The sequence below is a fragment of the Oryza glaberrima genome, chromosome 7, assembly GCF_000147395.1.
Source record: "Oryza glaberrima chromosome 7, OglaRS2, whole genome shotgun sequence".
NCBI classification, from domain to species: domain Eukaryota; kingdom Viridiplantae; phylum Streptophyta; class Magnoliopsida; order Poales; family Poaceae; genus Oryza; species Oryza glaberrima.
In genome coordinates this window covers 1,966,431-2,088,050 of record NC_068332.1, presented here as the reverse complement: position 1 = coordinate 2,088,050, position 121,620 = coordinate 1,966,431, and the positions used below count along the sequence as shown (strand labels likewise).

The 121,620-nt window shown below is 38.6% G+C and overlaps 6 protein-coding genes, 2 long non-coding RNA genes and 1 other non-coding gene across 21 annotated transcripts; 6 read left to right on the top strand and 3 right to left on the bottom strand.

The window, feature by feature from the left end:
• Positions 1 to 11,451: 11,451 nt before the first annotated feature.
• On the top strand, positions 11,452 to 15,166 carry LOC127779486 (leucine-rich repeat receptor-like serine/threonine-protein kinase BAM1). Its single transcript, XM_052306277.1, has 2 exons — positions 11,452 to 14,147; positions 14,317 to 15,166. Exons 1-2 carry the CDS (start codon positions 11,546 to 11,548, stop codon positions 14,784 to 14,786), a joined length of 3,072 nt encoding a protein of 1,023 aa, XP_052162237.1. The 5' UTR covers positions 11,452 to 11,545; the 3' UTR covers positions 14,787 to 15,166.
• Positions 15,167 to 20,631: 5,465 nt separating this feature from the next.
• TRNAT-AGU (transfer RNA threonine (anticodon AGU)) lies at positions 20,632 to 20,705 on the bottom strand. The gene has a single exon. It is a non-coding gene; the product is annotated as a tRNA-Thr (tRNA).
• Positions 20,706 to 31,020: 10,315 nt separating this feature from the next.
• On the top strand, positions 31,021 to 35,988 carry LOC127779475 (amino acid permease 6). Its single transcript, XM_052306260.1, has 6 exons — positions 31,021 to 31,294; positions 31,395 to 31,628; positions 31,724 to 31,817; positions 33,023 to 33,237; positions 33,705 to 33,847; positions 35,061 to 35,988. Exons 1-6 carry the CDS (start codon positions 31,174 to 31,176, stop codon positions 35,715 to 35,717), a joined length of 1,464 nt encoding a protein of 487 aa, XP_052162220.1. The 5' UTR covers positions 31,021 to 31,173; the 3' UTR covers positions 35,718 to 35,988.
• A 2,881-nt stretch (positions 35,989 to 38,869) lies between these two features.
• Positions 38,870 to 44,530, top strand: LOC127780500 (uncharacterized). Its single transcript, XR_008018793.1, has 2 exons — positions 38,870 to 38,957; positions 43,144 to 44,530. It is a non-coding gene; the product is annotated as an uncharacterized LOC127780500 (long non-coding RNA).
• A 193-nt stretch (positions 44,531 to 44,723) lies between these two features.
• LOC127780499 (peptidyl-prolyl cis-trans isomerase FKBP19, chloroplastic) lies at positions 44,724 to 47,829 on the bottom strand. Of its 5 annotated transcripts, none has more exons than XM_052307418.1 (10): positions 47,586 to 47,829; positions 46,833 to 46,931; positions 46,627 to 46,712; positions 46,471 to 46,521; positions 46,246 to 46,326; positions 46,049 to 46,093; positions 45,759 to 45,814; positions 45,573 to 45,648; positions 45,349 to 45,486; positions 44,724 to 45,266 (listed from the first exon to the last, which is right to left on the bottom strand). In XM_052307418.1, the coding sequence occupies exons 1-9, from the start codon at positions 47,704 to 47,706 to the stop codon at positions 45,388 to 45,390; spliced, it is 714 nt and encodes a 237-aa protein (XP_052163378.1). In that variant the 5' UTR covers positions 47,707 to 47,829; the 3' UTR covers positions 44,724 to 45,266; positions 45,349 to 45,387. The 5 variants fall into 5 exon arrangements, with proteins under 5 accessions (XP_052163378.1, XP_052163379.1, XP_052163380.1 ...); XM_052307419.1 differs by having other exon boundaries at positions 44,724 to 45,278; positions 45,354 to 45,486; XM_052307420.1 differs by having other exon boundaries at positions 45,383 to 45,486.
• A 4,743-nt stretch (positions 47,830 to 52,572) lies between these two features.
• On the top strand, positions 52,573 to 54,514 carry LOC127778459 (uncharacterized). Its single transcript, XM_052305064.1, has 2 exons — positions 52,573 to 53,374; positions 53,458 to 54,514. The coding sequence occupies exons 1-2, from the start codon at positions 52,611 to 52,613 to the stop codon at positions 54,173 to 54,175; spliced, it is 1,482 nt and encodes a 493-aa protein (XP_052161024.1). The 5' UTR covers positions 52,573 to 52,610; the 3' UTR covers positions 54,176 to 54,514.
• Positions 54,515 to 65,733: 11,219 nt separating this feature from the next.
• LOC127780436 (uncharacterized) lies at positions 65,734 to 69,704 on the top strand. Its single transcript, XR_008018788.1, has 6 exons — positions 65,734 to 66,767; positions 66,867 to 67,003; positions 67,078 to 67,259; positions 67,364 to 67,430; positions 67,515 to 67,578; positions 69,416 to 69,704. It is a non-coding gene; the product is annotated as an uncharacterized LOC127780436 (long non-coding RNA).
• A 1,402-nt stretch (positions 69,705 to 71,106) lies between these two features.
• LOC127780537 (uncharacterized) lies at positions 71,107 to 85,560 on the bottom strand. The gene is made up of 2 exons (XM_052307456.1): positions 85,487 to 85,560; positions 71,107 to 73,565 (listed from the first exon to the last, which is right to left on the bottom strand). The coding sequence occupies exon 2, from the start codon at positions 73,563 to 73,565 to the stop codon at positions 71,256 to 71,258; it is 2,310 nt and encodes a 769-aa protein (XP_052163416.1). The 5' UTR covers positions 85,487 to 85,560; the 3' UTR covers positions 71,107 to 71,255.
• A 27,501-nt stretch (positions 85,561 to 113,061) lies between these two features.
• On the top strand, positions 113,062 to 120,757 carry LOC127779604 (uncharacterized). Of its 9 annotated transcripts, XM_052306426.1 has the most exons (5): positions 113,062 to 113,309; positions 114,087 to 115,304; positions 116,131 to 116,177; positions 116,581 to 119,227; positions 120,503 to 120,757. In XM_052306426.1, the coding sequence occupies exon 4, from the start codon at positions 118,109 to 118,111 to the stop codon at positions 119,096 to 119,098; it is 990 nt and encodes a 329-aa protein (XP_052162386.1). In that variant the 5' UTR covers positions 113,062 to 113,309; positions 114,087 to 115,304; positions 116,131 to 116,177; positions 116,581 to 118,108; the 3' UTR covers positions 119,099 to 119,227; positions 120,503 to 120,757. The 9 variants fall into 9 exon arrangements, with proteins under 9 accessions (XP_052162386.1, XP_052162388.1, XP_052162380.1 ...); XM_052306428.1 differs by having other exon boundaries at positions 115,178 to 115,304; positions 116,131 to 119,227; XM_052306420.1 differs by having other exon boundaries at positions 114,087 to 114,559; positions 114,903 to 119,227.
• The last annotated feature ends 863 nt before the right edge of the window (positions 120,758 to 121,620 follow it).

The following is a 121,620-nucleotide window of genomic DNA, read 5'->3' as shown; positions in this document are numbered from 1 at the left end:
TATAAATCACACTTAAAGTACTATGAGTAATAAAATAACTCATAACAAAATGAATTATAATTATGTAAATTTTTTAAATAAGACAAATGGTCAAACATGTGAAAAAAGAGTCAATGACGTCATCTATTAAAAAACGGAGGTAGTAGTATTTATGATAGGAGAAGAGTACCATTCTTCTCTCTCTTTACTTCTCTAATAAGATGGGTAGCCAAGGCGAGCTAAAAATTAATACTATACGAACAGTGGATTGGAGCAGTACAGATCAAAGATTGGAAGATTAATTGGCGTGCAGATGAATCAAATTAAAAGCGCGGTTTTGAGAACCCAACGGTATCACCGCGGCCTTGTTTGGAATCCTGCCTATATGGCGGCCGGCCGTTCGTCGAGTCGCAAATCTTCTCGTCTGATTGATTGGTTTCTGTCTCCCTGTCCTGTCCTTGGATAATTTGCAAGGCTGGATGATCAGTAGCAGTATCGATCAGATCCATCTACTCTCTCATGTACGTGTTCATTGCATGCAACAGTAGTAGTACATACTTCTTCAGATAAAAGGACAATCATTTTTCTGAACTTTAACTATGTGTAGGCCCTAATATAAACAGCCAAACTAGCTTAAGACTTCACCATGGAGCATGGAAGAATCTAAAGTTTATGATCATGGCAATCATCATCATTAGGAGCATATATCAGCTGGTAGCTTTGTTGAATTAATCTGCAAGTTAATTGATTCCTCTGAACTTCCTTGACTTCCTCTGAACTTTTAGTGCTTACTTCTAATCAATTCTACATGCTAAACTATTATAGTAGTAAGTACTAAACTCTGATCGATTCTGCGGATCGAGCTGTACAACATTGTTCGACTGTTCTTTCTTCTTCTTCTTTTGACAGCGTACGGAATATTGGCAGATTAAAATAATGGCCGGCCGGATGATGGGTTCTTCTGAACTTGTGGTTTCTGAAGACCTGCAAGCATGCGTCAAAGACTCTGCAAGTTTCAGACTTCGCGGACAGTATTTTACTCCTATCGATAGCACGCATCGGCGTGGTTTGCAACAGTAGAATTCTACGTACTCCAATGTACTAATCAAATATATAATTAATAATACCATTAGCTTAAATAGGTCTCAATTAATTAATTATGGGAGTACATGATGAATGGTGTAGGGGGCACTGATCCCTGCAAGTGATGAGATGAGATGAACAAGATCACAGATGCTGACATATTATGTCGCCACCAGTAGTGTACTGTACTGCTGCTGCGACTGGCGTTGAGACATCATGGTCATCGTAATAGGCCGGTCACGAATTATTGCAAATTAAACCAAACTGTTAGCAGACAGTGTCGTTGTGTACTTAATTAGTCTTCTAATTAAATCTCGAGTCTTTAATATCATGAACCTGCTTAATTATGATCATAGTAACAATATTCCAGTGGACATGTGTACAAGATTTGTTTGTTCGATCAGCTTCCAATGTAGGAGTATTGTAGTACTTGAGTGTCTAAACACTAATTAAGCCTATACTAAATCAATGATCAGATCGTGTAGTGTTCATCAAATAAAAAACCTGCTAATAGTAGTACTAGTACAGTATACTCCACTAGTTAACTACAACTAGGGCTCTAGTATTTGATCTGAGTTCATGTGGTTGTTGGAAGAGGGGACAAGATACGGCTGGCTCGAGGTAGTGCAACTCTATCAATTAAATCGATCACTACATAACCCAAAGTTTTAGGCATAGCTACTAGTACGAGCAAGTTTAATAGAATAGCCAATTTCTAACTTTAAATCATCTATAGTTAACTTAATAATCAATTTACACAATAGTTATATATAAATATATACTACACAATCAATATCTGGTCCCACATATCATACACACATACGTCTTAAAGTCCGTGCTGCAGCTGGCTACAAGTATGTAGCCCGCTACTTTTATCTATTCTTTTTTTATCTTCTTAAAATATGTTTATAGCTGATTTATAGTCTGTTCTACTAGCATCAACGGGGACTGGATCATATACCCCACTTCACTAACATATTAGTGACATTTGTTTACAGTGATCGATTTGCTCACTAGACCGAGCCCTGATCTACAGGGAAGACGACCTGATTATAATTAGTCGCGCATATATAGCCACAAAAACTCGTGTCCAAATATTTTTGTCTCACATGCCATGTCTCATCGCGATTGCTGGCTTGCACCGTTGCACGGGCAATCTCGAATCTTGACAAATTGCATGGAATGCCTAGCTTTTTAATTTGCACACAACATGTTTACCTAGTTATAATGTTACCTCCGTTTTCTTTTACAGGTCATGGTACAGTCCGTGTATCTAAAATTGGGATAAGAGCCGTTTTATCACCACCTTCAACTACCACATTTTTCTAAAAATCACCGTCAACTTAAAAATGAAGAGAAGTTTAAGAAATCACCATCGATTTTAACTTCGTCATAGTGGGCAATTACACTAGAGGCCAAGAACTAAGGTATGGAAAGGTGACCAAGTTCATCCACTGTGGCAGACGGCGTGGGATCGATATTGAGGCGTAAGAGGCTAAACTTGTCCAGGAAGGTGAAGCTAGAGCTAGGAGAGGTGACACATGGTTCTGGAGGAGCTTGAAGAGGATGGCGGGCTTGTGAAGCAATCCATGTTATGAAATAGATGCACAACGGATACACAAATTTTTACATGGAAAACCCTTGCGGAAAAAAACCACGGACGCCGGCCGACAATGATCACTATAGAGGAATTAGATACAAACGCTGGGGATACATTGGGCTATTGCACCCTCCCTGTAAGGCTTACAAGGATATATATAGGAAAAGTCTAGGAGTCCTAATAGGAAACTAATCCTATAAAGTAGAGTCCTATTAGATAACTAATCCAGATATACTGTGGGCCCAAATTTCGGATCACACATTTAACAATCTCCACCTTGAGACGAATTTCCCTTGTAGCATAAAAAACTACAATCTCCAAAAAAAACCCTCGTGATGATAAGATCAATGTGCGCCAAATAGTCAGTTGGACTATAATCCATAACACCCTTGATCCAGAAGAGGTAGACCATACTTCAAACTCGCCATTGGGAACAAATCCTGAATCTGCTAGTATCAACTTGTCTGAACCTAGCAGAGACGCGAAACTGATGCACAAATTTCAAACTCGCCATGGGAATAAAATCCTGAATCTGCTGGCATTAATTTCTGGAATCCAAACAGAAACGCGAAAAATTCTTGTGCACAAAATGAAGTACTTAGATCCCCTGATAACCTCCTGGTATGTTGGGTACAATGGTAGCAAAATTCGCCGGACAATTTGATCACCTTTTGATCTAGACAGGAGCGAGACTCCCTCTCGACGACTTGAATGTGCTTCTCTTTTTTTTTTCAGCATACTTCTCCTCCTAGGTAAATACCCCGCTGCAAAACTTCACTTGCCATAATGAAACTTCGCTCATCATAATGAGAATATTGCATCTCAATCCAGAAGCAGTAGATCAAACTTCAAACTCACCTTGGGAATAAAATCCTGAATCTGCTGGTATAATTTGACAAACCCTAGCAGAAACGCGAAACACTCTGGGTGCATATAACGAAGTTGATCTCCATATACAACCTCCTGGTAAATATGGTTTGTGAACATAGCACAAAATTGAACCTGAATTTGATTCACCCAAACAGAACCGAAGCACCGCAATTGAATTGAATCTCTGGTACAAAGGGGCATGTGCACGCGCACAAAACCAACGTGAAATTCAATTCACATGAACAGTAACAAGGCTGAGTGCATCTGCTGATTTTTCTTTCCTTGATCAATGTGCTGGAGTAGATGGATTGCTGCTTTTTCTCCAACACGCTGCACGGCGGCACCAAATCCCGATCGGAGTCGACGGCTGACTCCGCTTCGTACCGGTTAATCTTATCTCGGCAAACAATCAATCTGACGGCAGCGATAGATGGAACAACGCGACGACAGGCGCCTGCTACTGCTGATCAAATCTTGCGACGAGCGTATCGGCGGCTAAAACTTGCAGATGGGATCTCCAAGCAGACGAACTCGTCGGCAGCCGAGATGGTATTAGATCGATCTCCAATGCTCTGATACCACTTGTTATGAAATAGATGCACAACGGAGACATAAATTTTTACGTGGAAAACCCTTGCGGGAAAAAACCACGGACACCGTGTAACATCCTCAAATTTTAAACTAAAATTTGACTGCATCATGCTGGCTTTTGATTAAATTAGTGTGCTTTAAAAATCTATTTGATTCTTAATTTTGTTCAAGTATTACTTTTTTAGAACCCTACTAACTTACTCTAATTATTCCCTTTATTCCAAACCTTAGTGAATTTGAGCAAATTCTCTCAAATTTCAAACTATAGATTATTTCCTTAGCTTACCCTAATATTAGTGAGGATTTACTTTACTCCAAACCCTAGTGAAACCTATCCAAATTGATAGTTTAAATTTAAATCTTTTCTAGGGAAATATTCAAAAATTCTGAAATTCACTATTCATTGCACACAAGGTGCTCGATGAAATGCCCAGCCCAGCTAGAGCAGCCTAACAACTACCCAATCTTGTGCAAAGTTTAGATTTGATCCTAGGGGACCACAACCCACTCAAAAACCGTGGTTTAGTTGGCCTTCTCCTCCCCTTCACGCGCACCGCCCGGGCATCCGACTTAGCCGCGCGCCGTGTCGCCGCGCGTCGGCCTCGGGGCCGCTTGCGCGTGCCTTACCGTCTTGGCACGCCGTCACCCGTCCGACGCCCTCAGCCCACCGCCACCGCACCAATCGCGACGACGACAAAGCTGGGACGACGACCGCCGCGAGAATTTGCCGCTCGACGCCGTGCGCTCCCGTCCAAGCCGCCGCCGAGTGCGATTTTGATTCTACCCGGGGTGAATCGCGCCAAATCTTGCCACACGGTTGAATTGAGGATAGACAGGGGTTTCCCCTCTCACAATTCAAACCATTCACCCCCGAGCCGGCCGTTTTCACCTACGCCGCCGCCGCGCGTAGCGCCCGGATTGGCGCCCTCACGTCGCCAGCTAATTCCAACCGCGGTCAAATCAATCCTTCGCCGGTAAGTATTCGAACATAGCTTCCCGCCACTCAAATTGATCTTGGCCGCCCTCTCACATCCCCTGCCACCCCAGCCCTATCCTAAGGTCGAGCTCATCCATGGCGATGACAGTGTCCGAGCTCATCCGCTCCTTCTAGCCCTATAAATAGGACCCCAATCCCATCCTTGTCCATCATCGATCATCAACAACCATCACCCCACAACCCCAAAGCTCTGCCTCACCAATCCATTTCATCAACCACCATCCCCGTCGGTCGAACACCTTGTGCACGATCGACTCCACCCCTCTCTATCCATCCTCCGCTCTAAATAACCCTTAGAACACCTATATCCTACCATGTTCTAGCATAATAAGCCCTAACCAAAGCCCTGCGTCAAGTTTTACCTCGCCGCACCAAGCCGAGCACCGCCACCCCCGCACTGCTCTGTTCTTCACCGCCACGAAGTTTTTCCGGCCGCAATCCGTCGTTTCAACCGATCTCGGTGAGTTTTTCCGTTTCAACCATCTACATACCACCTAGAGTCCATTTTTGCAATTGGTTTGCACTATCTTGCCACCCTCTGAGCTGCCGACGTGAGCACGGCCGCCGCCTAGGGAGGCGCTCGTCAGCAACTATGCTCCGCGCCTTGCTAAAGGTTGGCAAGCTGTCGAAATCCCTCTAGACACCTCGTAGATGCTCTAGAACCCCTCCCCTAGCCATGTCTAACTCTTATCACCTTGATCACCATCTCGGCCTAACCGTGCCACCGCGGCCCTAGCCGCTAAGCCGTCCACACCTCAAATTAACTCCTCCGCCGCCACTCGCCATCGCCGGAGATCCCTAGCTCCCTCCCCTCCTCGGCCGCAACCACTTTCTCCCTCTAACGCCGCCGCAATCCCAAACCCTAGCGCCGCCGGCCGCTTTTGGGGGAACGGCTGGAGGTTGAAGAAGAGAAGAGAGAGAGAGACTGACAGGTGGGACCGCACACAGTGCCATTTCACTTTTATTCGATTTTCAAACTTTAGAAGCCCATATCTTTTAAAATATAAATCCAATTTCAGTGAAACTTGGACCAATATTCTCCTAAAATCATTCTCTATCTTTTGGGCCCCTTTTTGTTATTTTTGCATTTATTTTCTCTATTTTTCTTATTTTTTTTTAAATTTTATTTAAACTCCTTTTTGAATTTGAATTTTATATGTCTAACCCTAGGTCTTGAGGATTCCTCTGACACTCTAGATAATATCAATCAATCTCAGGACATCGAGCAAGGCAAGTTACCATATACCTATTGATCATTTAAGCCTATATTTTACAAATTATTTATTTATAGCCTTCTATTCAATATTCTATTTTGTATGCATAAATTAATCATAGAAACCCAGATAATTTAGTATTGCTTATTCTGCTTACAATCTGGTTAAAATACCCTATACTTAGATTGGGACAATACGTAAGATTTGGATGATTTCCGGGTGGCTAGTATTGTCTCAATCGATATAAGTTTTACCAGGTACTTATGTTAAATGAATGGGTACGACCGCAGTTTCTAGAATGGGGACAGACCTAGTTATTAGGTTAATTGGCAATATGGCACCTCTGTATAGTGGTTCTTATTTTTAAGTCCTCGCGCAGGAGGCAACCATAGCTGCGAAGGGCAACTTTAACCATTACCATGTACAGGTAAATGGTTTGTGATACTCGAGTATAAACTATATGGTATATTTCTAAACCCTGATCGAGATGACGTGGTGTCATACGATCAGTTCCCTTTAAATACCTTGGGAACGCCAGAACTCCTCTTGCTGCTGTTAACATTACGTTCAGAGCATATGAGGATATAAGTTCATGGAACAGGTGCCATAATTGTTAATGACTTAATGCTGGGCCATGACTAAAGCCGATAATTATCAGCAAGTCGTGAACTGCGGGTAAAGCGTATATCTGCTGCAGTAGAATATCTACAAAACTATTCGAATAGCCGTACTCATGGAGTTGAGTACCGGGACTCATATGGTACCCTGGTTAGAAATCTAAAGTTTATATGTTTTATAAATTCTACTATAATGTTTTCCAGATTGTCCAATACTGCTTTTTGCAAAGAACCCTATTATATGTCAATGCATAACATAATTCCGTGATAACTTGCTGAGTATTGTGAATACTCATCCTTGCTCTAATAACCCCTTTTTCAGATCTGGGTCAAGAGGAGGACCCTTATGATTATTACTACGAAGACCCCGATAACTTAGAAAATCCCTAAAGGTTATACCTCACTAGTCAGAATGTATAGAAACTTCCGCTGTGTACTAATTAAATAGGTGAGTACCTATTATTGTAAAACCCTTAGTATTGTAAGACTTTAACGTATGCAATGAAGAACCAGTTATATTGTATGTATCAATTTTTACTGATCCAGGGATTGATACATTAATCTCAGTCGGATCCAAGTTATTAGTTTTGGGCTCCGACACGCCAGCCAGCAATGATCACTATAGAGGAATTGGATACAAATGCAGGAGATACATTGGGCTATCGCACCCTCCCCGTAAGGCTTACAAGGATATATATAGGAGAAATCTAGGAGTCCTAATAGGAAACTAATCCTATAAACTAGAGTCCTATTAGATAACTAATCCGGATATACTGTGGGTCCAAAATTCAGATCACATATTTAACAATCCATTGGAGGAACTTGGATCTTCGTTCGTGGTCGCCGATCTCGGCAAGCTGAGTTCGCCTTGGACAAACTCCCTCTGTTTCAAAATAAGTTTATTTTTCATCTTTCTTACATATATACCAATACAAAATAAAAAAGACTAGAATACGTTTGCTTTAACAAATCCTAATACAACTATTCATCACTTTGTCTACTCAGAATACAAATATTCTCTATTTTCACAAACCCAGATGCAATGATTACTCTAAAAACGAATTTATTTTGAGATAAATTGATTGAGCTAAAAATGAACTTATTATGGAACGGAGGTAGTACCTTGGAGGAGAGACACATTGGAGATCTCAACAACATAGAAGGGACAATGAGGGAGAAGGAAGAAGCATATCAAATGGAAAAGGAGAAGATGAAGGGCTCACTAACAGGTGGGTCTATAAATTTCTTTTATTTTTGTGTCTGATTGTACTTAAGGGCGGACCTGGCCTAATAGCAAATCTCGGGTCAGCTTGTGGTAATTTTCTAGGAACTTAGCTTAACAAGCGAAAATCAATGTTGGTTCATGGGTTCTTAGCCGTAGGCCCCGAGCCATGGCCTAGAGTGCCCTGGGCCTGGGTCTCTCGATTGTACCGTCATGCTAGCACCAACAGATAAAAACCAGCTTAGTTTGAATTGAGGGGTTATTTGAACAATTTTAAGAGTTAAGATGTGTCTAGTACCCGTTTTTAAATTGGGGTGAATTTTGACAAATGTAATAGTTGAGACCTGAAGGGATAAATTGATGTTAGTTCATGTTATAAAAGTTAGTCGATATAGCGGAACGATGACTAACCTTCTAGATCGCTTTAATTATTGATCATCTAAGATACGCTAGATGACGACACAGGAACACACGATATTTGTTAACGAGGTTCAGCCGAAGCCTACATCCCCGAGGCTTTGATTATGGGCGCTCCTCCCCAACCAATATAGCACCTAGCCGCTACGAGTCCATGGCCTCGCCGCCATCATCTCCTTGCGTGTCTACGCTACATTATAGATGCCATCGTTACATTGTGGTGCCCCCTCTCTATTTAAGAGAGTTTCTGAGTTACAGAGTCCGACTTTAACTCCATCCCCTAACACATATTATAACTCCAAGTCTAACTGTAACCAAATAAGACTAGTATATTCGACACATATTCTAACAGTTCAAACACAACATACAAGGAGGCAGAGCGCAGCTGCTAGTGTCCAATAGCTAACAATCGTCGAAGCTTCAGCAGAAAAAGATGATACATTTGTGAGTCATCAAGCTTGCATGCATGCTCTTTTTCTGTAAGAAAAGAAAAAAAAAAGAAGCGTGCATGCTCTCTCAAGTAAGGAACCTATAAAACAGAAAGTGTATGCTTTGTTACGAGTAAGAACATTAAACTAAACAAAGTTACTTACAATGATGACCTTCATGCTTCCAAGCACACGTTCGTGTTCTTTTTGTGACTAACTTGTGAGAATTTGTTCGATATCAAGTGGGAACTTCGTCTCACTTGTATCATGCATTGCATGTCAGGTACTAGATAGAACGAGTGATTATCTAATTTGTTATTTTAGAGTGATTGTAGGAACACAAAGTTCTCTTAAAATTGCTGTGAAATTCCAGTGTTCCAAGGAAAAGCCAAAACCTTGAAGATTATATATGGCTCTCGAAATAGGTTGAGAGATTCTATTTAGAGGTCTTAGAACACACAAATGTGTCATATATATGCTCCAAAATGGTTTAATTCAAAGAAATTTTTGGAGAAAATTAATCTTCTTCGTTTACATGGATTTTGGATTTTCATTTGCTCACTTCCTAAGCTCCTAAACAATGTGTTTCGTGTACAAAAATTATATGAAATTTTCTTGAAATACTTTTCTAAAGTAACTTTTCCAACTTTGTAGTAGTTAAGTCACTTATTTATGAGTACCCTCAAATAGTTATTAAAAAAATAAATTATCCATCAATTTCAGCTATCTCAAACATGTCCCCCTCCCTCCCTCCCTCCCCCCCCCCCCCCCTTCTCTCTCTCTCTCTAGTCTTATATTTTTCCTATGCTGCATCCAAACATCGCCCTTATGGAGTTTTAATGTACAATGATGCACTACTATACAGCACTGTTCTTCGGAGGAATACAAGGAATCTACCTAGCTGGTATACGTACAATGCAATGTTGCATTTCTGCCGAGTCAAAGATGTTGGTAGAGATATAAAAACTTGAATGAACAAGATGTATACATGAATCTGTATGAAGTTAGCCGACAGAGCTGTCAAAATGCCAAATTTGCATCATAGCTAGCAGCTACCAACATGATCAGAATTAATGGATCACATTGGATTCGGCTTGGAAACAATGGCTAAACCTGAACCTGATGAACAAACATAAATGATATACCAATCCAAAAATTAGTTATGTTGAATTTGCCGATGATAACTGGTATTGGATGTGAGGTCTTACCTGACCCGGACGTTGTATGAATTTGACAGGGTTTAATTGGATATCTGCCCCTGAAAATGGCTGTTGCATGTACCACTAAATATGCAGTTGTCTCTTTTAAGTGCATGTTCTAAACTTCTAAGGATGATTATGGAATGATGTCTTGTTAGTTTAGAAAGTGATGTGTTTTGTTCATGGTATATTTCAGGGATGAGATCATGGTATATGAGTTTGTTTTTCCAGCCCTTCAGAAAAATGATAATTTACATTTGTCAGGGGAAATTGTAGGCCAAAACGGCATGTCTAAAATGGCCACAAAGTCATAACAACCTCAATTTAAAAACAAAGACCTTAAACACAAATATAGTACTAGCTCCAACATAATCCTGCAATAATTGTTGCAAGGTTCCTATAAAAAATAATATACCTTAGATTGATCACAATCAAGCTAAGACCCTGTTTAGATGGGACTAAAACTTTTTAAGTCCCTATCACATCGGATGTTTGGAAACTAATTATAAATATTAAACGTAGACTATTAATAAAACCCATCCATAATCTTGGACTAATTCGCGAAACGAATCTATTGAGCCTAATTAATCCATGATTAGCCTATGTGATGCTACAGTAAACATTCTCTAATTATAGATTAATTAGGTTTAAAAAGTTTGTCTCGCGAATTAGCTTTCATTTATGTAATTAGTTTTGTAAGTAGTCTATATTTAATACTCTAAATTAGTGTCTAAATATAGAGACTAAAGTTAAGTCCCTGAATCCAAACATCACCTAAATCAAGGTTACTATTGACAAATGCTACCTAGCCTTTTTGAAACTTGGCAGCAAAATATTTAGCCAAGCAACAAAAAGGAAAAAAAAAGTGTCACCTCAGAAAAGCAACTTTTGATAAATAACACTTGAACTACAAATCTACACTTGTCTGTCCCATCCTAAAAAATTAACAACACCCAATTTCACACTCAAAGACACCAGACACCAGTACAAATTCACAACAGCAACACACCATCCATCCCCAGCCAAAAACCAAAAAGAAAAAACAAGAACACAAACTTTATGCAAGAAAAGAGGAAAAAACGTCCATAAATAAAGAGAGTAAAAATTCAAGCATAAAATCCAACAAAACGTCACATGTTTCTTTTTCCTAGCAAAAATAAAAATAAAAATAAAATAAAATAATCACATGTGTTTTTTTTATAGCAGTAGCAGCCAGCAGGAGAGGAGAGGAGACGACTCCATTGCCAAAAAGCTCTCACCTTTGCCTCCTCACTCTCCTCACACTCTCTTGTCTCCACTCGCCGCGCCACGCCACGCCGCGCCGCGCAATGCGCCTCCACCACCACCACCTCGCCGTCGTCCTCCTCGCCGCCGTGGCGGCGTCGGCGACGGCGGCGGCCGGTGGCGAAGCCGACGCGCTCCTCGCGGTGAAGGCGGCGCTCGACGACCCGGCGGGCGCGCTCGCGTCGTGGACGACGAACACCACCTCGAGCCCGTGCGCGTGGTCGGGCGTGGCGTGCAACGCGCGCGGCGCGGTGGTGGGGCTCGACGTGTCCGGGCGCAACCTCACCGGCGGCGTGCCCGGCGCCGCGCTGTCGGGGCTCCAGCACCTGGCGCGGCTCGACCTCGCCGCGAACGCGCTGTCGGGGCCCATCCCGGCGGCGTTGTCCCGCCTCGCGCCGTTCCTCACCCACCTCAACCTCTCCAACAACGGCCTCAATGGCACCTTCCCGCCGCAGCTGTCGCGGCTCCGCGCGCTCCGGGTGCTCGACCTCTACAACAACAACCTCACCGGCGCGCTCCCGCTCGAGGTGGTGTCCATGGCGCAGCTCCGCCACCTCCACCTCGGCGGCAACTTCTTCTCCGGCGGGATCCCGCCCGAGTACGGCCGGTGGGGGAGGCTCCAGTACCTCGCCGTCTCCGGCAACGAGCTCTCCGGGAAGATACCACCGGAGCTAGGCAACCTGACGAGCCTCAGGGAGCTCTACATCGGCTACTTCAACAGCTACTCCGGTGGGATACCACCCGAGCTCGGCAACATGACCGACCTCGTCCGCCTCGACGCCGCCAACTGCGGCCTCTCCGGCGAGATCCCACCGGAGTTGGGCAACCTCGCGAACCTGGACACGCTGTTCCTGCAGGTGAACGGCCTCGCCGGCGGCATCCCGCGCGAGCTCGGCAAGCTCGCGAGCCTCAGCTCGCTCGACCTGTCCAACAACGCGCTCGCCGGCGAGATCCCGGCGACGTTCGCCGACCTCAAGAACCTCACCCTGCTCAACCTGTTCCGGAACAAGCTGCGAGGCGACATCCCGGAGTTCGTCGGCGACCTGCCCAGCCTCGAGGTGCTGCAGCTATGGGAGAACAACTTCACCGGCGGGATCCCTCGCCGGCTGGGCCGCAACGGGAGGTTCCAGCTGCTCGACCTCTCGTCGAACCGCCTCACCGGCACGCTGCCGCCGGACCTCTGCGCCGGCGGCAAGCTGGAGACGCTCATCGCTCTCGGCAACTCGCTCTTCGGCGCCATCCCCCCCTCCCTCGGCAAGTGCACGTCGCTCACCCGTGTCCGCCTCGGCGACAACTACCTCAATGGCTCCATCCCCGAGGGTCTCTTCGAGCTCCCGAACCTGACTCAGGTGGAGCTCCAGGATAATCTCATCTCCGGCGGCTTCCCGGCGGTGTCCGGCACCGGCGCGCCGAATCTTGGCCAGATTAGCCTCTCCAACAACCAGCTCACCGGAGCATTGCCGGCGTTCATCGGGAGCTTCTCCGGTGTTCAGAAATTGCTCCTTGATCAGAACGCGTTCACCGGCGAAATCCCGCCGGAGATTGGCCGGCTGCAGCAGCTGTCCAAGGCTGACCTCAGTGGCAATTCGTTCGACGGCGGCGTGCCGCCGGAGATTGGGAAATGCCGGCTGCTCACCTACCTTGACCTCAGTAGGAACAACCTCTCCGGTGAGATACCGCCGGCCATCTCTGGGATGCGGATACTGAACTATCTGAACCTGTCAAGGAACCAGCTCGACGGCGAGATTCCGGCCACCATTGCCGCAATGCAAAGCCTCACCGCCGTGGATTTCTCGTACAACAACCTGTCCGGGCTCGTGCCGGCCACAGGGCAATTCAGCTACTTCAATGCCACATCCTTCGTCGGCAACCCGGGATTGTGCGGGCCGTACCTCGGGCCATGCCATCCCGGTGCTCCCGGCACTGACCATGGCGGCCGCAGCCATGGTGGACTCTCCAATAGCTTCAAGCTGCTGATTGTGCTAGGATTGCTTGCCCTGTCAATTGCATTTGCTGCCATGGCGATCTTGAAGGCCCGGTCACTGAAGAAGGCGAGTGAGGCGCGTGCTTGGAAGCTCACCGCATTCCAGCGCCTCGAATTCACCTGCGACGATGTGCTTGATAGTCTCAAGGAGGAGAACATCATTGGCAAAGGTGGAGCTGGGACTGTGTACAAGGGGACAATGCCGGATGGTGAACATGTCGCAGTGAAGCGGCTTCCCGCCATGAGCCGTGGTTCCTCCCATGATCACGGGTTCTCCGCGGAGATTCAGACGCTCGGGAGGATCCGGCACCGCTACATTGTGAGGTTGCTCGGCTTCTGCTCGAACAATGAGACGAACCTACTCGTTTACGAGTATATGCCCAATGGCAGCCTTGGGGAGCTACTCCATGGCAAGAAGGGTGGCCACCTGCATTGGGACACAAGGTACAAGGTTGCTGTTGAGGCTGCCAAGGGGCTCTGCTACCTGCACCATGATTGCTCACCGCCGATATTGCACCGCGATGTCAAGTCGAACAACATTCTCCTTGACTCCGATTTTGAAGCGCATGTTGCTGACTTCGGGCTTGCCAAGTTCTTGCAGGACTCTGGCACATCAGAGTGCATGTCTGCAATTGCTGGCTCTTATGGTTATATTGCTCCTGGTAAAAGATTGATCTATATGGTTTAAATTCGCTTGATTTTGATATACCACTATTGTTTTTCTGTTGTAGTCTTGTTTTAACTTGTTAAGAATTGTCTTGCTATTCTAGAAGAGAATTGATGTCTTCAAGTTGGCTAATCATGCACTGTGTTGTGATTGTGGATTTACAGAGTATGCATATACGCTCAAGGTCGATGAGAAGAGCGATGTCTACAGCTTCGGTGTTGTGCTCCTTGAGCTGATCACCGGAAAGAAGCCGGTAGGGGAGTTTGGGGATGGCGTCGACATCGTTCAGTGGGTCAAGACGATGACGGACTCGAACAAGGAACATGTGATCAAGATCTTGGACCCTAGGCTCTCAACTGTGCCGGTCCACGAGGTCATGCACGTCTTCTACGTCGCATTGCTTTGCGTCGAGGAGCAGAGCGTGCAGCGACCGACAATGAGGGAGGTGGTGCAGATCCTCAGTGAGCTTCCCAAGCCGACATCGAAGCAAGGGGAGGAGCCTCCTAGTGGTGAAGGTGCTGTGTCTGATCTTGTAGTGCCAGCTGAATCTGCAGAGGCCAATGAAGCCAAAGAGCAGCAGCAGCAGCAGCTAAACTCACCATCTTCACCGCCACCTGATCTCATCAGCATATGAAGAAATGCTGAACTAAATTGTTACAGTTCAGTTTGATTTGGTGAAGTTTGGGTTTCTAATCTGGAATGCTTAGGGTGTGTGGTATGTAGGCCTTCGCATTTAGGGTGTGGAAATTGTAGGCCACTGAATTTCTTGTGTGGCATGTATCTTTGGTATCTTAGGTATTTGTGTTGTAAATATAAGCTTCTTAACCTCCAGTTTCCTGCTACAATCAAGAAACTTTGTAGGAAGTTAAGAGCTTAGTTATCTGAATCCATTTTAGCTTCTTTTTTTTTTCTTTCAGTCTGAGCACCAAAATGTCAAATGCTATCTCCATCCAATGTGACAGCATAACCTTTTAACTGTGGAATCATGATTATCAAGGTGTTCTGTTATCTGTACTTGAGAGTGTAAACTGCTGAAGTGAGCAGGTGTTGCATTCAAGAGTTGTACTCAAAAACCTCAAGTCTGAAGGCAAAGAACAAATGTACTTTCACATCTGGTGAACAAGAACCACTCATTCAGATTTGGCCAGTTAATGCATATCATCCCTTTCTCCACTGTATAAGATGCTTCTCCTCAACTGTTGAAATGTACCCTGGGTGATATTAATGCTTTCGTCCTTAAGCTTTGCTTGCTTAGCTTAATTTACTGAAGATTATGCTACTATACTCATTCACCATTCTTTCTTCTTTTACCGAATACATTACTGCATGTTACTCATCTTTTAATGGTTCATCATATTTCGAATGCAGTTTACTACTGCAGGCTGGCTATACTAATTCAAATCACTCCAAATCTCCAATAGCAATGATCAGCATAATGAAGGCTTTGCAAAAGGATTTGGGCAAGATTCAGAGTGAAACTTTACAACATCAAACAGGTGTATTTTGTTCAGTTAACAATAACAACAACTAACTACCAACCTGTGGTTGCAGAGTTGCAGGTCAGGATCAGGTCAGCAGTATGGGAGCAAAACTTTAAAGTGAAGTGAAAGCGAGAGAGGATTCATCAGAGTAGCACACTCAGCATCTTGACTTGATAAAACTTAGGAGTACTTTCAGATGCCCAATACTACTATCTCTGTAAAGAGGTCAAAATGTGTGAGCTGGAAGGATGTGCATGAGGTAAGATCCATGATAGCATGGTGGCTGATGCCAGCCTTCTCTCACTCCAAAGTGGGCCCCACATGTCATTGACTTTTCATGCTGGACCAGCAACTCTGCTGTTTTCTTCAGAGAAGCCTAGGAGGCTCCAACTGCAACTCTACCTAAACCCTACTAACTAATTGCACATTTGACATTTGCCTCCCTGACCATAAGGTCCATAAACACATCCTTGAACTATCTACATTCTAGTTATTTCTTAGCAGAAAAAATATTGAGTTTGGTGTAAATTCTTCAGTAAAACATCAGTGCTAAAGAACAAGATGAATTCAGTTTTTCTTTTTTTTCTTTTTGGCAACCATTCGTTTGGAAAATTTTGGGATGCAAATTGGGAAAATTTCATGATGTCATCAGCATCAGATCTCCCCGGTCACAATCGCAAGGAAGCAACACCATGTGTGTTTAGCCCCGTACAACTGCTCTAATCTTATCCATCACTCAATCATTCAGACACATATATGCACACCAACTTGAGGGTCCTCTTCTTAAGTGGGTTCCTGAGCATCTGCAATTTCACAATTATCATAGTCCTTTCCAACTTGATGTTCTTGTCGTCCTATGAAGAGAACATGGCACTCCTACTGCAAAGGTGACAAGAAATCTAACCAACAAGCCTAAACCTAATGTTGTGATCTCCAAAAAAGCCTATCTTGGTCACTATTTACTTCTACCATAGTTAAAAAGAGCAATTTTACGGTTCTTAAAGAGGCACATGAAGGTCCAATAGTATTTAGCTTTAATTTGTGATATTCTCTAATACCCTAATAATTTGCAGTATCTCCCACTACCTTTCTACACACCGCTTAAAATATAGCGACTTCTATCATTCAAAATTTATCACAAAATATAGTAACTTCTTCACCTACTCCCTCATCTCGACCAATCACTACCATCTCCTATTTAATTTCTCTGAATACTTCTTCGCATCAACCAATCACAACAATCTATGATTTAATTTCACCTTAATCTCTTAATTTCTGCTAAAACTTTTAGAAATTATTATATTTTGAGACGGAGGGAGTAGTTAAAACATAAGAGTATTATCCTCCACTATCCTCTTTTCACATTGATTGAGAGCAAAGGAGGCTGCCTCCTTGAAGGGAGTCCATGAATTAAACCACTGAAAAGCCATTGCACCAACTGCCATATGTACACTTTACAGATGAGCATGCATGCATCGATGATCACTGCAAGTACTCGAATTACATTATTAGCAGTTTTCATGTCTTTTGGAGCAATTCTTGATTCAGCCAGCCAGGCCAAGATCGATTTCAAGATAAGATCATGGCTCACCGCACACGCACCCACAGATCTTCGATTGCTTATGCACTGCCGTTTGGCAACAGCTATCATCAGAAAGTTCAGAGCAAGCTGAGTATAAGTTGGTCACACTGACCAATCTACTTAATTCTGATCAGTCAACATCAGAAACTTGACACTACTACTAGTTTCTGATGCTTTTGTGCTGTCCAAGCTCCAGCAATACATTTGTTAGATTCAGAACTACTACTTCAGATCAGTTTAAATGATTTGTTTGTTCTTGAATGTGTTTTGGACTGACTGCTTCTGTAATCCATCCACAGTGTTTTGTGGGGAAAAAAAGGAGGCTTTTTGGTGGTCCAGAACTGAAGTTTGTGTTTTTTTTTTTTTTTTTTTTTTTTTTTTTTTTTTTTTGTGCAGTGGATGCTGTACATTAGAAATTTTTTTTATGAATAATGGGGGACCATATATAGTACTACAGATTAATCACATGTAGCAGCTTGATCCTATATTGTCATACTGTCACACTGTTGTTTTCTTCTTCCTCTTCTCTTCTGCTCTTCAGATGGATGATGAGAGGATAGAAACAGTTGTTACAGGCTTACAGTTACGGCTCTGAATCATGTTTTTCTGAAAGAAACTGAAGAATGCTTTTTCTCACAAGCTCCTAGGTGCAGTTCTTGCATGCATGACTTGCTGCATGCTCAGAAGAAAAAAAAAGAGAGAGGAGAGGTAAACTATTTTACTTCTAGCATCTAGTAGGTGGCTCACACAAATGTTGTGTAGTATAAGTATAACTGTATGTTCTGATCTTACCAGTGTTTTCAGCAATGACATTTGCATACCTGTAACTTCAGTCTAATAACACAAATCAAAGAAATTGTTTTTTTTTTTACTTTCACTTTTCAGTAAAATCTAATTTTAATTTGTGGGCAAAGAATTTTCATCTAGAAGGGTCAACATTAATCTGCAATAATAGCAATCAAACTATAGTCTTAAAGCCGGGTTATTTTTTAAAAAAAGCTTTTTTGCCTTACAAAAATCTATAAAATTTGTGGGTGAAAGACTGAAGAGTGAAGACTGACGTGCCATTGTTTCAGAGAACAAGAGACAGATCTTAGTGGAATCAATCGATTCATCAGATACACACGATCGACCAACCCTAATTATTACATGGTTTCATCATTTAACTGGATAGAAATGACTAGAAATGCAGGTTAAACTAGAAGACATAGAGAAAAGATCTGAATTTCTGCAGGTACTATTGTCTGCAGACCACCCTGTGGTGCTTTTTGGAGGCAGTAATCAACTCACCTCAGCTGTTTCTGCACTGAAGTTTACTGCGTGCATAGTCAAAGTAGGACTCTGAAAATGTTTAGTGACACATGTATAGTAAGCATCATCTCAGTTACAGTAGATGATCTGAACAATATTGTTTCTCTCTAATGAAATGATGTTTGGTTGCTGAAAATGGTTTATTGTACTTCCCTGCACTGACTTAACCAACAAATCTCAATGACTTGTCCAAAGACTCAAGCTTTGGATTCTTCTTGAATGCAGTGAATTCAGAGCAAACATGTCTGTACTCAACCTTCAGAAATGGGAATGGCACAGGAAGAAAACTAAATGCAAGTCAACATGTTAGAATTCATGATCAGAGAATTCTTGCAGAGCCAATGGTGTTAATTAGTGTGCTCTGGAATACATTGAATCCATGCTAAGATGGACCACCCAAACTTGATTGAATTCGGTTCAGTAGCTCATACAAGCCTGGCACCATGGGAAGCACATGCAAGTTCAGGTGTGTTTCTGACAACTTGGAATTGATCAATTAACACCTTACTTTTTTTTGGTAAGTTTCAAGATGCTCCAAACGGTACACTGTTAAAATTGTTACTTTCATACTTTGATCTCTTGTGTGTTTAAAATAAAAATTTGATCTCTGTGGAGGTGCATTTGAGACCCAAAACTGTTGAAGGTTCACAAGATTCAGGAATAGCATGTTCATAGCAGAGGCCCAGTGACTTGCAGTGATGGGCCTTCAGAATCATGGTACTTGTGCTACTTCCATGGCATAATTTGGGCCCATTAACATAGACATAATCCAAGTCATGCAAATGCAATAGCAAAGAACATAAGCTCATACAGAATTGTCAAAGGATAAAAAGCAACAAATTAAACCTGCAAAATGTATCAAAGTGAAGAGCTTGAAACCGGAAAGAATATGTACACGATATTGTATAGTAACTAATCAAGAAACCAGATAAACCATGAAAAAAATGATCACCTCTTAGGTGACCACCTTTTGTCATCTTCAACAGGTTTCCCACCTCTTTGGAAAACTAGGAAGTAGGAATTATCAAGTTTCATTGTTCTTCCTCAGTAGTCAACTCAGTTTAAAAAAAAAAAAAAAACCGATCGCGAAAAGAACAGTTGCTGTTCTTCCTTTATATTCTAAAACCGATCATTTAGCCCTGACCAAAGTATGTGCAGCCTGTATTGTATGAACAGACACCGATTTCGCGCTTTCATCTCCACACATTTCAGATTGACAAGATCCAATTCCACTAATATTTGACTACAAGGTTAGTCAATCTATATTCAAAAGGCAACACCACTAATTGAGCTGATCTGAGGTGAAATATATAAGCACATGGTCAAAACCAGATGGATCAATATGCACCATGGTCAAAAAGAGATTAGCTAGCAGCAAAGCAAGAACAATACTAGTTTACTACAAACAACACCTGAAATAATTACAGAGCCAACTCACACATGTTCCCATCTGTCTGCCTTCAAAATGCAGCATTGGACATTAACAACTTTTCATTAAACTTTTTCCCGGATCACCAACCTCGGTTTGTTGGAGCTGAACTGGCAAATTGCAACTGATCCTGTCATCCTGATGTGAGATGATTCATGAGCATGCATCTGTTCTGCAGGCCAGATTGAGGACTTGTCCAACATTCAGACTGCTTTAAGATTCGATGCGACATGGGTATCTAATTCCACTAACGTTTTACTGATTGCAACCATTTCATGCTCTGGGAAATTCAGTGGCATGCAGTAATTGTTGCCATTTGGACACAGCATGGACAAGTCCAATTTGAAGTGGTTAGATCTTTATTTGCACGGTGGATGGGCTCAATTTTTTTTTAATCACATCGGATGCATAATTTTGTTGTGCGATTATGTGTCATCAGTGACATGGAAACAAATGAGTTTGAGATTACACTCAACCATGCAGAGTTTGAATAATTGGTGAAATCTGATGTGAAAAGACTAACTGTTGTGAGGGACAAAATGAAACCAAAAAAAAAAAGAAGAAGATGAGTTTGGAATACACTCAACCATGCACATTTTGATAGTTGGTGAAATCTGACACGTGAAGACAAGTGCTGTGAGGGACAAAATGAACAAAAATAGAAGAGAAAAAAAAATGCTTTCGTTGAGAGTCGAACTCAAGACCTCCCGCTTACTAAACGGGTGCTCTAACCAACTGAGCTACGAAAGCTAACTGGTGAATTTTTTATCTCAACCTTATTAACCTGTAATCTTACCATTCATGCGTAGTAAGATGGTCGATCTGACGGTCGGTGAGTGCAGGGCGGCGCCTCGACCTCTGTGCATTTTAAGCTGCGGAGACGAATGTTATCACCTGATGGCTGATGCGATGCATGTGATCCGATAGTTTAGTAAGCCACCGGCCGGGATCAGATTAATCAGTAGCAGTATGCATACTCCCCTAAGTCCGAAATTAATTTTTCCACCTGTTAATTACTCGTCGTTCTTTCTTTATCCCAAAATCAAATATTTGTACTATTACTAATTAATGTAACTCTCCTAAAAGTAAAGTTTTTTTTTTTGCCTATGTAGGAGAGTTTGGCATGTCTGGGAGAGCTTAAAATTATAATAAGCAGAGTGTGTTTAGTTTACGTCAAAATTAGAAGATTGATTGAAATTGAAACGATGTGACGGAAAAGTTGAAATTTTGTGTGTGTAGGAAAGTTCTGATGTGATGGAAAAGTTGGAAGTTTGAAGAAAAAGTTGGGAACAAAACTAGGCCTTAGTTGGCTTCTAGTTTATTTTTAGATTCTATAGCTACAAATTCTCAGAATCTGGACTATTTGGAGGAAGTGGAGATTATGTAAGAAGCTACGGCGGTCAGAAAGTACTTCTTCAAATAGGGCCTTAGATTCTGAGAAACAACTTGTTTGAATCCCAGATAATTCTGCATCTATGTAACTTGAATCTGAACTCCCCCGAATATGCCCTAGTGCAAATTTGAAACTAGAAATCAAGTTTTTATAGGACAAAGAGAATAAAAGAGTATAAATCAACTTATTTAATATTACGACAAATTTTAAACTTAGGAATCAACAGTTTTCAGTTTTGGGACGAATGAAGTATATACAATGATCGCGATACACATGTACACATGGATCGCGATACGCATGTATGCCCTGGCTTCTAGACGGTGCCAAGGGCCAGTATACCTACAGGGTACCATATATGGATGCAAATTTGACCTGTTCGATCGAATGTCTGATGAGCCAAATTGACAAACCCGAAGTGCTATCTATCTGGCCCATGCATTGCAGCAGCTGCCTGTGTCGACACTGATCGATCGATCTCGATGCATGGACCAGTGCATCCACTTCTTCAGTTACGTTCTCTGCAGGCCAGTCACTGCAGGATTCATCATATATTCTGCTGTCTCCCTAGCTCCTTCAGGCGATTTCTGGCCCTGAAATTGATCCAGATCCATCACATTAATATTCTGGTGCCAAAAGGTATTAGTTACCTTTGCATTGATCGGTCTGGCAATCGATCTCATGTGATATACGCGCACTAATTCACTGTCAATGATAAGGTTTCTAGGTACATACTTCCTTCGGTTTTTAAATGATGATGTACACCGTTAACTTTTAAACATATGTCTAACCATTCGTCGTATTAAAAAAATTATGCAAACGTATAAGATATAAATCACGCTTAAAGTACTTTAAGTGATAAAACTACTCACAAGTCATAACAAGATAAATTAGAATAATGTTTTTTTAATAATACGAATGATCGAACATGTGACAAAAAGTCAATAACGTTATCAATTAAAAAACAGAGGTGCTATATATGTGACGTCAGGATTCCGATCGTCGTCGACGTTGATCGGGATGCACACGGCCGAAGAAGTGTACGTGCAGGGAATGTGTACGATGACAGGGCCCACACGTCAAAAATAACAGATCGAGTTAGGTATGGATCGGTTTATTCGATCCAATTTGCATTGCTACCACATATATATGGTTGATGAGATATATCGAGATGCCATGTATGTTCTCATTCAAGCTGAGTAGAATCACTACTGCATGCACTATCAGTGGCGGAGCCAGGAGCATTAGTTACGAGGTATGAATAGTGTAAAAGCTTTTAGGGTGTCGGAGAGGCAGAAACTATAGCGGTTACACGTGAGAGCCACATTGTCTTGTATCATAATAGGAAAATAATATTCCCAATATATAAACTTTATATACTTTGATGGGCTCACTACTTTGATTGATTGAGTAATAAAATATATGATGGCACATAGATCGTCATATATAGGCAAAAATCATATTTTGTGGGAGGCAGACTTTGATACACGCATGCAAGGGGAATCTATAGTACATACTAGGGCATGTGGTAGGCTACGCAGTAGACATACTCCCTCTGTATTATATTATAAGTTATTTGACTTTTTTCTTAATCAAAATTCTTTAGATTTGATCAGGTTTATAAAAAAATAGCAACATCTGCAACACCAAATTAATTTTATTAAATTTAAAATTGAATATATTTTGATAATATGTTTGTTTTGTATTGAAAATATTAGTATATTTTTCTATAGACTTGATCGGATTTAAAGAAGTTTGCTTAAGAAAAAAAAAGTTAAAATAACTTATAATATAAAATGGAGGGAGTACATTGTCTATAAACATTAAGGATAATAGAGGCAAGCTATTTCTTGAATTAATAGAGAGATCTATAGAGATTGTTAATGTTTGCTTAAAAAACTTAAAATTTTAAAAATACACACTTAATTATTTTGATTAATGCTTGTCATACTGTTAGAGAATGTTACCATCGGCAGGAGCGGATCTAGGTGGCTTGAGGCTTTTGGACTAAAACCCACATAGATACATTATATCATTTCATCTCAGTAATTTTTCAATGTAGTCTAATGTAGACAATCTCTTCATACCTAGACGCACACCATAAGCCCCTAACCATCTATGTTATATGAGTGAATTGTAAATTTAATTACCCAATTCAAAGTAAAAAAAGATTTGTTCAAGGATAGTCTAAAGTGAAACTTTAGCACTAAAAAATAACCCAAACTGTAATTCAGTCAAAATATATTATAAATATATATCGATCAGCAATAGCAACCACGCAAAAAATATATACTCTTTGGGTGGTTTAGGGTGTTAATTTGGTTTGAGTACTGAGATGGTCAACTGATGACTTGATTCTAATTAAATGTGTAGTTTGGTCTATATATACATGTAATGGGAATTGGTTTGCCCATCGATCGACTTCACTCATCAAAAGCATATAGTACCAAGTAAAAAAAATATGACAAATGTAACGTTCCACTAAATTTGAGATATGATCTCATAATAGGTGACCCATATCCTAGATGGTTATTTGATTCCTCAAACCAAACAGACCGTTAATACTGTACATACGCTGATCCTATTGTGTCGTTGACTTTGAGTCAACACTGTCCTCAAACCAAAGTTGCTCTCAAAATCTTTGGGAGTTAAATTCTTATCTCATCTTCCAAATGGTAGCTTTAATCCATTAGACGAAGAAGCTAGGGCACGCGCCGAGAAAATTCCATCCAGGCCAGCCGGCCAATAGACATGATTGATAGATCCACCATGGATGGCTGCAGGCACATCTGCTGGTTGCATCGATCGAGCTAGCTTTTTAGACTTTCCTGTGCCAGGATTTTCGGCTTTATTCCCATCCATTTCATGTTTTCAACACATGAACAGTAGTATTATTCAGAGATAGTGGCAGAGCTAGAAAATCTACACGGGTAGAGTTTAACTAATGGAAGTTTAAATATTCTCAAAAATTGCACGGTATCGTTCAAGATTACAATTAATGGAGATCATGGAGTCAGGCATGAGGCTCAAGCCCTAGTTGTCCATGCTTGTTTGATTTAATTTGTTCGCAGCCCTGCGTCAAATAGTAATCCCCTCGTTCTAAAATATAAGTATTTATAAAAGTTTTAGAAGAAATTAAGATCGAGATGATAAATAGTTATGATTGGATCTGAGATGGGACATGAGAAATTAAAGTATGTGAGAAATAAAATGAGACATAATAGTGATCGGTTGAGACAAGAACATAGGTGAAGAAATGCTTATGTTAAAATATTAAATTCTAATATTGTAATATTTAATGCATGCTAAAAATAAATACAATTTAGAATGGACCGAGAGTAACAAACAGAATTGAAGTTGACATTCACACAAGCTAGCTCATGCCTTCATTCTAACATATCTACTAAAGTGTCCATGCATGTGACATGTGTCAATGTAGTGCGACAGCTTTAAGCTAGATAGGAGGAAGCTTCATTCCAAACATTGATGGAGATGCAAGATAAAAATTAAAGAAAGCTGTATGAGCTAGCATTGATCTGGTTCCAAACTCATCCACAAGACCACAATGTATGGTAACTGTGAACTGTGAAGAAAGGCACACACATGCACTCTTTGTCAAGGGCAGCATACCCTACTTAGATAGCCAAATTGGTCCCTAATTCGATGTTGAGACATGGAGTAGTGACCCTCCACTTGCAGATCAAGGTGATTGTGATTCCATGTATCCTGACCTCCATAACAAAGATTCCAATCGAACTTTTCGTACTTGTTGAAGAACACTTTATATAAATGCATATAAACTCACAATTTCATACAATTGTTTTGTGCTAGCATTAACGAATAAATTAATGTCGTCATAGCATGCATCATGCCGAGCTACCCAAAACTTGGGTATAAAACAACCGACAACCAATAATCACCAAGAGCTCTTCATTGACTAGGCTTTACGGTTGTTGCTGGCTCCATCACTATAACTACGTAAGTGTGGTTTGAACAAAAATTAATTAATTAGAGGTCAATTTAATTTAATTTGAAGGCTATGCTTGAGCTTTACTCGTGTCATTAATAGGAGCTTGATACATGCATGCTTGGTAGTGGGGAGCATCATGATTAATCATTTCAGAAAAAAAACAGTGACGAAATGTTGGTTCGTTAGGTGAAGAAAGGCAGGACATTCCATTGCAACCGTCCAGACCCATGGGAATGAATTTGAACGTGGAAGAACCTAATTAAGCTAGACCCTCCTTTTCTCCCTTTTTTTTCTTAAATATAAATATATATGCGCATGGTGGCTATCAAATGGTCATATTTTACTTTATTTTCGCCCTTGGACACGTGAGGCCGACAGGTGGGTCCCACCGCCCCACTATACATTAGCTACTCGATTTAATTTCCTGCAGCTGATGATGCGATCAGTGATGAGTGCATGCTGCCACTTGGTGTAACTGAGAGATAACTGATCGAGAGCCATTCTGAGCCACTCAATCTCCCGCGGTGAGATCTGAATCTTGCCTTCCTGGCCGTCCACGTGTACATTACTTGGTGGGGGTATAATGCATCTCATCACGATCTTTACTTGCAACTTTTTTGTTTCAGGGGTTGAGAATCCGGCACTGCCTGCAAAGTTGCCACTGCTATGGTGTCGTAAGTGGGATGCTACATGTAAACGTGAATCTACCTTTTTTTTCAATCTTAATGTTAATAATTATAGTAAGATTCTAACAAAAGATACAGTAAGATCGGAAATATACCACTAGTCTAAGCGGACTAGCTAGGACTCAAGCTAGCTCTAGGTCTAGGATCTAAACTCCATACAAATTCTTTACAAATTTAGGAAAAAAATTGCTTGGAATTATATAGAACTAGAGCAAGATGAAGAACTCGGTCTTTTCTTTAAGATAATGGAATAACATTATGACCTTTGCTCAACGAGTTACATTCAATTATTATAAAGTACACACATGAACAATCTCAGCACACACTGACATAATATAAAGTAAACACAAACTAGTAAACACCAACACAAGACAAAAGAACCCACAACTACTAAATTCTATCTGAAGTTGGCGTAAAGGTGCGTAATCGTCGACTCAAGTTTACGACATGCATAATTTATTAGCTTGATATCATCATCATGCCTTTGTAGTTGAGCTTAGCCCTGGAGCTAATATGTTAGCCTGAAAAGTACCTGCAAATAAGAGATTTTGATAGTGTTTTAATAAAAAAAATCATATTATTTCTACTAAGACAAATAGCTCAACATATAGCGGAAGCCCACAAGCCAATTTCCAAGAACAAGAAGTTTGTGTGGTGTTTGTTACGTATACTGTATACGTATGCGGATATTCTGTAAATCGAAATAAAGCTTGTCACATCCTGTACCTGTGTAATAATGTAAGCTAGGAACAGCAATGTTCTAGTAGTTGCATGCAGCAGCATCAGAATATATAATCAGGCCGAAATGATTCATTCCTCGCCTTTAATCTGCATTTCCCTTGTCTTTAAATTTAGGCCATCAATCATGCCTAGAGCGGTTTGATTAATGTTCTTTGTTTAGTGATCGTTCTGTGTGGATTATAATTTGATTGATTGATATTGATTCCTTCTCCATTGTTTTGCACTGCTTGAAAATTCGTGCAGGGGGGCCAAGAGTCAAAAAGGAGTTTTGGCTCACTCTCACTAGTAGCACTGAATTTATGTATTCTCCAGTCTCCACTAGAATATTGAGGACTTGAGATTAGAAGATGAAATATTAGTGATTGTCTTGTTAAGAGATGCTCGAGAAACTTTCTCATGTAGTACACACATTTTTTTAAGTATGATTATATATGTTCGACTGTATACATGTTAGTTATGCAGGGGCTAAGAGTATTCTTAGAAAAAATATATCAGCTTGATCTAATACTATATGGAGAGCATATATGTGTGTAATTAATTGTGAATACTAGGATATTAAGTACTCCTTTTATTTTTCTTTGTTTGATGTACGCAAAACGTTTGCAAAAGCAGGTAGTAGAATATGTATATATTTTTATAGATAATAGTACGTAGAATATGTATATATGCACCCAGCCACCCACTGCTCTATCACCACGTATCTGTCTTGAGTGGTTTTGTTAGCGCTTTCATAACCTCTCAAAAATTGTTTGAAATGTTTCGAATTAGTAATTTGTGAACATTTGACCTCTGCTAGATACGTACGACGACGTACATCACGGAGTCGTAAAGCACAAGATACAAAGACACGAGTCGCTTTTTACGTGTGGCAGCATGCTGGTGTCTACGACCATGCCCCGTGAAAGACTGAAAGATTCTTGACATTTTCACAAACAAACGATCGATTCTTGGCATTCTGCAATACACTACAGCCAAACTATTATCCAACACTCAAGTCTCTTTCTATGTGCGATCGCCGATCGATCTATAATACTCCCTCCGTTTCAAAATGTTTGACACCGTTGACTTTTTAGCACATGTTTGACCGTTCGTCTTATTAAAAAAATTTGTGAAATATGTAAAACTATATGTGTACATGAAAGTATATTTAACAATGAATCAAATGATATAAAAAGAATAAATAATTACTTAAATTTTTTGAATAAGACGAATGGTCAAACACGTACTAAAAAGTCAACGGTGTCAAACATTTTGAAATGGAGGGAGTATTCGCTAGCTACTAACATTATTATTACTAGTTACCACTGGTTAATTGCATTGTATATATATAATTAAGTTTCGTTGGAGGATATATATATATCTCTAGCTACATACAAATATTGCTTGCACGCTAGCTATCTACAATCTATATATGCATATATGCATCGATGGTAACATCGATCGAATAAAGTTGGAGCATGATAGCTAAGTTGATCGATGTAAACACATTTGTTTTTGTCGTCAACTGTTTGTCGTACCAAATGCTAGCCTCTTGGGGGCAATCTTGTGGCTGTCGTGAGCCATAATGAAAAGCAGAGATTACGCTAGCTTAGCTAGCCCTTTTTGCAAAAGCTGATATATATATATGCGAATTGAAAACGAAGGGAGAATTGTGCAAGAACAGTGTACACTGGATCATCTCTGATCATGTAGCTAGCTAGCTAGCACATGGTTGCATGTAAGTGTGTGATCCCAGGTGAAGAGAAGACTCGAGTGTTGACGAGGAGACAACACCTCGTACGCAGGGGCGGAGCCAGGATTATGTCAAGAGTATGGCTTAATTACTAGAGTATGAACTTCTTCAACGAAGTTTAATAGAAAAATTAGCAAATTCCTTGGTATTTTTTTGTCAGGTGTGGGGCCCAAGCCCAATCTGCCCCACACCTGGCTCCGCCCTTGCTCGTACGTACATGTGTCGTCGGACTAGCTCGTGCATGCGGATGTCGATCGTTGTTATAAATTTTAAACTCTTCAACAATTAGGCCCAGTTATATTCTTCAATTCCAAACTTTATTTTTCTCGTTTTCCATTAGCACGTTTTTCAAACTGTTAAATTGTATTTTTTTAAAAAAAAGTCAATATATAAAAGTTGTTTAAAAAACAAATAAATCTATTTTTAAAATTTATAATGGTTACTAATTAATTAATCATGTACTAATGAAGTTTCTCGTTTACGTGCAACGAAAATCTCCCTCCCAAGCGGGAGATCAAACGGGGCCTTAGAGAAGCACATAGCCAATGCACGTCATTAGTTCCATATATAATTCCACACAACCACTAGTCTGAAAACACCCACAAATTTCAGTCACTTTTAATTAGATAACAAACTCATTAACCTTAGTACCCTTTCCTCCCCCATATGTGTCTTTCCCGCAACACGTGCACCTGCGCTCATCTCCTCCGATACCGCCATCTCCAATTCCAACCACTCCCTATAGCCTCGTCAATATCAGAAGACGCCAAGAACATTATTAGGGCCCGCTAGACCAGACTAGCTTCTTCATCGTGCCCAAAAGGGATTGCTAGGTAGAAGGTGACCGAAATTCCTTGCAATTTCAATTAGCAATCCCCCTATGTTAAATAGTTAACACTTGAATTGCTTGAAAATCATGCATCCATTATATATATATATGTATATATATATATATGTATATATGTATATATATATGTATATATGTATGTATGTATATATATATATATATGTGTGTGTATGTATGTATGTATGTATGTATATGCACACAGAGAAATCCTGTTAACATGTACTATCGGACAAGGTTATTAGCTTAGGTGACCTGGAGCATAGCTAGCTAGGTAGCAGCTGCAGGAGGCAAGTGCTAGCAACAAAAGAAGAGGAAGAAGAAACATGTCGATGTACTAGGGATGATTTGCAGTGCGTCGTCAAAGCAAACCCAATAATTGTTTGGTTCAGATGCTTGATAGACCATAAAGAATGGACGGCAGATAACAGGTATTTTTCAAGAAAAGAGAGAAGCTCCAATCTTGTCAATTAATGCCTCCTCAAAATTAACTTTATTCTAATTTTCTCCCCCCTTGTCATTTCATTGTTGGTATAGTCCGTAGTATATATTGTTAGCCCATTCCATTCTTATTCCAGCTATATAGGTAACAGTACATTCTAGCTAGCTAGTGTGATAGTGAGATGGGGGTTCTCCTCGTTTCTTACGTACATCGACAGTAATATTTATTATTATTTATTTATAATTTATATAAGTAAAACTTAAATTTGTATGTTTGTGAAACGATATATCATACAATAATGAATAAATTTTATAAAACTACATGTACTTTAATCAAATTGTCACAAAACTACATATTTAAGGTGATGTACCATAAAATTACAGATTTAAGGTAGAGTATCACAAAACTATAGATTTAGTAACAAAGTTACCACAACACTATAGATTTTGGAGTTTAAATGCTTAGCGTTATATTTGAGTTATAAACATGTAAATTTTGTGATTAATTTTTTACTAAACATGTAGTTTTGTGATAACTTTATTACTAAATCTATAGTTTGGTGATACTCCACCTTAAACATGTAGTTCTGTGAGAAATTTAGTGTTAATTAAATCTGTAGTTTTATGATACATAACCTTAAATCTATAGTTTTATGATATAATTTGATCAAAGTATATGTGGTTTTGTGAAATTTACTCTACATTAATCTATGTTGGTAGTTTTTTTACACTTTTTATAACTACTAGAAAAAATATCCGTGCGTTGCAACGGGTGCAATCTATTTTAATTTTATTATTGTTATATGTTTTAGTTAAGATGAAATTCACTGTGGGAGTTCGCTTGGATATATATTTTTTAGAAAATCATGAGCTGCAGTTAGGAGTCTGATCGACTCAAGTTAGCATGCGAATTTTTTTAAACAAATTTTTTATATGATTCCTTCTGTATTACCAAAAGTGAACGATCTTAAAAACCGACTAAAATACGGATATGTATTTCTAAAAGCAAACGAACTTACAAACCGATTCATACACGGATGATGTATTAAAAATACAGGTAAAAATATTTTTAATTTTTATAATAGTAGAGATCTAGATTACTTTACTGGTGGAGAAGCACAAGACAAGAGACAAGAAGAGAGAAGAAAAAAAAACGAAGCAAAGAAAAGACACAAGAAACGCCGCACGGATCGCCTTTTGGGCGTAGAAAATCCACCGCTCGTCGTCGTCCTCCTCCTCCTCGCGAAACCCAACCCGCACACGCTCTCCTCCGCTTACAAAAGGGCCTCCTCCTCTTCCTCCTCCCCCATCGCCATTACCACCACCTCGCACACAGTCGTCTGTACGTACGTGGCCGGTGTGGTGAGACGTAGTGAGAGAGCTAGTCCGGCCGCTAGCTAAGCTAGGAATTGAAATGGGGATGGAGAGGCAAGAGACGAAGGTGGCCACCACCGCCGCCGCCGCCTTCAACCTCGCCGAGTCCGGCTACGGCGACCGCCCCGACCTCGACGACGACGGCCGCGAGAAGCGCACAGGTGGGTGTATGTCCGGTGTCCATGGATGAGGTAGCTAGAGCTAAGCTAATGGCTTGGTAACAACTAACAACAATGGCGGCGGACGAACGACTGGCTGCAGGGACGCTGGTGACGGCGAGCGCGCACATAATAACGGCGGTGATCGGCTCCGGCGTGCTGTCGCTGGCGTGGGCGATAGCGCAGCTGGGGTGGGTGATCGGCCCCGCCGTGCTGGTGGCGTTCTCGGTCATAACCTGGTTCTGCTCCAGCCTCCTCGCCGACTGCTACCGATCTCCCGACCCCGTCCATGGCAAGCGCAACTACACCTACGGCCAAGCCGTCAGGGCCAACCTAGGTAATTAACTCTTAATTAACCACAATTACTGCTAATTAATATGGCACTACTTAGCTTGTTACTAATATGGAGATGGAGATATTTTGTGGGTGCAGGTGTTGCCAAGTACAGGCTCTGCTCGGTTGCACAGTACGTCAATCTCGTCGGCGTCACCATTGGCTACACCATCACTACGGCCATCAGCATGGGGTACCTACTGTCTACTAATAATTATTTACTCTAGTAATTTTGGGTAGTAAACTTTTAGTTACGTATGAATCAGTATAAGTAGCACAGTCTATTCAAATTTATATGTAAAAGTTATTGTTATACATATATAGTAGAGTGTGGAGTAAGCTTAATCCTTGATTAGGACACTTCACTAACCCCATTCTTCACGTTACTGCTACTGAGAACTGTAGAGTGATACTCAGTGGATGAGAAAATCCAGTCAATTTAATTAGCCGTGCAAGCATGCATGCATGATGATGCATGTGTACGAGTACATGTCCTCCATCATATATCTCTGCATGCAGCCTGCCTCTCTGTTAATTTGTTTGTTTGTAACTATATATTATCTAGGTGGCAGGATAATGTTTTGCATGTCCCAAATTCCGTTTAGCTTTCGTCAGCTTCTTAATTTAGTTTCTGGAGCGTAAATATCTCATTTCAATAATTCCACGTGCCTTTAGTTACAGGCGGCAAGCCCGACCACCTAAAAAAAAATACTCCTAAATAAATCTGTTTTGGCCATTTGCAAAAAAAATTTCATAGTAGTGAATGTGTCTCCATGTTTAATTAGGTTTGACAGTATGATTAGTTGAATATAGTTAAGAGGCTACTCATAATTCTCAAAAGCAAAGCAAATTGTAATTAAAGCATTTATTCATTCTCTGAAATGTCGCATGACTGCTATGACAGTCAAATTAATGACGTTAGGTGGCCTTCTTGAGGATCCAACAAAGGCACAAAAAAGCAGAGTATATAGTGGGAGAGAAAAGGTTGGGGAAGATAACATTACTGGACAGTTCAAAAGTAGTTGGAAAATATTCAGATTCTAGTGAGTATCCAAAACTTTTTCCACTGAAAAAGAAACAGCGAGCTAAAAAGGAGTGGCTCTTGCTCTGCTCTGCATATTGGCATGGCTATGGAGAAGAATCTTATTCGTGATAAGCATCTACTACCACTAATGATTGATAAACAAAAAAATCAGACACTTTCACCTTGATTCCTACCTTTCATTTCATTTTCAGTACACTCCTTTTTCTTTCTGATATGATTTACGTCAATATTACTCTGAATTTCTCTGAATACTAACATTTTTTTAGAATAATGAAATAGAATTCCAGCCTTTACTCAATAAGCTACAGCCAGAATGCTATCATATGGTTTACAAATATGTTGATGATATGCAGGGCGATCAAACGGTCCAACTGCTTCCATCGCAACGGCCACGATGCAGCCTGCGTGGCGTCTGACACGACCAACATGATCATATTTGCTGGCATCCAAATCCTCCTCTCGCAGCTGCCGAATTTTCACAAAATTTGGTGGCTCTCCATTGTCGCTGCTGTCATGTCACTGGCCTACTCAACCATTGGCCTTGGCCTCTCCATAGCAAAAATTGCAGGTAAATATATACCATCATGACAAAAACAAATTTATGTGGCTATCTTATTCTTAGGATTGCGAGAATTTTTTTTCTGGTTCTCGCCGCACGTAGAATTGAAACTGATTCCTGTGAAAATCCGACAAAATTCTTGTAAAACCGCTACTTTTCAAAGGAGACCCAAATCCTCGGTCCAAAAATGGAGACCTAAATCTTTAATTTACTTCATCTATTCTGTTCCCGTGTACACATCATGCAATTAATTCACAAGGGAAATGAACAAAACAAAGAAGATATGATGCTGATATTATAAATATACATTTTTGGTAGGGCAGAAACAAAATTGAGGCGTGCAAAAGTTAGTACGAGTATATGCATAGCTAGAGACGCTTGACATGTTGGTTTTTTGTTTGTTTCATCCATGTTGGGGGGGCCATGATGCAGTGCATTTGTATGATTGATTGAATTGATGATGTGGTTCTCTGCAGGTGGGGCCCACCCCGAGGCAACCCTCACAGGGGTGACTGTTGGAGTGGATGTGTCTGCAAGTGAGAAAATCTGGAGAACTTTTCAGTCACTTGGTGACATTGCCTTTGCATACTCCTACTCCAATGTCCTCATAGAAATTCAGGTAAATTAATTTTAATTAACTTATGCTTATATTTCTCTTGATACAAACATGAGAGATAAGGCCTGGTTTAGTTCCCAACTTTTTCATCACATCAAAATTTTTCTACACACAAACTTTCAATTTTTCCGTCACATCGTTCCAATTTCTACCAAACTTTTAATTTTGGTGTGAACTAAACGCACCTTAAGCTAAAAATGACAAAAGTAAATTGATGTAGTAGTAACTGTACATTAGAAAAAGAGAGAAAAAATCTCTGGAAAACTTTGGGGCTCTTCCGTATGCCCGTGATCTTTTGGGCTCTGTCAAAAGAGGACAGATCCTGAAAGATAGCAGTACGGGTGAACACTACAAGAGGACAGATTTTGCAGTTTCGTGCACATGAAAAATACTCTGAAAAATACAGATGTATTCCTTTTCAGAATCTTGGTCATACTGGTCAACATAGAGTCTCTGTTCTTCATTGAACCCACTGGTTTGCCATGAAATTTGCAAGTAGATAGTGATATATCCTTATTATACTTAACCTGTCGGCCATCAAATTTCAGATCATGAATCGGCGGTCAGAAATTCAGAGTTCACATGCAAGAACATTTCTGAAAATGACTGCCTAATCTAATTACTAATATCACTTCTGAAAATGACTACCAAACCTAATTACCAATACTATATGAGCTTCAAATTTTGAAATGTCTTTGTCCTCATCAATCAAAATAATTTTTTTTGGCGTTTTGATGAATGACAAAATTGAGACAAGTCTCGAGGCAATACATTTCACTGCATTTATTGCACATTTACGTCTCATGCAAATCTCAACGCAACTCTAGTGGTACTTCTCCTAGCTAGGTCAAAATTGCAATCAAGCACAAATTTTTAAACTAATTTGCAGGAAGTAGTGAGTAAATAGTTTGTTGCGTTTTGAGAGCGTTCGATGGCTGGGTAATTTTACTATCCTCAAACAGATACCAGAAGGTATAAAACTTAGTATCTTTCAGTACTACGTATCTTGAGATATTAAAATATATTTTTAGTGTAAAATTTAGATATCTCGAGTTTAGAGTTCTGTAAATTTTGCCCCTATCCTTAAAGAGGTATCGAGACGTATAAACTTAGCATGAGATACTAAAATTTTTTAGTCTAAATCTCGATATATATACTTTTTGAAGAACCGTAAAATTTCTCGAAATGAAAAAAAAATGTGTGTGTAAACGTGCAGGACACGCTGCGATCGAGCCCGGCGGAGAACGAGGTGATGAAGAAGGCGTCGTTCATCGGCGTGTCGACGACGACGACGTTCTACATGCTGTGCGGCGTCCTCGGCTACGCGGCGTTCGGCAACCGCGCGCCGGGGAACTTCCTCACCGGCTTCGGCTTCTACGAGCCCTTCTGGCTCGTCGACGTCGGCAACGTCTGCATCGTCGTCCACCTCGTCGGCGCCTACCAGGTCTTCTGCCAGCCCATCTACCAGTTCGCCGAGGCCTGGGCGCGCTCGCGGTGGCCGGACAGCGCCTTCGTCAACGGCGAGCGCGTGCTCCGGCTGCCGCTCGGCGCCGGCGACTTCCCCGTCAGCGCGCTCCGCCTCGTCTGGCGCACGGCCTACGTCGTGCTCACCGCCGTCGCCGCCATGGCGTTCCCCTTCTTCAACGACTTCCTCGGCCTCATCGGCGCCGTCTCCTTCTGGCCGCTCACCGTCTACTTCCCCGTCCAGATGTACATGTCTCAGGCCAAGGTCCGGCGGTTCTCGCCGACGTGGACGTGGATGAACGTGCTCAGCCTCGCCTGCCTCGTCGTCTCCCTCCTCGCCGCCGCCGGCTCCATCCAGGGCCTCATCAAATCCGTCGCACATTACAAGCCATTCAGCGTCTCCTCATGATCAAATAATTAATCGTTAATACTGATGATGATGATATGATCCATCCATGAAGAACAAATATATATAGCGAGATCGATCGATCGATCAATTAAGATCGTGAATGATATATATAATACATAGTTAATCAATCAGATATTAATTAAGTCGTGTTTCGTGTGCGTGTCTTTCAGAGTTCAGATCGACAGGTTGATTTGAGATGAGTGCTCAAGTGTTTCGTCAGATGTAATTAACTATGTAAGTGGTAAATTTAGCCTGATGATGATGATGATGATGATCAGTCTGAATGGATGTCATGTAAGTAGTAGCTAGTTGCAGAATTTCAGTAGCCTAAATGGATGATCAGTCTGAACTTCAATAACAAGTTAATTAACAGCTAGATTTCTGTTGACAAAATCGCCATATATATGCTTGAATGTAAGGTGAAGATTATTACTGTTCAGGTGGTCTAGTTTATTATAGTTAACCTCAATGGTCATACTGTCACAACCATATGAGTGTCAAAGTCTGACCATGTAAATGACGTACCAGTTATTATTAATTGTGCCATGATTGTCAGTATCAACTGTCATTGTTGAATCCTGCCTCTGTAAGGATTCAAAAAGTTAAAAAGTTTTCAGTTGACTATATTTCCCTGATTAAGGTGGAAAATGGACATATATATGCTTGAAAGTAAGGTGAAGACTAACATTCTTCAGGTGGTGTAGTTTATTTTAGTTAACCTCAATTTTGTCAGACTGTCACAAGAACATGAGTGTCAAAGTCTGACCACGTAAATAAACATATCATTTATTACTGCGCCATGATTATCAGTCGATCTCAATTGTCATTGTTGAGTCCTGATTCCTGCATCAGTAAGGAGTCAAAAGCTAAAAACCAAGGTCACTGTCAGCCATGTTGAAGCAAGGGTACAGAACAGAATCACCATATGATCTTCTTCATCTTCTAGTAATTTACTTGTATTCTCCTTCACTCAACCGAACAAAATATCCCAACTGGTTAGACTTATGAAAAAGCAAAAGAAAGAAAGGGAGAGGATATCAAGACTTGCAACATCTGAAAAAAGTATACACCATGACTTGCATCATGGTATTACTCATTAGTCAGAATCAGCAGGGGATGAAGTTTCAAGCAAAGTGTTAACCAACAACTACTACTCGCCAAACTCTCCAAATCTTTTACAGCATTCAACTCTACTGAAAGACTTAAAAGTCCAAAAGGGAATTGGTTTTTCACCCAAATGATCAGAAAGTTCATGCTGATGATAGCCTGAATATTACTCCTATGTCACAAAGGCATGCAGAGAAAATATTTTCAATTTACAGCTGCACACAGGATGATGCATTGGATGTTGCCGCTGAATCTTGTGTGAGGTAGGCATAGTCTGATAGTCATAGCGGCGGAGTCCTAGGCAGAGCAGAATACTCCTATTCCTATACATATATATAGCAGATAGATAGAGTAGAAGCGAGTGCAAAGTCAAGGATGCAGCCAATGCTTACGATGACGTTGGATTTGGATATATTGGTGTGAGGTCCAAGGATTGAGTCATTATTGAGACTGCGTTTGATGATGATTTGATCATCTTTCTTACACAAAGATTGGCACCTTGCTAGCATGCATATGCATGCATGTCATCTACAGACTGCTAGAGGCTTATCCTGCATGCTGATTCCTGAACCCATTGACCTTTAGAATGGCTCTATCTGCATTCAGATTAAAGTGGCAGATATGATATGAGATACTCCCTCCGATTGTAAATATGTGTTGTTCTAATAACCTTAATTTTGAGGTCTATACACCAATGAAATTCCTACGATCTGGTAGAGCCCTTATCCTGCAATTTTGAGGCCGTTTTCACAACTTTAGCCATCTTTGCATTAACTGATATAATAACGTAAGTCCAAGGCATATTAAAGGATGAATCTGGCATAGGATCTTCAAAAATCATATTAATTTATTTTTTAAGTTTTTTCGTTAATACTTAATTAATCATATGTTAATAAACCGCTCCGTTTCATTGCTTTGAGGGAAGGTTCCCAACCATAGCTAACACAGCCTTAGAGCAAATACAATAGCATATGCTATAGATTAGTTACAAGCACATATAGAGGAGAGAGAGAAGAAAAGCGGGCTGCTTGTTTGTAGTCAGCTACAGCATAAGCTATATAGCGTTTGTATGAAAGGTAGGCCAAACATTAATGTTGCAATATGTATTTATATAAAACTATTGTATGCATAGGCTATTAGATTGGGTATAAAAAATGTGTCAATTTTTAAAGCTAGCAGCTGGTTATACCATTAAACTTGCTCTTAGAGGCTAATCTCTTACAATTGGCTATACCATATAATAAAATTTTCTTTTTATGAATGGTAAGAGTCGATATTAAGCCAACGTCATTAAGTTTAACATGGATGTTTCTGTCTCCTTTCCACTTTATTTGCCATGTTAGCAAATTTATCATGTTGATAACCCTAAGAGCGCTATTAATTGTTGTTTTTTACACGTGTAGAACGACCACCATTTCAAAATAAAGGGGTTAGATATGAAAACAGTAACAATGCATCATGATTCATGCATGCACAAGCTCTAGCTCTAGCTGTCTGTGTCATCCCTTGTTTTGCATTCTTGGTTACTGAACTTTTTAGAGCAATTGTTTTGGGTGTAGCTATATTTATGGCGCCATATTTTTCATCAAAAAATAGTCGGCATGTATTTACATTGTAAGTCCCTAAATTACATATGTAATTTTAGTGTATTTACAATGTAAGTCTCAAAATTACATATGTAAGTACTAAAATTACATATGTAAATTCGAAAATTACATACTAATTACATATGTAAGTGGGATGTAAATGAGGTGTAACTACTGTGTAAGTGGCTAAAAAAAATCGACTGTAGCATATGGCGCCATATTTCTAGCAACTCCGATTGTTTTTTCAGAACTTTTCTGAAGTATACTCTTTTTGAGATAGAGATTCTGAAGTGTACTGGACCTAAATCCACTATTCCTACAAGCCATTACTGGGCCTACTATATTGGGCCGTTCTTATGGGCCTTACCGAGTGCAATGATCGGCCCGGCCCGGCCCATTAGCCTCTCTAGGTTGCCTTGCTTACCCTAGCCGTGCCGCTCATTCCTCCTCCTCCGCCGCCTCCGCCGCCGCCGGAATTGGTAGGGTCCGCCACCGCCGGCCATCTCCAGCGTTCGCCGGTGTTCTCAACGACGTGGGAGCAGAGCAGGTGAGGAACACGTTAATGTTCCGAGACATATTTACGTTTCGTTTAGCTTCCTGTTAGTTTTCTTCTTTGATCTAAGATAGATATGGAGTCCTTTCCTCTCCTTACTTGCGATTTCTCTTGCTGTCTCTGAAAATTTCCCGTACGTTTGTGTGGATAGATTCTGCAATGTGCTACATGAGGATGATATAAGATGAACCAAAAACCTTTATCTTGCTTTAGATTTGCTGTTATTTTGTACCTTGCACTTTGTTTTTGTCATACTCAGGTCGCGGTTTCCGTTGTGACATGAACTGCATTTTTTTTTCAGATCATGAGTGTAGTAAGAAAATTAAGCCCGGTTTCATAACATGTTAAGTACTTCTTGCAGATACATGTTCACTTTTTTTCTCAAACAAAATAATTGTGCATTACTCGAATAAAAATGAGGATACAAGACATTGCAATGATGCAAGAGGATCATGCTCACAAAACAAACTTCATGAGTTTGAACCTCAAGACAGCAGTGCATGTACTACTGCTATTACATAGAAGACATGTATTCTGTTGCCTCAGAGAGGCCTAACTAAGAATCTTAAACAACGACACTTTAATTTTGCCCCAAAGAGGCCTGATTAAGTAGTTTAAAAAAACTAATTCAGTTCCTTGGTGCCCTGCAATAGCATTAGCATATCCCCCACCGGAAGAAAACTCTGGCAGCATATCATAGAACCACCAAGTGCTTGAGGAACGCTGTAACCATCAGCAACTTGACCTATAAATTTCCATCGATAGTGTCCAAGTCAGCAAGCCAGTCGACATCAGCCAAAAACTGGTCATCAATAGGAGGAGAACACAATGGTTCAGCAGTAGCAATGCCATCATCACTGACATCAGCCAACAACTCCGAAAGGAAACTGTCGCTGAAGGTTGGTGTATGGACTGCATTTTCATTCTGAGGTTGCTCCACGGGAGTGCATGCTTGCACTTCAGCGGGTGGCTGATCCCCAAAATGCATTTGCCATTGCGTGAGCAGGGGAACCGCCGATGATTGATTAGTAAGTGGCTGTTGCACCAATGGAGCATGCATTGGAGGAGGTGCCACTGTGTTCTGCGGCGGTGATACTGGTGGTAATTGTTGGGATGGCACTAACTCTGGAGAAGGAAACAGTGGTGGCCGTAGCGGAAATATCTGAGACCATGGTGAGCCCGGCACTGGAGGTGGAGGTATCATCTGAACTCCTGATGTCCCTCCAGGAAGTAATGGAGTGAATGGACGGTGTGAGGCTAAGAAGCGAGAACACGAGGGCTGCTGATGTGCCCACGCACTTGATCCACCAATTTGCAGCTTGCTGCCACGACGTAGGGGAGGCAGCCGCTTCTTGAAATCTTGCTGGAGCGGCAAGAGTACATCTAAAAGTTCACGCATATCATCGTGGCTGAGATCCTCTAGCCTGGAGAATAGATGCTTGGCCATACCCATACCTAAGCTCTCTTCTTGGGCCTCCTTGAAGCGCTGGATTGATTCTTCAGTCTTCTTGTCCTTCTCTTCTTCTTCATTCTCTAGCTGGACCAGCTCACTTTGCATTGACGTAAGCTTGGCCTTCAGTTGTTCATCGGCAAATGGCTCTGCCTCAGATACAAAAGCATCGACAACAGGTTTCACTGATGGGGCCCCAAAGAATTGTGCCTGTTGTAAATAATGCAATAATATAACCAAAAATTTCAAACGAATTCCATTTAACATTACAATAATAATAATACATTTCAAGGTACAGAATGATGACATATTCATAAGCATAGTGGGACAACAGTACCTTATTGTTGTCATGTAGGCAAATTGCGACGCTTGCATCAGTGAGAAGGGAGAGGTCATTTGCAAGCTTGAACAGCCCATCACGCCTCTTGCTGAGGGTGAGGCTGCGATCTCTATCCTCTTCGATGTACCTCACGCCTTTCCTTCTACCCCTCCTCACCATACTTGACTAGTAAATAGAGAGAGAATACTGTATAGTATACGGCGTAGCTTGCTGGCTACATATATATAGCGAGAAGGGCATCCTCAAATAGAAATCAAATTAATACGATACCAACAATATCTAATTATAGTTTTATGGTGAGAAAGACATTTTTGGATGTTGAATGGCCTAAAAACGAAAGCGATTAACTACATACCATGTAGCTAGGTTGATTTATATGGTATGAAATGCATCCTCCAATGGATAATGGGAACTACCGCGTGTAAGTTGCAAATAGTTCCTACAAATCTACAGCGAGAAAGCCATTTTCCAATGGAGGATGGGAACTACTAGTCGATTATAGCTTGTTGGAGACCTATTTTGAGAAAACCATACTCCAGTGGAGAATGGAAATTGCTATGTTTGCAAATAGCTTAGTGGAGATGTATGAGGGGAAGACATTCTCAAGGGAGAACGAGAATTGCAATTTTATTGCTGCAAATAGCTTGCTAAAATCTATGAGAAAACCATACTCCAATGGGATTGGATACTACTATGTGAATGCTATAGAAAACTTCCTATAGATCACATTTACCAGGAAATGTGCTCCAATGATTGAAAAAGAAGTTTCAATCCTTGGAAATTGATGCCTAAATTCTGTCTCATAAATGTCCTGGAATGGAGAATGAAATCCACTAAGCTATAACTGCAAATAGCTTTGCAGAGATCTCCGTTAAGCAGGTATCCTCAACAATTGGATAATAGATGGACTACTATTAGTATTAAGTGATTACTGCAAAAGTTTTATAGAGATCTACGTTTAGCAACAAAGGTATCCTCAGTCGGATAGTAGATACTATTAAATGATTACTACTGCAAATAGTTTTATAGAGATCTGTGTCGAGCAAAAATGTGCTCCTTTGATCGATAGAAGCGATAGGCACCTTATATAGAAGGAAGTAAGGGTTGTACATATCAAGATGCTTACGTTTTATTTGTTTGGTGGATAAACACTCTCATAAAAGCTCCACACAATATCACTGACAGGTGGTACATCCTTCACATTGGCATGGTGAACTCCATTGTCAGTACCAGTTACGAAGTCTTTTTGCACACAACACTTTGTCTTTAGCATGGTAACATAATTCCAATTCATTGAAGTGTCCACAAATGCGTAATTCTACCAATACATGCTGATGAGAGTACAACTTTTGGACATTCAAATATTTGCAGATAATCCACACATGCCAAAGGAAAGAAAAAGAAAAGCAACAGGGAAAAATAGGGATAAGTTATTTGATTCATAGGTTGAAGAGTAGCTTTTATGTATTATTCTAAATAAATGGATTGAGATTAAGTGTCTGGCATTAATTAATTGAATGTCTATTGGCAGTGAGTAGAATAAAACTTGTATTAGATGCAAAAAATTCCTTGGGGTCTCTGCCTAGATCATCCCTTGATGTATCAGCGTGTATAAATCTTTTGATCATTGAATAATAAATTATATGGTGTATGTTTAAGCAACAGTGACAGAAGGTAGAAGACAGATTGTTGTTGGAAAGATAAGATTTCTGCCATGATTTCCTTCTCTGGTATTCCTAAAGAAATGTTGAAAAGAACATACTTGCTCAGATCCAGACTAATATAGTAGAAAATGCCACCGTGTTGCAGGACCCTATTGTACAAACCTAATAATGCTAGGTTAGTGATCCGTGATTTGATTTATGATATATGTTTGCTTCTAATTGGCTGTGGAAGTTGGAGAATTCTGATCCAGACTAGTATAGTAAAAAATGCCACCTTGTTGCTGGACCCTACTGTGCAAACCTAATAATGCTAGGTTAGTGTTCGTTCATTTGAATCTTATGATATACGTCTGCTTTCTAATTGGCGGAAGTTGGAGAATTCTGAAGGACCTCGACAAGAGATGATAAGTATGCAGGCAAGGTCCACTCCATTGATCACTGCAAATATAAAGCTTCTGATTCTCGTTTTATCTTGTTTGGTGGCTGTTAAGGATGTGTTTTTCTTCTTTTGTAAAAGGGTAACTAACCGGTAATGATCTGCATAGGCATTTCTGGAAAGCAGACAATTTCCTTAACACTTAAGTTAATTTTGACTGGGTTAACTTTGGGTTTTTTGGTGATCTGAAAAAGCAACAGCGCTGCTTGTTTTCGGAAAGCGTTGCTCACTGGTCCCACTGAGATTGTGTTCAAATGTGCTATTGTATTGAGTTTTGGCTTCCCTTGCAGAAAGAAGAACATCGTGTGGAACTTCAAGTGGGATTACGGTGAGCGAGCGGGAAGCCACTCCTGGAAGGCAGTCTGTGCATTTAACTGGAATGGTTTTTCCTTTTGGAGTTGCTGAATGCTGATTGTTGACTTCTAGAAAGGTACCAAATTGGCAAATTTGGCTCTCCATCTCTCCACAGAATTCCCTCTCCATATTCCAGTGCACTCCAACAGTCTCTCCATATCCCAACGGCTAGTTCGCTCTCCATAGTACTTCCTCCCTTTCTTAATGAAATTGGTCGACCGAATCTTTCGGCCGACTCGGCAAAAGTTCGCTCTCCATATTCTAACACACTCCAACAGACTCTCCATATTCCACTCTCCATATCCCAACGGCTAGTTCGCTCTCCATATTCCAACACACTCCAGCAGACTCTCCATATTCCACTCTCCATATTACAACAGCTAGTTCCCAACAGCTATTTTGCAACACTATATATAGGCTCCTCTACCTCTCTACCAGGCCACCACAACATTCTTCTTCCTTGTTTTCTTCTTCCCCTCCACACCACAAATGAATCACCTTGGCTTGAGTTTATCCATGCAAATTGCATTGGAGTCGTCGTCATCGGATGATGACGACGAATTCATGGCTGCAACAATACTCCTAGTACATGCACACTGCCAAACCAGGAGACGACGACGACGACGACGATCTGAAGGCAGAACTAGGTGGAGGCGACAGAGGGAGGAGCTGGCGCTGGGTGGAGCCGGCTATGCGCGGGACGAGGCGGCTGAGCTCAATGAAGCTCAGGAGGACACGCCACCAAGGGAAGAGGCGGCCCTGGTAGGGGTGAGGCGGCAGCAGACGGAGGAGCCAGAGCTGGGGGGAGCCGGCAATGCGCGGGACGAGGCAGCCAAACTCAATGGAGCTCAAGAAAACGCGCCTCCGAGGGAGGAGGTGGCGGCATGGGACCTCGAGCCTCAGCTCGGTGCTCTGCTAGAAGATGGAGATGATCATCAGGATGGAGAGTCACAGGGGCTGCCAGATTTAGCCACCTGATTCTCTCATTTACATTTAGCCAGACAGATGGAATAGCAATGCAAAAAACCAATCTGTTGGAGCACCTGTTTTTGCATGTTTGCTTCTTCTTTTGTTCTTTTGGCATGGAGAATGAGATAGCAAGTCCCTTGGAGATGTTCTTAGTCTGGCTGTTGATGCTTGTGGTTAGTATAGGTTGTAGTGCTCTGCATATGTTCTTTGTGGAGAATTCTGGAGGATGTTGAGTAGCATAGCAATGTCTGTCCAATTGCATCAGCCATGCACTCTGTTTTCTACTCATTGTTCAACTCCTGTCAATGAAATGGGTCCTTGTCGTCTGATTATGAAAGAAACAATTGGGGTCCCTGCGTATGCTCTGATTCCTTGCTACTCTGGCTACATCCATCCAGTTCTGAAGTTCCATTGACATTTGACAAATAACGAGCCATCTGATCGAGTAAACTGGTCATCAACTGCTTATTTTGAGAGGTCAATTCAGATTTTTTTTTTTGTTTGTAGCATTGATGTATAAGTGGTTCATCTCATATCAAGATGGTTTGAATAATAATTACTGTCGTAATGAATTCGTCCGTGGTGTCAGTTCTGTACAACAAGCATTTGGCATACAATATTTATGTATATATGCTTAGAAAATTTTCTGTTCATATTCAAATTGATGGCATATATAGGGCCTGTTTAGTTGGCAAAAAAATTTGCCCCTACATGTCACATCGAATATACGGATACACATTTAAAGTATTAAACGTAGTTTAATAACAAAACAAATTACAGATTCTGCCAGAAAACTTCGAGACGAATTTATCAAGCCTAATTAATCCGTCATCAACAAATGTTTATTATAGCATCACATTGTCAAATCATGGCGCAATTAAGCTTAAAAGATTCATCTCGCAATTTCCTGTCGAACTGTGTAATTGGTTTTTTTTGTCTATTTAACACTATGCATGTGTCTAAACATTCGATGTGACAGCATGAAAAATTTTGTTTGGAAACTAAACAGGCCCATATTTACATGTCGACTGGTACTGGTACGACGCCAAAAACTTGTGTGTTTTTTCTCCAAGTGGTCAGCAACATTGCCCTGCAAAATGCTCTGCCATTTTACTGGGTCAAGCAAGACAAATGATAGAACGGTAAATGAACATGAAAGAAGCCAGAATTACTTTACTTTCAAAGGAACAAATGAACATCATATACATGTACTATTGACTTGGTATAATCTTCAAAAGCTCAATGTCAAACAGGAGAGTTTTATCTATCAACCCTTGATTCCTCAGAACAAAATCCAGAGCCCTTTGTCCCTGAAAACAATGTTATGCTGGTTATTTAAGAAAATTGATCGACATAATTTGTGCATCCATGCCAAAAAAAAAAGAAGAGAAATTACCGAGAATGTCGTTGGTTTTGGACCCAACTTGTTGTAGTCATTGTCTGGGTATCCAAGATCTGGTGGTACTATTATCCTGAAATGCATAAATTTCATCCATGTTACATTTACATGTCATAAATATAAACTATAAAGATCTACCTATATTGAAACTGGTTCTTCAAAAAAGATAAAATGACTCCTGACCTCCTAACTCCACCTGGAGCCATGTCTGATATAGCCTCCTCAAAAGCTGGTATGACCTAAATGTTAAAAATGCAATTTGTCAGAAAGGCACTTGTACAGAGTTACAGACAGCAGCTACAAGATTCTCAATTGAGCAGAATTGACTACATTTCTATGGAGTTGAAATTTTGAGCATTTGTATACGAACAATTGAGTAGTTAGTTTTCACTAACATGGCCATGATAAAAGGAAAATAGTATGAACCAAAAAATGATACACTAGATGCTGGCTAGATTAAATTTGTCATTCACCTGTCCTGATCCAATCTTAAATTTAAAGAAGTCTTTATCACCACCCTGCAATTCATATTACAGATGTGGAATCAATCAAATAAAATAAATAATTCAAATCAAATCTAAACAAATATCTGTGCTGCAAAGCGTTCCAATATTATTGAGTGTATTCCTTTCTGTAGTGTAAACTACAGTCTACAGGTGGCAATATGTACCTCAAAGGAACCACCTTTGGTCTTGTTTCGAGCTTCAAAAATGCGACCATAGTATCCAATTGTGTAGCCATCCCAATCAACCTTAAGTGCACTCACACAATCCAAATCTATATCAGGGTTGGCATAAATCAACAAATGATAACACTAAAGATTGAAATATGTATAACACATGCAAATATACAGATTATCTATGGGTGAACATCAAATGTGGTGCTTATAACTCACCACTACTGTTTCCCCTTTCTTTGGAGAAGGCCCATCACCAACTCTCAAGTCCTACAATTTACCATTATAATTATGAACAGAAATAAGGAACATGTGTGATCATGCCTGGATAATGCTACAAAATGTAAATCACTCCATAAAAGTATATATATTCACCTTGTACTGAAGACCTGATTCTGTTTCAGTGTAATCTGGGTACTTCATCTTCGTCTTTCCATAATCCTTCCCACGAAGCGCAGGCACTGAAATTGCGACATGAAAGAAGCAAGACATGATTAACAGTATGTGCTAAGAGTGATTCCATTCTACCTAAAAAGTAAACAGATCACTCAATAGAGTATCGAGTGTGATAAATGACTCACTATCAGCAAACTCAGCTTTTGCTGCCCCCTTGTCGAAGGAGCCAATGCTGATGCTGATTGCAGGAATCAACAGCAGTCTTCTTCTATCCAACATTCCACCTGTACAGAAGTAATTAACAGTGTCTTGTAATAAGCATTTAATTTTGGAGTCAAAATAATCCATTGATGCTTTTGCCTGCTCTTCAAAAAAAAAAAATCCATCGATGCAATATAATTATTCTTGCAACAGATTCTCTTCGCTTATTATTTTTCTTCATCCAGTAAACATGCATATCATGCTTAACATCATTGTTAATCCCAAGAAATTTATCTTCTCATAAATCCTCAAGACTACATTGAGTTCTCATATTGCATGTACTTGGGACTTGGGGATGTACTATTATGTTGATGCTCCAAATGTTTGGCCATTTTTTTTACTAGTCCCAATTCAGAATTGTAGTATAACACATAGTTTAATTGGACAAGGGAAATTAAAATGCATCCCGAGGCCTAAAGTGGCACTATCACAATAACCAATGGCTTCTTCAATCCTAATCATTCATGGTTTCAAGACAAGTATAACATGAGAAAATGCTTGGAAATGAGTTCCTATAAGCTATTGAGTGTATTGGCAGCACCACAGGACTACAAATTCCCAACAAATTTCTGCAGCAGTATTTCACACTTTCAAATGAAGAATTCTTTTCTTTTTCCCCCAGACTGCGAGCTGCGGCCTTGAAGAACCCTAGACCTCTACACGCGACGCGAGTTTACCTGGCACCGGCGCCAGAACGGTCGTCGATGGTTGAGGCCCATGGCGGCGAGCCTTTGTCAGCGAGGAGGGAGGGAGAGGGTGACGAGCCGGTATGGCGGCGAGCGCGCGCACCAAGTCCATCGGAGTCGCCGGAGCTCGTCGGAGTCGGAGGAGGAGGAAGGCGATGGCGCCGGCGTGTGGCGTCGCGTAGCCGCGAGAAGGAGATAGGCTTTGCTTGCTGCTGCCTCATGCGTCGCTTGGACTGGGCTGGGCTGATACGGCCCAATTAGCCCATTTCTTCTCTCTTTTATATGTTTTTTCTCTTCCAAAATTTTACTACTCTCTCCGTTTCACAATGTAAGTTATTCTAGCATTTTCCATATTCATATTAACATCGATATGAATGTGGGAAATGCTAGAATGACTTACATTGGGAAACGGAGGAAGTATATAGGAGTACTAATGTTATCTAGATTTTTATAGCTTTGTAGTACTCTTATATGTAGTTCATCGAAAAAAAATTAGTGTTGGCTACTTCCTTAGCCAATTAGCGCACTTATCGAATAGTAAATTAGTGTACGTTTATAAGGATAAGTTTACGCGTGTTATGAGCGCATGAGAGGTTTGTTCTGTGTTTCTTATTAAAAAAATGGTAACAAGAACAATGCAATGCAAGATTCCCTGCAAATATAGGAGAGAAACAAGTTGCCCCAATTAAACATTTGCTTTCTCCTTAGTATTTGATTAATTTGGTCAAAGTACAATCACTAACCAGGCTTGACTACAAGCTCGATCGATCATCTTGTCCTAATCCCTGCATCCTAATCGCCAGTCAGGTCGATCAGGATTAATTACTACTCCTAATCCATTGATTAATCAGCTCAAGGTCTTCAAGTTTTTGTAACGGTTCACCTGTCGCCGCATTGCATCGGCTACCGGTATCCTCAATGCAGTAGTGGTCAAAGTATCCAACTCAACTGAAACAAAATCTGCAAGTTAATTAGCCTCTGACACAGCTCTGACCTATAACAAGTTCACAACGAGGGTTTAAACTAATCATGCCATCACTGATCGAATCCTTGTAAACTGTATGTTTGATTACATTTCTCTCTTCCCATTTGTAATTAATCAAATCGGGCGCATGCTGCAGCAGTAAACTACTCGCACGAGGCCTGCAAGTTTGTTTGTTTTTTTCAGAGGTTTGCAAGTTGCTGTAAATTGCAGTGCAAGCACACTACTCGATCGGATAAAATTAATCACATGATCTCCTGGCGTAAAGCCAAGCCCAGCTTGGTGATTAGTGGCGTGGTTAGTAGTAGTTTAAATTGTACAATAGACGAGATCAGAAGAGCACAGGTGGAATCCTATGTTGTTGTACTGCTCTGCTTGTTGTGTGATGCCTGCTCAGATACAGCATACGCAGCTTAATTACTGAATTATTCTTCAATTGAACGATTTGTGCTAATTGTACTCACTGATCAACATTGCCAAGCAAAGCATAAGATCTTTAGGCCATGTTTAAGGAGCTTCTGCTATGGTTTCTCTTAGAATCTCCAGCTCCTCAAATCATCTAGATTGTCTTCTAGATTCTAAAAATATATGATTACATAATAAAAAATAAATTAGAAGTGAAAAAACCATACATATTTTCTCATGGATCCTAGAAATATATGATTATATAATAAAAAAATGAATTAGAAGTGAAAACCTTAGAATTTCAGCTTTGGTTATTCATCAGTCGTATTTCGAATCATGAGCTCCTTCAAACAAAACCTTAGCTTAAGACAGGGCGATTACAGATTAATCACCTGACAGAGTGACAGTAGTACAATTGAACCTAACGGTAGATCATATCAATCATGAACAACACAGCGACAAACACTGAATTGCCTTCAAAAACTAATAAAAAGCCCCTAGTACTACTATAGCTATTTAGGATGCAACTAAGGATGCACTTTTGGATGATTAAAAGTGCACCCTTTTTCAAAACGTCAAACTGTTGATAAAGAAAAGAAGAAGGATGCTGTGGGTCTAAGCTAGTACTACTACTGTAATCTAATGAAGCTGAATTTGCAGACAAAAGCTCTTCCTGCTGGGGCCAAATGACAAAGAAACTGAACCCAACCACTGGCTATCAGCAGCTAATTGCCAATCAATTTAGGGTTAATAATTTAAGGTGATGGCATTAAAGAAATGATTGCTAGCTGCAACAAATAATTGGATAGTAGAAGATGATGTGATCACCAACAGCTATGGAGCAAGCAGGAGAATTAGTGGCCATTTGTTGCTCCAGCTGGGAGCAATCAGGACAGGACAGAGAGCAAGTCAGAGGACGTACTCCCTCCGTTTCAAAATGTTTAACACCGTTGACTTTTTAGCATATGTTTGACCATTCGTCTTATTTAAAAATTTTTATAAAATATGTAAAACTATATGTGTACATGAAAGTATATTTAACAATAAATCAAATGATATGAAAAGAATAAATAATTACTTAAATTTTTTGAATAAGACGAATAGTCAAACACGTACTAAAAGGTCAACGGTGTCAAACATTTTAAAACGGAGGAAGGTCATGCTTAGCTCAATTAGCTTGGTATTGATGATAGTGCAGGCCCCAAATCAGCAGGCTAGCTAGTAATCTGAATAACACAAGATTTAGAAGGGCAGTCTAGCTCAACAGTTCAATCTGAATTACAAAATATCACTCCCAGAATGCATATAACTTTATGTATAAAAATAATCTAGATAATTATACATAAAAAAACTACTCCCTTTATTCCTAAGTACTACTTATCACCAAGAACTATTCAAATTTGGGCCACTTATCTTTTTTTTTTGCAAAAAGAATAATAAGCACTTAAAGATACCATATTATCAAAGATTATTATGTCCTTAGCATTAGCACTAATCTTCGTTCATCGTAGTCTAACCATTAAAAAATTACTATTATTAGTCAGTCAGTCCATTTCAAAATATAACAACCTTAATACTACTACTAAATAAAACATCACATAATATAATTAATCTGAAACATGTCCAAATTAGTCATTATCTAAAAAAAAAGTCCAGATTAGTAGAATTAGATGATATTCTATTGTGTTGCTATGTTTTTTTTTACAGATAGAGTAGTAGTTTAAGTTAGAGCAACGATTTTTTTTTTAAAAAAGTGACTGGTATATTTTACAAGTTAAATTATACATTAGCGTTAATTATATTGTGGAAATCGTGGCAATGTGGAAAACAACAATCACAGGATGCGACAGCACACGTACCCTCTTCCTACCTGAAAATAACTGTAGCGGCACGAGCACGAGCTGGTCAGTGTAGTAGTACGTACAGGTGGGCCCCACCCCCTTCCGTTGGCTCTGCAACCCAAACAAACAGCTGGGAGGTGGTCCAGCCAGCGCAGCCTACACCACCACCGCAGCATGGGCATTTCGAATTTGAAAGAAAAAAAACATAATAATTTCAAAAATTTTAAATCAAAACTAGAACAAACCCCCATCCATCCAGTACAGCCTGTTCCCAGCTGCCCCCCTCCTCGTCACCCCTTCTTATCCTCTCTCTCTCTACACACTCTCGCTGACAGGTGGGGCCAGCATACGTCGGGCCCACATGACATTGACAGTAGGGTAACGTGAGCTCGCGGGACGGATAGATGCGGCTGTACCTGTACGCACGCACGGATTCCTTTTTTTTTCTTTTTTCCCTTTTTTTTCTCATCATGTGTTGTTTGGTACTGGTACGTTCTGCCTCTATCCCGTGCCCTGCTGTCTGCACTGCACGACAGCAAGATTATCAAAAAGGGCAAAAGAAAAAAACAGAGATAGCGTACTCTGATCCTTTTTGTGCAGGTCAAATCGACAGGCTGTTTAGGTTTCGTGATTCGTCGAGCAGGAATTTAAACCGCACTTTCCGTATCAGCCACTGACATTCTGTACTCCCCGGTAAAAAAAAACATCGGTAACCTCCGTCCTTAAAAAAAAGAAAAACCTTGATTTTCGTGTCCAACATTTGACCATCCGTCGTATTTAAAAAAATTATGAAAAAAATTAAAAAGATAAGTCACACATAAAATATTAATAATATTTTATCATCTAACAATAATAAAAATACAAATTATAAAAAAATTTCATATAAGACGGACTGTCAAAGTTAGACACGAAAACTCAGGGTTTGTCTTTTTTTTTTGAGACGGAGAGAGTATGAGTAAAAAATGCAGTAAAAAAAACTTTCTTTTTTTCTATTGCAACGAGGAGTAATCCGTTCGTAATACTTAGAATTTGCTTAAAATATAATAATATCTTCACCAACATTCCCTTCTTAACCAATCATAATCCTGCACTATTTATTTTTCCCATATACCTTCACTTCTCAATAATTTTATATTTTACATATTTTCTTAATAATCGTCTCTAACTCTAAAATTTTTTATATTTTGGGATCGAGGGTAGAATTATTTTTTAGATGGGGTTCCGTTATTTTTACCCACAACCGTTAACGACTTGACTCCACTTCAAATCGCAACTAACCACCCGAGCCCCGCGGGCGCGGGAGTTCCACGTACTGAGGCTGACAGTGGGGCCCACGAGGAGACCCCCGATCCCACTCCACGCACAAATCATCACTCACCGACACCGTGGGTCCCACCGAACTCCCGCCTTCCCTTTCCTCCTCCCACGCAAACCCTCTCCTTTCTTTTTTCCTTTTCCATCCACTTCACCCACGGTAAAAACTGCAAAAGGTTAAAAAAAAAGAAAAAAATTACCGCGGAGTTCGAGTTATTTCCGGCCACAGCGATGGCCCCGCCGCAAAGCGGCCCGCAACCCGGATCCGGTGCGACCGCGCCACACGCATCCCCACGCCACCCTAACCACACCCACACGCACGAAACCTAATAGCCACTGACAGGTGGGGTCAGAAACACCGGGGCCCACATGGAAGTGAGTTGGGTATGAGCTGGATCGCGTGAAATAGTAGTAGCCTCGCGCGGGAGGGGGATCCAGGCTGGCCACGGCAATGGCGCGCGAGTCTTATACCCTATGATCCCTCGTCACCGCTCCTTCCACCTCCCCCACCGCCATCGCCATTGCCGCCGACGAGGAAGAGGAGAAGCTTCGAGTGGAGCGATCTCGATGGACCCGTGCCCGTTCGTGCGGGTGCTGGTCGGCAACCTCTCGCTGAAGATGCCGGTGGCGCCGCGCCCCGCCGGAGCCGGGGCCGGGGTGCACCCATCCACCTCGCCGTGCTACTGCAAGATCCGCCTCAACAAGCTGCCGTACCAGACCGCCGACGCGCCGCTGCTGCTGCCGCCCTCGCCGGAGGCATCGGCGGCGCCGGCGCCGGCGCCGGCGACGGGCGCGCTCGCCGCCGCGTTCCACCTCTCCAAGGCCGACCTCGACCGCCTCACCGCGAAGCCGTCGCTGTTCGGGTCGCGCACGGCGAGGCTGAAGATCGTGGTGTACGCTGGCCGGAGGGGCACCACGTGCGGCGTCGGCGGCGGCTCCGGGAGGCTGCTCGGGAAGGTGGTCATCCCGCTCGACCTCAAGGGCGCCTCGGCGAAGCCGGTGGTGTACCACAGCAGCTGGATCTGCATCGGGAAGCGCGGGCGCAAGCCCTCGTCGGTGTCGGCGGCGAACGCGCAGCTCAACATCACGGTGCGCGCCGAGCCCGACCCGAGGTTCGTGTTCGAGTTCGACGGCGAGCCGGAGTGCAGCCCGCAGGTGCTCCAGGTGCAGGGGAGCATGAAGCAGCCCATGTTCACCTGCAAGTTCTCCTGCCGCAGCAACAGCGACCTCCGCTCCCGGTAAAATTTCTTGCCCTCATGGTGTTCGATCAAATTCCCAGTCAAATGCCACATCGTTCTGACGACAATTTCATACGATTCAGGTCAATGCCGGCCGATATGGGGAGCGGCGGGCGCAACTGGCTGACGGCGTTCGGCTCCGACAGGGAGCGGGCGGGGAAGGAGAGGAAGGGGTGGTCGGTGACGGTGCACGACCTGTCAGGCTCCCCGGTGGCGCTGGCATCAATGGTGACGCCGTTCGTGGCGTCGCCGGGGACGGACAGGGTGAGCAAATCCAACCCGGGGGCGTGGCTAGTGCTCCGCCCGGGCGACGGCACGTGGAAGCCATGGGGTCGCCTGGAATGCTGGCGCGAGCGCGGCGCGGGCGCCGCCGCCGGCGACAGCCTCGGGTACCGGTTCGAGCTCGTCCTCCCCGACCCAACCGGCATGGGCGTGGGCGTGTCCGTGGCGGAGTCCACCATCCCGGCGTCGAAGGGCGGCCGGTTCGCGATCGACCTGACGGCAACGCAACAGTTCGGGCGGAGCGGGTCGCCGGCGTGCAGCCCGTGCGGGAGCGGCGACTACGGGATGTGGCCGTTCGGCAGCTGCCGCGGGTTCGTGATGTCGGCGGCGGTGCAGGGGGAGGGGAAATGCAGCCGGCCGGCGGTGGAGGTGGGCGTGCAGAACGTCGGGTGCGCGGAGGACGCGGCGGCGTTCGTGGCGCTCGCCGCCGCCGTCGACCTGAGCATGGACGCGTGCCGGCTCTTCTCCCACCGCCTCCGCCGCGAGCTCTCAGCGTCGCGCTCCGACCTGCTCCGGTGAGGCACACGAGGCGGCGGTGAATCGATCGATCGATCGGAATCGGGAACAACATTGTACAGCTAGCGCTAGCGTTCGTCGTCGTCGTTTTCTGGTCTCTGTCGTTTTTGTTGGGTGATCAGATTGTGTTGTGTTTTTTATTTTGTTTTTGAAATCACTACTCGTGATTTTTTTGTGGTTTTTTTGGGTGGTGAAATGGTGATGAGGGGGTTTGTAATTTTGGTAGACTTCTAGGTGCTTTTTAAAGTCTAGAAGCAGAGGAGGAAGCAGAAGAAGAAGAAGAGCAAGTTCGGGATCATGATGAATGAATGAACAAGTTATAAAAACTTTTCGTGTCTATTATGTTTTAAATTTCAAATTCGGAGTTTATTTTGGCCAAATCGGTCCCGGCAGTCAAAAAGGTGTGTGGGTTGTTGGAACTTGGAAGGGAAGAGAGAGGAACTCGCGCTCTCACCAGCTGGAGTGGAGTGGAGTGGAGTAGAGTAGGAAGAAGACGAAGCTGAGGAGCCCGAAGTGGGCCGGCCGAGCTGGAAAAGGGTGACTGGGCTGTGGGGCCCACGGCCACATGGGATGTCTCGTTGGTTGCTTTGCTTTGGTCATGCTGCACAGGCCGGGCCCACCCGGCGGGTTGTACTCTTCCTATCTGTCTGAGTATGCGGGGTGGGTCCCACTGGCTCGTGGGTGGGGCCCAGCGGGTGGCAGAGAGAGCGGAGAGTGGAGTGAAGCTGTGTGCTGCTGCTGCGAAGTGGGTGGTTGGGATCGGTGCCGTCGCGCCGCGCGTAGCTAGCGCACGCCATGCGCCCATGCTCATCGCAACTTTGCAAGCCACAACTCCAGCCTTCAAGATCCAAGTATGCGGGGCAAGAAAAAAAATACGTCATCCATCCTAAAATATATAAGTACTTTCAGCAATAAATCCAAACAATTATTCCTAAAATATATAAGTACTTTCAGCAATAAATCCAAACAATTATGGCCCATTCGAATCCACTGCAAGGAGTGGATAAAATTTTGGATTAAAATGGCACGCTTTTTAAACTGCTAAACGGTGCGTTTTGTGTGAAAACTTTCTATATGAAAGTTGTTCTAAAATATCAGATTAATCCATTTTTTAAGTTTGTAGTAATTAAAACTCAATTAATCACATGTTATTACCACCTCGTTTTGCGTAAAATACTTAATCTTTATATTTATTTTCATCTTCAGGAGATTCAAACACCACTATATATGTGTCTAAATTTATAGCTAAAAGTTATTATATTTTGAGACAAAAGTAGTATTACCGTCTCCGTCCCATGTAACCTAAGATCGAATGCCATTTAACCTATAAAGACCTTTATGTATACTACTATGAAAAGGTATTAATGGTGGTGGTGGCTCACCATTATTATTTACTTTGACAAATTGTTCTACTATATATTTTCTGATATTACACGATAAACTAATATTTGTTTTAATCGAATGAGTACTATGTATTCAAATAAGCAAACAAGTAATACTAGCATATTTTATAAAAACATATTATTATTATTATTATTATTATTATTATTATTATTATTATTATTATTATTATTATTATTATTATTATTATTATTACCCATAGCAATATGCTAAAGAGCTCTAGTACAATTTCTTTCCCACAACTGCTGGTAGCAGTACATGGACCAGCAGAAAAGGAATTCCGGTACAAATGTCTTCTTGATTTAAACGACTGACGCCTCCATTTTGGAAAATAAATCGAATGTGATTGGAATTGAATTGAAGCAAAGCAAGAGGGTCAGGCCCAGCTGTTGTTCAGCAGCTTTCAGCCAGCCAGACATGAGACAACCCTCCCAAATCCAACCAAACATAGCTTAATTCTTCCTCTACCTATCTCTTGTCTCGCCTTCTTCTCCTAAACAAGGATCCAAATCATGCCAGCTCACCCCTCCCTTGATTCATCAATTCCCTTACCTATATAGCTAGCTATAGCCAACACTCTGTCTCGTCATCAAATTAATTATTACACTAATCAGCTGGTAGCATGTTAATTACGTCTTGTTTAGCTAATCATGACAGCTTAATTCAACTTGTTCGCCATTAATTTAGTTTAGTTTAGTCTAATCCAGTCTTGTTATTAACAAAAGCTTTCGATCGCTTGCATTGGAGCCATCTGAATTGTATCATATGTTCTTGAAAAATTATATATAAAAAGGGGATTGCAGCTGCTAGCTAGCTGTTGATGATGCGGACCACTCCTAATTATGTGAAAAGTGTTATATGTACCTACCTGAAATCTTGTAGTACTCCTACTACTTAGCTGGGATTATGATGAATGCCTTTATGGATTAGTGTTCATAAAGATATAAGTATATCCATTAGACATTGCACAAAATAATAAAAATATATAAGTATATCTTTATGTTTGTCTAAAGGAGATCAAATGGATTGACCTGAGAAATTAATTTTTCATATAAATTAGTGAGATTGCGACGTGCAAGGCGATATTGGCACGTAATATATATATGTGTCGTTGGGACTGTAGTACATTGAATCTTAGCTGCAAAGTTTTTTGAACCAGGTCAGTACTCCTATATAGCAATATTATTTTCATTGTCAAAAGCAGATAGGGCTGTCATTATATTGCTACTTTATCATCAATATATTTTTAATTAGCCAAATCCAATTATAGTGTCTTGTAATGGCGACTAGAAACAGTGGCTCTATCAGATCTCTGTATATGAAATGAAACGAAGAACTAGTAGAAGAATATATATGGAGATTAGCTGTACACATATGCCTTTGGAGTCAAATGACTGTAAAATAATTGATGTTTATGATTAATAAACATGTTGGTCCTACGACCCAGTAAGATGATCCGGATCTATTGTTTCTTCCTCAGTGTATTGTAAATTTGTAATGCCCAATGAAGAAGGATACGATGCGATCGAATAGTTAGCTTCTTGGCACATTGTAGACTCACACGTGCACTCGTCCCCCACGTGTATAGTATCAGTCTATCAGATTATCAGAAATGATTCTTCTGCTCATGCATGCATGGATCAAATTCCCTTCACAATGTGCACGTATAGAAAGTTAGAAAATCGATATATAGTAGTATAAAATAGTTTAAATGTTAGCTTGGAGCACTGTACATGCATGTTCTGCAGTAGTAGTAGTTTCTTTGTTACTTCTTGGAGCACTGTACATGCCTGTTGGTATAGTCCATTTTGTTTCTCCAAGAAAGCAACTTCAGTGCTTATGTTGGTGTTTGCCTCTTGCAATGGGGTCTCATGTCTTAAAACCTTCGAGAGAGAGCAATAGAAAGTATTTACTACCCATGTGTTTAGGATAAGATCATAAAGCACTATAACAAAAAGGATATATAAGATCGTAAAGCACTATAACAAAAAGGATTTTGACATACGAGTCACCTTCTAGCTTACATCGTCTGCCTGTGATGGTATCGGTCCGAGAGGAGGATAAGATCCGTATGAAAAAAAAAATCAATTTTTACAGGTTAACCTCCTAACAGGCCTGCCTGCGAAAATAAACCTATTTTCATAAGCGGTACTGTTAAGAGGCCCACCTAGCACCAGGCCAGTTATCAGCCCATCCCCTCCCCCATTCTTTTCTCTCCTCTCCTATCTCTTAAAAAAAATCTCCTCACTCCACACTCTCCTTACCCCTCTCCTCCAACGCCCCCTTTCTCTCCTCCACCAACTGTAGTCCTCAGCCATGATAATGGTGGCGACGGTGGCTAGGGCAATGACGGTGGGTGGATCCAGCACCAGTGGACGGGGCAATGACGACGATGGCTCCTTCGCGCTCTCTCTCCCTCTCTCTTACTTTCACCTCCACTGCCCATCCTCTCTTTCTCTCTCTCTCTCTCAATATGCAGGACGACGAAGGCGTGTGAGAAGGTTGGCAGACTGCGGCGACGACGTCGGCAGGTCCAACGGAGGAGGTGTGCATCGATGATGATATTGGCGTGCTTCGACAGGGGCAGCGGCGTCGCCTCCTTAGGACGTCACCGCCGCGGATAAGGTCATTTGTAGTCGAAGTCACGTTACTTTGTCATTGACATGTAAACCCGTGGATCAGTGACAAAGGCACCGCATTTGACTGCAGAGAATCTCAATCCCTCCGCCGTCTCGAGAGTGCACCCCCCTCCCCGGTGGTGAAGGCGAATACAGAGATTGTTGCTGAAAATTATTATTTTAAATAGTGTATAGAGCATTTTCTACAGGACCACTTGACAAAGTATATTGCTAGCTAGAAATTAATGAGCTGATCCAAGCAACCAGTAGCATTATTAGTGTGGTTACTACGTATATATACGTACAAGCTACACATATTAGCTAGCAAAGGGTGGTTAGATGGATGATACTTCCTCCATTTCATAATATAAGTTATTTTAGCATTTTTTATATTTATATTGATGTTAATGAATCTAAATGAGAAATGGTAGAATGATTTACATTGTGAAACGGAGGGATGGAGTAGCAGTTTCCAGGCCCAGCTGTTGCTCACCACTCCTTCCTTCCACTGATACACACATCAACACACACACAACACGTACCAAATCAGGAGTAACTAAAAGCTATTGATACGGCAGCATCACAAGCAAGCTGGAGTAGTAGTAGCTCGATCAAGAGCAGCTAAATCCGATATCCAATTGAAGATCCACAATTAATTGCTGCAATGGAGTAATTGTAGTGTACTTGTGTTCAGGTTAATTGAGCTGGTAGCTAGTAATAGTAGCAGTGTTCTTTATTTATAATTAAGGCGAGTATATGTTGGTATAGTACTTCTATTTATTGTACTAGCAACTTAATTATCGATAAACCTTGGCCTTATATATATATGTACCTTAGCTTACCGAACCATTCATGTACCACCAGAGCTGTTTCGATTAATGATTTATGCAGCTCATGTAATAATGAAACAGGCAGGAGTATATATATTTTTCCTTAGGTAATGAATAGGCAGCAGTATATGCCTGATATATGCATGCACGTACAGATCGATCGATGTTCATATTTAGTTTGTAATTAAGTAGTACGTATATATGCTACTCCAGTACTCTGGGGAAGACGGACTGACAAATGGGTCCCATTTGCAGCGGGTGAATTAGCATTGAAACCTAGTATTGGGTTTTTTATGGGTTACCTGTGTACTGTACATCTCGCATTACTTGATTTTTCTCGACGCTTGTTTTTGGGGCTGTTAGATTCCCCGGTAAAATTTTTTACCCTATCCCATCGAATACTTAGACACATGTATGGAATATTAAATATAGGAAAAAACTAATTACATAGATTGCGTATAAAATACAGGATAAATCTTTTAAGTCTAATTGTTCCATGATCAGACAATATGTTGCTACAGTAAAAAAAGTAATGATGGATTAATTAGGTTTAATAAATTCGTTTCGCAGTTTACAGTTGGAATCTATAATTTGTTTTATTATTAGTCTACGTTTAATACTTTAAATGTGTGTCCGTATATCCGATGTTACATGCTAAAACTTTTCACCCGGGTCTAAACACATCCTAATTTTTCAAGCTGCTGTTATTGATTACTACGTGGCGCCGCCGCGCAGACTGTGTGATTGATTTGGTGTGGATTTGGGATGTTTAGGATTGGATTTGGTGTATTTGGGATGTTTGGGATCAGATTTGTGTGGATTTGGGATGTTTGGGATTGGATTCGAAGGAGCTGTCGTCGGCTTCTGCCCTTTGCTGCGATTTCCTTTTTCACCGAAATTGGTTTGTGTAGACGGACGGCATAATTTAGTCGCATGTGGAAATTGATTACTATGAAAATAAGTAATTTCCACGTCTTAATTAGCAGGCAGCACATTCGGTCGTCTGCAGAAATTAATTTTGTAGTAGTGACATAACATACATGTATATTCAGTAGTACCTGATCGACTGAGCTGGATCCTACTCAAGGCATGCGTTAGATTGTGAGGAATTGAAGCTTGCAAGCAAACTAGTACAGCTGGTTCGATCAGTGAGGGCTACTTTATTTCGTTTTCTTCTCGATCTCGTTGATCATATATGCAGACAGAGGCAGCTGGTTTTCAGGTTTGGCTTTAGATCGAGAGGAGCAAGCTAAAATAAGTATCTGTACGTAGTGCATGGCAGAGGAGCAGCAGGACGATACAGCAAGAGAGAGAGAGAGGAGGCTGCAGGAAACTTGTTCGATCTTTGTAATCCAGTCATGGCCCTGTTATGATAAGATTAGGATAGTCTGGACTTCAGTTCAACGTATCAAGTCAGAGGTAAGCAGTCACAGGACTTTTGGTGATTTTTTTGAACCTGATCCACGATGAATCACGAATGGACGACAGGATTAGGTAACTCGCTATAGTACTTAGTAAACAGTAAATCCACAGTGTATTTGTGTTGTTGCTACAGTACCCACGATGCACTGTATATTACTGTAGCTATAGACTTGTTTTTTTTTTTTTACCTAGGCGTACGTGTCGGGGCTGTACCCGTCCGATTCTATCGGGTTGAGATTCTCTGCCTGCAAAAACAGGTGAACCCATGTTCCATTAGAACCACATGTCTTCATCTTTGAAGAAAATCACTTATCTCTAGTCCAGGGCATGTTTAGATTGTAAATAAAATAAACCTTACTAAATTTTGGTAATATTAAAATTTTAGCAACTTTAGTAATATTGTCAAAATTTTAGCAAAATTTTAGCAGAATTTCTTATGTATTGACCAAATTAGACAACAAACTAACCATAGACAATTTTTTTGGTAAATTTACCAAAAAATAATATGGTTAAAAATGTCATCAAAGTAAGCAGACCCTTACATCCTAAGTCAACTGTGCCCCCGCTCAAGTCGACTGGAGTGTTTCCAGACAATAACAATCCCATGAGGTGTGATATGGCACCATCTACAGATTCTAATGAAGTTTTTCTCTGTTGGGTGCATTAGGGTCCGTCGGATGACAATCAGATGGTCCTCGATCGTCACTGCTCTAATACGACTTACTTAAACAAAATCCCTTCTTTCTTACGTAAACAGAATTGCTAAAGTACCATCGAAAAACTTTCAAATGTAACTATAGTATAAAATTGTGGTGTAACTATAATGTAATTACACAATAGTTACATTGTAACTATAGTGTAACTGCACTGTAACTACATTGTAATATCTATATCAGTTAGATATAAAGTTTAATACTTATAATACTTATACACAAGTTATATTATAGTTACAATATAGTTATAGTACGTGAAATTATATTACAATTATACTATAGCTAGATTTGAAAGATTTTTCATTAAAAATTAAGGCAATCTTTTTAGATAGTCTCTACATAAAAGGATGAACAATATAGTATTCTAACCTATAAAAAACTATATGAAAAATGTTACAATTCATAAAAAACAAAATGGCATATAAAAATATTCAAAGTAACTAAAACCATATAAAACATTAAAAATAAGCATAATTGCACATTACAGAGCACTACATTTTTAATTAGGCATGGAAACATTCAATTTTTTTATGTTTAGGCACCTGGAATATAACCATACCTATCTATCTATTAACTTATTAAAGGAATAGAAAAATGAGCTTTCACATTCACTCAAACGGCTTAGAAATTCTCATATTAATCGGAGAAAAATAAAAACAGAGTCAATAGAAATACAATTTAGAAATAGTTGAAATTCGTATATAGAAATATAATTTAGAAATAGTTGAAATTCGGAATTAAAAATAAGGAATATTGGAAGAAGTGACTAGAGTCCATATAGAAATACAATTGAAAAACAATAGAAATTCGGAATTAAAAATAAGAAATATTAGAAATAGAGTATAGAGTCCATATAGAAATACAATTAAAAATAATAGAAATTCAGAATTAAAAAATAAGGATTATTGGAAGAGGAGACTAGAGTTCATATAGAAATACAATTAAGAAATAATAGAAATTCGGAATTAAAAATAAGGAATATTACAAGTAGAGTATAGAGTCTATATAAGAATTTAAAATTAATTAAAATTTGGAAAAAACATAATAAAATTAAAAGTACAGTTTAGAGTTCGTATAAAAATACAATTTACAAATAACTAAAATTCGAAATTAAAAAAAATGAGAAGAAGAGTCTAAAGTCAATATAAGAATACAATTTAGAAGTAACTAAAACTCGAAATTTTAAATTAAAGAATATTGAAAGATAAGTTTAGAGTCCACATAGAAATATAATTAGAAATAATAAAAATTCAGAATTAAAAATAAATAATACTGGAGTCTATATAGAAATACAATTTACAGATAACGAAAATTCGAAATTAAAAAAATAAATATTAAAAGATGAGTCTAGAATCCATATAAGAATATAATTTACAAATAACTAAAATTTGATATTAAAAATAATTAGTAATAACTAAGACGCATATAAAATACAATGAATATTATACAATAGTAGTTTCGTAAAGGTAGTACAAAATTTTAAATTATGTTGTGATTTTAATATATTTAAATAATACATTGAGAAAATATATATGCTACTCTCTCCGTCCCACGATATAAGGGATTTTGAGTTTTTGATTGCAACGTTTGACCACTCGTCTTATTCAAATTTTTTTTGCAAATATAAAAAATGAAAAGTTGTGCTTAAAATACTGTAGATAATAAAGTAAGTCACAAATAAAATAAATAATAATTTCAAAAATTTTTGAATAAGACGAGTGGTCAAACGTTGCAAGCAAAAACTTAAAATCCCTTATATTATGGGACGGAGGGAGTATTATATGAGAGAATATAATGATGCTAATCGCGTAATCTGCGCGAGCCACTATGCTAGTTAATATATAATTTATCCGTATAATTAAATAGATCATGCATCCACGGGTGCTCTCTCAACCTTCAATCAATTATCTAAAATTAAAAGAGCACTACCAAATTGGTACCAGAAATATATAACCAGATAAACGTACGGTAAATTAAGCTACTGGTGATCATGGTTGTGGTGTGCTTCACCTTCAAACCATATCCCAATGAGAAGGGCTACGCCATAGAGAGAAGCAACAACCTTGAGCATCCTCCTGAACCTCCTCCGACCTGCATCTCGTCTCATCAGTTCATCCACAAACCGATCCCGATCTGCGCAACGCCTACAGTAATTATCGCCTCCTCCTCCATAATTACGATCTGGCGAACTTGTGCAGCTCATCGATATATTCACCTTATTAATTAACCTACAGTTTAATAACACAAGAATTGAAACACACATGGCTGGAGAGATATGGCTGGGGATTGATTGTGATTGAAAGAAGAGAAGATTAATAAGAGAAAGAACCGAGTTGATTCATTACCGATTGATCCAGGAACAAGATAGATCGATGGATGATGCAACCCCCGGTTTATGGGAGCGAGAATGCGAGATAATCACCGTACTGCAGATCGTTAGAGAATATCAATGTTACATAGAGCAACTGTTTTATCTCTACAACTGATTTATAGCAACAGAATCGGAAATTCGGAATAGGGATAGATTGGTATGCTGAGTGATGCGGACCGGATCGTACGACGATCTCTGCCTTAATTGATTGTGGGCCGTGGACCGGGCAGTAACTTGTTGGGCCACTTTAATCTCGCAAGTTATGATGGGCTGATGTATATGGGCTTCTTTCTTATAATGTTTGGGCTCTCTCTCTCTTGAAGCCCATTAGGCAGCTACTATACTAACCGTACTCTTTTTAGGCTGAGTTTGGTTACCAACTCATTTGGCTCCTTGTTCACGCGCACGCTTAAACGGTGTCTTTTTGCAAAAAAATTAACATAGACTGAAGTTTTTTAAAAAATTATATTAATCTATATTTTTTAAAAAGCTAATACTTAATTAATTATATGCTAATGAGTCACTCAGTTTTGCGTACGCGAGAGATTAGTTCCTAACAATAAGTGCCGAACACAGTCATAAAGTCTACACAAAGGGTGTTTTCGAGAGGAAAAAAAGAGAAAGTGATAAGATACACAAAATAAGGTTAACCATTAGCGTATAATTAATTAAATATTAATTATTTTAAATTTGAAAATAGATAGATATAATTTTTAAAATAATTTTCTATGGAAAATCTATTAACTTATTAAAGGAATAGAAAAAGAAGCCTCCACGCTCGCTCTCATGGTCTAGAAATTCTCACATTAATCGGAGAAAAAGAAAAAATAGAGTCCATATAGAAATACAATTTTAAAATAGCTGAAATTCGGAATTAAAAATAAGGAATATAGGAAGAGAAGTCTAGAGTCCATGCCGGTATACAATAGAACTAATGGAAATTCGGAATTAAAAAAAAAGAAAATTAAAAGTAGAGGATAGAGTTTATATAGAAATACAACTTATAAATAATAGAAATTAAGAATTAAAATAAGGAGTATTGGAAGAATAGTATAGAGTCCATATAGGAATTTATAATTTACTAAAATTCGTAATAAAAATAATAAAAATTAAAAGTAGAGTTTAGAGTACATATATAAATACAATTTAAAAATAAATAAATTATAATTTAAAAAGAAATATTGGAACAATAGTCTAGAGTCTATATAGGAATTCAATTTAAAAGTAACTGAAATTCGAAATTAAAAAATAAGTAAGATTGAAAGATGAGTTTAGAGTTCATGTAGAAATATAATTAGAAATAATGGAAATTCAGAATAAGAAAATATTAGCAATATTAGAATAAGAGTCAAGAGTCCACGTAGAAATACAATTTATAAAGAATGAAAATTCGGAATTGGAAAATAAGAGATATTGGAAGAGGAGCCTAGAGTTCATATAGGAGTATAATTTAGAAATAACTGAAATTTTGAATTTAAAATAATAAATATAGGAATAAAATTTATAAATAATAGAAATTCATAAGTAAAAAAAATAAAGAATGTTGAAAGAGGAGTCTTGAGTCCATATAGAAATACAATTTAGAAATAACTAAAATTCAGTATTGAAAAATAATTATTAACTATCGCGTATATACAATACATTATATTATGAATATTACACATTGGTTATTTTGATCAAGTTAACAAAAAAAATTAAAATTATGTTGTCATTTTAATATATTTTAATAATAAAATGTGAAAATATATATGCTATTAATTGAGAAAAAAAATATAAGGATGCTAGCCGCACAATTTGCGCGTGCAACCATGCTAGTTTTTATTTAAAAAACACATTGTTTAAACGTGCGGTTGGAAAATGAAGGATTTTTTTTTCTGTTTCCGCCGATCTCAAACGCAGCATAACAGCACCTAATTCCAATTGAACTGGCGACTTTGAATTGCTACTCGATCTGCATGCTCATCAACGATTTGCTATAAAACATATGTCAGACATTTTCTTTTGCCTTGTTACGGTCATTTTTTCTCAATTTAAACTAAGATCCTCCCTATCTATATCTACATACTAATATAAAAAAGAGAAGTTGGCCCCCTTCAATCCTATATGCTAAATCATCCGGATTAATCTCAGTCGTCCATCCGCGCGCACGATATCACCACCGCACGATTGAGTACTGCCGCGAATACTACTCTCCATCCACGCGCAGACCTGGCTCCTCCTCCTCGCGCAGACTTCGCTGCTCCTCGCTCGCTCGCTCCTCGTCGATCCGGATAACTGCCGCCGCGCCGCCGCATCCTCCCCGGAGCCATCTTCTTCTCCGTCCGCCGCCGGATCCGAGGTCCCCTTCCGCCGCCGCCGGATCCTACCATCTGCCGTGGCCGGCCCCATCCTGCACTGCACTGCTTCCCTTTTTTTGGATCCGGCCTCCCTTCTGCACTGCACTGCTTCCAGGTCCCCAGATCGGCGAGGGGCGCACGGTCTCACACGATGTCGTGATGTGCTCAAAGGGAGAGTGGCTCAGGAGATTGGGGCTCGGGGTGGATCAACAACTTGGTGAGGGAGGCCGGTGGCTAGCCTGGTGAAGCAGCAAGGAAGGCCGGGCGATGGAGGTCCATGGCAGAGCAGCTTCTCTCAGGAGCTCAGTTGCGACGCCGGCGCAGGATCTCGCGCGGTTGTGCGGGAATCATGCAGCTACCCATGGTTGATTTGTGGCTCGAGCAACAGCCAGCCACGCCGCAGCCGCCATCATTAACAATGGGAAGTGCTCTGAGAAAATTTTCTGAATATTATATTGTTTATTGATTCCATATTTTGTTTCCTTGCCTGCAAAATTTTTACACCTCATCGAGCCATCAATCTACATTGATTTTCTGCTCAATTGATGATTTGAATTGCAGTCTTGAATGTGAATGTAATTCAGATCACTGATGTCCGCTCAGCGGCCTACTTCAATGGACAACATAGAAGCTCCCCATTAGAATCCTAAAAAAAAAAAAGAATGGGAATAGACATTATATATGGCATTCATATAATGCTACTAGATCTCAAACTTGTATATTGTGGATGGTGTGTTTCTCATTTTACTTTTTGCAGCTCAATGTTTTTTCTCTGTGCCATTTTTTTTTCTCAGATTGCTTGTCATAAAATTAGTACAACTTCACTCATCGTGGTGTACAATTGTATGACATGTACAGTTCAAACATTTGGAAATGAGGCGAGCGGATTTTAACAGTAGCTGAGGTATGGATTCGATTACTTTCACTCTGAATTAACTTGACATATTCTATAAGAAATTATAAATGCAGCTGTCAATTTGATTACCTTTATACATGATTCAAGATTCAAGTGCAGGAGCTGAAAGATTTTTACCCCAGATCAAGAAGAATATGAACCTCAATTGTCAGTGTTCACAGTGGTTTTACATTATGATTCACTTGATGTATGCCAAAGTGTAAATACATTGCTGACCGGGACAGGTTCTGTCATGTCTCTTTAACAACAATTATTTTTGACATTCATATTTTTTGATAGCCACACTTTATTCATGCAGATAAACAAAACCTCTTGGTGATATTACTACTTTCAGTTGAATTAAATATAAAATATTCTAGATAGAATTGTCTCTCCCTCACTGCTGACAAAGGGACGAATTGGTTCAAAAGAACTGTGAGTATATGTAGCATAAGAAGGAAGCATATCTAGAGCAATAAATTTGTCTGCCACTACTTCTAGGTGAGCTGAAAACAATCTATAATCTCATTTGAATACAATTAGCATAAATACATTAAGTCATAAACTCACAGTGCTGTGGTATAAACTTTTGTATTTGAATTCAGAATCAGCAACCTGATCTGACACGCACATCCCACTACAGAGAGCATAAGACAGGCTGCAATGAACAAGGTTTGGGTCCATTGAATTAGACGATTTTTTTTCTCTACAGTTAATTCAGGCTAACGACAATGTTGGAATGATTTTCGTAAGCAGGAAATTAACGTTAGCAAGCTAAATTGATAGCCCGGCACCTCCCGTTTACAGATCTCACCAACAAGTAAGAGTACTCATAATTCTCCTTCTCTGTTTAAATTGGAATTTTGTTCTTTCTTCTATATGTAACACATGAAAATTTGAAACTATTCCTATGCTGAAGGAAAATCGATATCAAATGTTATACATGCTGACATTGCATCCTTATATTTACTTTTTCTATGTGCTCAGAAAAACATGTCAATTTCAACGTTGGTGTCATATATTTCTTCAATCTACTCTCAACTATCTACTAATGTGTTTCAATTCACACAATATTTTCATTACTGATTTTAGGATAAATATTTTGATATATCTCCCCACATTTTTTTATATAGCTATATGCACGTGCTTTGCCATTCAATCCATTCCCAATATGTAACAACAGCCATTGCAAAGATTGTTTTGTATTGCTGCCCTCTATTGAGGGAGGAAGCCTGCAAGAATGATACTTAGCGTTATGGTTGTTGGCATGCTCACCGGGTAAAAAGATAGAAATAATATAAAGATACTTCAATTTAGTTTGTATAGGCATGTTTTTTCTACATAATTTTCCTGTAATAGTAATATGAGTAAACTTATTTAGAGCAAGAATTTTGGTAAAAATGCATGCTTTTGAGATGGATTTTCAGTTGCTACTTTTCTTCTTTTTCCAGAAAACTTATTTGCAAAGCACTCAATTCACTGCCCTGCAATTGCTTCACAAGTTAAATTCATGCTTTGAAATTTATATGGTTCATTCATAAATAACCCACCATCCAGCTGCAAAAGTTTTGATGTTGAATGCTTAAGTATAACATTGGAACCCCAGCCTATGCATCCTTAGCTTGTGCATCCTTTTCTTAGCGATATTAACTTCTCTCATTAGAGGGCAGCTTTGATTGGAGGTCGGAAAGTGTGAGGAAAAGATTTTGATGGCATCAGCATTTATTCCTCTAAGTAAAGCCGTATGTATTCAGGTGGATACTTACAATTTTCTTGTTACCAGAAGGGAAATTCTGAGTATAATCTTGTTCCTCTCATTTTAGTCTTTCATTTTAGATAAGTATTCCTTGCTGAGTGTAACTTAGGTCTGAGCCCAATCCCCAGCCTGCTCCACTGATTTGATTGGTATTTGTTTCATAAAAAAATAAAAATGTCTTTATAAAAAGGATGAACTGGAGTTGAATGGGATCGATGCTTCTGCTTTTCTATCTCATGCCGGTCTAACTTTGGGGTCAATTGAGCTATCTTTAAAGTGCTGCAGTTCTGAGAGAGATATCTGTATAAACCACTACCTTTCAACTCTAGGAGGGGCTAAACACATTTGGCAATTCTTTATATTCAGATATCGTCTCTTCTTCCTTTATCAAGTCTTTCTTCCTTTTTAGTCTAGAATGTCAATGATTTATTTAATATAGTCATGTAAGAAAATTTCTGAGCATAATTTAAGAAAATTCTTATCAGATTAATATCAAGGTGGATGTTGTGTATGGAGCTTGTCTAATTTGGTCTTTCTACTAAATTTCAGTTCAATTATGTGTCATTTCAAGTGAGAATGGAACTCGATTTTTGCATCATATACAACCAAATACCTCTTCCTTTTCTACACAAGATAAATAAAATGACTAACAAATAAGTTAGTTGCCCTTGCCCTGGAGAGTACCGAGAGTGTTTCTCGCTTGTGAGGTTGGTTGGAATGCTAGGTATCCTTTTACAGCAGTTCAGCCAATAGCTACAGTTCTTCATATTGTTAATTATTAAAATTTATAAGCTACAGTGCAAAAAATATTTCACACCAAATTTTTTTTTCGGTTGTGGATCAACCTTTTTTCAATTCTATCTTTAAGAATTGATAACTATTGATTTCAATTATGGTCTAGGTCACTGCTCCATAATTCACAGCCTCCTCAAGCTTTGTCCTTGCTTCTGGCGGCGTTGAAGATCGATGCAATGATCCCTTCCAGTTCAGGGCTGCTCATCGTCCTCAGTTTAAGCTTGGCATACAAAACAGATGAACAGAAATCAGCGTGTGGCTGTTTGCTTGCTTATTTTAACCTGGTAATGTGTTGTACTGATATTGGTATCATATACCAGTCTCTTGCTACTTGGTCCTGTTTAGCTTCACATGAAGTGTGGTTGCTGAAATCATCATATCTGCTGCCAAGTCCATTATTAGTTTTTTATGAACATAAAGTAAACTATCTTTGCCCTCAGTTTCTTTTAGTATGTGAAATTAGGTTTTCTGGAATGTTGGACGAGGAGGCAACATCTAAGATTTTTTTGAATATATTTTTTTTACCCTTTCTCAGCCATAAATGTTTATTAGTGTTTAGCATTTATATTGTTTTGGATGTATGTTCTCTTCCATTCACATCCTGTAGAAAAGGTGGTGTTGCTCTATTCGATTGTGGGCAATGCTAACAAAGGTCATAGTTTGACAACACACTGTAGTTGATCGCTGGTTTGTACTTTGTATCACCATACTGTTTGTAGGCTACTTATTTTATTTTAGTTATTTGTCCAGATGAGGCTGAAAAACATGATCGAGGGATTAATTGAGTATAAAAATATGATAATGTGTTGAGATGATGAATTGGATTAATTGGATTGTTCAAGATTCAAGTTATGGGATTTATTGTGTAAATTGGTATGCAAGAGAAACTGGTGTCCTTATTACAATCGCATATCTATTGCTTTAACTAGCAACATGTGCACAGGTTTGGTTTTGTGGCATTTGCCATCTTTCCATATGTTTCTTGGTCATTGATCAAAGATATGCATCTTGATCTTATGTTAAAATTAGTTGGTTGGGTTAATGATTGTGTGTAAAGTATTGGAAAAATGCTACAGATCTTTCTTATCTTTTCATTTTCTAAAGCAATAGTAAGCACTATGTTATGCGTAGATGTAATAGCCTTTAAACATTTTAGTACATATCTATAAAAAATCTTTAGGTGCAATATGTTAGGTTTATTCAAATATTGATCACAACGTGCATTGCACGTGCATGATTACTAGTGTACCGTAAAAAGCCCACACCTATAGCATCCTAATACAAAAAATAGTAGCGGGAGAAAAAAAATACTAAAACACCAGAATTGAAAATTTCATATCGTTGAAAATTTACATTTATATATTTTTAGGCTTATTACAAACGCCCGATTTCATATAATATAATTCCAATTTTATAAAATTTAACGATACCTATTAAACATGTAATTTATTGTCCCTACAGCTCGGAACCTTTGAATGGTCCGATAATAATAATATAATTGAAGGAACTATTGAAATGGTGAGAGTAGAGGCTAACAGAGCATACATACCGATCAATTCAGATCATATCACACTGAAAATATCTTTCCTTCCTGAAAGCAGCAGCAGCAAGCTAGCTAAATATCTAGAGTGTAAGTGTTTATCTGATTTTTGTAAAAGACTCTCAGGAATTTTCCAAGGTCGCAAGAGCACGGACGAACACAAAGCACAACGCACTGTAGATGATCCGACAAAAATGGGAAAAACAGGGGAATTTTTGTGCAGCGCAATCTCTGCTGCTTTTCTGTTTACTTCCTTATGTAGATGAACGATTACAACGGAATTTTAACCTCCAATACCACACAACATGCACACGAAATAAGTAAACACAGGTACACAAGATTATTAGATGCAGACGAATAAGTAAACACAGGTACACAAGATTATTGCTAACAAAGACGTCATAACTTATACTCGGACCGAGTTAGCCGGAGAAGCGCCAGACGGCGGCCTTGTGTAGATGCCGAGGTGCATGAGCAACGCCCAGACGACGGTGATGAGCTCGCCGCCGCGGGCGATGGCGTCGGAGTGCGCGTGGAGGTTCTCCGACGGGGCCACGTACAGGACCATCTCCGACCACACGCCGGCGAGCAACCTCCACGCCTCCTCCTTGTCTTCCAGCTCCATCAGTTGCCTTCCTAGCCTCACGCCGTTCTTCACCACGTCGTGCTCCGATTTCTCGGTCAGCAATTTCATTTCCTCCTCGTACCGGCCACCACCTCCGCCGCCTTGGCTAACGACCATGGCGAGAACTCGCATGGAGTCCTTGCTGACGTCGTCGTACAAGCTCTTGCTCCACTTGTCGTCGTCGGGGAGCAGCTCCGGCCAGTAGGCCACCAGGTACGCGCAGTAGCGCGACAGGTGAGTTGCAGCAATCTGGTTGTCTGAAGATGCATTTTGCTGGTCTTGGAGCTTCATCTCGAGGATGCTGGTGGCGATGTGCCATGTGAGGATGACATCAGTCGTGCCGTTGGCATCAGTGCAAGCCCAAAGGAAGTCGTCGTCGTCGTCGTTGTTGTGGCTGCCATGATCTTCTTGTTGGTTTTGACGGCGCTGCAGAAACCCTACACCATTGCTTAGCTGCTCATTGTTGCATCTTAGACTTCTTAGTGCGTTGATGATCCCAGCCTTGACAGCAGTCGGTACATTGACATTCTTGTTCATGCCAAGCGGATGGAGAAGACGAAGAAGACAACCTGTAATGGTGTTTCTTGGGCGGAAATTTAACTCCAATATTGAGAGCTGTCTCATCTTGTCATCCAGAGGATTCACTGCCTTGCATTGATATCTTGACACAGCGTTGATCAATCTATGATATCGCTGCCAGGTGGTATCATTGTTTAGTGAGTGGCATAAAAGGGTTACTTTGGTCCATATAGAGCAGATGTAGGAAGCAATATCCCGTGCCTCAGCAAGCACTACTAGTGTGAGCAGTAAAAATATCGGCACTATATCATAGAACAAATTTCCTACACGATCTGTATGTGCTTCATAATAATAATTACTGTTGGCGCCGTCGACGCAGTACACACGGAAGTAAATCTGACCCCATCCACCAGACCGCCGTTTCTTCATCATAACTCGCAAGTAACAAATCACCAATAATCCAGCGAGTAAACAATACGATATAGTGAAGAGTGAGATGACGATGTTCAGGAGTGGCAAACAACGGTTCGAATAGGATATAGGCAATGATGAATAGTAGTAGTCATGGAGACAAGAAAGCTCGTTTAAAATTATGCCGAGCAGCCGTTCATGATCATCGCTATTAAGCAGCAGTTCCCAAAGGAAGTCATGGGCTCTCACACATCCTGTGTCAGTGGCTGTGTAATCTGCAAATCGACACCGCAATATTTTGTGCAATGCGAACGAAAGGCACAAATCCTTGAGCTGATCTTCCAACTGCCACTTCCAAACCGTGTCAATGGTCACCAATCGGTTGCAGTTCATAGTGTCATGGTTGGACATCCGTTTGAAGTAGTAACCGTCAGGTCGCTTCTCCACTTGTTGGGTCTCCTCCCCCATCACTATAAGTGGCGGTATGGTTCCAGCTTCGCCCTGCCCATCTTGCAACTGCTTCATATATCCCACAATAAGACGAGGGTTGCGCCTCAAAGCATAAGAAGGCTGGGCCTTTTTAAATGCATAGCATTTGAACATCAGGCGTGCAAATATAACAGCAAAGGCACCGACCGCGACGATGTAAAATACTGCAAGCCTGTAATGAGAGGATTTGCTAGAGTACACAAGGTAGGAGACCCAGATTGCCTCTAGAAACAGAACCATCGGGACACCAGTGCCTCGCCCTTCTTCTCTTTCATCCGCAGCGACTGTTGCACCGTAATTGATTCCAACAACCTGAACGATTTGAACAAGGCATATCCATACTAGCTGCAGCGCTGAGTGTAATCTGTGCTTACCGTAGTAAAACATTACTGGTGATTTACGAGGATAAGAGCCCGTCCAAGAACGGGAGACAACATAGGAGACGATTGGTAGAGACAAGGTGGTGGCTCCGTAAAAGAGGAGGCGAACCAAAGCATGGTGTCGGTAGCGAGGCCGGTAGGCGCCTACAGCGACCAGGATCCCGGCGAAGATGGTGGTCACCACCACCAGACCATTCAGTTCCACTAGCTTCGGATATGCTCGTGTTTTTGTGAATTGCTTAATGGTGTCTTCAAGCATAGCTTCGTCGGAGCAGTACGGTAAGTGCGACATCTAATTGATGCACATGTAGAGTATCATGTTATAATTAATAAGAGGTCGTCATACGTTATTTAGGACTAATAAATAATTAGAGCATCCAGTACTGAAACAGACAGAAACATGTATAACTAACTACGTACATGCCTTGTATAACTACATTACACAACAACTCGTTCTTATTATAGGTACTAGCATGTTGTTTTAATTTATCTACATGAATTAAACAGTACTACAGTTTAAATGACTTTATTGCCCTTCATTTATAACTGGTTGAAAATAAATTATCTAGGAGTATTTGTGAGATGGGAAGCATTTATTCACCCAGGGAAGATAGGAAATTAAGAAAAAAAAAGAAATCTATTAATCTATCTATCTATCTATCTATCTATTATCTATCTATCTATTATATTATTAAAACAGCTTTGAAAAGAGGCACCACGTTCGCTGTGGGGGCTAGAAATTCCCACATTAATTGGAGAAAATAAAAAAAAGAAAAGGAGAGTCCAAGTAGAAATACAATCTAAAAATAGCTGAAATTCGGAATTAAAAATAAGCTATATTGAAAGAAGTTTCCATATAACAACCCAATATGAGATTAATCAAAATTTAAAATAAAAATAAAATAAAATACAAAATTAGAAAAGAAAGGAGAGTCCAAGTAGAAATACAATTTAAAAATAGCTGAAATTCGGAATTAAAAATAAGTAATATTGAAAGAAGTTTCTTTATAAGAACCAAATACGAGATTAATCAAAATTCGAAATAAAAATAAAATAAAAACCAAAATTAGAAAAGAAAAGAAAAGGATAGTCCAAGTAGGAATACAATTTTAAATAGCTGAAATTCGGAATTAAAAATAAGGAATATTAAAAGAAGAGTCCATATAAGAACCCAATACGAGATTAATTAAAATTGGGAATAAAAATAAAAATAAACTCCGAAATTAGTAAAAAAGAAGAAGAGCTCAAATAGAAATACAATTTAAAATTAGCTGAAATTAGGAATTAAAAATAAGCAATATTGAAAGAAGAATCCATATAAGAATCCAGTACGAGATTAATTAAAATTCAGAATAAAAAATAAAATAATATCCAAAATTAGAACAAATAAAAGAGAGTTCAAGTAGGAATACAATTTTGAAACAACTGAAATTGAAAATAAAAAATAAAAATATTAAAAGAACACAATACGATATTAATTAAAATTTGAAAAAAAATAAATTCTGAAATGAGAAAAGGATAAATAAGATTTCAATTAGGAATACAATTTATAAATAACTAAAATTTATCATAAAAATAAAGACTATTGAATGAAAAAACCATCTAAAACACATGACGATAAATTAAGTAATAGGCCTGTAAAGGAGTAGAGTGGTGGCGGTTGATACGACATATAAAAACTATTAATAAAACACCAAATAGAATCCTAATGACGATTAAAAGGAGGGACGACAGGCAGGCCTTGAAGCAAACGAGCAAGGCAATTGCCGGGACTTCTAGAAAGTTAAAAAAACCCATTAATAATCATATTCGATTTTTAAAATCTCAATAACAATAAAAAGAAGAAGCAATGGGCGGGGTGTATAGGAATATAATTGCAGAGCCGCCGATCGTTGACGGGACTTCTTTCGATTTTTAGAATCACAATGGCAATAAAGAGTAGGCGGCGGACGGGCTGTAGAGGAGCATAGTGGCATCGTTTGACGAGACTTCTAAAAATTATAAAAAATGAAACCCAACAAGACAATAAACTCTAAAAACTACAAGGTTCAATTTTTAAAGGTTCGGAACTTCTAAAAAGTAAAAAAAACAATGATAATCATGTTCATTTTAAAATCTCAATGACAATAAAGAAGGGAGGCAGCGGGCAAGCCGTAAGGAAGTACAATGGCAAAGCCGCTGACGGTTTGGTGGGACTTCTAGAAAGTAAAAATGAACCCAAACGATAATTATGTATCTCAATAACAATAAAGAGAAGAGACAGTGGGTGGGCTATAGAGGAGTATAATAGCAACGTTTGACGGGATGTCTAGAAATTATAAAAACGAAACCCAACGTGACAATAAACTCTAAAAACTATAAGATCCAATTTTTAAATGTTCCAAGGAGAATGAATAGAAATGGTGGTAGATCAAGCAAGCAAATAAAGAAGGAGATGACATAAGGGGTAGCAACTGGTGTGACTTTTAAAAAACTATATAATTAGAAACACGGGGATGATAAAGTTTGGTCTTTCAAACTCTTAAGACAATAAGATAGCTATTTAATAAATTTTAAGTAAAATCATAGTAAAAATATATGATTTTGTTTGGGTGCTAGCCGCGCAATTGCGCGGGCCACCCAGCTAGTTATATTATTAAAACAGCTTTGAAAGGAGGCACTACATTCGCTGTGGGGGCTAAAAATTCCCACATTAATCGGAGAAAAAGAAAAAAAAAGAAGAGTCCAAGTAGAAGTACAATTTAAAAATAGCTGAAATTTGGAATTAAAAATAAGCAATATTGAAAGAAGTTTCCATATAAGAAACCAACATGAGATTAATCAAAATTCGAAATAAAAATAAAATAAAATCCAAAACTTGAAAAGAAAATGAGAGTCCAAGTAGGAATACAATTTAAAAATAGCTAAAATTCGGAATTAAAAATAAGGAATATTAAAAGAAGAGTCCATATAAGAACCCAATACGAGATTAATTAAAATTCAGAATAAAAATAAAAATAAATCCAAAATTAGCAAAAAAAAGAAGAGTTCAAGTAGGAATGTAATTTAAAATTAGCTGAAATTCGGAATTAAAAATAAGCAATATTGAAAGAAGAATCCATATAAGAACCCAATACGAGATTAATTAAAATTTCAAATAAAAAATAAAATAATATCCAAAACTAGAAAAATTAAAAGAGAGTTCAAGTAGGAATACAATTTTGAAACAACTGAAATTGAAAATAAAAAATAAAAACTTTAAAAGAACACAACACGGTATTAACTAATTTTTTTTAAAAATAAATTCTGAAATTTGAAAAAGAAAAAATAAGATTTCAATTAGGAATACAATTTATAAATAACTAAAATTTGTGATAAAAATAAAGACTATTGAAAAAAAAGACCATCTAAAACACATGACGAGATAAATTGAGTAACGGTGCCTATATAGGAGTAGTGGTGGCGGTTGATACGGCATATAAAAATTGTTAATAAAACATCAAATAGAATCTTAATGACAATTAAAAGGAGGAACGCCAGGTAGGCCGTGAAGCAAACAAGTAAGGCGGTTGCGGGGACTTCTAGAAAGTAAAACAAAAATCCATTGATAATCATATTCAATTTTTAAAATCGCAATAACAATAAAAAGGAGAAGCAGTGGGCGGGGTGTATAAGAGTATAGTTGTAGAGCCGCCGACGGTTGACTGGACTTCTAGAAAACAAAAAATGAATTCCAACGATAGTTATGTTCGATTTTTAGAATCACAATGATAATAAAGAGTAGGCGGCGGATGGGCTATACAGGGGCATAGTGGCATCGTTTGATGGGACTTCTAAAAATTATAAAAAATAAAACTACAAGTCCAATTTTTAAAGAGGTTCGGAACTTCTAAAAAGTAAAAAAAAACAATGATAATCATGTTCTATTTTAAAATCTCAATGACAATAAAAAAGGGAGGCAGCGGGCGAGCTGTAGAGGAGTACAATAGCAAAGCCGCTGATGGTTTGGCGGGACTTCTAGAAAGTAAAAATGAACACAAACGATAATTATGTTCAATTTTTAAAATCTCAATGACAATAAAGAGAAGAGAAAGTGGACGGGCCGTAGAGGAGTATAATGGCAACATTTGACGGGACATCTAGAAATTATAAAAATGAAACCCAATGTGACAATAAACTCTAAAAACTATAGAAACTATTTTTGAAAGGTTCCAAGAAGAATGAATAGAAATAGTGATAGATCGAGCAAGCAAATAAAGAAGGAGATGACATAAGAAGTACCAACTGGTGTGAATTTTTAAAACCTATATAATTAGAAACACGAGGATGATAAGGTTTGGTCTTTCAAAGTCTTGAGACAATGAGATAGCTATTTAATAAATTTTAAGTAAAATCATACTAAAAGAATATATGATTTTGTTTGGGTGCTAGCCGCGCAATTGCGCGGGCCACCCAGCTAGTTATATTATTAAAACAGCTTTGAAAGTAGGCATCACATTCGCTGTGAAAGCTAGAAATTCCCACATTAAGCCAAAAAAAAGAAAAAGAGAGTCCATGTAGGAATACAATTTAGAAATATCTAAAATTCGGAATTAAAAATAAGCAATATTGAAAGAAGAGTCCATATAAGAAACAAATACGAGATTAATTAAAATTTGCAATAAAAATAAAATAAAATCCAAAATTATAAAAAAATGAAACTAAGAGTTCAAGTAGAAATACAATTTAAAAATAGCTGAAATTCGGAATTAAAAATAAGCAATATTAAAAGAAGAGTTAGTATAAGAACACAATACGAGATTAAATAAAATTTGGAATAAAAAAATAAATCCAAAATTAGAAAAATAAAAAAGAGAGTTCAAGTAAGAATACATTTTTTTAAAAAATAAATTATAAATAATAAAAAAGAAATATTAAAAGAATAATCCATATAGAACACAAAACGAGATTAATTAAAATTAAAAATAAAAATTAAAATGAATTCTGAAATTAGAAAAAGAAAAATAAGAGTTCAACTAGAAATACAATTTATAAATAAGTAAAATTCGTAATAAAAAATAAAGAGTAATAAAAGAAACGACCATCTAGAACGCATGACGAGATTATTTATAATTCCGAAAATAGAAAAATAATTATAAGAGTTAAAGTAGGAATTTATAAATCAAAAAGTCATGGAATGAAAGATATGGAATTTTCAAACAAAAAGTTTTATCTAGAACACAAATGACAAATGACAGTAAATATGAAAGAAGCAACATGCCTGTAAAGGAGTAGATTGGTGATGGCTAGTTGATGGGAGATTAAAAACTATTAACAAAATTCCAAATAGAATCCCAAAAACGATTAAAAGGAGGGACAGCGGACAGGCTGTCACAGCGGTTGGCAGGACTTCTAAAAAGTAAAAAAATAAACCCCAATAATAATTATGTTTGAATAAATATTAATGACAGTAAAGAGGGGAGGCAGCGGGCGAGCCGTAAAGGAGTATAGTGGAAAAGCCGCTGATGCTTTAGCGGGACTTTTAGATAGTAAAAAATGAACCCAAATAATAATTATGTTCGACTTTTATAATATCAATGATAATAAAGCGTACAGGAGTATAGTGGCAGCGTTTGACGAGACTTCTAAAAACTATAAAAAAGAAACACAACAAGACAATAAACTCAAAACTACAAAGTGCAACTTTTAAAGGTTCGGGACTTCTAAAAAGTACAAAAATAAACCCAAATAATAGTCATGTTCGATTTTAAAATCTCAATGACAATAAAAAGATGAGGTTAAGGGCGAGCCGTAGAAGAGTACAGTGGCAAAACTGCTAATGGTTTGGCAAAAATATGAACCCAAATAGTAATTATGTTCAATTTTTAAAATCCTAATGAAAATAAAGAGAGGAGGCAATAGACGGGCTGTAGAGGAATATAGTGGCAACGTTTGACAAGACTTCTAAAAATTATAAAAATGAAACCCAACGAGACAATAAATTCTAAAAACTACTTGGTCCAGTTTTTAAAGGTTTGGGACTTCTAAAAAGTAAAAAAAAAAGAATATCCCTAATGATAATCATGTTCGACTTTAAAATCTCAATGACAATAAAGATGGGAGGCAGCTTGCGAGCCGTAGAAGAGTACAGTGGTAGAGCCGCTAATGGTTTGGTGAGACTTCTAGAAAATAAAAAATGAATCCAAACATTAATTATGCTCAATTTTTAAAATCCCATTGACAATAAAGAGATGAGACATTGGACGAGCCGTAGAGGAGTATAATGTCAACGTTTGATGGACTTCTAAAAACTATAAAAATGAAACCCAATGAGACAATAAATTTTAAAAACTATAAGATCCAATTTTTAAAGGTTCAAAGAAAAATGAGTATAAACAATGGTGGATCGAGCCAACAAATAAAGAAGGGGTAACTTTTAAAAACTATAAAATTAGATACACGGTTATAAACACGGGGATGATAAGGTTTGGTCTTGCAAAGTCTTAACATAACAAGATAACTATTTAATAAATTTTAAGTAAAATCATATTAAAAACAGATAATTTTATATAGATGTTAGCTGCGCAATTACGCGAGCCACCCAGCTAGTTATATTATTAAGACAGCTCGAAAAGGAGGTACCACGTTCGCTGTGGAGGCTAGAAATTCCCACATTAATCGGAGAAAAGAAAAGAATAATTCAAGTAGAAATACAATTTACAAATAGCTGAAATTTGGAATTAAAAATAAGTAATATTGAAAGCACAGTCCACGTAAGAACCCAATACGAGATCAATTAAAATTCAAAATAAAAAAGGCTAGAAATTCCAACATTAATTGGAGAAAAATAAAATAAGACTTCAAGTAGAAATATGATTTAAAAATAGCTGAAATTCGGAATTAAAAATAAGTAATATTGAAATAAGAGTCCATATAAGAACCTAATACGAAATTAATTAAAATTCGAAATAAAAAATAAAATAAATTCTGAAATTAGAAAAATAAATAAGAGAGTTTAAGTAGGAATACAATTTTGAAATAACTAAAATTCAAAATAAAAAAAAGGAATACTGAAAGAACTATCCATCTAGGATACAACACAAGTTTAACTAAAATTCGAAATAAAAAATTTTAAAAATCTCAAATATTAGTAAAAGAGAGTTTAAGTAGAAATACAATTTAGAATGAACTAAAATTAGGATTTAAAATAAATAATATTGGAATCACAATTCATATAAAACCCAATATGAGATTAATTAAAATTCAGAATAAAAAATAAAATAAACTTTGAAATTAGAAAAAAAAAGGAAAAACAGAATTTAAATAGGAATACAATTTATATATAAATAAATAAAATTCGGAATAAAGAAAAGAAACATTGAAAAAACGGACCACCTAGATAAACTCAAATTTAGAATAAAAACAAAACTAAATCCCGAAACTAAAAAAGGAAAAATTTGAACAAACCAAGTAGCAACACAATTTAGAGATAACTAAATTTTGAAATGAAAAGAAATACTGAAAGGATATATCATCTAGAATATAACACGAGATTAATTAAAATTTGAAATATAAAATAAAATAAATTCAGAAATGAAAAAAAATAAAATTGAGTGTTCAAGTAGGAATATAATTTATAAATAACTAAAATTCAGACTGAAAATAAGGAATATTAAAAAATAGTACATGTAGAACACAACACGAGATTAATTAAAATTATAAACAAAAAATAAATTCCAAAATTAGATAAAACGAGTTTTCAGGTAGAGATACAATCTAGAAATAATAAAAAATTGGAATAAAAAGGAATATAAAAAACAGTTCATCTAGAACACGACAGTGGCAAATGCTAAAAAAGAGAATGGGGTAGCCGGCAAGCGGTAAATGAGTAGTGTCGTGGCGGTTGATGGAACATGTAAAAACTATAAATAAAATCCTTCAATGACAAGTAGGTTTGATTTTTAGAATCCAATGACAATTAAGAGGAAAGGCGACGGGCATGCCGTGAAGTATTAAGGTCATAATGTTTGATGGGACTTATAAAAAGTAAAAAAAAACTAGGTTTAGTTTTTAAAATTCTAATGACAATAAAGGGCAACATCGGGATGACCATAAAGGAGTACAGTAAGAACATTTGAAGGGACTTCTAAAAACAGTAAAAAGGAAAATCAACGAGGCAAAGAACTCTAAAAACTATAAGATACGATTTTTAAATGTCTTAAGGATGAATATAAGCCATGACATGTTGGACAAGTAAATATAGGGGCGGCATAGGAGTAAGAGGTGGTGGCTGGTGTAACTTTGAAGAGCTATAAAACTGAAAACCTAATATTCAATTTCTTTTAATATGCTAAGACAACGAGATGAATATTTAACAAATTTTGAGAAAACACGTGAAGAAAGCTTAAATAATTTTGTGTGGGTGCTAGCCGCGCACAATTAAGAATATTAGAGGAAGAGTATAAAGTCCATATAGAAATACAATTAAGAAATAATAGAAATTCAGAATTAAAAATAAGGAATATTAGAAGTAGAGTATAGAGTCCATATAGGAATTTAAAACAAACTAAAATTGGGAATAAACATAATAAAATTAAAAGTAGAGTTTAGAGTCCGTATAAAAATACAATTTGCAAATAACTAAAATTCGTAATTAAAAAAAACATGGGAAGAAGAGTCTAAAATCAATATAGGAATCCAATTAAGAAGAGTATAAAGTCCATATAGAAATACAATTAAGAAATAATAGAAATACAGAACTAAAAATATGGGATATTAGAAGTAGAGTATAAAGTCTAGATAGTAATTTAAAACAAACTAAAATTCGGAATAAACATAATAAAATTAAAAGTAGAGTTTGGAGTCCGTATAAAAATACAATTTACAAATAACTAAAATTCAAAATTAAAAAAACATAGGAAGAAGAGTCTAAAATCAATATAGGAATACAATTTAGAAGTAAATGAAATTCAAAATTAAATAATATTGAAAGATGAGTTTAGAGTCCAAATAGAAATACAATTAGAAATAATAGAAATTCAGAATTAAAAATAAATAATATTGGAAGAAGAGCCTAGAGCCTATATAGAAATACAATTTACAGATAATGGAAATTCGGAATTAAAAAAAAGAAATATTGAAAGACGAGTCTAGAGTCCATATAAGAATATAATTTCGGAATAATTAACTAAAATTTGACATTAAAAATAATTAATAAGTAACACGTATATAAAATACAATATGAATATTACACATTAGTTTCGTAAAGTTAGTACAAAATTTAAAATTATGCTGTCATTTTAATATATTTTAACAATAAATTGAGAAAACATATATGCTATTATATGAGAGAAAGGGCCACCATGCTAGTTAACTTATTAAAGTTATAGAAAAAGGAGCCTCCATGCTTGCTCTCACGGCCTAGAAATTCTCATATTAATCGGAGAAAAAAACAGAGTTCATATAGATATACAATTTAGAAATAGCTAAAATTCTGAATTGAAAATAAGGAATATTGGAAGAGGAGACTAGAGTCCATGCCTGTATACAATTTAGAACTAATGAAAATTTGGAATTAAAAAAAAGAAAACTAAAATTAAGTTATAGTCCATATAGAAATACAATTTAAAAATAACTAAAATTCAGAATTAAAAAAAGAATATTGAAATAAGAATATAGAGTTCATATAGAAATACAATTTTAGAAATAACTGAAATTCGGCTCTGTTGAGTCCTTGAGGTTTCAAATCGTCCAAACAAGTCCTCCAAATTAATCATTTGGGTTAATATAGTTCTTTGACCCACAAAACAATGCCACATGAGCATGCCAAGTTATCCTCGCATGTAGCGGTATGAATGAAATAACCATTCTACCCTTATATACTATATAGAAAAGACAGAAAAGATACAAACAGAAAACATAACAGGCCAGCCCAGGCCCAACATTGCTACGGAGAGTGGTCGACAAAGGAATTTATACGATCAGTGCTTGGTCGCATCAATCGTAAGTGACAATTCTAAAACGATCATACACGTGTGAAAAATTTGTTTGTTCTTTCTTTTCTATATGGTATATAAGGGTAGAATGGTCATTTCATTCATACCGTTGTATGCGAGGATGACTTGGCATGTTCACGTGGCACTTTTTGTGGGTGCAAGGTCTATATTAACCCAAATGATTAATTTGGAGGACTTGTTTGGACTATTTGAAACCTCAAGAACTAAACTAAGCCCGAAGTGAAACTTTGGGGACCATATTAGCTATTCACACAAATACAATTAATAAATAATATAAATTCGGAATTAAAAAATAAGGAATATTAGAAGAAGTGTATAGAGTCCATATAGGAATTTAGAACTAACTAAAATTTGGAATAAAAATAATAAAATTAAATGTAGATTTTAGAGTCTGTATAGAAATACAATTTACAAATAACTAAAAGTCAAATTTTTTAAAAACATGGGAAGAGGATTTTAGAGTCCATATAGGAATACAATTTAGAAGTAATTGAAATTTGAATTTAAAAATTAAAAAAATGAAAGATGAGTTGAGAGTCCACATAAAAATACAATTATAAATAACTAAAAATTCAGAATTAAAAATAAATAATATTGGAAGAAGAGGCTAGATTCTATATAGAAATACAATTTACAAATAACTAAAATTCAGAATAAAAAAAGAATATTGAAAGAAGAGTATAGAGTTCATATAAAAACACACTTTTGGAAAAAACTGAAATTCAGAATTAAAAAATAAAAAACAATTAGAAGAAGAGTATAAAGTAAATATAGAAATAAAATTAATAAATAATATAAATTTAGAATTAAAAAATAAGGAATATTAGAAGTGTATAGAGTCCATATAGGAATTTAGAACTAACTAAAATTTGGAATAAAAATAATAAAATTACATGTTGAGTTCAGAGTCTGTATAGAAATACAATTTACAAATAACTAAAAGTCGAAATTTTTAAAAATGTGGGAAGAAGAGTCTATAGTCCATATAGGAATATAATTTAGAACTAACTAAAATTTGAATTAAGAAATAGAAAATATTGAAAGATGAGTTTAGAGTCCACATAGAAATACAATTAGAATAAGGAAAATTGAGAATTAAAAATAGATAATATTGGAAGAAGAGGCTAGAGTCTATATAGAAATACAATTTACAAATAACGATAATTCGGAAGAAAAAAAACAAGAAATACTGAAAGACGAGCCTAGAGTCCATATAGGAATATAATTTAGAAATAACTAAAATTTGATATAAAAATAATTAATAACTATCACGTATATACAATACAATATAAATATTACACACGGGTAGTTTGGAAAAGTTAGTACAAAATTTAAAATTATGTTGCCACTTTAATAATAAATTGAGAAAATATATATGTTATTATATGAGATAAAATATAATGATACTCGCCGCACAATCTACATGGGCCACCATGATAGTTATATTTACTCAAGAATTAAAAACAATGAATAACTTACGTAGTGCCTAAGGAAGTTCGTCTATGCGAAACTAGTATAGTAGTAATATTCATAAATGGATTTTCATCCCTGGTTTTTTTTTGCATATCACCTAAATAATCATCATTTTTTTTAAAAAAATTGACAACATAAACAAATATGATTTATATCACCTCATAAACATGCAATGCTAAATTTAACTTCTACAAGTTGACACAAAAAGAACAAATTAAACTGAAACTAGATAACGTACATTCACAATTATATTTGTTATATTTGTTACAATTTATAGAAGTTAAATCTGAACTTGCATGTTTGTGGAGTGATATATTTCATATTAATCTATCTTATCAATCTTTTTTGATTTTTAATAACTATTTAGATGAGATGCATAGAACGAGGATATCCTCTCAAGGGATAAAAGCACTTTCCCATAATATTCCCATTCTGCCCTGTCAACCCATAGGACGTAAACCAAAGCATGCACTTTATTGACTTTAAACATAGTTTAGAACTTTGATCTCAATCCTTGATTCCTAACAAAAAAAAGACTTTAAAGATGGCAATATATTTTAGAACGGAATGAGTATGCAACTAATAAACGGTAAAACAAATTATATAAAAAGTGGGCAAGAACGTACATCACTATATATACTGAAGAAAACGATTGATCAAGCCCGATTTTTTATTATTACAAGCAACCATATGCATGTGACAACTTTTAATTTTCAGAGCATATATACACGCATACACACAAATTGAAGTTAGAAAACTTAATTACCTTGTTAATTAGTATGCCGCCACCGATCGACCGCACGAGGATCCAGCTGGACGCACGAGTGTCAATAATGTCGATCGTGTCTATTATGCTACAGTACTGCTACTGTGGTACACACATATATATAAGTATACATACGATCGATAAACTCTGAGTCAACTACTGGTGTGAAGTCGAGGATACATATCAGACTCACTACTTTCAGCAATCCGTTGCGACGACTCAACGACTGATCTGGCCTCTAGCAAAAGACTTCTACACTGCAAACCTTAAAGACAAGTATGTGGCTTAGAGAGGGTCATGGTCATAGAGCTTTTACGATTGGCTGTGGAGGAAATTGAATCTCCCACTTCTTACACATGCTTAATTTGTATCCTTATATATGTTGTTTTCCTCTGTAATAAAATCTTTGGCTGAAGGAAAGCTCAGCTCACCTCAGTTAGCTAGCGATCATCCGATTGAGATGAGTCATCCGTAACGGCTTAAGTTTATGCCCGATTGAGATGAGTCATCCGTGACAGGCGCCAAACCATAGTCGTGTTCAAGTACGTGCCCGTCACGGATGAGCTTATTGGTGGCGGGCCCTAGTTTAACTCATCTGCTAGGTCAAACCTATCGGTGACGGGCTTTAGTTTTGGCCCGATAAATCAGTGATGGCAAAATACTCGATACAGATGACTTCTCATACCAGTGACCTTTGGTTCGTGACGGAATCTCTCCCCGACACAGATGAGGCTTGCCGCCCGATTAAGATGAGCTATCCCGTGCTAGTGTCTCTACCAAAAGACTCCGATTGCAAGCCTTGTAAAGGCACAAGTAATCTGTGGCTTAGGGAGGGTCATGGTCATGGTCATAAAGCTTCTATGATTGGCTGCAAACATTGTGGTGGAAATTGAATCTCCCACTTCTTACGCATGTTTAATTTGTATCCTTATATATGTTGTTTTCCTCTGTAATAAAATCTTTGGCTGAAGGAAAGCTCAGCTCACCTCAGCTAGCTAGCGATCACGCTCAGCTCACCTCGGCTAGGTTGCGACCACTTTCTCTAATTTATATATCTCCAGACAAAAAAAAGTAGTACTCCCACCGTTTCATATTATAAGTTGTTATGATTTTTTAGTTGATTTTTCAAAGTTTGATTAAGTTTATAGAAAAATATAGCAACACATAGTTTTGACACGAAATAAACATATTATCAAAATATATTTAATGATACATTCAATGAAACTAATTTTGTATTATAGATGCTGCTAATTTTTTTCTATAAAACTTAATCAAACTTAAAAAAAGGTCAAACTATTGTGAATAAGATTGATTGGAGTGAGAGAGATTGAGCGAGAGGGAATGTAGAGGGAATGAATGAGCGGATCCTTTATTGATAACAGTGTTACAATATATAGGGGGGAGAGAGGCGGCAACCGAAGAGGTGTGGCGAGAATAACAGTGTTGCTAGAATCGCCGTGAGGCGAGAAGAGGTGTGGGGCACGACCAACCGTCGTGTCCCTGAATTGGTTGCTGCTCTATCCATATATATGGATGAGATCACCCAAATATTTCATAACACTCCCCCTTGATCGAATCCAGCTTTGATCATTGCTCATTTAGTGTTCCAGATATCTGTAAAGATAATCTTAGAAATAATTATAGTTAGTTAAATACATCACGTAAAACTCCTCGAAAACCCAGTGGCAAAAATAAGGAGAGAACCGTGATATATTATTGACTATTTTTAGATCTTTATGAGTAAAGCCCATAGTATGATCCAAAAATAATATAATGTCTACAGTTATCATTTAGTAAAAACCCCAGTGGGGAAAAGCCAAATGATAAGACATATAACTTATGTTGATATTACCTCGTTAAAAACTTTGGATGAGAAAACCTAAAGGGTAAAACTCATACAAAGGAAAAAGAGTATAATATGACGAAAATAGGTTATTTTCCAGAGAGAGGTACTCCCCCTGAATCCTGCAAATTTTTAAGTCGTCTCATACCAATTCCCTCGACACATTTAAAGAATGTGGAGTATGGTAAAGATTTTGTGAATAAATCAGCAAGATTATCACATGACTTAGTTTGCAAGATGTTTATCTCTCCATGTTGCTGAAGCTCATGAGGATAAAATAATTTAGGAGCAATATGCTTAGTGATGTTGCTCTTAATATAACCAATTTCCATTTGAACAACACAAGCGGCATTATCTTCATAGATAATGGTAGGTGATTCTAATGAACCAATACCACAAGATGTTAATATGTGGTTAACCATTCTGCGAAGCCATACACATTCACGTGATGCCTCATATAATGCAATTATTTCAGAATGATTTTTGAAAGTGGCTACCAGAGTCTGTTTAGAAGACTTCCATGAAATAGCAGTTCTACCTTGTAAAAATACGAATCCTGTTTGTGATCTGGCATTGTGGGGATCAGATAGATAGCCAGCATCAGTATACCCAATTAAAGTAGGATCCTGGTCCTTTTTAAAGAAAAGTCCTAGATCTCTTGTGCCATTAAGATATCGAAAGACATTCTTAACTCCAGTCCAATGGCGTTTGGTAGGAGCAGCGCTGTATCTCGCTAATAGATTTACCGAGAAAGCAATATCTGGTCTCGTACTATTTGCAAGATACATAAGTGCGCCAATAGCACTAAGATATGAGAAATCAGGTCCAAGCACATCCTCACCATCTTCCTTTGGTCTAAATGGATCTTTCTCCACTTCTAGAGATCGAACCACCATAGGGGTTTTGGAAGGATATGACTTGTCCATATTGAATTTCTCCAAAATTTTCTGGGTATATGCACTTTGGTGCACAAGGATTCCAGAAGGTAAATACTCAAGTTGTAGACCTAAGCTAAATTTGGTTTGACCCAAATCCTTCATCTCAAATTCCGTCTTTAAATGATGACGTGCTTCATTAATATCTTGTGTATTGCCAATGATGTTAAGATCATCGACATATAATGAGATAATACAAAATCCTGTGGGGGACTTTTTGATAAAGACGCACGAGCAATCATCATTTTTAGTGTATCCCTTTAGTGAAATGAATTCACTTAATCAGTTATACCACATCCTGCCCGATTGTTTTAAGCCATAAAGTGACTTCTGCAACTTAACACAATACATGTTACGATTTACCTTCTGATTCGGAATGTCAATTCTGTCAGGAACCTTCATGTAAATATCAAAATCAAGTGACCCATAAAAATATGCTATCACTACGTCCATCAACTGCATAAATAGACGATTTTGTACTGCCAATGATATTAAATATCGGAAAGTTATTGTCGTAGGCTTTCCGGACCTTCCATTATATTTGAGGGATGAAGTGAATAATTCAAGTCATCAAACAAACATAATGAAACATCCGACGCCTCGAGAGAAGAATATTGGAGACATTGCTAGGCCTTTAGCCTGCTAGTCAACTTCAGCCTGAGATGTGCCCGTCAAACCACTCGAAGGCGGTGACCAGATGTGTTACACATTTAGGAGACTTGACAAAAATGGCTAAAGATCTACAACATCTCAAATATTCTTAACTCATACTCATATGAATCTAGTTCCCAGGATGTACACTAGATTCACACTTTCATTTCAAGCATGATTATACATAGCAAACACAAATAAGATGAAAGCGATTATAAACTACATCTACTTTAGTTACATTGGCCGACCGGCCAAATAAATATATAGAACAGCGGAAGCTTGTCTACCCAATCCACAAGCACACCGACTAGGGGTTTACCCCATTAAGTTCAAGTCCTAGAAGAAGCAGTCGATTACCCGCATCACTCAAAGACTAAGTCTAAAATCTGCAAGCAAAAGATTAATTCAATAGCAAGAGTCAGTACATTATTAGAAATAATGTACTGGCAAGCATCAAGACAAGCCTAACACCCTACTTGCAAGGCATATAATCAAGGAAGGCATAATATGGTTCTTTTTAGCATAAAGCAAGTTTTATTTGCATAAAACATTTCTAAATCAGGTTTACTTTGAAATAAATTTCAGCAAGCTAGTACTTGACATATTGGGCATCAAGGTAGGCATGAATCATGTATAAATATGCACCTCATTGCCTTCCATGGCAGCAAGGAGATCATTCTCAAATCTCATCACAATTTGAAGGTAATTTTCAGCATTTAGAAGAACAAACACAAGTCTATACTCAATACATATCCACACATCGCTCTTGACCGCGAGCACGGCTAATCGATTAGTTTTTACTCTGCAGAGTTTGTACACTTTACCCACATGATGCGAAATAATAATCATGCAAGAGCATGGCACGCGATACATAAGTACCCGATTTATTACCCGCAACAAAGCTTTTCCAAAATTCATGATTTAGCCTTACACCAGCACGATACGTGTTACTCCATCCTAAGCCATACACATTATATGACCTAGAACTGTTAAGTGGCAGGCCCATGCCTTAAACTTAACGCCGTGGTGGTGGACACAATGGGAACCCACCACGTGGCACAATACCGTTGTATTGGACACGCTTAGTCACCTAAACTACCACTTCAGGGTAAATAGGAAGCTCCTCTGAATTATACGAACTCATACACACCGGCCTACCAGAATGTAAGGCTAAACCATAAATAATTTACTAAGCTTGGACTATCCCATACTAGCACATGTGGTTGCACTGTATACGAAATGAACTGACATTGAGTGAAGTCCTTAGGTCGGTTTGGGCACACTCTCCCCCTATCGGTACACAACTAATCACCATATGTGCTCCACTTGAAGCCCAAACCTAAAATCCATGTTTTCCACCATTTTATTTATCAAAATAACAAGTATTAAAGTTCTGTCCAGATTAATTAAAAATCAATTTTCATGTTTGTAATTAGCCCATAATAACAAGGAAGACCATTCTAAGCATGGCTAAGCTTTATAGTAACCTAGTGTCACCAAAACTCATATATAAAGTGGTATAGTCATATTGTTCCTAAGGTTAGGAATGAGGAATATGGATATATGTGGAGTTAAGGTGATAATGCAAATAATAGGAGTTTATCTAACAAGTTTAACAAAATTTTAATTTATTAGTGTACAATCGACATGCAAGATTTGCAAACATTTTCAATAACCTCCAAAACATAGGTTCAAAGTGATCATAGAGAGGGAGGTGGGACTTGCCTTGAATCAGGAAAATGTCAGCATCTAAATCACTTCTTCACCGTTTAAGCAATCATCTATACAAAGTACACGTTATGCAATTAAACACCGAAATATGTGAAAAATCCAAAATGCTCTAAAATGTATGATTTGTGCACAGTGAATAGGTACTGGTATAATATGAATTTAGGTGAAAGAATTTCTATTTTATCTCTTTTTATTTGGGAGTTATGAATTTTAGAAGTTTCCTCGGTACAAGGTAGTATCGCCTAGGTAGTGTTATAAAATATTTTTATAAAGTGATGTTTATTAGTTTTGACTTCACAGAGGTGTATAGGAGTGTTTTCTAAGACTAACACATTTGGTTTCACAATTTTTGGACTTAATATGAATTCTTTATGTATTTTACAAGTTATAACGTGTTATAGGTGTATAGTGTTCTATAGGTTCATGGCTTTAGAGGTTTAGGTCCAGAACTTGCCTCATCTAGCTAGTGATGTATAAAATGAGTATTTTAGTTAACTAATCTAACCTTAGTTCATAGGCTTATGGTCTTTATTATCATGGTTCATATTTTATAAACTAGGGGAGCTCCATGCTAGCAATTTATTATATCAACCTAAAAATTATTATATGAGCTAAGTGCCTTAAGTTTTGGCGGATGGGGATGGAACTATGCATTCACTGGTCTAACAATTTTTATTTGGGTTTCATTATAGCTAGAGTGTATTTCTATATACATTTATATATATACATATTGCTCAATCGATACTATGTGATTAGCACCTATCCTATAAATTTAAAGTTTAGAGCTATAACCTGTACAGATGGTTCCATATTTTATTTTACTATGTTGAAGCCCACTGTTTGCTGGTTCTATAGATATTTGGTTCACTTCATTTAGACTAAAGATGAATTTTCTACAAATTTTACAATTTAAGGTTGATCTATGTTGGTTATTACTTACATAAGTATTTAGAGGCTTTTATCATACAGTAAGTATATAATTTTATTTTATAACTTGGAAGTATATGTTTTGGTGATTCTACAGAACTTGGGTTTACTCAAAAAGGATCTAAGATGAATTTTATATGAACTTCTAAAATTCAGCTTATCTAAAACTAGTCATTTAAAGGTAATAGTTTTTAGAGGCATTTGATGTATAGTATGTATACTATTTCATTTTGCTTTATAGGAGAACATAAGTTGGTGGATCTGTAGAAACTGAGTTTGCTCCAAAATGAGTTGAGATGTACTTTATATGCATTTTATAAGTTTGTGTATGCTTTGTGTATGATTTATCTTAGACCTATTTTAGAGACAAGGTCTGTGCTGAGGGTGCCAAGCTTAATGTTACCACATTAAAGTTCATAGTTTTGTGAACCTATAGAAATTTGAATCATCTCAAAATAAGTTATATTTGATTTTATATGGATTTTACAAGTTTAGGTGTTTTGCTGTTAAAAAGTAAAGGCTTTTAGTATTATCTTTTACATTTTCAGATTTTAAACTCATCGGGTCCACCTGTCGGTCTTAGGCTAATATGCAAAAAGGCCCCTAGGGTTTCAGGAAATCAAAAAGCGCAGTCCTATGACTGTTCTGTGTGTCTTGAGCTTTTGCAGAAAGGACCCTACATTAACCTAAATTCTTGTGAGAAGGTCCCTGGTTCGAGCTGAAGCAGATCAAGCCATGGCTGAGCTCGATCTCAAGCTTGCCAGCGGCAAACGGTGGCTCGGTTGAGGGTGCGACCAAAAGACAAAATGAAGATCATGCTATTGCGATTCCATTCCTCTACTTTTCTCGGTCAGTGAACATCGGAGTAACGCCGGCGGCGAGTCCGCGCGGCGGCTATGCTTAGGCTGCTACTGCATGTTGAGTTGGTGCTCGATTCTAAGTGAATGAAATGCATGAATGCAACCCTATGGCTCAAGGGTGCTCACCGAACCTTGAACGAGGCGCGGGAAAGTCTGGACAGCGGCAGCGGTGAAGAAGATGGTCCGGCGACGGTGTAGAGCTCCGGCAAGACGGCAACGGCTCGATCCACTCATCGAATTGACATGCATGTGTTTTCATGGGGTTAGTGAGGTCCCAGGGATGGTGTATATGCGAAGAATCGGACAATGGCTCACCGGAGAAGGCGGAATCGACAATGGCGACGGCGACCGGAGGTGAAGAAGACGGTAGCCGATCTCCGCACTTGCTGCGCCATTGCCTAGGATTTTTGAGGGTTTTTGAGGAAGACTTCAAGGAGAAGACATTGGCGCGACGGCTCGGCTTGGTTTGGTCTACAGTGGTCGGAACGACGACGATGTCGGCTGCGGCAGCGCTTGGAGCACGCTCCGGAGTGCCGTGGGCACGACGACGTTCCTGTCGATCCGCCTGGCTTATTAACGAGTACGATAGTTGTCTTCTTCACGGCCGGCGGCAAGGACGAGGGCGACGGAGAAGTTGAGAGCCTCCTCCCTCGGTTTCTTCAGCTTAGAGGTGGAGAATGATGTGTGGAGATGCAGCTGGGAGGAGGAGAAAGCTAGAATAGGAGTTTGATGGCGTCGACACGTTGTGGCCACGCGTCGTACACAACCGGCGCCAATCTCTCTCTCTCTCGGCTGTCTCTGGTCGGCTGGAAGATTTGCACAGGGTGAGGACGAGCCAGAGTGGCTGCCAAGTGGGTCCAGTTCATGACAAACTAAGCTAGGGTGAGAGGGTTGGGCAGAAACGTGGGTGAACAAAAGGTTTGAATGATTTTCAGGATTATTTCTTTCTCCCACTTTAGTAATTCAATTATTTAATTTGTGGGTAGAATAATTTAGTGTGGATTTTTCTGAAGGTAGATGAAGATACCTAGATTCCATTTTCTTTGGTTGCACTCAAAAATTATGGATAGATTACTCACAGAAATTAGAGGAATATGGGTTCTTTGGAAACTAGTTCAAATTTTTAGGAGACCTAAACAGAGAAGATAAATTCTGGAAAAAAATATTTTTATACATGATAAATGACCTAGTATTTGAATAAATTATTTTACTTATACACTTTTATGCAGTTAAATGCACTTTTAGACAAAGTATGGTTTTAGCCGATTAAGAACTATAGTTAATCTAGTTTTTATTAGTTTGACTGATTTATTTGAGGTACCAAATTTAGTTATTAAATTATACCAAAATTACAGTGAGTTGTATGTGTTGAGTAGAGCCTACATGAATTTTCCCTTGATTTTATCTTGCACGAATTATTTTAGATAATTCGCAAGACTTATGTCTTATATGTGTTTCCCTTTCCTAAATGCATGTAAATGTTTATAAAAGTTATATTTGGACTCTAATTAACCTGAGGTGATATTGATATGTTAGAATTACAGTTTACCTTACACATGTCATAAGCTCCTTACCTATTTATGCATAAGTTTACTTTAGTATTAAATTAAGAGAATGCTTATAGAGATGATTAAGATAGAATATACCCTATATGATATAATTTATTTGTTCACTTTCATGTTCATGACATGTCTTTAGATGGATGTCGAAATTAGTTTTGTGAGGCTTGACATTAGCCATGTTGATATATTTTAAGGTGTATGGTTTCTATTTTAACTTCCTCTAGCTAGCACTAGGCCCTAATGGTTTAGTTGTTTATCTAGATCTTAGTTAATATTCATGAGACCTATTATGAAATGCAAATCAAAGATTCAAATGCACATGAAGGACTCAAGTCAAAACATGTTTTATGCAAGTATGCATGCTTTTACTCGTGTTTGCATTTATGTCCTAGGTTATAAATGAAAAAGTTTTAATTTGTTCTCAAATTTTACTTAGGTTCAAGTTAGATTGACCACACCTAGGTTAAAAATGGAAATTTTTAGCTCTCAAAAATGGAAAAGTTAGCTTCCAACTATTTTGGTAGGAAATTTTTAAGGTCTAGAATTTGGGTATGTTACAGTTATACCACTCATAACTGGAGAGTAAGTTTCGTTGAAATCAACGCCAGGTTTTTGCGTAAAACCTTGTGCTACAAGCCTTGCTTTATATCTCACCACCTCGTTGTTTTCATTCCGTTTCCGGACGAAAACACATTTGTATACCACAGGAAAGATACCACGAGGAGTAGGCATTACAGCCGAGAATACATCTCTTTTGTAAAGCGAGGCTAATTCTGCGTCAATTGCGTCCTTCCATTTGTTCCAGTCAGAGCGCTTTTGGCACTCTTTTATAGACCTAGGTTCTAGATCAACTTGGAGGCAATCGGCAATTTGTTCAGAAAATTTAGTGTCGACAATTGTAACTCTTCTATCAAAAGATTCTCCAGTTTCAGAGTAGTTGATGGCAATTTCATCAACTCCTATAGACTCATTGTGATCTCCCGAAACAATGTGTCTATGGTCTTCCGAATTCCTAGTCTCAACATTGTGCACCACCGAGCAGGTTGCAGACTATCACGATCTGCTTGATATATAGTATCAATTTGGTGTGTACCAACTAAAGGTTGGTTTGCATTTACCGTCATTCTTTGCTTGTTAGCAATTGTTTCTCGCTGAGTCGCCATACTTCTTCCTCTCTTTTTAGTGAGTGGAAGTTGAGTGGTTTTATTTGGTACCTCCACTCTTTCTGGCGCATTCTGAGCGGGAATGAAAGATTTAGTCACACCTTTATAATTGGTAAATGCATCTGGCAGGTTATTTGCAAGTCTTTGCAAATGTATAATTTTCTGAACTTGAAGTTCAGTTTCAGTAGTACGTGGATCTGAGGCTGGAATACCCTGGGCATCCCAATCAATTTCCTGGTATTCTTTCTGGTACTTGAAGTCTCCCCCTAATGCCGGGAAATGTTCCTCATCAAAGGTAGAGTCAGCGAACCGGGCAGTAAATAGATCACCTATTAAGGGTTCTAAATACTTTATGATCGACGGAGATTTGAATCCCACATAGATCCCCACTTTCCTGTGTGGGCACATAGCGGTACGCTGTGGTAGTGAGATCGGTATGTATATAGCACATCCGAACTTACGCAAATGGGAAATACTTGGAGGATTTCCACGTACTAACTGCATTGGGGAAGTTTCATGATATGCAGTTGGTCGTAGTTGGACAAGGTCAGCAACGTGCAGAACCGCATGACCCCAACACGACGAAGGTAATTTGCAATTCATCAATAATGGTCGAGCAATAAGCTTAATTCTTTTGATCAATGATTCAGCCAAACCATTTTGTGTGTGGACATATGGAACAGAGTGCTGAACCTGAATTCCCAATGCCATGCAATAATCATCGAAAGCATGAGAGGTAAATTTGGCAACGTTGTCCATACGGATTGATTGAATCCTATGTTCAGGGTAATTTGCCTTTAACCTTATAATTTGAGACATTAGTTTGGCAAAGGCATGGTTTTGTGTCGATAGAAGACACACATGAGACCATCTAGTAGATGCGTCAATCAAAACCATAAAGTACCTGAATGGTCTAGATCTTGGCACAATAGGGCCAGAGATATCTCCTTGAATGCGTTCAAGGAATTTAAGTGGTTCGGCTCTAATTTTGAGATAAGATGGTCTCAAAATCAGTTTCCCAGTAGCACATGCAGTGCATATGAAATCAGAGGATTTGGGAAATTTGTCAGTGATCAAATGATGACCAATAGAGTTGTCAATAATTTTTCTCATCATCCCGATACCGAGGTGCCCAAGTCGATCATGCCAAGTGTGGAATGCATCAACATTTTGAAAAATTACTTTGTACGCAACATGTGCAATGGGCTTAATGTATGTATAGTACAATCCCGATGTGAGAGATGGAATTTTCTCGCAAACGCGTTTGCCATATCCGTTTTGTTTGGTTAAGAGAAGAAATTCTTCTCGATTATCCATATGGGTTTCAATGTGAAACCCATTGTGACAGATATCTCTATAACTTAGTAGAGTACGGGTTGAATCAGGATACGATAAAGCATCCTTGATTATAATTTGTGTACCCATTGGGAGTGTAATAATTGCTCGTCCGGAGCCAACTATCACAGTATCGCGCCCAGCGATAGTCAAAACTGCCTTCTCTCTTTTTGAGAGTTTGAAAGTATTTGATCTCCCTAAGTATAGAGTTTGTGGTACCACTGTCCACAAGACATAATTCCTCTCCAATCGGAACGATATCCTTAGACATCTATAGTGAAAGAAGAATTGCTTAGTGAAGAATTCTTTATCCACAATATATACATACATACAATAATTAAAACATCAAATACATAGTATGACGTTTATATAGGTTAATAGTACATACTCTAATGACTGGCAAGTCATACAACCTTACAATATAAAGGAGTTTGTACTTATCTACTTATTACAACCAATATTGTTTGGCAAACTTATAGGATATCAATATAATGTCTCAAACACACTGAGATTAAAGCGGCTTTATCTCTAAGTGGGACGCACTGAGATTGCAGTAAATCTCTAAGTGGGTCCGTTGAGCAGTATTCGATGAGCATGTCATCCATTGCAGAAAGTGCAGCAGTATCCTCTGGGAGAAGAACGAGGTTGTTCTCTGGCTCAATAGGAGCCTGGTGAGAACTTTCAACCTCAGGTCTTTCTTTTGTAAGATTGAAGTGAGCTTCAAATCTTAGTTCCTCAGAAGACTTTTTCTCCTTTAGGGATTTTTGATACAGGAGAACAAGATGTTTTTGGGATGCGGCAATCTTTAGTGACATGAGTGTCAGATCCACACCTGTTGCAATGCTTGTTGCCATTGCTACGAGGTTGTGGTGCCTTACCCTTACCTTTTCCTTTCTGTCGACCATTGGATTTGCGCCTTGTTGTTGCATTTGCGTTTTTCCAGTCAGATTCTAAGGGTTATTCAAGGAATTTCCCTTGAATCCTTTTAGTGTGATACTGTTGGTTCAGTATCTTGTCCTCTGGAAATATAGTTGATAGAGTTTTCTCTATCTTCTCTGCTTCCATTAGCTCTTTTCGCAAAACTTCAACTTGGAGCAAATGTTATGAACAGCATGATTGTATTCTGCCACAGTTTTAAAATCCTATAGGCGTAAATGAATCCACTTATAATTAGCCTCAAGTCAAATGAGTTCCTTTTGCTGATCATAACGCTCTTTTAGAGCTTTCCATAGGTTGAGAGGGCTCGTCTCCAACTTGTACTCATGTGTGAGATCTATATAAATGTAGAGCCTCAGAAGGAAAATGGCAATATATAGCTTTCTGTTCTCAACTGGTGGATCCCAATCATTGGGTTCCTAATTTTTATGTGAAATCCCACTAGAAGAAGAAAAATTTATTTTGATATCGGAAAACCCAAATTGGGTAGTTACTCCAATCTAGGGCGAGTTCGTCGAACTCTATAGTTGCCATGTCCCTATAATCATGATTAACATTATTAATTTAAAGAGGTAAATTAATAAAAACATGATATTAAGGTTGTAATCTCAATGCGAAATGTAAGACTTCATATTTTGTAATGTTTCGAAAAGATGTAGGTAATAGACCGGACAATTTGAGTTAGAATTCGAAATTAGGTGGCATAATGTGGATAATCTCCAAGTAATTAAACCGTGGAGTAGATCTCTTAATAGTGGACAAGTTATACTTGCTGCCTAAAACATGGTCTCCAGGCAAATATATTCCGGTGAATATACCGCAGCCAATGTGTAGGACTCCACTACCTTGTGCTCAACCAAAATTCAAATAATCTCATTTTTCAAAACATATTCTCAGAAAATAACACATGTGGGTAATCATTGTGAGATGTAGACCTCTGTGAGATGGGCAAGATGCTCGCTGCCTAGGTTATGACCAGTGCAGCCAATTTGTACAACTCCATCGGGTAATCATCTCAAAATGTAGACCACTTAATGATGGGCGAGATACTCGCTACCTAGGTTATGACCAGTGTGGCCAATTTTTAGGGCTCCATCGGGTAATCATCTCAAAATGTAGACCGCTTAATGATGGGCGAGATACTTGCTGCCTAGGTTATGACCAGTGTGGCCAATTTTTAGGACTCCATCGGGTAATCATCTCAAAATGTAGACCACTTGATGATAGGCGAGATACTCGCTGCCTAAGTTATGGTCGTGGTGACCAAAGTATAGGACTCCATCTACATGTGATTAATTTATGAGTCAAAATGTGCAGTCGAACATGCATTAAATCCTCCATTAATCATGTTGTACATAATTAAGAGGATTTGCTAAATTAAAGTACAAAATTTAAAGAATTTTGTAAATTAATAAAGTGAGGAAGTAGGGCGTGTCTCGAAATAATATGCAGAAGACATTTTATTAAGACAACATGAAATTTAGTAAAGCAGGGTATTTAAATAAACACCTATGTTAAGTAACATATAAAATAATATGCAGAAGACATTTTATTAAGACAACATGAAATTTAGTAAAGCAGAGTATTTAAATAAACACCTATGTTAAGTAACATATAACATAAGTGCTCTATAGGACCATTACATAGTAATTTGTACAACTGATGAACTGCTTGTACTAAATTAAATAAAACACAGGGACTAAGATGAAAATTTCTGCTAAAATTAGAAAATATATATATAAAGAGAATGATAAATTGGGTGGTCGGCCAAAATCTATAGGATTCGGCCCACCACCATGCGGCACTGGGCCGGCCTGCTTGGCCAGCAGGCAAGAGAGGCGGAGGGGGCGCCGTTGGGACCTGGGCTAGGCCAGCCCAATGGCGCCGCCGGCCCATTTGGCCGGGGTAAGTGGGGAGGGGGGGAGGGCGGTTAGGGTTCCACCCGCGGCTTGTGCACCGCCGCCGCCTCCACCATTTCGCCGCCAACGCCGCCGTGCATATCGCCGCCGCCGTTGTGCCGGCACCGCCCATCATTCCGCCACCTGTTCTGCCGCCTCCTCCTCCTCCATCTGTTTCCTCCGCTGCTCCCTGCACCATCCACATCAAGCCGTTGCCTCCTCCTCCATCTTCTGCCACCGCACCCACCACCATAGCCGCCGCAGCCCCCGTCGTCCGCCGGCGGCGCCGGCGAGACTATGCCGACGGCCCCCTCTCCTCATTGGAGCAAGAGGCTGGTCGGGTTTGGACGCCGTTCCCCCCACTCCGATCGGGAGCATGCGGCTTGGGGAGCCGTGGGGAACGGCGCGGAAAGAAGCGGGTAGGCCGGGCGGCGATTAGCGGCTTCATCGGCATGGCGGCGAGACTAGGATGGAGGGTAGAAGGCCGGCTCCCTCGTGCGTGCGGCGAGGGTTCCAATTCCCGAAACCCCGGCAGCGTGGGAGTGGGGAAGCGGCTCCGACGAGGTGAAGGTGATGGCGGAGCGGCGACGAACGGTGCCGGCAGCGACTCCATCTCCAGTGGGAGGGAGCACTGCTCGCCGGCGGATGTCACCACCGCAGTCCATCCATGGTGCCTGGACGCGGCGGGGCGCCGGTGCACCCGTGGCGGGCGCTTGTGGTGGTGGAGTCGAAGGTGCGGCAGCGACGACAAATGCGGCGCCGAGGATGGTGGCGGCGGCCACCAACCCTAGAATGGCGCCCGGCATGGTGATGGTGGCGACTCCATCGAATCGACGAAGGAAGGTGGCAAAGGCGATGAGTGCGGTCTCGGCCCGGGAGGCCGAGAACGGCATCGAGGATGAAATCAAGGTAGACATACCTTATGCGATTTCCTTAGTTTCTTCTGGTTTCTTTCGCTTTTCATGAGATCAAAAGTGATGTAGTTTCTTCCCTTTGCTTAGAGCGAAGTGCTCATAACGTATTGTGAATAAGATTGATTGGAGCGAGAGAGATTGAGCGAGAGGGAATGTAGAGGGAATGAATGAGCGGATCCTTTATTGATAACAGTGTTACAATATATAGGGGGGAGAGAGGCGGCAACCGAAGACGTGATGGTTGATAACAGTGTTACAATATATAGGGGGGAGAGAGGCGGCAATCGAAGACGCGATGGTTTGGGAACCATCGTGTCCGTTGCTAGAATCGCCGTGAGGCGAGAAGAGGTGTGGGGCACGACCAAACGTCGTGTCCCTGAATTGGTTGATGCTCTATCCATATATATGGATGAGATCACCCAAATATTTCATAACAAAAACAACTTATAATATGAAAAAAGGGAGTATGTATTTGCTTCTAAGGTTGACTGGAACATGAAAAGGCACTAGGAGATAGAATCGACGGATCGAGAAACAAGCCGCTTCAGGTTTACCGAAGTAAATATATGATTACCATGCAAGTTCTTAGCATATATTTAACTATAGCTTGATAATATTTTCTCTCATATAATAGCATATATGTTTTGTCAATGTATTATTCAAATATATTAAAATGACAACATAATTTTAAGTTTTGTACTAACTTTACGAAACTACTAATGTGTAATATTCATATTGTATTTTATATATGTGTTAGTTATTAATTTTTTATAATATCAAATTTTAGTTATTTGTAAATTATATTCCTATATGGACTCTAGACTCGTCTTTCAATATTTCTTTATTTTTAATTCCGAATTTTTGTTATCTGCAAATTGTATTTCTATATAGACTCTAGGCTCTTCTTCCAATATTATTTATTTTTAATTCTGAATATTTATTATTTGTAATTGTATTTCTATGCGGACTCTAAACTCATCTTTCAATATTCTTTAATTTTTAATTTCGAATTTCAGTTACTTCTAAATTATATTCCTATATTGACTTTAGACTCTTCTTCCCATGTTTATTTATTTCAAATTTAGTTATTTGTAAATTGTATTTTTATACGGACTCCAAACTCTAGTTTTAATTTTATTATGTTTATACCAAATTTTAGCTAGTTTTAAATTCACATATATGGACTCTATACTCTAATTCTAATATTTCTTATTTTTAATTCCGAATTTCTATTATTTTCTAATTGTATTTCTATATGGACTTTATACTCTACTTCTAATATTCCTTATTTTTAATTCCGAATTTGTATTATTTACTAATTGTATTTCTATATGGACTCTATACTCTTCTTCTAATATTCTTTATTTTTTAATTCTGAATTTCAGGTATTTATAAATTGTATTTCTAAATGGACTCTAGTCTCCTCTTCCAATATTCCCTATTTCTATATGGACTCTGTTTTTCTTTTTCTCCTATTAATATAAGAATTTCTAAGCCATGAGAGCGAATGTGGAGGCTCCTTTTTCTATTCCTTTAATAAGTTAGTAGATAGCAGCTAGCCAATGTATAAATAAGAACCATAAGGTAATCAGCGTTGATATACACTCGATAATTTTTTTACCGTAAGCTAGCTCATCTATAAATGGCTAAACATTTTTCAATGCTATATCAAAGACATGTGATTATGTAACATTTATAAATATACTATATGTAATACAATCCGGTCTGATGTTTCTGTATATACTTGCAATGCTAATTACATATAAATTAAGTTATTCCAATTTATAATTCGGTTTTGCAGGTTTCGATGCATGTCGGCGGTTTGGTGATCACTGAATATATGTTTTATTTGTGAATTGCTGTGAATGGCATATGTGAATGGATGTGTGAATGTGGAAGTGATATGAATGTTTGATTTCTAAATTGCTGTGAATAGGGTTGTTGGGAAGGGAATATATATATACATATACATATATATATATATATGTATATGTATATGTATATGTATATATATATATATATATATGTATATGTATATATATATATATATATATATATATATATATATATATATATATATATATATATATATATGCTTCTGCTGTTTTTCGGCAGGCATGGCTAGCAAAGACCTAGCCAAAAAACAAAATTTATTTCTTTGAGTAAAATACTCATTCGTGACGGGCTTAAACTTACGAACTTACGCCTGATTGAGATGAGCTCATGTGTGACAGGATTAAGTTTAAACCCGATTGAGATGAGTCATCCGTGACGGCTTAAGTTTATGCCCGATTGAGATGAGTCATCCGTGATAGGCGCCAAACCATAGTCGTGTTCAAGTACGTGCCCGTCAGGGATGAGCTTATTGGTGGCGGGCCCTAGTTTAACTCATCTGCTGGGTCGAACCTATCGGTGACAGGCTTTAGTTTTGGCCCGATAAATCAGTGATGGGAAAATACTCGATACAGATGACTTCTCACATCAGTGACCTTTGGTTCGTGATGGGATCTCTCCCCGATACATATGAGGCTTGCCACCCCGATTAAGATGAGCTATCCCGTGCTAGTGCCTCTACCAAAAGAGTCCGACTGCAAGCCTTGTAAAGGCACAAGTAATCTGTGGCTTAGGGAGGGTCATGGTCATGGTCATAGAGCTTCTACGATTGGCTGCAAACATTGTGGTGGAAATTGAATTTCCCACTTCTTACGCATGTTTAATTTGTATCCTTATATATGTTGTTTTTCTCTGTAATAAAATCTTTGGCTGAAGGAAAGCTCAGCTCACCTACATGGACTCTAGACTCATCTTTAAATATATTTTTTTTAATTCGGAATTTTTGTTATCTGCAAATTGTATTTCCATATAGACTCTAGGCTCTTCTTCCAATACTATTTATTTTTAATTCTGAATTTTTATTATTTGTAATTGTATTTCTATGTGGACTCTAAACTCATCTTTTAATATTCTTAAATTTTTAATTTCGAAAAATTGTATTCCTATATTGACTTTAGACTCTTCTTCCCATTTTTTTAATTTCGAATTTTAGTTCTTTGTAAATTGTATTTTTATACGGATTCTAAACTCTAGTTTTAATTTTATTATGTTTATTCCTAATTTTAGTTAGTTTTAAATTTATATATGGACTCTATACTCTACTTCTAATATTTCTTATTTTTAATTCCGAATTTCAATTATTTCCTAATTGTATTTCTATATGGACTCTATACTCTACTTCTAATATTCCTTATTTTTAATTTCGAATTTCTATTATTTCCTAGTTGTATTTCTATATGGACTCTATACTCTTCTTCTAATATTCTTTATTTTTTAATTCCGAATTTCAGTTATTTATAACTTGTATTTCTAAATGGACTCTAGTCTCCTCTTTCAATATTCCTTATTTTTTAATTCCGAATTTCAACTTTTTCGGAATTGTATTTCTATATGGACTCTGTTTTTCTTTTTGTCCTATTAATATAAGAATTTCTAAGTCGTGAGAGCGAACGTGGAGGTTCTTTTTTCTATTCCTTTAATAAGTTAACTAGCATGGTGGCCCGCGCAGATTGTGCGGCTAGTATTATTATATTTTCTCTTAGATAATAGCATATGTGTAATATTCATATTGTATTGTATTTTATATACGTGCTATTAATTAATTATTTTTAATATCAAATTTTGGTTAGACTTGTCTTTCAATATTTCTTATTTCTTAATTCCGAATTTTCGTTATCTGTAAATTGTATTTCTATATAGACTTTAGGCTCTTCTTCCAATATTATTTATTTTTAATTCTGAATTTTTATTATTTCTAATTGTATTTCTATGTGGACTCTAAACTTATCTTTCAATATTCTTTAATTTTTAATTTCGAATTTCAGTTACTTCTAAATTATATTCCTATATGGACTCTAGGCTATTGTTCCAATATTCCGTTTTTAATTATAATTTATTTATCTCTAAACTATATTTTTTAATTTTATTATTTTTATTCCGAATTTTAGTTAATTCTAAATTCCTATATGGACTCTATACTCTTCTTCCAATATTCCTTATTTTAATTCTTATCTTCTTTTATTTCTAAATTGTATTTCTATATGGACTCTAAACTTATCTTTCAATCATTCTCTTCTTAATTTCGAATTTTAATTATTTTTAAATTGTATTTCTATATGGACACTATATTCTTCTTCTAATATACCTTATTTTTTACATTTTGAATTTTTGTTATTTCTAAATTGTATTTCTATATGGACTCTAACCTCTACTTTTAGTTTTCTTATTTTTTAATTCTGAATTTCATATTGTATACCGGTATGGACTCTAGTCTTCTATTCATATATTCCTTATTTTTAATTCCAAATTTCAGCTATTTTTAAATTATATTCCTATATAGACTTTGGTTTTTTTTGACCGATTAATGTGAGAATTTATAGGCCATGAGAGCGAACGTGGATGCTTCGTTTTCTTTTTCTTTAATAAGTTAATAGATAGATAGCAGCTAACCAACGTATAAATAAGAACCATAAGGTAATCAGCGTTGATATACACACGATAATTTTTTTTTTAACGTAAGCTAGCTCATCTCTAAATGGCTGAACATTTTTCAATGCTATCTCAAAGACATGTGATTATGTAACATTTATGTATATACTACATGTAATACAATCAGGTCTGATGTTTTTTATATACTTGCAATGCTAATTACATATAAATTAAGTTGTTCCAATTTATAACTCGGTTTTGTAGGTTTCGATACATGTCGGCGGTTTGGTGATCACTGAATATATGTTTTATTTGTGAATTGCTGTGAATGGCATATGTGAATGGATGTGTGAATGTGGAAGTGATCTGAATGTTTGATTTCTAAATTGATGTGAATAGGGTTGTTGGGAAGGGAATATATATATATATATATATATATATATATATATATATATATATATATATATATATATGCTTCTATCGTTTTTGCGGCAGGCATGGCTAGCAAAGACCTAGCCAAAAAACAAAATTTATTTTTTTGGGTAAAATACTCATCCGTGACGGGCTTAAGTATAAACCCGATTTAGATGAGTCATCCGTGATGGCTTAAGTTTATGTCCGATTGAGATGAGTCATCCGTGATAGGTGCCAAACCATAGTCGTGTTCAAGTGCGTGCCTGTCACGGATGAGCTTATTGGTGGCGGGCCCTAGTTTAACTCATCTGTTGGGTCAAACCTATCGGTGACAGGCTTTAGTTTTGGCCCGATAAATCAGTGACGGCAAAATACTCGATACAGATGACTTCTCACATCAGTGACCTTTCGTTTGTGATGGGATCTCTCCCCGACACAGATGAGGCTTGCCGCCCGATTAAAATGAGCTATCCCGTGCTAGTGCCTCTACCAAAAGACTCTGACTGCAAGCCTTGTAAAGGCACAAGTAATCTGTGGCTTAGGGAGGGTCATGGTCATGGTCATAGAGCTTCTACGATTGGCTGCAAACATTGTGGTGGAAATTGAATTTCCCACTTCTTACGCATGTTTAATTTGTATCCTTATATATGATGTTTTCCTATGTAATAAAATCTTTGGCTGAAGGAAAGCTCAGCTCACCTCAGCTAGCTAGCTATCACGCTCAGCTCAGCTCGGCTAGCTAGCGACCACTTTCTGTAATTTATATATCTCCAGACAAAAAAAAGTAGTACTCTCTCCATTCATATTATAATGTTTTGATTTTCTCAGTCAATTTTTTTAAAGTTTGATTAAGTTTATAGAAAAATATAGCAACAAATATTTTCAACACAAAATAAACATATTATGAAAATAAATTTAATGTTACATTCAACAAAACTAATTTTGTATTATATATGTTGCTAATTTTTTCTATAAAATTTAATGAAACTTGAATAAAAAGTCAAAACGACTTATAATATGAAACGAAGGGAGCATGTGTTTGCTTCTAAAGTTGACTGGAGCTTGAAAGGCGCTAGGAGATCGAATTGATGGATCGAGAAACGTGCCGCTTCAGGTTTACCCAAGTAAATATATTTTTTGTTGAATCCGTAGCTAGGCTAAGCTGGAGTTATATTAAGGAGAATAGAAAGTATTTACAATATCACCAAGGGAGGTGAAAGAGATAGGAAAAACAAAAGAAATAGGAAGAAACAGAAAAGAAACACACACTAAATGAAAATCTAAGTGAATATTCTCGCAATGTTTTTTGCACCACATATTCTCCATAGCTTGATTTCGTCTTGTATTTTGGCGAGAAGTTGTGGCATGGTCTTCTCTTGATTTTGGAATACCCTCCTGTTTCGTTCACATCATATTTCCCATGCCACCAACAAGTGGATTGACTTGAGTGCTTTAGCCTTGTTTTTCCCACCTTGAGATGTTCTTCTGATCCACTATTCCAACAATGCTTCATTTTCATCATGTGGGTGTTCTATATCGCTGCAGTTCAGTCTACTCAGGACCCTCTCCCAGATCTGACGCACAAAAGCGCAATCTTTGAATAGATGTTGCGCGGTTTTGAGATTTCTGTAGCATAGTTGGCAGAAATAGTTGTTTAGCCACTGTCTGATCTGTAGCCTGTCCACTGTCCAGATTCTATTCTGCAATAGAAGCCATGCAAAATGCTTGCATTTGGAAGGTGCCCATTGCTTCCAAATCAGTTTTGCAGCTGCTGAGCTTATCCTGCCATTAAACTGTGCTATGTAGGCTGACTTTGCACTGTACTTTCCATTTGCCGTCCATCGCCAAGTTATGGTGTCCTCGACACCTTCTGTGAGTGCAATGTCGTTATTCCACACGTGGTAGAAAACCTCAAAGAATTCCTTGACTAGCTCGACTGTGAGGTTGTGCCTGATGTCTAGTATCCATTGATCATTTGCTAATCCTTCGTAGACCGTCCTACCTTTTCTTTTGGCATGATTGTATAAGGCTAGGGCTAACTCTTTTAGTGGTTGTTCGCCAATCCAAATTGATTCCTAGAAACTCGCTTTTCGACCATCACCTATTGTCACCTTTGTAGCAGAGGCAAACAACCTTTTGTCCATTTCATCACAAGGGGGAGGCGTCCCTGCCCAAGGCTTGTTTAGGCTCTCCCAACTGAACCATAGCCATCGCACTCTTAAGGCTCGAGCAAATTTCTCTAAGTCCAAGACTCCCAGTCCCCCAAGCTTGGTGGGTGCGCAAACTGTTGGCCAATTTACTTTGCATTTGCCCTACTAATCTCTTTGTCGCCAGCCCAAAGAAATCTCTTTCTAATTTTATCCATATCATGCAAAGTTTTGGGGGGTTTCAGTGCTGTGAGGAAATATGTTGGAAGTAAATATATGATTACCATGCAAGTTCTTAGCATATATTTAATTGCAGCTTGCCAATGTATAAATAAGAACCATAAGGTAATCAGCGCTGATATACATGTGATAATTTTTTTTACCATAAGCTAGCTCATCTCTAAATGATTGATCATTTTTCATTGCTATCACAAAGACATGTGATTATGTAACATTTATGTATATACCACATCTAATACAATCTGATCTAATGTTTCTGTATATACTTGCAATGCTAATTACATATAATTTTGTTCCAATTTATAACTTGGTTTTGTAGGTTTTGATGCATGTCGGCGATTTGGTGATCATTGAATATATGTTTGATTTGTGAATTGCTGTGAATGGAATATGTGAATGGATGTGTGAATGTGGAAGTGATATGAATGTTTGATTTCTGAATTGCTAGGAAGGGAATATTTATCTGCTTCTGTCATTTTTGCAGCAGGCTTTGCTAGCAAACGCCCGAGGCTAGCGAAAAAACAAAATTTATTTTTTGAGTAAAATAATCATCCGTAACGGGCTTAAACTTAAGCCCCATTGAGATGAGTCATCTAGGACGGGCTTAAATTTATGCCCGATTGAGATGAGTTATCCGTGACGGGCATCAAATCGTGTTCAAGTACATGCCCGTCACGGATGAGATCATTGGTGACTGGCCCTAGTTTGGCCCTAGTTTAACTCATCTGCTGGCTCAAACCTATCGGTGATGGACTTTAGTTTTGGCCCGATAAATCCGTGACAGCAAAATAACCGATACAGATGATTTCTCACATTAGTGACCTTTGGATCGTGACGGGACCTCTCCCCGATACAGATTAGGCTTGCCACCCGATTAAGATGAGCTATCACATGCTAGTGCCTCGACCAAAAGACTCCGACTGCAAGCCTTGTAAGAGCAGGTACAATAGCAGGCTATAAGCCGGCTATAAACATATTTTAGAGAGATAAATGAAGAGAGAGAAGAGCAGCGGGCTACAGATCTATAGCCAGCTGCAGCACGAACTCCAAGACGTACTGTGTGTATGACAGGTAGGACCAGGTATTAATAATATAGTAAGCAACTATGGTATGAATTGACTATTAGATTGTCTATAGATAATTTGGAGCTAGTAGTTGGCTATACTATTAAACTTGCTCTAAAGGCACAAGTAATCTGTGTCTTAGAGAGGGTCATGGTCATAGAGCTTCTATGGTTGGGTGCAAACATTGTAGGCACTTTTTTGGGGGAACTTTGCCAAAAAAAAAATGGTATGGTTGAAAATGGCATCAATCTGAACAGCCTCGAGAAGGCACTAGGATATCGAATTGCCGGATCGAGAAACGAGCCGCTTTAGGTTTACTGAAATAAATATATGATTACCATGCAAGTTCTTAGCATATATTTAGACCCTGTTTGGATCAGGGACTAAACCCTGTCACTTCGGATGTTTGGATACTAATTAGAAGTATTAAATGTATATTAATGACAAAACCCATTCTATAACCCTAGACTAATTCGCGAGACAAATCTCTTGAGCCTAATTAATCCATGATTAGCCTATGTAATGCTACAGTAAACATGTGCTAATTATAAATTAATTAGGCTTAAAAATTTGTCAAGCGAATTAGCTCTCACTTATGCAATTAGTTTTTTAATTAGTCTATGTTTAATACTCCAATTAGCGTTCAAACATCCGATGTGACAGGACTAAAGTTTAGTCCCTGGATCCAAACACCACCTTAATTGCAGCTAGCCAATGTATAAATAAGAGAAAATCCCTTACGTACCTATGAATTTTCACCCAACCTCTTCTGTGCCCCTGAATTTTGTCTTATCCCCTACGTACCCTTGAGTTTTCATTTTTATCCCTTATATGCCCATTCCGTGAGTTGACTGTCAGTTGACCGTTAGATTTTTTCAAAAATGTCTATATTACCGTTGTGTCTTACTTATTGCTTAGTACGGAGTAGTTGATTAAAAAAACATGGCTCTCAACGTAAAGGTTGATTCGTTTATAAAAACAAACATGCCATAATTACTTAATGTAAAACTTAGATTTTTAAATAGGTTTCAAATCAGATTTGATGAAATTTATTGAAAATTTTCGCTGAAATTTAAACCCAAATAAAAAACATTTTTGGTTTTTCGAATTCCAAATAAAATATTTTTGGGATTTCATTATCTTTAAGAAAATGTTTGAAAAAAATAATTTTGTTTTCAAAATCCGATGTTAATAATCATGTCCCTTTTTTATTTTTAGATTAAGCTTTTTTTATAACGAGACTTATGTTTTTAAATTAGAAAGCATAAAGTGCAAGCGAAGGGCAATATAGTCTTTTTGGGACAATTCTAATTGTCAATTCACAGTCAACTCACAACATGGGTATAGAAGGGATCAAAATAAAAACTCAGGGACATACAGAGGATGAGGCAAAATTCAGGGGCACGTAAAGGATTAAGCTAAAACTCACGCGTACATAAGGAATTTTCTCTATAAATAAGAACCATAAGGTCGGCATTGCTATACATACGATAATTATTTTACGATTGTTGTACGATACTTCATACCCTTCATACCCCCTTCGGTTCCATAATTATTAACATTTTAAATAATAACATGATCTTTAAAATATATGTTTGACTATATCCTTTTTTATAATATACAAAATATAAGTAATACATAAATATATTTTACTTTTACTATACTAGTTTGTAAGACAAACTTATATATGTTACCCTAATGTCTTCAAACTAAATATTTTATTGAGCTATTGATAGTTAAAGTTATAAAAATTTAACCTCAACCTTATTAAAACGCCAAGAATCATATAACTGAAAGGAGTTGTTGTACTTCAGCATTCAACATTTAATTTATCATGTGGCCCAGCTTATGTTAAGCAAATTGATCAATTAAAAATAATGGCATGTTTTGCAAAGCAAAAAATTATATTAGATCCATATTATAAAAGGAGATTTTCTATATGTTTGCCTGCTGTATTTTTTCTCTTTTATACCAGCATTATATGGTCTTTGGACATTACATATGGAATAAAAAAGGGTGGAATAGTACTATCCTAATAGTAGTCTGATTGATGAAGTCTTCCCTTATGAGAGCAAGTACAATAGCAGGCTATAAGCCAGCTGCAAACATATTTTAAGGAGATAAATGAGGAGAGAGAAGAGCAGCGGTCTACGGATTTGTAGCCAGCTGTAGCACGGATTCCAAGACACAGTGTGTGTATGACAGGTGGGACCAGGTATTAATAGTGTAGTATGTAACTATTGTATGAATGAGCTATTAGATTGGCTATAAATGAATTGGAGCTAGTAGTTGGCTATTCTATTAAACTTGCTCTGATAGTTCACCAGCTTGGAGAAGTGTGCTCGGTTGCTTAAAGGGAAGTACTATGATAAATGCTTGCTATCATACGTCTGACACAACAAAGAAAACTTGGACGGGACTACTACCTCCCTGCCCACTACTACACATCCATACATGCTATAATGCTATAATGATCTTCAAAATAATTTTTCTTGTGAACTACTTATCCAATCTATAATATGATCACACCATTGTATTTGTGATAATTAAATCTTTATAACAAGATATTACATCATTACATTTCGATGAAAGAAAAATATATGTTTCAATATGTTAAATTTGATGTTTGAGACACAGTAGAAATATGTTTCAACACGTTTTTTCATTATGTTTCATAAAGAATTTAAATGTTTCAAAAACTGAATTTTTGTTTCACTATGTATATATCTCAATGTTTCACCAATGACTTAAAAAAGTATGAGATGGTCATGCCCCTACTTTCTCTCTCCTGCCATTCTATTGGCTTTATCTCCATATCATGCATGCATGCAAGTATTTAGTGATATTCAAAATCTTTTTTTCTTCTAAACTACTTATCCGATGAACGATTCGATCATACCATTGAATTCGTTATAATTAAATCTTTACAACAAGATATCACATGATTATATTCCGATGAAAGAAAAATATATGTTTCAAACAATAAAAACTTAATGTTTCATATGCAATAGCAATACGTTTCACCATGTGTTTCTATTGTGTTTCACAAAATTTCTATATGTTTCAGAGACCCATTTTTCTGTTTCACCATATATAACTTTATTGTTGCACCAATGGTTAACTGAAACATTTGACCATCCAATTTTTTTTACAACATCGGACGTCCGATTTGTAGCTCTCCCCTGATAATAGTCTGATTTTTTAGATAATGGAATATAAGAGTAGTCTTATTGATGCACCCTTCCCTTCTGATACTTCACTGCAACTTGGAGAAGTGTTGAACAGGGGCTTGAGCTCCCTAAAAAAGGTTTAATTTGGAGGGTGGGAAATAGATGACAAATTAAAATCTGGCGGGATCAATGGATTCCAAGGGCGAAATCTTTGAAGTTGACAAAGCCATTTGGAAGAGGGCGACTTCGCTGGGTGAACCAATTGATTAATCAGAAAGATTCCTCTTGGAACACTGAACTTGTTAATCATGTGTGCCATTCCTTTAATGCTTCAGAAATTTTAAAGATCAAGCTTCCCCAACATCCAATTGAAGATTTTCTAGCTTGGCACTGTGAGAAGTCCGGTTTTTAATTACTCGGTCCGGAGCCCTTACAAGTTAGCTTTGTCGAACCAAAAGGATTCCAATATGGGATCTTCAAGTGTGGCACCAAATTAATGGTGAAAGTGCTATTTGGAATTCCATTTGGAGTGTCCCAATCCCTCAGAAAATAACGATTTTTGTGTGGAGATTGGCACGGGAAGGACTTGGTACGATGAATAACAGAAGAAAAAAATAAAGCTTGAAAAGGATTCTACCTGCTGTATTTGTGGCTTGGAGGAGGAGGATTGCTTTCATGCGGTTCTTTCATGTACCAAATCAAAAGCACTACGAAATGCTATGCGATCAGTCTGGGTTCTATCTCCGGAAAGTCCTCTTATCCAATACGGGCTTGATTGTTTGCTTATGATTATACAAGGGATTCCCAAAGATACCCGAGACAAGTTCTTTTTTGTTCTCTGAAGAGTGTGGCACTTACGGAACGATTGTTTATTTGGTTGATTCCTCTATCGCTTATATACAAAGCTGCCGAGAATTGAGCCTCAAATCGGCGTTTGCCGCTGGCGTGGCCCTTGCCGGGGCGTGACACGTCGTCCGGCCCTTCTCCGGAGCTGGATTTGGAGGCTGCGCGTTGCTTGCTTCCTCCGTCGTTGGATGCCCATCGTGCGTCCATGCCTGCCCGACGCTGATCATTTTGAAAAAAGCCCTTAAACTAATTGATAATTTGGTTTTAGATCCCTGGTATACAGTTTCTACGTTCTACGTTATTATGTATAGGACCTCTAAAAAAGAAATATTCTAATCAAAGAAGCAAAAAAAACAGAAAATAGGACTGCGCTCGAAAACATGGAAAATAAGGGGGTTTTCTGCAACAACTCGCATCCCTATCCCTGTCCCCCACCCCACTGGACCCTAAGCCGCCGCCGTTCCGTCGCCTCTCTCTTCTCGCTCGCTCTCCCTAGACCACACCGCCGCATCCGCCTCCGCCTCCGCCCACTCTTCTCGCACCCAGCCAAATCGCCGCACCTCCCCCTTGCCACCGCGAGGCTAGTTCCGGCGGAGGGTAGACCGTGCTCGCCGGATTCGGGTAGCCACGACCTCCTTGCCGGCGGATCCGGTCACCCGGAGGCAAGGGCAGGGCTAGCACAGGAGGCTCATCGGCAGTGTCGCGGTAAGCTCGACGGGGAAATCTCTGCTCCCCACCCTCATCTTTCTTGTTGCTCTCCTTCCTCCCACCCCCTCCCCCCTCTCTCTCTCTTTGATCTAGAGACGGCGATAGATCCAGAGCCACCGGATCTGTTGATCTTGGTGGCGGCGATGATGGCAGCAATCTCAGACATTTCGTGTCGTCGGTGTTGCTGGCTTGAGCTCAATGGTGAGACGCTCAGTCAGCGAACGACGAGTACCTTGATTCGGCAGTTGCGCTGGAGCTCCATGACCAGGTGCTCTATCCGGTGCCGCATAGCTCGATTTGGCGTGTTGGGCGGTCAATGATGAGTTCGTCGATCCAGCGATGGTTGTCTCTGTTTGGTTGCACGCTACTCTGAGTATTCCAACACCGTGCTAGATTTGGCAAGATGAGTAATGCGGTGCTGCACGGAAGCTTGAAGCCGCTCCGGCCGGCGGCGACGTCATCAAGCAAGAGTAGCATTGTATGCGGCCAAAAAAAGGTCGTCTCCATGTGCCTCTCCACTGCCAAAGCCGTACAGGATTCATGTGTATCTGAGTCCCTTGCTGTCGTTGCCGCCATCATGAAGTCGTTCTCATATGTGACGGTGACCAGTGGGCAGCGGCACAGACGATGTTTCAGATGGCTGCCTGCTTGCCTCTTACCACCACTCCTTTCCTTTTTTTTCATGCTTTCTCTTTCTCCCTATCATGTATTTCTTTGGTCTTTGTGAATCTTTAGTTACCGAGATTCATACGTTTGTTTGTTTCATTCTTTTAGGTGGTCGACCATCTATAGTTGCTTTGCCTCTCACACGAGCCACGAATGAAGCTCCACAGCTTAGCGGCAATGGCATACCAGTAGATGATGCTGGTTTTGTTTGCCATCAGTCATCTTGATTAGCTTGGTGCACATGATATCATCTGTTTATTTGAAAGAAAACTAAATTTGGATTCGGTGACTACTTTACAGATGAACACTCGACATGAATGTATTTACGCACAAAAAGTATTTGGCAATGCGCCAATGTGTTTTCCTGCAGTTTAGATTGGCTAGCAGTAGATACTGCTGGTTTTGTTTGCCATTAGACCTCTTGATTACCTTGGTGCACACAGATATAATCTGTTTATTTAAAAGGAAACTGAATCTTGATTTGGTGGTTAGTGAACAGATATGCATAAAAAGTATTATGTCCTTTGTAGATTCTTATGGTTAGCCAGAGGCTATAATTAGAAGACGATGTCTTTGGGAAGGTAGGTAGGGCTGTTCAGCCCCAAACAATTGTTGATCAGCTATACTGATCCCTTTTTCATGTTGCAAAACCTTTTATCCTATGCCTTCTTTTGCTCAATTGGCCTAACAACCAAGGGATAAATAGAAATTGCCACAGGATCTTCTTACAATGATGGAAAGTTCATTTGTAATAATCATTTTACTACCTCAATAGGAAAAAAAAACATAGAGCGAGCTTTTATAGCCTGAATGTGAAACTAATTCTGTGAGTAGATGAGGTTCTGTGATAAGTTTCTTGAGCATAAGTGCACTTTTTGATGTTCTCTGTCTGCATTTTCTTGTATGCTTTCCCCTTTTGTGCAGATAAATAACTGGCAAGATATTGGAATGCCTAAGAATGGTACAAAACTAAGAGTAAGAACTTTGGGTGCCAATACAACACTGCCAGCCTTTGGTCATGAAAACATTAGAGAATCAACTTATACATCACCATGTATGTTGTTATTAGTACCATCAACATCCTAATTAACTCATCTTAATTAGCTAGCACTACAATACTATATTTTTCTGAGATATGTTATCTCTGTTCTATTAGAATTTAATTATTGTTGTATAGTGACTGCTTTCATTTGCTGCAGATCTTACAGGTGGGCTTAAAGTATATGATAAACAAAGTGGAACAACTCATGAATGCCATGCCTAATTGTTGCTGTTTTAACCAGGCAACAAACTCAGGAAATCGAGAGGCACACTTCAAATGATCTGGTAGAAATCCCCACCTTAAATCCTTAATACTCTACAAACCACAACTATCTTTAATCATTTGTTGCCCTTATTTTGCTTATATCTACACATGGCCATGGTGCTTCATGTTTATTTTCTGAAAATGTCAACACCAAAGATTTTGAAGCACACAACTAACAAAGTGGACATGCTACAACAATTTCTAAAACAAGAAGCACCATTTATAGAACAAAATGCAGTACACATGTATGCTGATTGCAGTGCTAGGAGTGCAGTAAATTTTTTTACATGGGTGTATTTTTTGCAATGATGGATGTTAATAATTGACGGATATGATGAGTTAGATGATATAAACAAGGCACGATGAATGAATTGAGGCCATCCTGATGTTGGGTTGCACATGTATTATATTTCATTGGATTTCTCCTTTTATGCACTATTTACAGTAGTTGGTCTGAGAGGAAAGGCTAGAGCTAGAAGACCTTTTCACTTTCTTTTTTTCTCTCTAAATATGGGCAATGTGCCTTTAAACCATTTTTTTTATTATTACCTGCTCATTGCTTTTCTGCAAGTTCAGTTGGAATCTAGATTTGTTAATCTGCTTGAGTTAAATTTACAAAGCAATTCAAATCTGTGTTGTTTTATATGTTGTTAAATGAACATGATGGCTGTTAGACAAAGTTTTACTAACTGATAGCAATAACAACACTCTGAAAATAAGAGAGATGTGTTCCTCTGTTTTCTAGATGCTACTGGCCAGCCTAATGGTAATTGATTAATTCCATGCAGCACCATATGTATCTTGTATGTGAGAGTTTATAATATACTGCATTGCATTTGTCCACAGTTTGATCATGCAAAGTTATAAAAAGGTGGCGTGGTGGTCTTGCATAGGTGGGTTTCAAAGTTTCTATATCAGTTTTTCATTGATGTGGTTCAAGTGTTAAATTTCCTTGGGTTTTCTGCTCAGAATTGTAGATTTTCTTTACTGAAAACTGCAAGCGACAAGTTCTGTTCCATTGGTCAATATAATCTTTTTGGTGATATTCTGCAAGATGTTAAGTCAAATCCATGACTATTATATCCAGTCTAGAACCAAATTTATGCCACAAAATATAGTATTTATTGCTGAGGTCGTAGGGTTTATTTGTAATAAAATGTGTTCTTTTTATTTTATTTATGTATGACTACTTGCCTTTGTTTAATTTATTTCTCGCATGCTTGTTTAATTTATTTTATGTATGTAACCTCTGTTTTTTTACCTGTCTCGTTGCCGCGCTGGCAACGCCACCCCTAGTTACCTTTCTACAAAGCTACTGGGACTTTCTAAACCAGCCCTCGCGGCGAGGCTATGAAAATCTGAAAGGGAAAAGAATTTGCTCTGAACCTGCAAGAGCTGTTGAACTGGAGGCCCCTAGCTCCAGTAGTGTTTTCAAGTGGAGCAGACCTCCAGATGGTTAGGTTAAGGTTAATACTGATGGTTCCTTTGTGAGCTTCACTTGAGAAGCCAGTGCTGGAGTTATAATCCGTGATCATGAGGGCAGAGTTCTCTCTTCGTGGAAGTTTTTGTAAAATCAAAGGTGTTTTTGATTATTATTCTGTGATGAACAATTGGCATTGGAGATTATTGGTTTTGATATTTGGAATTTATTTGCGAAGTGGTTTTGGAGATGATTGGATTTCACAGGTGAGATACAGGTACTGTGCTGGATTGGGTCAGGTCAGACCGGGCAGTGGTTGCCGGTCAGACCGGCGTGTATTGCGCAGTCAGATCGGCGCATCCCGTGGTCTGACCGGCCGACTCTGTGTCGGTTTCGGTTTCGGGTTGTTTGTTTGGATATCCGTAATTGTTTCACGAATATGACTTCTAGATGGATACTATGCCTATGTAATACTGTTGTTTGCTACTAATGAGTCAAGTTGAGGAAAGCTTGGTCTCGGAATATGGTTTCTTTGTTTGTTCCATGTGTAGGTGAATTGATGCCGGGAGAGTATTTGCAGTGATGGACCGGGAGTCGGCTTGGGGATAAAACGACGTCCAGGGTGGTCGGAGATTATGCGGGATACTAAGGCTAGAGTTCAATGCACGTGGAACGTGAAGATTCCATATGGCATACGATGGAGGTATTGTGTGCATATGAGATACGGAGTCAAATTTGGAAGGAGTCCAAATTTGGTGGAATTGGTTATGTAAAGTTTGTTTCTTGTACGAGAAGGTTTCCTAGGGTGATTAGGACTTCTAGTATGAGTTTGGTTCGTGGCTTTAGGCTGCTTACCTCGGGTATAAATAGAGAGGGAGCGTGAGGCTTCCCGGTATCGCTTTTGAGAGCTTTGAGTTGATAGTTTAGTTAGGGTTTCGAGTTTCCTCGAGATTTTTTTAAGGAGTGCTGTTGGTGCAATTTGTAAACATAGAGAGAATCAATAAAGTCGTCAAAGTCGTCATCCACTTTAAGAGTTCTTCGATTTGTGTTTTCTCGGGTGTGGAGGTCCAACCGGTGGGACACCGGCGGTCAGATCGGCGGCGTATGGGTGGTCAGTTCGGCGGCGACAGGCAAGCGCAGCAGGCGATTTCGGCGGTTCGACCGATCGATCTACATCGGTCAGATCGACGTTCACCAGGCGGTCAGACCGGCGCATACACTTTGGTCAGACCGCGATCCGTCGAATTTAAGGGTAACTTTTATTTCCGCTAAAAGTTTTGGTTTTTGGGTATACCAACAATTCAACCTCCCCTCTGGTTGGGTTAGTTATTGTGATTCGATCCTACAAGTGGTATCAGAGCCTTGTTTTCTTCGTTCGATTTTAACCGATCTAGAGTTTTTGCCATGGCTACTAGGTTTTCAACTAAGCCTCATGTTTTCGATGGAACTGATTTTTCTTATTGGTGTAGTATAATGCAATCTTACATTATGGCTGAGGATTATGATATTTGGAGAAAAGTTTCTCATCCTTATGTGATTCCTGAACAAATTAATACTACTGTTTTAGAAACTGAGTTTGAACAAAATTGCAAAGCTCGCAATATTCTTTTGAGTGAGATTTCTCGTTCGGATTATGATCGTGTTTCTCATCTTCAAACTGCCCATGAGATTTGGATTGCTTTGAGTAATTTTCATCAAGGAACAAATAATATTAAAAAACTTCGTCGAGATCTTTTCAAAAAGGAGTACATTAAATTTGAGATGAAACCTGGAGAAGCTTTGGATGACTATCTTTCTAGGTTTAACAAAATTTTAAGTGATCTTAGATTTGTTGATTCTTCTTACAATGTTAATTATACACAATATGAGATTTCTCGCTACTTTTTGAATGGTCTTGATATGTCTATTTGGGAGATGAAAGTTACATCTATTCAGGAGTCTGTTGGCATGTCTACTTTGACTTTGGATTCACTTTATACTAAACTGAAAACACATGAGATGAATATTCTTTCTCGTAAAGTTAATTTTAAGTCGAATGCTCTGGTTTCTTCCTCAACTTCCTTGGATGTTGATTCTTCTTCATCGAAGTCTTCCGCATTTGCTTTGTTTAATGCCATGTCCGATGATCAACTCGAACAGTTCGAGGAGGAGGACTTGGTTTTGTTATCTAACAGACTTTCTCGAGCTGTGACTAATGTCAGGTACAAGAAAAGAGGTGGACCAAATCGTTACTTTGAATGTGGTGCTACGGATCACTTTCGTTCGCATTGTCCTAAGCTTGGGAGACAAAGGAGGGAAGATAAGGGTGATGAGAAGACTAATGACAACAAGCCCAAGAGTACAGTCAAAGGAGGGAAGAAGATCAGGGAGACTCTCAAGAAGGCTTTTGATTAAGTCTACGCCGCGTTTAAACCACTAAGCGATGTAGATGGTGAGAGTGGAGATGAAGATAAGGGAAAAAACATCTCCGGTGTTTGCTTCATGCCGCGTGGTGAATCGGATTCAGAGTGTGAAGACAATGAGGTACGTACTTTTGAGGATGCTATTCTTATTTTAAGTGAGAAAAATAATAAGTGTGAGAGGATGTATAGAAAACATGAGTTTATCATTGAATCTCTTAATTCTGAAATTGCTAGATTAAAATCTCTTATTTCTAATGATGATTGCAAAAGTTCTGAGGTTTTAATGAATGAGATTTCAAAAATTAGAGATGTCAATACTGCATATGATTTGAAAAATAAATCTTCTCTAGCTCTTGGATTTGCTTTGCACACACACACTTTAGATGAGTTGTTTTTGACTAAAAAGTTGTTGCAAAAATATCAAATTGCTTTTCATGCTAGTTTGATGTTTAATATGATTTCTGCTAAAAAGTAAAAGAACCTCATGGTGTTTTGGATTGCTCAACATGCACATTAAACAAGATGAAACTAAAAGATGCTTTAGGTCGCGTTGAGTACATGGAAGATCTTGTGAAAACCAATGAAGTGCTTTCTTGCCCCAAATGTCGTAAAAACAAAGATGTTATGGTAGATTGTGAAAATTGTGCTAATTTGGAAAAAGAGGTTTCTTATTTGAAAAGTTCTTTGCAAAAATTTTTAGAAGGTAAGAAACAACTTAACAAGATTTTGGATCAGTCTAAAGTGACTAGTTACAATAGGGTGTAGGTTTTAGTGTTCATGATTATTTCACCAAAAATCAATCAAATGTTTTGAGTATAACTGAACGTGGTGAAATTTTGACTAAACCTAATGAAAAGAAAACAGTTTTAAATCTGCTGGAATTTTGCCTTCTCGTTCTGCAACTCTAAAGGAAACAAAAACAAATCTTTCAAAACCATCTTCTTCTAAAGAAAAGTATACTTGTTCTTTTTATGGCAAAGATAGGCATATTGTTGGTTTTTGTTTCAGGTTAGCTCATAAACAGAAAAAGGAGAGAGAGATTGCTTTTGCAAAATAAATGTGGCAAAATTCTGGTTTTTCCTCGAGGAAACCGGTCAGAGCACAGTGGGTACCGCGGTCGGACGGGAGACCGGTCAGACTGGCAACAGCGCCTCGGTCAGACCGGACACCGGTCAGATCGATGGCACAGCAGCGGTCAGATCGGCCCCCGGTCAGACCGGCGTCTGTGTTGCGGTCAGATCGGCCTCGGAGGAATTTTTCAGAAAATTCTCAAACTATTGTTGCTTGTGGATATATGCCTATTGGATCTTCTGGTCGTGTGTCTCAGTACCGGATTCTTAGATTTTTATTATCATCTAACCCCAGTACTGAAGCTTCGACTTCTGCTTGTGTGTAGGCTTTGGTGGAGAGGAAGGAGAATGTGTGGATCGTGGATTCCGTTTGTTCGCGGCACATGACCGATGATAAAAATTGGTTTTTCTCCCTCAAACAGGCATCCAAGACTGAATCGATTATCTTTAGTGATGCTTTTACAAGTGCCGTTCTCGCTACAGATTTGGTTAAGGTAAATGAGAAATTTGAATTGAAGAATGTAGCTATGGTTGAGGACTTAAAGTATAATTTGGTTTCTGTTTCACAAATTATTGATGAAGATTTTGAGGTTCACTTTAAGAAAACTAGAAGTAAAGTTTTTGATTCTTGTGGTGATTCTGTGTTAAATATTTCTCACTATGGAAGAGTGTTTAAAGCTGATTTTGATAATCCTATTTCATCTGTGATAACATGTTTGGTTGCTAAGTTTGATAAAGATATGATGTGTCACACCCTAAAAATCTCAAATATATAAATTGTTGTTTAATTGGAATTATTAGAAATGATTTTAAAAGCCTTGAAAAGAAGATCTAATTTTAAATAATAAATCCCAATATAAAATGGGGCCGGATAAAATTTCATTAAATACTTTGCTTGATTCTATAGTCCCTAGAGTTTTCTAGGATTTATTTGAGCCAAGGAGGTATTTTTAATAAATGGAATTGCATTTCATGAATAATTTAAATTGGAAAAGATTCTAAAAGTCCTCTTTTGGCTTTGGGCCGAAACCTTCCCTCTCTCTCCTCTTCGGCCTAGTCAGCCCGCAGCCGCCCGCGCACGCGCGCTCGGCCGCTGACAGGTGGGTCCCACCTGTCGAACTCGTCATCCTCCTCGCGCCGTCGCCCGGCCGGAACCCTAGCCGAGCCGCGCCGCTGTCTCCTTCCAAATTCGCTCGCGCCTTTCCTTCTCCGGTGAAATCAATAGAGGGGAAATGATCTTCGGGATTTCCTCTACCTTTTCTCTTTTGGAATCGTCGGCTAAAATCGTTTGGAAATCCGTGGATTCGAGTTCGATTCGGATCGATCTCTCTCCTCCGAACCCTAGACTTTCCTTCGCGTCGCCGGTCGCCGTGGGCCTTCGCCGCCGCCTCCTTGCCCCTATGAAAGGACCCCCAAGCCTGCCGCTACCCGCCGCCACCCTCGC

Excerpts from the sequence above, each read along its gene's own strand:
- LOC127780499 (XM_052307418.1), bottom strand. The coding sequence starts at position 47,706 with ATGGACTTGGTGCGCGCGCTCGCCGCCATACCGGCTCGTCACCCTCTC. Across the intron at positions 46,327-46,470 it reads AGAAAGGGGAAACAGTAGTG|GTTGATTGGGATGGCTACAC; the intron begins GTGAGTTATAAG and ends AGTGCACTTAAG. Across the intron at positions 45,815-46,048 it reads TTAAGATTGGATCAGGACAG|GTCATACCAGCTTTTGAGGA; the intron begins GTGAATGACAAA and ends TTTAACATTTAG.
- LOC127780537 (XM_052307456.1), bottom strand. The coding sequence starts at position 73,565 with ATGTCGCACTTACCGTACTGCTCCGACGAAGCTATGCTTGAAGACACC.
- LOC127778459 (XM_052305064.1), top strand. The coding sequence starts at position 52,611 with ATGATCCCTCGTCACCGCTCCTTCCACCTCCCCCACCGCCATCGCCAT. Across the intron at positions 53,375-53,457 it reads AACAGCGACCTCCGCTCCCG|GTCAATGCCGGCCGATATGG; the intron begins GTAAAATTTCTT and ends CATACGATTCAG.
- LOC127779475 (XM_052306260.1), top strand. The coding sequence starts at position 31,174 with ATGGGGATGGAGAGGCAAGAGACGAAGGTGGCCACCACCGCCGCCGCC. Across the intron at positions 31,818-33,022 it reads ACTACGGCCATCAGCATGGG|GGCGATCAAACGGTCCAACT; the intron begins GTACCTACTGTC and ends GATGATATGCAG. Across the intron at positions 33,848-35,060 it reads ATGTCCTCATAGAAATTCAG|GACACGCTGCGATCGAGCCC; the intron begins GTAAATTAATTT and ends GTAAACGTGCAG.
- LOC127779486 (XM_052306277.1), top strand. The coding sequence starts at position 11,546 with ATGCGCCTCCACCACCACCACCTCGCCGTCGTCCTCCTCGCCGCCGTG. Across the intron at positions 14,148-14,316 it reads TTATGGTTATATTGCTCCTG|AGTATGCATATACGCTCAAG; the intron begins GTAAAAGATTGA and ends GTGGATTTACAG.
- LOC127779604 (XM_052306428.1), top strand. The coding sequence starts at position 118,109 with ATGGCTACTAGGTTTTCAACTAAGCCTCATGTTTTCGATGGAACTGAT.